Genomic DNA, 144,179 nt, shown 5'->3' with positions numbered 1-144,179 from the left:
GAGTATTTGGAATAAAGTTTATAAATGCTGCCATTTCTTGTTAAACTTACTTGTTAACCTTCACTTAATGCAGAAAAGGATTCATTTACTGCAGTGGTTCTCAACCTTTTTAATGCCGCGACCCCCAACCGGTCGTAAGTCGAGGACTACTCAACCGGTCGTAAGTCGAGGACTATTCAACTGATGCAGCACCGTTTGCAGAATGGGACTTTTGGCGGGCTCAGCAGGGCAGAGACAGCCTGGACAATTCCTATTGGCTATTCCTATTCAAGAGAGTCTATTCTATTGGCTTTCAAAAGCCAATAGAATAAAAGGGAGTAGCGCAGCTAAGGAAAAGGGGGGAAAAATGGCGGACCGCATTGTTTGGCGACTCCCGTGAAATGGTCATTCGACCCCAAATGGGGTCCCGACCCACAGGTTGAGAACCACTGATTTACTGTATATGGGACATTATAGTCAAAGTCTATTTGGTTCATCATTTTACTTCTAACAATGAATGCTTTTCCATCACATCATGACAGGTCATCTGAGGGACAAAACTGTGAACATACCTCCTGATGCAGATAATATCCAATTCAATGTTTTGTACAATTTATTAAATGTGGCACACTCAAGGATGTATTTTTTTTAAATTCAGTTTAGAAACATTATTACTTAGAATACTTTCAGAGGAGGCATGGCAAACTAATTGTCCTTGAATGAATGGAAACAACAACTGGTGTTTGGACCAGTTCTATGAAACCTCTCTGGAGAAGAAGAGGACAAGAGATGGCCCACATGAGTACCATGTGGCTGTTTCTCGCAAGAAGACCACAGGATAGCAATTTTGCATGGGTTTGAGCACTGGGAGACAAAGGGAAAACAATCATGTTCACAACCATGGTAGAGGCATTTAAAGGACACTAATTTTATTATCCTTGTTTTCTGATCACTTTTGAAAATTTCCTATTTATTACCTTAAGACTATTAGAGATCTTCAGAATGACCAGTTTGAAACAGCCACTTGGTGAGTTTACATTCATTCTTGAACAAAAGAAAAATTAACTGCAAGCTTAAGAATTTAAAGAATTGGAAATAAATGAGGGGAGGGAAAAAACAAAGGGTAAAGTTTAAAATCATGCAAGACTCCCGTGAGAGAGGTGGACTCAAGGTACCGAATTTGAAATTATATTATGATGCGGTGGTTTTAACATCAATTAGTGATTGGGTAAATTTAACAAATTTGGAGATACTCCATTTGGAGGGATGGGATTTACTTTTTGGTTGGCATGCCTATTTAATATTTAATAAAAAAGTGGACCGGGCTTTTAAATCTCATATTATAAGAATCTCTTTACTTAGGGTCTGGAGAAAATATTATAAAAGTGATTTTAAAATACCATTATGGGCTATACCTTGGCATGCGATAGAGGGGATAAAAAGAGGTGCCAAAATGGATACGGTGTCTTATACACAATTACTTAGATGGGATGGACAAAACTGGCAGTTAAAACTATTGGAAGAGCTAGCACATGAAAATATCATTTATTCTTGGTTTCAATATAGGCAATTAGTAGACAGATGGAAGATGGATCGTAAGGTGGGTTTCCTTAGAGAAGATGAAAATTTTATTAAGCAAGTGAAGGATCAAAGACAAACTCATATTAAGAGAATTTATGGGGTTCTAGTGGAATTGGATTCAGAAACAGAATTAATTAAGGAGTGTATGATTAAATGGGCGCAGAATTTTGGTGAACCAGTTCTACTGGATACCTGGGAAACTATCTGGGTGAGAAATGTTAAATTTACACAAGCACAGAATTTAAGGGAGAATTTTTATAAAATGTTTTATAGATGGCACCTTGATCCACAAAAATTGTCTTTTATGTACCCTGACCTACAGCCTAAATGTTGGAGATGTGGTTGTTTGGATGCCACCTATTATCATATCTGGTGGTCGTGCAGAAATATAAAAGCTTTTTGGATTAAGATACGGTGGAATATTCAGAGAATTTTTAGAAGGAGGGTAAAATTTACTCCACAATTATTTTTATTAGGTATAGTTACTGATTGTGATACAAAGGAGGTTATATTGATGTTGAACTTGATCACAGCCGCAAGGCTGTTAGTAGGACAATATTGGAAGAAGGAATCTTTGCCTACTTTGCAGGAATGGTTTCTTAAAGTGTCTTATTTGGTGGAAATGGCAAAGATTTCGGCTTTCTTAAAAGAACAATCGCAAGAGAAATTTCTTGCTGTTTGGGATAAATGGATAAAGTTTATACAATTTAAATTGGATATAAAAAATATCATCTAGCTGTTTTATAACTTTTATTTTTATATATATACATATATTTTAGTGTTATATTCTTTTTTTTCATATAATTTTTTTAACTTTTTTTAATTAAACCTATATTCTGCTCTGGGAAGCTCCGGGGGGGGGAGGGAGTGGGGGTTTTGGGGAGGGTTGGGGAAGGGTTGTTTTGTTTTGCTTTGTTTTGTTTTGCCTTGTTTTTGTATTGTATTGTATTGTTTTTTTTTTGTCTTTTTGTAAAAATTTATAAAAAATTTTAATAAAAAAAAAAAGAATTGGAAATAAATGGCAAAAAATAAGATTTTGACACAAGAAAACTATAAACAAATTAAGGGTCCAGAAGAATTTGGAATATTAAGTCAAAACAGAGACTGGAGACTTTACAATTTTAAAAATTGAACACTAGAGGGGGGCTAAGGTACCTCTTATAGAGGTAGTGACACCTCATCCAAAATAATACTGGATATGACAGAAAACCAGATGGTCTCTAGACAAACAGCAGCCTGTCTGGCTGTAATCTCAGCTTGTTTTGTCCCATCTTGTAATGGATTGTGAGAATAACGTAGAGGAAGAAAAGAAACAGCCACAACTAAGGCAATGGGCAGAATATGAGCTATCTTAGCCTACAGCAGGAATGTAATTTGAGTAAGCATCTCAGGCCTAATTCTCTTTAAATAAAAAGCAAGGAAAGGGGAGGCATATCCAGAGTTTCAAGCTTCTGCTACTGTAACCTGTAATAAAGGTTGTTTTAGTATTCATGATTTTGGTGTCCAAGTCTGACTTGCCTTATATGGTTGCCACATCTAGACCATTGGAGCTTTCAGACATCCATCCAAGATCTTGAGAGCATCTCCACCTGGGACCAGCTGTCATGCCTCCCTCCGAGTCTGACTCTGAGGACAACATGGAGTTCCCTGTTGAGGCCCAGGAGGGGGTGTCTGTGGCTTTGGAGGACTGTGGGGAGGAACAGGCTGAAGCAGGCCAGGGCCCTTCAAGTTTGGAACAGGGAAGGCAGAGCTCAGGCGAGGAGCAAGGCCCCTCCCCATCAGATCCTAGAGCAAGGAGAGCAGAGAGGAGGAGGGAACAACGGAGGCAGGCTCACTTGCTCAGGAGGAGAGCGTCATGCCCCATTCCACAAGGCACACCTGGGGAGTAGGTATTTAAGGAGACGCTGTGGGGTGGGGCATTTACCGGGAACAAACGTGAACTCTTGTGATGTGAGCTCTTGTACCTGGACTCTTTGTATTTTGGATCAAGTTTGTTTCCTGCTGAGTTTTCCTTGCTGTCTTCAGTTTTGCAGTTTGCAGGTTACAGGCAAGCTGGGTGTTGAAAAGATCATACTTTCTTTGTTATCTGTTTTACTTTAAAGAACTGTTTAACTCCATTGACTGTTTTATTGAACTTGTGCCAGCATATGTGGGGGCTGTTGGGTGAACATTGGCAGTGCTTACAAAGACAATTATTCTGACCAGCTAATTGCTTTGCCTCCGTTCGGGGCCCTGGGTCATCACACCAGCAATGTATAGCTTGGTATCTTCAGTGTACTGGTGATGCCTCACCCCAAACTAATGAATAATCTCCCAAACAGCTTCCTATAGACATGGGATGATAGGGGCGAGAGAATTAGTCACTGCAGAATCTCACAAGTGTGATGCTCAGTTGCAAATTTCCTTCTATAGAGTCCTGTCTATGGAAAGTCCACTTGGAAAATGTCGTTGTGGCTTTCTCTGAAACTTCAAGCGGTCCGTGGAAGCTTTATCTAAAACAGTTTGCACATTGTTTAAGGCAAATAATGTGTTTAACCTAGGCAGATTGTATGTACTGTGGGGTTCATGTTAAAACTAATCCTCTTTAGAGATTTCTCTGCAAAACAGATGCCATCAGTGAAGCATTAAGATTAAGATATGCTTAGCTACCTTTTTCATTCTCTGGAAAATGTAATCTGCTTGTCTAGATGGAAAGGTGATGATTTGAAAAAAGCTCCCTATTTTAGGACTACCTTGACAGCAGCCGCGTCCTCTAAAGATGGGTTTGTTGAGTCCGTGGCAGGAAAATAGACACGAGAAGCAGCTGGAGTTCTCAGTTTCTTTTATTCAGCATTCAGCTTACAGGAAGATGGCTTCAGCCTCGCCCAAACGCCTCGCAGCCTCTTATATAGGCAACTCCCGGGTAAATGGGTTACTTTTCCCGCGCCAGCACCCGCGCATGCGCACGGCGCTGGCGACAGCCTGTCTGGTCCCGGGCAGCTTTGCACCTGCCCGGGACTGCCTGCAAACGCCCGAGCCGTTTGCAAGGCTCGGGACATAACACCCCTTTCCCCCGGGCTAAAACTACTATCAACATACAACATTTATTTTATACGACAATTTGCTCCCCAGTGTTCCCACTGTTTACTGGCTTTTGCCTTGCCAGCAATGTTATGTAATCTTCTAGGTACTTAGGAGATTTCTTTGCTCTCTGTGACCTTCTTAGCTCTGGGTTACTGGCATAAGTTCCCTGACTGGAGGGAGGCGTGAGCCTGTTCTCTCTATTGTGCCCTGGTGTCTTCCAAGGACTGTGCCCCGATGCCTGGCCTGCTTGCTTGCCCACCGGGCTCGTCAGGCCAGGGCTTCTGTTGCTTTGTGACCTGGTTGTCCTACCTAGCTGTAGACCCTCAGGCCCCTTGAAGTGATAGCCACTGCTGGGCGTCTCTGTAGAACCTCCTAGGTCAGTCCAAGACCTGTCAGGAGGCTGTCCATTCCCTGAACCCCATTCTGTGCTCGGGCTCGTGTGGGTTTCTGTACTTTCCCAAAACTCAGGTGTTCCCTGATTTGTGCTAGGGGTGTTGTAGTCGGGACTTGGTTCCTCGACTAGCTCTGTGTATGTTTGACCCCCTGTAGGATTTGGGGTAAGGTCAGGCCAACCTTGGGAATTGTGTGCCAGCTCTCTTGCAGGGAATGATTTGTTGGGATGCCCCCGGGTATCCTCCGTTGCTGGAGTGCTGTGTGATGTGTGTGGAAGGTGAGTATGCCCCCGGGGTGACTCCCTGGCTGGAGTAGGCGTGAGTGCCTGTTGTGTGGGTAAGCTCCATGACTTTCTTTTCGGAGCAATTGCAGAACCTTGGGACGAGCCGTTTGTGGCTCCCTCAGTGGAGATGGGCAGTAGCTCTTGCCCTTCCCTTTGCTCCAAAGGGTCCCCCTCCCCCCCTGGAAAAGACCCAGGAGTCTCAGCAGAAAAGTCTCGCCTAGGGCGAAGTTGGGCGATGTGCCGACGCAGGACACGACCGTTGTCCAGGGCAACCTCGTAGGAGAGAGGGCCTGTGATCCTGGACACAGAAGCGGGGACCCATGTATGACCAGGCCCGTAAGTGCGAGCCCAAACCGGGGCACCCACAAGTAGTTGTCTAGGTGCCCTAGGATGTGAGGTAGATGAAGGCAGTCTGTCCGGATGCAACCGGTCAAGTCTAGTAGTAAGTTGGCGCCCCCAACGAAGTTCAGCTGGACTTCTCCCTGTAGAAGTGGACGGTGTGGTGCGATAAGAAAGGAGAAAGTCAGCCAACCTGTGATGCCAGTCCCCGTAGGTGAGTCTCTTCAAGGCGTCCTTTGCGATGCGCACCATGCGTTCAGCCATACCGTTGGTGGATGGGTGAAAAGGCGCAGACGTGGCATGACGAATCAGGTTTGCCTGTAAGAAAGCTTGGAATTCGGAGGAGGTGAATTGAGGGCCGTTGTCGGACACAATGACATCTGGCAGCCCGTGTGCAGCAAAAATCCCCCTCAGTACCTGAATAGTCTTTGCAGTGGTGGTGGATGAGACAGGTACAACCTCAAGCCATTTCGAGTGGCTGTCAACAAGGACCAAGAAGAACTGGCCCTGAAAGGGCCCAGCGTAGTCAATGTGCACCCTAGACCATGGGGACTGTGTTTCCTCCCATCTGTGCACGGGAGCTTGGGGCATCTCTGGGCGAGATCGTTGGCACAGGTGGCATGCGTGTACCGTAGCCTCAATACCTTTATCTAAACCAGGCCACCACAAGTGGCTTCGTGCAAGAGCCTTCATACGAACAATGCCAGGATGACCCTCGTGGAGGGATTCTAAGACCCTAGTCCTCATTGAGGTGGGAATGACAACTCTGTTTCCCCAAAGCAGACAACCCTGAGAAAGGGACAGTTCGTTCCTTTTGGACCAGAAACTCTGAAACTCAGGACTAGGGCAGTGCTCAGGCCACCCGGACAGGACCCAGGAGCGGACACGTGAAAGTGTGTGATCTGTACCTGTTTCAGCGGTAACATCCCTGGCACTAAGAGGGAGCTCGGGCAAGGCTTGGATTGATAGAATGTTGACAGCTGGCGCGGGGTCAGCTTCTACTACTGGCAGAGGCAACCTACTGAGGCCATCAGCATGGCCCATTTCTTTCCCAGGCTTGTGGAGTAATGAAAAATCATATGCAGACAAAAAAATAGACCACCTAAGCATTCTAGGGGAAATGATGTGGGGAGTCTGCTTACGTGTGGTAAACAGTCCCAGCAGAGGCTTATGGTCAGTGAAGACCGTGAAATGCCTGCCATATAGAAAATCGTGGAATTTTTTAATTCCAGCAACAACAGCCAGAGCCTCCCTGTCTATCTGAGCGTAGTTGCGCTCGGCAGAAGACAGTGTTCTGGAGTAGTATGCAATAGGAACCTGAGTTCCATCAGACCTGAGGTGACTCAGGACAGCTCCAACCCCGTAGGGGGACGCATCACAAGCGATGCACACAGGAAGAGACTCGTTGAAATGTGCAAGAACACTGTTAGAAGTGAGCAAGGCCTTGACTTCTTTAAAGCAAGCCTCATGTGCTTGTGACCACAGCCACACAGCTTGTTTGTCTAGTAGCCTGTGAAGAGGCTCAGCTACACTAGCTTTATGTGGAAGAAAAGAATTGTAGAAATTCAGGAGGCCTAAGAAGGCCTGAAGTTCGGCCTTAGACTTTGGCCTGGGTGCTTCTAAAATAGCAGTTAGTTTGGATTCAGCAGGATGAATCCCAGCAGCATCGATTTTGAATCCCAGAAATTCAGTAGAAGGCACCCCAATCTTGCATTTGTCTTTTCTGAGCTTGAGGCCTGATTTCCTGAATCTTAACAGGACAGCCCTAAGCCTTTCAGCTAGAATGTGTGTGGAGTCTCCTGCAATCAAGACATCGTCAAAGTAGGGGCAGACCCCTGGTATACCTCGTAGTGTGTTTTCCATTACGCTTTGGAAAATCCCAGGAGCGACATTCACTCCAAACTGTAGCCTTTTTACCTTAAAGGCTCCCCTGTGGGTCACAATGGTCTGAGCTATAGCAGCATCATCATCAACAGGCAGCTGTTGATATGCTTGAGCTAGGTCAAGCTTTGCAAAAACACGCCCCCCCTTGAGAGAGGCCAGGATGTGACTGACCACAGGAACAGGATAGGCATGTTGCTGCAATGCCTTATTGAGTGTGCATTTGTAATCAGCACAAATACGAATGTCCCCATTTGCCTTTAGAGGCGTGACAATGGGGGTCTCCCACGGGCTGGAATCAACAGGTTCTAGGATTCCCTGTTGGATTAGTTTGTCTAATTCAGTGTCAATCTTACTTTTTAAAGCAAAAGGGACCCTTCTTGCTTTAATCCTAATGGGAGTGACAGTGGGGTCTAGCTTTAAGGACACAGGTGGTCCTTTGAATGTGCCCAGCTGGGGGCTGAAAACATCTGCAAATTCTTTGCAGACTTCCTGTAGGTCGAGTGTTTGTAAGCTGTTGAGTCCTGTGACGTGTATCCCCAGGGCCTCAAACCAATCGAGTCCTATGAGACTCGTTCGTTCACCCCCTACTACTAATAAGTCTAGTGGACCTTCAAAACTCTTGTATTGCACGTTAAGGGTGGCCTCCCCCTTAACACACACTCTTGAGTTCTGAAAATCAGTTAATACAATATCAGAAGGCCTTAACTTGGCCTTAGTCCCACTACTGGAACAAATCTTCCTAAATGTATGCAATGAAATGATGGAAAGGGCAGACCCTGTGTCTAGTTCCATAGATAATGGAACCCCTTGTAGCTTCACGTTGAGTGACAGCTTTTTCTTCATGGGCTTGTGTGTGCCTGTCCTACAGATGCTTCTTCGCGAAGCGCAAAAACCTACCCTATTCTGGCTGGGGAGTCTGGTACCCTTCAGGCGTTCTTCTTGGGGTTGTGCCTTTCGTCGGCCCAGACACACAGCTGCAATGTGCCCTAGTTTGCCGCATGCCCGGCAGGTAGCGGAGCGGAACTTGCAGTCGGTTCTCCTGTGGCGACCTCCACAGCCGATGCACTTGAGCGGAGCCGAAGAGCTTCCCTTCTGGTTTTCCTTCCTTCGCGGGGTGTAGACGGTCGACTTCCTCGTCCGGATCCTCCTCGGAGTTTCGTTGGACGTCTTCCTGGTGCACGGACGCACCCTCTGCACTGCTTCTGATCGGCCGCATGTTCTTGACGGCGCCGCCTGCTGCTTCTTCTGCGGTGACTTCCCTTAAGGCGTCTTGGAAGGATAATTCTTCCTTAGCGAAAAGTCTCTGTTGTAGCTCTCGATGCCTTAACCCGCACACGAATCGGTCCCTCAGTCGTTCCTCGAGGTCCTTGAACTCGCAGGGCTTGGCGGCCTTCCGTACGCGGCGATGTATTCCTTGGCTGACTCACCGGACCGTTGATCCCTCTGTTCGAAGGTGTGGCGCCATGAGATAACGGACACCTTGGGGTGGAAGTGCTCCTTCAGCAGCTTCTTCAGGTCTGCGTAGCTTACAGACTCTACTGGGACAGGTGCTGCAAGGTTTTCTGCGATTTCGAAGGCGTCTTGGCCGCAAACGCAAAGCAGGGTGGCAGCCTTCAAGCTATCTTCCGTCACTTGGTTTGCCTTGAAGTAGTTCTCCATTCTGGATACGTAGGACTCCCACCGCTCTGGATGTGAGACGTCAAATTCCGAAAGCCTTCCGATTTTCGCCATCTTCGGATCTTCAGGAGACGGGTCTATCAGCCAGCCTACCCCCGAATGCGCACCGGATTGGCGGGCAGCTGCCAAGTCGACGCCGTTCCTCTTCCGCCGGTCAGGACTCCTTGGGTAAGCTTACACTTTTTCCTTTCCAGGTAGTGCAAGGCATCCCACCCTCGTCGCCAGTGTTGAGTCCGTGGCGGGAAAATAGACACGAGAAGCAGCTGGAGTTCTCAGTTTCTTTTATTCAGCGTTCAGCTTACAGGAAGATGGCTTCAGCCTCGCCCAAACGCCTCGCAGCCTCTTATATAGGCAACTCCCGGGTAAATGGGTTACTTTTCCCGCGCCAGCACCCGCGCATGCGCACGGCGCTGGCGACAGCCTGTCTGGTCCCGGGCAGCTTTGCACCTGCCCGGGACTGCCTGCAAACGCCCGAGCCGTTTGCAAGGCTCGGGACATAACAGGGTTGAAATTCAATTTCCTCAGGAGGACATCAGGCTGAGAAAAGTTGCTTTAGGCCAGAGGCCAGAGGCGTATTCCGTCAAAGACTTTCGAAATATTGCAGAGTCATTTCAATGATTTAATCTCAGTCATTTCATTTTGAAGTCTTAGATGAATTCACTGAAATTTCTGCAAGATTTAGGGACCTCATGAAAATTTGACCTTTAGGAACATTATGTTAATATGAATTTAATTTGGCAGCACCAGAGGAATGATGGTTATCCTGATACCACTAGTTTTGGCAAACCCTTCTTTGGGACTGTTGTTGTTGTTGTTACTTGCAAAGTCGTATCCGACCCATCATGACCCCATGGACAACGTTTCTCCAGACCTTCCTGTCCTCTACCAACTTCTGGAGTCCATTTAAGCTCACGCCTACTGCTTCAGTGACTCCATCCAGCCACTTCATTCTCTGTCGTCCCCTTCTTCTATTGCCCTCAATCTTTCCCAGCATTAGGCTCTTCTCCAGTGAGTCCTTCCTTCTCATTAGGTGGCCAAAGTATTTGAGTTTCAACTTCAGGATCTGGCCTTCTAAAGAGCAGTCAGGGTTGATCTCCTGTAGGACTGATTGATTTGATCACCTTTCAGTCCAGGGGACTCACAGGAGTTTTCTCCAGCACCATTGGGACTGTTAATCAGCTGCTAATCAATAACTGGTTTTCAACGCTTGTTTTGAGTTGCAAAGGATCAAATGAACATTATAGAAATACATTTTATACTCTGGTCATTAGTGTAAGACTAGATAGGCAATTCACTATCTGCATAATGTCCCTCTTTTTTTAAAAAATAGTGAATGGTTTTTGTTGATTTGAGCAAAATAACAGAAAATGCTGATGGCTTCCAGAGCAATATTGGAATAACTTATTGAGAATACATATGGCCTGTAGATGGTGCAAGCAAGCTAGTTTCTCACATCAATAATATCGCTCATCTAACATCATTTCTATTTTCACTCTGCTCTGTTGCAATATTTACATTCCATTTGAGTTAATTTATTCTGTTGTTCATCCATCGTTGGCCATGGAGACCTCAACACCATTCCACACATTAAAATAAATGTAGTGTGTCTGAAGATGGCTGGCCAGGCCAATTTGGGCATGGAATGTCCTGGCACATGTTGGGCAAATGTGCAGACACTGCAGTTGTTGTACTGATGGCTTTAGACTTGCATAGCACTCAGGCCCCAAGAACCAAGAACAACAAGTGGAATCACTTCTGAGTATTTCTTTATTGTTGTTCACCTAAAGACAGAATCTTATCAGACTAATGCAACTCTCTGCATAACTATAGTTATATTCTGGGAATTGCTGGGGAGGAACCATTTTAACTCTCTTCCTGCCAGCCAAACTTTCCAGGCTCTGCTGCCTCTTTGTCCTCTGGGAAACATCCCTGCTCTTCTGGGAATCCAGACTACATTCCACCACAACAGTTCGTGCTTATGATGTTCTTCCGCAGTGTGTCTTACTTTGTAAGTTTAACAGCCTTTATGGATTAGGCTATGCAGGTAGAGTGATTTCTCTGGTGGTTGTTATTTATCTGAAACAACTTCAAGGAGGTCTTTAATTCCTGTAATGTTTCTTTTGCCCTCCATGTGAGTAGAGAGTTCCCCAAAAAGGAGCTGATTGAGTATGCACTCATTTGGCATAGGGATGACATGACCTGCCTACCAGATCTGTGCTCTCTTCAGCAGTATGTAGATTGATGATAGATTTGGTGTGGAGAGAACTTCAATGTCTGGTACTTTATCTAGCCATGTGAATATTCTGCAAAGACAAATTATACGGAAATGGTTGAGTTGTCTTGCATGCCTTTGATATCATACTCCATGGTTTCATAGGCATAAAGAAAGGTAGCAAGTACCACAGCCCTGTAGACCTTCAGTTTTGTTGCTAGACCAGTGGTTCCCAACCTTTTCTATACCCCGCACCCCTAGAATGTTTCTGATATATTCTTGCACACCTTACAAAACTTTGAAATAACAGCAACAAATTATGCATATACACTATAATTTTGAAAACCCAACTTTTCGCACCCCTGGAATATTGTCTCGCATCCCTGTGCTAGACTAATTCCTTGATGTTCCCACATACAGGAGCATAGTCTACTGAAAGCAGAACTTCCCTTTGCTGTTCTGCAATTAACTTCTATATATTAATGGACAGGTCTAGAGCAAGTAACCAGTAGAATTCAATAATTTCAGTGCACAGAAGACTTTATTATTGCTACCTATACACAAGAATCTAGTCAACTAGTGGTCAAAGTTAAATTGGTGCTAGATAAGAGTCAATGGAATTCATTGGGGGGGGGGAGCTGGACTTAGGTCTCTCGTGGCAACACAATGACTCTAAACTGATGAGACATTTAATTCCACCTTCTAGCTCAGCCTGCTCTTCTTCTACAGTTGATTATTCAGGAGAAGGTGCATGACTTTGTTCTTTGAACATTAATGGTGAGTCCAAAGTTGTCACAAGTTGTAGAAAATGTATCCATACTGGTAGGCTTCAATTTATGACTGGTTGCTTAGTGACCATTCAAAGTTTTGATGTACATCTCTGGGAGGAAGGAGTTCTTACAATCTACATTTATTGTTGTTTGCAGCATCCCATAGCCACGTGATTGCGTTTCATGATGGTTTTGTCAAAACCAGCATTTACCTCTTTTATGACTGCAGTGTTCGCTTAACAGCCACTACAAAAAGGCCAAAAAAATGAGTCAGTTACATATGTGATTTAATTAACAACTCTCATTACTTATGACCATAATGGGAAGGCTTCCTTATGGTTGTAACTCGAGGACTAACTCTACTGACTACGGATTTGCATCTTTGGCTCTAAGCCAGCATGCAGGGCACAGTCATAGGAGTTTATGCTGAATGCCGTAGTGAATATCAGTGCAGTTACTGTATGAATGCATCAGCTGCTTGCTTTGCTAAAGAGCAGTCTTTTAGAAACATGGATGGTTGGCTGTTTTCTTTGGGGAGGGGAACGCACATTAAAGCATGCTTCTTTTGATAGTGTCTGTTACAGACTCTTGACTGAGAAAGCAGTCAAATCAGGCATAGAAAATTCTCTTCTAATGCAAAGCTGCAGGATATTATTGTTCAGCTAAAGATTCATTCTTTGGCATTTTGCAACTTTAACGAAATGACTGAAGTATTCTAAGCTTGTCAAATGAGTGAAAAAGGGTTTATTCAGCAAGACTTCTGTAAATGTTCCTGTAAATCCAAATTAACTCCTCTCAATTCCTGGCAAATAGATGGGGAAGAAATGGAGGTAGTGACAGATTTTATCTTCCTGGGCTCCAAGATCACCTCAGATGGGGACTGCAGTCAAGAAATTAAAAGACGCTTGCTCCTGGGGAGGAAAGCTACGGCAAATCTAAACAGCATACTAAAAAGCAGAGATATCACCCTGTCAACAAAAGTACATATAGTCAAGGCCATGGTTTTCCCAGTTGCAATGTATGGCTGTGAAAATTGGACCATAAGAAAGGCTAAGCGGCCAAAGAATTGAGGCCTTTGAACTATGGTGCTGGAGAAGACTCCTGCGAGTCCCTTGGACTGCAAGGCGATCAACCCGGTCAGTCCTAGAGGAGATCAACTCTGACTGTTCTTTAGAAGGCCAGATCCTGAAGCTGAAACTCAGGTACTTTGGCCACCTAATGAGAAGGAAGGACTCACTGGAGAAGAGTCTAATGCTGGGAAAGATCAAGGGCAATAGAAGAATGGGACGACAGAGAATGAGGTGGCTGAATGGAGTCACTGAAGCAGTAGGCGTGAGCTTAAATGGCCTCCAGAAAATGGTAGAGGACAGGAAGGCCTGGAGGAACGTTGTCCATGGGGTCATGATGGGTCGGACACGACTTCACAACTAACAACAACAAACATTTCTAGAGAGGTAGAGCAGATCTGAACAACTTTATTTGATGGGTGGGGTGATGGTTTATAGCTATTTATTTGGCCTCTAAGCCAAACAAAAGTTGGTCACATCACCGAAGAGAAAAAAAATGAGGTCAACTGGGGAGTTGACTTTCTTTTTTAAAAAACTAAAAATAATTAAGGATACCTAAATAAAATGCTGCCTCACATCACCATTTTGTCTTATTGAAGTATGATGGCTACCATGAAGTTCTGATCATGAAATTTTGAGAGATCCGGCAGAACAAAAATTAGACTGGGATTGCATGTGGCTCTTAGAGTAGGTATAGTATGATGAATTTAGTAAGATGAATATCTGATCTGGAACAAGTTACGGTATTATTATTGTTATCGTTATTGTTGTTGTTGTTGTTGTTGTTGTTGTTGTTGTTATTAAGGACATGTTGTCTACAGTTATGTTCTGATTTGAAGGACACCAAGCTGGTCTACTGTAATGGAAAAGACACAAACTGGATAAAGGTTTAGGGCAATAATACGAAATCCTTTTCAAGCTGAGTGCTGCACATGACCTTTGGATTGCATTCTGGGGATTACATTTATAAAGTTGGATGCATCGGGGCAAGGAATTGACAGGGTTTTAGATAAAAATAGAAATTAATGAATCAACTTGATTGGATTGCACATGAAAGCTAAATAAATTAAGTTTCTTTTTGACTGAATATTAAAAACTCCTGGCTTTGAGGCCTGATTTATGTTTCATTTTCTGATGAACATGGCTAGGGAGATGCAAGACTTCATATCCAAAACCAGAAAAATGCATTGGAGCAGATATGGGCACTCATATTGCATTATTGATTGGAGGTTGAAATAGCCAATGGCGCTGAGTATTCTGCTTCTCATGACCTATGACCACAAGGGGGCAGTAGCGTGTAGATAAACTTTAAGAATTATTTTTCATTCTGTCTGCTCTTTGTCTACTCTACTCTAACAAGATTGCTAATTTGTTTAAGAAATTCCTAATACCGGTAGTACCTTTCTCCCCAGGGATCTACAAACAAATATTCCTGGATTCTACTCTTGACGGGATATAGCTGGCTTGTGCTAGATTTTGCTTCTGCCTGTAATATATTTCCTGTAAATATATTCCCCTTTCTGATGTAGTTACAAAACCCACTTCAGTAATCCTGGTCTCAGGGATGCTCACCTGCAAACATAAAATGCTTCAAGCTCCAATGCGGCATCTCTGTATAGAAAGTACATCTTTTCCTGAGCTTGTGTTGTAGCTTGTCATTCCAGGAATTTATGCGTCCTATATCCTTGTAGATAAGTCCTTCTGCAAATAAATCAACTCTTGACATTTTCTCAAGCTTCCATTTTCACAGTTTGCTTGGGGGAAAGCATATTTTTCATGGTAATTTTGTTAAAAATTCAAAGGTTGACTCATCTCTGGATGGACTTATATTTGAGTAAATACGGGCAGGGCTTTTTTTGTCATAGAATGCCCAGAAAGGAGTTCCGGCACCTTTTTTGGATGGAACCTTGTAGGGTAGGCAAGGCAGGTTGTATGACGTGTGTGAGTTCCGGCATTCTTTTTTTTTTTTTTTTTTTTTTTTACAAAAAAAGCACTGTATACGGGAATATGGATGCTTTTAAAAAAATATTACTGCATATGATCATGGATAAAGCCCATCTGCATATAAGCTGACCGTTGAATCCGGATTTTCTTAATGCTCACATGATTCATTTAACAACTGCAGAGATTTGCTTAGAATTGGACACAATTAATCTAAAGCCACCTTGTTTAGCAATTGAAATTCCGCAGGATCCAGTCTGGGCTGGTCCCTCTAGCACAGTGGTTCTCAACCTGTGGGTCGGGATCCCATTTGGGGTCGAACGACCATTTCACGGGGGTCGCCAAACAATGCAGACCTTCTATTGGCTTTCTATTGAAAGCCAATAGAATAGACTCTCTTGAATAGAGTCTAATTCTATCGGCTTTCAAAAGACAATAGGAATTGTCCAGGCTGTCTCTGCCCTGCTGAGCCCGCCAAAAGTCCCATTCTGCAAATGGTGCTGCACCAGTTGAGTAGTCCTAGACTTACGACTGGTTGGGGATCGCGGCATTAAAAAGGTTGAGAACCACTGTTCTAGCAGCCCATGTCTGAAAGCTCAGACGATTAAATCCAGATTGGATCCTGCAACATTTTCCTGGGGCGCTTATATTTGCTTTCATTCATAATGGAAATTCTGGTCCTAATTTTCGTTGCAAGTTCAGCCTTTTTTGCTAGTGACTATTTGTAAATATAAGAGCCAGTTTGGTGCAGTGGTTGAGTAGAATCAGGAGAGTTCTTGTCCCATCATAGATTCAAAGCCATCTGGGTGACCTTGAGCCAGTCCCTTTCTCTCAGCCCTAGGAAGGAGCCAATGGCAAAGCGCTTGTGAAAAACCTTGCTAAGAAAATTGCAGGGAATTATCCAGTCAGTCTTCGAGAACTGGACATGATTGAACAGAAGACAAAGAAATGTAAATATGCTGTATAGAACTTAAAAGACTTTATCATAGGTTTCATTGTTAATCATATTAAATAAAAATGACCTCTCGTTTATTTCCTGCGTCGGATGAGGAGAGTCCATCTTTCTCCTTCTGTCCTGGCCACTTTTTTTTTTTACAGAGGCATGATTGAGAGCGTCTTAACAAACTGCACCACTGTCTGGTTTGGTGGTAGCAGAGCCTCAGATAGAAGGTCCATGCAGAGAGTGGTAAGGACAGCTGAGGTTATAGGATGCTTGCTTCCCCTTATTTAGGATGCTGCTTACAAGCGCTATGTGCTTAGAGCTCAAAGCATCATTAGAGACCCCACACACCCACTTCACGGTTTCTGTTGCTCCTCTCTGGGAGGAGGTTTTGAAGTATTTATAGCAGAATTACTAGATTCTGTAACAGCTTTATTCCTTATGCCATCTGTCTGGTAAATTTGCAGGATTGTTTTTTTTCATCATGTATATGTATACTGTACATCCAAACTAGACTGTGTTTCTCTGGGCCATATATGTGTGTGTATGAGAGTATATGCATAATTTATTTTGACATGTTTATGCAGTGTATATTAGAGGTTATCCTTTGAGAGCTGTATGCAACAAAATTTCATTTTAATATGCTGATTAGTGTACAATGAAGTTATTATTCTGTTCTATTCTTATATGTCTTTCTGTACTTTCTTTAGCAAACATTTTAACATTTGGCAAATACATATATAATATTTCACATCTATTTTCTAAGCTAGAATTTCTGGCCAAGACTTACTGCTGATCGGAAGGATGCATTGCATGCATGAATTCTTGCAATATGGTTTACTTAGGAAATTCCCTGTGCAAGAAATGGGGGTGTGATCTGGATTCAAATGAGAAAACCTAATTTGGAGCACACAAATGCAGGAAAAGATGCAAGTTTTTGTTTTTTGCTTTTATTAACTGAATGCAACCCTCCCCAAATAAACAGTGCACAAAGTTATAAAGAAAGACTACAAATGAACATTAAAATAACCCAAAACATTCAGGATACATATACATATACAGTATGCGTATGTATGGACGTTTTCCATAAGGAAATCCTTATGCAAAACTTACAAAAGTTTTTCATAAGGATTTCGGTGAGCGATAGCCATATTTCACTGTATTTGCCCATAGGTGATCTACACTATGCTAATAAGTTATTAATAGGTTGCTGCTAATTAATATTAATTCTCCAGAATATAAGATAGTTGGGACCATGTATTTATCTTTCCAATGTTGAATATTAAGTATTTTAGTTAAAAATAAGGCATTGAAGATATGCTATCTTTATCCACATGTCAATTTCCAAATTCAATGAACTACAGTTAAAAAATATGAACTTCTGAGGATATCTTGTCTCAAACTGAGTCGATGTATATTAAGATGTGCCTTCTTTAAGAATTTGCCAACAGGTGAGATTACGACTGTTCTGAATCAGATTGCACAGACCTTCAAAACAGGATTGGACTAATGAAAACAGACACATATTACTGCACATCCAGTGCTGCTAAGTTGGGTTTTTATTTTCTAATACCCATTATGATGAATTGCATGGTTTCCATATTGAACTTGAGAGGTCTATGATATGATTTACCTATGTCAGACACGCATTGTACATTAATTTACGTTGTTCTTGGCACTCTAAAGACCACAGTGTATTAGTTTGAGACTCTTTCCCCTAATAGGAATTGTTCAATCACAGGTAAGTGGTTTTCTAAGTCAAGTGATTTATGGGCTTTAGGACCAGTGGGCAGCCGATCTTCCATTGCTTGGAAGATGAAGTGGTCAGGGAGGAGTTTGCTGAAGTCCATGAAGTAGCCTTGTGAGACAGTCTTCAGAACACACGGAATCTTTTGTTATCTGGGTTAGACAGATGGGAGAATTAGATTTATGCCCATAGCAATGGCTCACCAGAACTTTTCAAAGTTATGCAACTTTTGATGTTGATGGAGCACTGCTGGGAAAAGGGAGGTAGAGAAGACTCCTGTGAGTCCTCTGGATTATAAGGCGATCAAACCGGTCAGTCCTAGAGATCAACCCTGACTGCTCTTTAGAAGGCCAGATCCTGAAGTTGAAACTCAAGTACTTGGGCCACCTAATGAGAAGGAAGGACTCACTGGAGAAGAGCCTAATGCTGGGAAAAATTGAGGGCAATAGAAGAAGGGGACAACAGAGAATGAGTGGCTGGATGGAGTCACTGAAGCAGTAGGCGTGAGCTTAAATGGACTCTAGAAGATGGTAGAGGAGAGGAAGGCCTAGAGGAACATTGTCCATGGGGTCATGATGGGTCGGACAGGATGTCGCAACTAACAACAGCAACAACAAAGTAGGTAAAACTTTATTTGGCCCAAGATTCTATCTATCAGGTTCATGGACAGTCAGTTACTATCTGTTAGTTTACTGCCTGTGTATCTCAGCCCTCTCCAAGAAATCAGCTCCAGAGGAAGATTAAAACTGCTTTTATCTGATAGTCCTCGACTTATGACCGTAATTGAGCCTGTTGCAGTTGTAAGTTGGGGCATCATGTGATTGGACCTGATTTTTGGGGGCACTTTTGTGGCAGTTGTTAAATGAATGTCAGTCCTGAAGCAAACACTACGGTCATTAAACAAAGGCTGTGGTCATTAAATGAATCAATTTTCCCCAAAGATGAAAAGGAAAACAGAAAAAAAAAAAAAAAAGGAAGATGCGGTTAGATTGAGAGAATCCTTGGAGGAAGCAACATTAGTATGTGCTGTTTAGAGCGAGGCCAAACTAGAATAGAGGAAAGAATTATGCTATCCCACCAGAAGCGATGTCTGAACTTTCTAACTTTCTCTCCAGGCCAAGGAAAGGGAGATTCCCAAGTAGTTCATATTTTAAAATGTGGATTTTATTTTGGAACCAATAGCCTGTTAAACGCGCTGACAGGATTCACGCCTTTTTAATGTAGTTTGTTTTTTGCTTAGCAAGTGCTTAGCCATCTATGGCTTACAGTTAGTGTGGTAAAAACCCGACTAAAAATCCCTATTTAAGGAAACGATGATTTAACACAATGGATAAATTCAGTCATCAGAGACCACATTCTCACAAAGGCATTTAGGATTATATTTCAAATGCATTTGAGCAAGCAGCTGAACTGAACCTTCACCAACCTGCTGTTCAGCAGAAGAAAAATACAAAGTATTGCCGATAAATATGAGCACAAAGAGAATGGACCGCAAAATTTGGGACTTTATTTTCTATAGAGTGGGTAGCAACACTTTTTTCTGGTTTACAAAAATTGTGGTTTTGTATCCAAAGTCAGGATAAAGGACCATTGCAATAACAAATGCAATAGCTCAATTTTAGCTTTGGCTGCAGAGACTGAAAAAGAAGTATTCCCTGGAGGTAGCTGTGATAGCAATAATAATAATAATAATAATATGTCGATAAGAAAGACAAAAAAGTCTGGATAGTGGACGTGGCAGTGCCTGGAGACAACAGAATAGACGAGAAAGAACTGGAGAAGATAACAAAATACAAAGACCTACAAATAGAAATAGAAAGACTGTGGCAAAAGCAAGCAAGGGTAATACCAATAGTAATAGGCTCCTTGGGTGCAATCCCAAAACAACTGGAGCACCACTTGAACACCATTGGCACTGACAAATTCGCTATTAGTCAATTGCAAAAGGCGGCCTTATTAGGAACTGCTTCCATCCTGCGACGGTATCTGTAATACCATCAAACTTCCATCCTGCGACGATATCTGTAATATCATCAAACATCCACATCTGCCTATCCCAGGTCCTGGGTAAGGACTCGATAGGTAGACAAAATGCCAAATCCAGTCTGAACATCTGGCTGACTGTGCGATGATCCATAATAATAATAATAGTAAAGTTGGAAGGGTCTTGGAGGTCATCTAGTCCAACCCCCTGCTCAGGCAGGAAACCCTACACCATTTTGGACAAATGGCTGTCCAGTCTCTTTTTAAAAACTTCCAGTGTTGGAGCATTCACCGCTTCTGAAGGCAGGTGGTTCCACTGGTTAATTGTTCTCACTGTCAGGAAGTTTCTCCTTAGTTCTAGGTTGCTTCTCTCCTTGATTAGTTTCCATCCGTTGCTTCTTGTCCTGCCTTCAGGCACCTTGGAAAGTAGCTTGACTACTTCTTCTTTGTGGCATTTCCTCTTAACCTTATCACTGAGGAGTGTCTCTTGTCTTGACAAAGTGGCAACAACTGTATAACTGGGAGAGAAAATTCAGTTCAGCTCATTTCAGTTCACTATTTAAATAGCTGTGCAGTTGTTTTGAAGGTATGGGCCTCAGTTGAAGAGAGGGTTTTTCTTCTCTCTTTTCCCTCATTGCTGGTTTGCTAAACTAGGCCTCTCACTATTAATAAAAACTTGGGAAGGACTCAATAGGTGGATAAAAATGCCCCATCCAGTCTGAACATCTGGCTGACAGTGCGACGAACCATAATACTGCAGAAAGACAAAAAAAAAGTCTGGATAGTGAACTTGAAGGTACCTGGAGACAGCAAAAGAGAAGAGAAGGAACTGGAGAAGATAACAAAATACAAAGACCTGAAGCAGAAAAAGAATGACTGTAACAAAAGAAAGCAAAAGTAGTATCAAAAGTCATTGGTGCCTTGGATGCAATCCTAAAACAACTGGAGCACCACTTGAACACCATCAGCATTGACCAATTCACCATCAGTCAATTGCAAAAGGCAGCTTTACTTGGAACAGCTTACATCCTGCGACGATACATATAACACCATAAAACATCCACATCTGCCTATCTCAGGTCCTTGGGAAGAACTTGAAAGGCAGACAAAAATGCCAAATCCAGTCTGAATATCTGGCTGACCATAATACTGCAGCATCTTTATACTGGAATGCATCTTTAAGAGCATCTAATTCATCCATTTAATAAGAAAAGAAAAACAAAATGGAATTTTACAGCACTTCTAATAAGGTTCTTGAGTCACTCCCATGGCCTCTGAGACCCAGGAGACGGAAACAAATAAAATAAACACAATAACCTCCTACAACTGCAATGCAAGGAATGTTCTTATTTTTTTTCCTCTCTGTATTCTGTTTGGTAAAAGGTTATCTTCATTTATTTATTTAATATGTAGCCCTCTCATTCATTCTATTCCCTTCACCCATTTCCCCTACTACTCACCTTGTGAGTTTGGTGAGTAAAAAGATGAGGGGGCCAAAATCACTCATGGATCTTCTGTGGTTGAAGCTGGATAAGGCTTGTTCTCCTTGCTGCCAACCTAATATTTAATGCACTGATTTACACCCTCAAATTCTCTCAGATTTCAAGAAGGAACAGAATTCTGGAGACTTCTCATGAGGAATGTCCTTGCACTTCATTAGGGAATTACTTGTCCTTCATAGGACAACTCTCTCTCCAATGGTCCACAGCCGCCATGGCTTCCATTAAATATTAAAGTTCCTACTTTTATTCTTGAGAGAAGCAGGCTGGAGAATTTCTCCTTCCTCTGAATGAATCTGAAGAAATGGGGTACAGAACTATGAAGTGCTATAAGCACCAAACTAGTGAGAGCCACTTTGGTTAAGTTAGACATCAGAACTTTAAGATGCTGGCTGTGGGATTCTGAGAGTTGAAGTCCATACATCTTAAACTTGTGAAGTTAAAATGCTGGTTTAGATTACCTTGTATGCACTGCCTAGTGCTTAAAAAAGGGAGGGGGTGTTTACAATTTTAGTCATTTGTTTGCAGCATTGATAAACCTATCCCAGTCCAAAAGGTCTCCAGATAGGGTACACTATCAAAGAAAAGGAAAAACCGATTCTGTATTCAAGAATCTTCAAGCTCCCTTTCTATGAGATAGGGAGATACAAAGGCACCTTAGCAGCTTCTTCCTACAGTACTGCATGGAAAACATTCTTGCAATAACTCCATGGTGGTCAAACCTTGGGAGAAGAAGCTGGCTTGCAGCTCAGATAGTTGGTGTGTGCAAAATCCCCTTGTGTGGGAAAACAGCCCTCACCAGCTCTGCAGAGCTTCAGAAATCCCACCTTTTATATCAGGGGGTCTTCAAACTTGGCCCAGCCCTTGGCCTGGCTGAGGAATTCTGGGAGTTGAAGTCCACAAGTCATAAAAGGGCCAAGTTTGAAGACCTCCGTTTTATATAGTGCCAGACTGACCATATCAGAGCCAAAGAGAAATCAAATCAGAGGCTGAAAATGCAGATTAGGGTGTTAGACCATAGATCAGGGATCTTTAAACTTGGCAGCTTTAAGACTTGTGGACTTCAACTCCCAGAATTCCTCAGCCAGCCATGCTGCCTGAGGAATTCTGGGAGTTGAAATCCATAAGTCTTAAAGCTGTCAAGATTGGAGACCCCTGCCATAGAGGTTCAGAACTGATCTTCGAATGAGACAAAGGTCTCAGGTGGAGATGGCCCCAGTCCTTTCTATAAGGAGAACCCCACTCAGATATTTATCAGTTGGCATTAGATAAACACTTCAACCATGTGTGTATCTTTGTATACTAACAAAGACCCCAAGAGGCCACACAATATGGTGCACGCAACATGGAAACCTGCTAATATGTGCAGATCCTGTGCAGAACATTATTCTACATCTTCTGTAGATGAACACACAGATCTATAGACAAGGAATGAACACACACACACCTAATTCCGTTCAGAAAGTTTAGAGGAACCACCAGACAGATCTGGTGTCTGTCACACACTTAGTAGTGTTGAATGTAATTCAAGCATATAATGAAGGGATACTAATTTAAAAGAGAAACCACACATTTGTCAGAGAGCAGAGACTGGTTATAACTGGGGTTTGAATGGAGATTCTTCCATTCCTGCTCAGTATTTCATTAAAAGCAGGGGTCTTCAAACTTGGCCCTTTTATGACTTGTGGACTTCAACTCCCAGAATTCCTCCGCCAGGCATACTGGCTGAGGAATTCTGGGAGTTGAAGTCCACAAGTCATGAAGAACCCTGATTAAAAGGGACTCTAACTCCCACCTCCAATTTTATCCTCACAACAACCCTAAGATAAATTAGGCTGAAAGAATATGCTGCACTCAAAGTCAACCAGGGCCTTGCATGGCTGATGGGGGACATGAACCTGGAACTGCCAGATTCCAGTTCAACCCATTTGTGTTTATGGCAAATGTGGGCTTGCCACGGTCTGCTGTGGGAACGTTCCCCTGTATTAAAAGGATTAAAAGTACCGGAGAACAGAAAGACAATACAATGTGTTTTTTGTATGCCGAAAGGCTAAGGAAACGAGAGTGTTTTATTTGCCTGTCAGCTCAACCCTGCAATAAAAAGTTAAGCAACAAGCACCATCTTTCAACGAGCGTTACTCAATCGCATAACGAGGCGATGAAATCCGCAGATCTGGCACGCCGCGGAAGCGACCTTGAAGGCTCATCTCCCACGCGTGACACGGTCCTTCCTCAAGTTGGTGCCCTCCGGATACCTTGGACTTCCCCTCCCATCATCCTCGGCTGGGAAACCTTTACCTGAGAAGGGGCGAGAACCGAACGGCCACCGGCACCAGGACATCCCCCCCCCCTTCGCCTCCGCAGCCCGGGAGCCAGGCAAAAGTCACCCGAAGCGTCGTCGCCCGCGCTGGCCTAGCCTGCCTGCGTCGGAGCTGCGGTGAGAAAAAAGGATCCGGTTTTCCCAGGCTGGCGGTGCTGAGTGCCGTTACTCGCCAAGAGCCAAAAGGCCACCAGCCGTCCGTGCGCAGGACGGAGAGATCGGCCACCCTTGAGTACGAGCGCAACTTTTCAGGTTGTTCGCGCGCGTGCGTTGCGTGCAGGATGGCAGGCTGTTCGCGTGTGTGTCCGTTTGCGCGTTGCGTGCAAAATTTCGGCATGCGCCACGTGCCACCACCTTCGCCTCGGGCCGCATCTCGCCGTCTCCCGCTCTGCAGTGCAGGCCGACGGCCGGCAGGTGTCGCCGCCGAGCCTGCTTTATATATATATTAAAAAAAAGCCAGGTTGCTGCGCTTTGCAAGCACCGCGCTCTCGGCAGAGGCGGTTATAAACTCCGCTTGGATCTCATTCCCGCCCTGGATCGCCCTTTCTCTGGAGCTCTCTGAGACAGCCGCCCCCTCGCCCCGCGCGCTCTGCGGTACTTCTCTAAAGGTCGCTTGCAGGGGCGGACGGGCGGGCAGCGCTGCCTCCCGGCGGATCCTCAGCGCAGCTTTTCCATCTTCTGCTCCTGGATCCCCGGGAAAGAAGGACGCTCAGCAAGTAACCGGGCTGTCCGAGACGTCTGTCGAGGTGAGAGCCGAGAAAGAGCCCGAAGTAGGGGGTGGATTTCCAAGCTCAGCCGTCGGGACTTGGCCGGGTGTTGGAGAAACGCAAACGCGAGTTGGAGAGGGGTGAGTGGCTCTATCAAAGAAGTGGAGGGTCGGTTTGCTGGAGATCATCCTTGCCCTATCTGGGGGTGGAGGACGGGGAGGGGCGAGAAATTAATGACTTAATCATTTTTTTCCCCCTATGAGGGTGCTGCTTTGCGGGAAAATGATACAAAGACGCTCCCGACACTGCCTTTCTAACTATTCTTCCACGGATGCAAATCCCTGTCCCGACTTACGACCACAATTGAGTCCTGAATTTATGTTGTTAAGTGAGACATTTGTAAAATGAGTTTTGCACCATTTTACCACCTTCCTTGCCGCAGCTGTTAAAGTGAATCATTGCACAGTAACGCAGTTGTTAAGTGAATCTGGCTTCCCCATTGACTTGACTTGTCGCAAAAGAGGATCGCATGACCTCGGGACACTGCAGCCGTCATAAATATGAGTCAGTTGTCAAGCTTCTGAATTTTGATCACATGACTGTGGGGATGCTGCAGCAGTCCTAAGTGTAAAAAATGGTCATAAGTCACCTTTTTCAGTGCCGTTGTAACTTTGAACGGTTACTAAATGAACTGTTGGTGTAAATCGAGGACTATCTGTAAAGGAGCATGAGATGAGAGAAGGGGGTGTTCCTATAGGTTCAAGAGGAAAACACTTGCAGGGGGGTCAATTGTCCCAGGCAAGGGCTGCATTCACACTGGATATTAACCAGCTACGGCTTCAGCAGAATATTCAAACTCAGCCCTTGTCACTTCATTAACTTGTAGAGGTTAAAATAACCTGGCTGTTTTAACACACACCTGGGAACTGAGATCTGCAGAATATCTTAAGGACTTGTAACCTGGGTTGGAGCAACATCTTTGCCAAACCAGAAGGAAAAAAACCGGACTTTCCAAGTTCATATATGTCTGTTTTAAAAGGGGGGAAGAATTGGACACTTGCAGCTGGCCTCCTCTGAGAGGATGCTGAAAAGATCCTACAGGTATTGCAAAGAGGTTGACCTGATTGTTTGGTTTTGGAACCAGTGTTCAATATAAATGTTTTAGAAATCCCAACTTTTTGGTTGTAATTTTTTCCTTGCTCTGTTTTTGCAATCTTTGAAGAGTGATGTGATTAGAGGCTATTCAGGTTCCCATTTTCACTATTTGCAGTTTAAAAACACCTTGATGAGTTGGTGACGTCTTTATGGCTTAATTAAATCCTATGTTTCTCAACAGTGGCAACTTTAAGATGTCTAGACTTCAACTCCCAGAATTTTCCAGCCAGCATCTTAAATGTTGCTGAGGTTGAGAAACACAGATGTAAGCTATTAGAATGCAGGAATTCTGTATGTTATATAAAGTATTCTATTACTAATTTTAAAAATCACTTTCTGAAACTTTACCAGTAAAACCAGCTTGATACACCATATCTTGTTCCTGAAAATGTTTATCACTATTAAATATTCACTCTTCAGAAAGCTTGTGAATGATTAGAAAAGTCTGCACATTCTCCATCTGGTTCCTGAACAGACTTTCAGCATAAAGAACAAATTATTTTAAGCAGCATCCTAAATTGTTCCAAATCTAAACATTTGCATGCAAAACAGGTTCCAGATCATGGGAGGGATGTCCGGTTTTGCCTCTGATAGAATTCTTCATATTTGTTTGGTGAAAGGATTCAGATACGATTGCTTATAGCAATGTTTCTCAAACTGGGAATTCTGGGAATTGTAGTTCGTGCAGCTTAAAGTTGCTGAGGTTAAGAAATAGTGGGACATAACAGCATCAAATATTTGGCTCTTTTGTGTTGGCTCCTTGCAGATGTTTAGAGGTTAACGATTCTTGGTTTTTAAAATCCTCCAAGGAAGACTCTTCTAAGAATTCTAGAAAGTATCCAAAGTTTTTACCTACAATGCTACCCATATTTGTCAGAGGCAAATAAAGGTATTGATTTTGACATTTTCTTTTTTATCTCTAATTCTGGGCATTTGAAATCCTCTAAAATTGAAGCTTTGACAAATTTGTGTGTGTGCTTGAAATGTATAACCTTTGTATCATGACAGTTGTTTGAGGACATATGATAAACAAGATGAGAGTTTATCTTTTTTTTTAATCTCAACCTTTCATCCTACTGAGATTTTTAACAGATTAATTTATATTTGTGTCCTAAATATTCGTTAGTCATTGGACAGAGCAGGGAACAATGTCATTTTTTTTACTTTTGACCTGTACCTCTCACCCACCAGTCTGGCTTGCTTAGAATTCCTGCTTCCTCCCACATCATAATCTTCACTTAATGAAGTCCTTACTTAATGACTTACACAGGTCCTCACTTAAGGACCCACAAAGTCCTGGGATTATAATGGCAACCAGGACTGCAGAGATTTCCATCACTAAGCAATTTGATTGTACAGTGTCATGCATTACAATCACATTGCTTAGCAACAGAAAGTCTGGTTCTAATTGTGTTATAACCCAATGATTAGCTGTACTTGTTGCAATATTACACTTCCATCCAGAGAAGCACAAGAGTTAATATTTCCTGTGGCAAAAGAAAAAATATACCCCCCAAATTGTTTTTGGTACTCAAATGTCTATGCAATCTCTCTGCCCTTTCTACTGATTCTATTCATTTTGAGTAAGTTGTAGTCTTCCAGTACCGCCGTGTGTTAATCATAGAGTGACATTTCACCAAGTTTCAGTGATGATCATCACGTCAGATTTATCTTCCTAAGTTAAGATCTCTATTCTCTATCTTTATTTCTCATAATCTATGCATTGAGGTAGAATTGTCTGAGATTCCAAGTAAATCCACCTGCTGGTCTTGTTTTGGTAGTTTCCAGTGAAACTCTTAAATCTTAACTTTGGTGTTCCACTTCTCTTGAATTCTACTTCTTGGTCTCAGTCTTGGCTGCCTGTTCAGTTCTGATCTTTTGTTCTGGTTCCTGTCCCTACTGAGGCGAGGATGTGGATCATCCCCAGTCACTCTAAGATGTAGATTACTGCTTACGAGGGGTCTTTCTTGTAGGCACCTCGCTGTTGAGTTCTAGAACACTCTTTTCTTTCCTTGCACTGCAGCAGATAGAGCACACACAAAAGAGAACGGTTGACTTATTCTCCAAAGCATCTCAGGGCAGGACAAGAAGCAATGGGTGGAAGCTCATTAAAGAGAGATCCAACATAGAAGTAAGGAGAAATTTCTTGTCCGTGAGAACAATTAATCAATGGAATGGCTTGTCTCACAGAGTTGTGGGTGTTTCGTTGCTGGAGGTTTTCAAGAAAAGATGGGACAAACATTTGTCCAGGATGGAATAAGGCAGCGATGGCGAACCTTTTAGAGACCGAGTGTCCAAACTGCAACCCAAAACCCACTTATTTATCGCCAGGTGCTGGGTGGGCATGGCCCACTGGGTGGGCGTGGCTGTGGTGGTCATGGCAGACTGAGTGGGTGTGGCCAAGATGGGCATGGTCACCTCGATGTTGCTTGTGGGGAGGGATGCCTGTTGGGGCTGGGCAGGTTTGGGGGAGATCCAGGGGCTCTCTGGCAGGTGGAGCGGTGGGCAGGAGGTTCGTCCTGCATGGTGAGGTGAGGCAGGGTGGGGGTGCCACTGCTGCGGGGCAAGGCGAGGCAGGGGCCGGGGCAGCTGCTGCCTGACACTATCGCCCCCCGCACACAGGCCAGCGAGCACATTGGGGCTGACAGTGTGTGTCAGCAGCCACAGCCTGCCGGCCCCTCGACCGGTGCACTCTGGGGCTCCGCAGCCCGCTGCCAGCAGTTCAGAGAAGCTGCCTCTCAGCTGGACGGATGGCCGACAGTTGAGGAGGCGATGCAGTGGGTCGTGTCCAGGAAAAAGAAAGCATGTGAGCCCAGGAGGGATGGGATGGGGGGGAGGGAAACCAGCCGTGCTGGGATGCATCCAGCCACATGGGACCTCGGCGAGTTAGCAGGTGACTGGTTGAAGAGGGACGGTTGCCATCTCTGGAGCATGGCGCGCGTGCCCACAGAGAGGGCTCTGAGTGCCGCCTCTGGCATGCGTGCCATAGGTTCACCACCCCTGGAATAAGGCCTTCTGCCTTGGGCATAGGTTAGACTAGAAGAACTCCAGGTCTATGATTCAATGATTCTTCAGTTGGAAGAATTGCTAGAACAATTATGTGTACATAAATGCAGAAAATCAATGAACAGCCTTAAACTAAGCCGTCTACTTGATGGTTCAAGAGCTGAAGCAAAAGAGATTGTTGTGAGTGGGAGACAGGGTGAAAGCAGGAAAAAAATATTCCTTCCTGATTGGAAATATTGAAAATGGACTGTTACCGTTTCATCAAATGATAATGTTTTCATAGAATAGAATAGAATAGAATAGAATAGAATAGAATAGAATAGAATAGAATAGAATAGAATAGAATAGAATAGAATAGAATAGAGCTGGAAGGGACCATGGAAGTCTTCTAGTCTAGCCCCCTGCTCAAGCAGGAGAACCTATACCATTTCAGACAAGTGACTGTCCAGTCTCTTCTTAAAAACCTCCAGTGATGGAGCGCCCACGATTTCTGGAGGCAAGCTGTTCCACTGGTTAATTGTCCTCACTGTCAGGAAGTTTCTTAATTCCATGTTGCTCCTCTCTTTGATCAGTTTCCAATCCTTATTTCTTGGTGAATAACGTGACCCCCGTCTTCTTTGTGGTAGCCCCTCAAATACTGGAACACTACTATCACGTCACCCCTGTTTCTTCTTTTCTTTAATGATAATGATAAGTACAACAGAACAGAAGAGAGATTTTGCCAGCCTGCTCTGTGCTCTCCATGGGATGCATCACTTACAAAGAATTTTCTTTTTGTTCTTTGCGAAAATTTGAGAAAAAGGGGCATTGTTACAATAGCTTTAAATGACCTGCTTTTGCCAGAATTGATAAGGCGGGAATATGGAAGGCTGCAAGGACCACCATCTGAGCAGTTAAAAAGGACCCTGCCTTTCTGGAATAAGAAAAGAACAAAATGGACGCTTCTGAGTCAATTCAATTGCAGTTAACTCAAGCATTAGCAAACCTAGAGGAGTTAATTAGGACCGGTGAGATCTTTGGAATTTTGAAGTAAAATGGTGGTTCTCTCACAAAATAGCTTTCAGTGGAAAAGGCTGATTACTTACAAAATGGTGGCAATAATGAACGGGACCAATCAGAAAATGCCTATTTCCTAAAAATTAAAGAGCTGAGATTGAACTACAGCACCAGCCACCAAGGTGCTGGGTATTAACTCAGTTTAACTCCTCTTGGGCTTTTTTTATATTAAACAATATAAAAAGTAGACAATACGCTGGCTGCAGGGCATTCTCTTGAAAGCCCATCAGGCTTTCTAGTCCTCTCATTTTAATCCCCCCCCCCAATTTGTTGTGATAGGTGGGTGTGACTGACAATAACAGTGACTGACAATAGTAAGTCACACACCTTTTAACATGTTCTGGTCCCTTCAAAGCCCCTCCCTGTATTACAATGGGAATGTCTGAGAGAAAGAATGCATTAATGTGGGAATGCAGCTACCTCATATTTTCTTATTTTATTCAAAACTGTCAAAGGCCAACATATTAGACCAGAGGTGTCTGTGCTGTGGGGTGTTTGTGTAAAGAACGGTCAAAATGGTGGCCGTAACCATAAGATCAAAGTTTTGTCCACATTTTACTTATGTTGCAGGGCTTTGGTTACATAGTTGATTTTTTTTACATAGCTCCATAGACACTCTTGTCTTGGACTATTGACTACTGCAATGTGCTCTCTATGGGGCTGCTCTTGAAGACCACTTGGAAGCTTTAACTGGTCCAGAATGTGGTGGCATGAGCAATGATAGGCGTGTTTTGTTCAGGCAGTCTCCAAGAATTGGACTCAATTGAATGGAAGAAGCCAAAAAGCTTGTAGAGGTAGCAATATCTTATCTTTTTTTTTTTTTAAAAAAAGAACTTACATCACAAAGCACTTTTTTATTTATTTGTTAAATTTATTTGACACCTATATCACCTTGGGGCTACTCTAGACTGCTTACAATAGGGGTCTTCAAACTTGGCCCTTTTATGACTTGTGGACTTCAACTCCCAGAATTCCTCAGCCAGAAGTAAGATAATAGAAAGATAAAATAAATAATGACAAAGGAACACAAGGAGAATAAATACACCAATATGTTGTATCTTTTCCCCTGGATTAAAAGGCATAATGATCTTGGACTCAGCATTGATGCAGGAGGAATCATTTCTTTGGGCCTCCTCCATCTTGTACATTTCTGGATTGTAATATCTCCGTCCAACAGATGGGGAAGAATTAGATAGGGAGGGGGTAACCTTTTTTGCTTCTTCAGGGGAACACATTTTCAACCAAACATTACCAGCTTTCTCCAATCCTGCCTTTTGCATCTGAGGCTGATTATCTAAAAAGCTTCTGAATACCTTTAGCACAAAACTTTGTTTAGGAGAAATGTCAAGATAGCTTCATTTCCCCCACTAGTTGAGCTTTTAAAGTAATTCCTGCTGACTAATAAAAGGGGGTTACTATAAACTGTGGGGCATCAGCTCTTTGCCAGAGGTTTCATGTATCTTTCATACATTAAGGAACTTCAGATAATGCTTCAGAAGTTACTTATTCAAGGCCAGCTGCTGGGAACAATAATTGAAGCTCTCTTGGCCGGCTGAACAATGCAAGAGAAAAGGGGAGCTTAAAAAAAAAGAAATAGCAATACTACAAGTTGAATCTTGATGCATCTGGATACTTTATTCAGTAGGTGTTCACTAAGAGCAAATCTCTTCAAATGTAGAAAACCAATATTTTATAGAGAGCATATAAGATCTTTAGGCCATTCTTTCTTTGCAGTTGAAAGGTAAAAAAAAATCAAGCCCTTTGAAAGAAAGAAACCTCAGATAAGACATTCCTCTTCAGAAACAAGCCAAACTTAGTCTGCCATTAAAAAAAATAGTAAAGGCCTCTGTATAGGTTTTCCTAAGTTTCTGCATAAATTGCCGTGAGCACAGCAATAACAATAGCACTTGACTTATATACTGTTCCATAGTGCTTTACAGCACTCTCTGAGAAGTTTACAGAGTCAGCATATTGCCCCCCAACAATCTGGGTCCTCATTTAACTGACCTTGGAAGGATGGATGGCTGAGTCAACCTTGAGCCCATCAGGATCGAACTACTCACTGTGGGCAGAGTTTGCCTGCAATTCCTGCATTCTAACCACATTTCCAGGACTTCAATTGATACCTTCCTAGTGCAAATTGCTGCTGCTGATAATGATGGTTCATTAAATTTATACGCCACCTAATTTCCAGCAACTCTTGGGTATTTATAAATTATTTTTAAAAAAGAAAGACATTAAAAATGACAAGAAATGGAGAGAAGTGATGACAGGATAACAAAGCAGGTATCAGGTATGAAAGATCAGAGTCACATATTAAGTTCCAATTAAACTGATTTATTTGCTCATTCCTATACACAAAAATTTACTTAACTAACAGCACCATTTTAGTGCTAGTTAAGGTCAATGGAATTCAAGATTGGTTGGACTTGGACTGCTTGTGGCAACACAGAGATTCTAGATTGATTCTTCTTTTGACTTCACCCCCAGGCTCTGATACTTTTTCTCCTACAGCAGGTGGAAGCAAAAGGTCCTATCCCAATAGATCAGCGGCTCCCAACCTTTTCTATATCCCACACCCATAGAATGCTACTGATATATTCTCACACCCCTTACAAAAGTTTGAAATGTCGGCAACGAATTATACATATATACTATAATTTTGAAAATCCAAGTTTTCGCACTCCCTGGAATATCATTTTGCACCCCTAGGGGGTGCGAGCACCCCAAGTTGGGAACCCCTGCAATAGATGGCATTCTTTAATCAAAGGAATCCAGATTGTGCCAACCCCATAGGTTCAAATCAGCTGGGCAGATACTATGAAAGGATAGCAGTCTCCAATTAGCCAAACCTTGTGCCGTATAATCTGTTCATTTGTTACCTACCTCATTACCTTTCCTGTCTTCCTCCAAACTGTAACTGTGTTTGTCAGTGTTTTCTCTACAAGAGGTGTCTCCAAGCAAACTGTGATGTCAAAATGTGACCCGTATGTGTTGAGGTTGTGATACGAATGCCACGATTATGTTCCTGTGTCTTGACATCTGATGAGAGTCTGCAAGTTGTAACATGATGGTATCATGCACACTTCAGTGTTTATCCACCCCTATGCCACGGAATCCATAGGTAGTCTTCAGCGTACAACATACAATGTACAACCTACAACCATTCATTTGAAGTTACAACAGCACTCAAAAAAGTGACTAACAATCGCACCTCACACTTAATAACTGTTGCAACATTCCCGCAGCCATGTGAACCAAGTTCAGGTGCTTCGCAAATGGAATGTACTTGCACAACAGTTGCAGTGTCCCAGGGCCCGTGTGATCCCCATTTGGGATCTTCTCAGTTTGCTTCCAACAAGCAAAAAGACAAGGGGGAAAGTCAGATTAACTTAATGACCATGTGATTCACTGTTGAGATTCGCTTAACAAAAAAGATTGTAAAATCAGGTGTGACTCAATCATCGCCTTGCTTAGGAACAGAAATCGTTAGAGGAGCTCTTTTAGGACTTAATTGGTGCAAGAAATGAGAAAAATTGCAGATGGCCTATTTACACATATCTTGCTATTAAGCAAGTAGAAATACAGTTTACTGCATTTGTTCCATGTAGAGAGCAAGGAAGATGACCTTGATGGAGATAAGCAACAACTGTTGCCTAGGCAAAAAAGGCTGTAGCAATTTTTAAGTCCACAAGAAGTTTACACAGATAGTCCTCGCTTGACAGTGGTATTTGGAACCAGAAATTCCATTGCTAAATGCAGTGGTCTGAAATGTAACATCATCTGACCATGCTGCATTGCGATGGCAATCCTGGTTTGCCATTAAGTGAATCACATGCGGTTGTTGAGCAAGGACCTCAAGTGACTATGACTTGTGACTTTCTGTTGACTTCCTCGTTGACTTTCCCTGTGGGAAGCCGGCAGGGTAAGTTGCAACCATGTGATTGTGAGGGCGCTGGTCTTCAAGGACTGGTCCATGAACACTGGTCAAGGCACTGTTGTAGCCTTGAACAGTCACCGAACACTGAAATTGTTTTGCAAAGACTACAGGCAGTCCTCGACTTACAACAGTGCATTTAGTAACCATTTTAAGTTACAACAGCACTGAACAAAGTGACTTAAGACCATTTTTCACACTTAGAACTATTGCAATTTTCCCAAGTCATGTGATCAAAATTCAGACAGTTGGCAACAGATTCATATTTAGGACAGTTGCAGCATCCTGAGGCCATGTGATCGCCTTTTGTGGCTTTCTGACAAGCAAAGTCAGTGGGAAGGCAGATTCACTTCACAATTATGGCAAGAAGGTTCGTAAAGTGGGGCAAAATTCACTTAACGACTGTCCCACTTAGCAACATAAATTTTGGGCTCAATTGTGGTCGTATGTTGAGGACTAACTGTGCCAACTATTGGAAGCAGCTCAGACAGATTCCTGCATGGTTTACTGGACTATTAAAAGGAGGATGAAGTCCAGCCCTATCACAGCCATGGTGGCGCAATGGTTAGAATCAGTGTTGCACGCTAATTCTGCTGACTGCCAGCAGTTTGATCCTGACTGGCTCAAGGTTGACTCAGCCTTCCATCCTTTCAAGGTTGATAAAATGATTGTTGGGAAGGAAGGAAGTGAGGGAGGCAGGAGGGAAGGAAGGAAGGAGGGAGGGAGGGAAGGAGGGAGGGAGGGAAGGAGGGAGGGAGGGAAGGAATACCAATTTAGTTAGGCATTTGCTCACCCCAATTGTCCCAATAGGGAATGACTCGGCCATAGGGATGTTCACCTCACACTGTAGACAGTATATCGACACTTGGTGTGGGAGCAACAGGCCCTGGCAGAGTGGATGGGGCGATTGTGGAAATTAGATCGAACGAAGAGAATATTACAACCAGGGGAGGTGGTGTGTTTGCGGGCCTCAGTTAGATTAGACTGGGAACAGCCGGGCCCTTACCTCATCATTGAATCCGATCCTAGAAAGCAGAATACTGGAGTGGAAGTAATTCCAGAGGTGGTCTCTACAAAGGCTATACGGCAGGCCAGAGGACAGATTTCAGTTGGAGTCCGGAATATTACAAACCTCCCTGTGAGACTGAGAGATCACATGTTGTTGGGACAGGTGAGTCCAATTGTGCGTCTTGATACTAGGGAAAAGACTGAGGGTGAGGTTTTAGTAGATCAGTTCTATTCTAAGAACATGCAGCTTCCCCAAGAGTGGCGAGAGAGGGTTAGAGACCAGCTTTGGAGGTGGCAACATATGTTCTCAAAAGATGAGTTTGATGTGGGCTGTGCTAGGAGCGCTCAATATGTAATCCATTTGCAGAAAGATAAGCCTTTTTGAGAGAGATCCCGGCGGATCCCCTTGAGTGATTTAGATGATCTTAGAGAGTTGAAGAGGACTGGGATCATCAGATAATCTCGGAAGTTGCCCTATCCGGATTTAGGTTTAGCCTGAGGTACCACCGGGGATGAGGAACAGGGATGCAGATGCCCTGTTGGGGAGACCTCACGATCCGGGGGCACATGTTGGAGAATGGGTCCGATTGACCTCTGATGATATCCAAGCGCTGTATCAGGGGGTTGAACACCGAGCTCAAGGAGCAATTGGGACGGAAGTCATAGGGGTCACTACTGCAAATGTTCCTAAATTGTATTATAACCCCATCCAAGTTAGGGGGGAGGGTATGTATGTTCTGACTAAGAAAGATTTGAAAAGAGACCAGGCAGAGATCAACCACCATCATCCACATGAGTCACCATCAAGAGAGAGCGATCATCACCGCCCCATGTGCGTGGCTGCAGATCATGACTGAATACCACCGTGTTACGTGCCCTGTTAGGCAGAGGCGCCAATGTGAGAGACCTCTTTGGGCTGGTGGTCACTTGGAGGGGAGGTCAGGAGGGCCTGGACTTAAGCGGTCCCTACGGGGGTGGCGCTACACACATAACGTGCTACACCTAATCAATAAACTTCAGTCAATACTTCAATCAAAATAGAGCTGGAAGGGACCTTGGAGGTCTTCTACATCTAGTCCAACCCGCTGCTCGGGCAGGAAACCCTATATCACTTCAGACAAATGGCTGTCTAGTCTCTTCTTAAAAACCTCCAGTGATGAAGCACCCACAATTTCTGAAGGCAAGCAGTTCCACTGGTTAATTGTTCTCATTGTTAGGAAGTTTCTCCTTAATTCAAGGTTAGTTCTCTTCTTGATTATTTTCCATCCATTGTTTCTTGTCCTGCCATCAGGTGCTTTGGAAAATAAGTTGACCCCATCCTCTTCATGGCAACCTCTCAAATATTAATGTGATGGTGTGGTTCACAGAATATGTTATGGCAATATGCAGAATGACAAATTTCTCACCCCATTTTATCTGGATCATTGGTATTATGGAAATCTTTGGTATTATGGCAACTCAGCCACTGTGTGCTCAATGCAGATGGCAGTGCAGTAAGTGATCCAAAGGATTTTTCTTATGTGCTATGAAGGCAGCATTCAAAAATTGCCTATAGTTGATAGTATCTGCTTCCTTCCCCTTATGAGCTCTTTAATTCTTCTTGGTGGGTCTTTTCTCACAGCCCTGCCTGGAAAACATGATGATACGACGAGGCTGAAAGCTGGGCTGGGAAAATCATCCTTTGCATCAGATCGGACACAACAGTGACGTGGCCACCAGCCTGCGGTGTGTCCCCTGGCCATGGCTAAGAGTGCAGAGGTAAAACTGGCCATCTTTGGCCGAGCTGGGGTAGGAAAGTCAGGTAAGTTTCTTTTTTTCTTCCTTGGTTTGTCACCTGCAAACCACTCGAGCTTATTCTAAAAAAATGTGTTGTGATTTAAATTGTCCATATTCGTTGAGCCTACTGAATCTCTTATTTGCCACTGAATTACCTGCTAAATGTCAACTAGGCATTGTGAATAACCCTTACAAGTTGATAGCATTTCAGCCTAGTTAAAAATGGCCACTTTAGTGTAATGGTTGAAGCACCAAACTAGAAACTATAAGCTGAATGACCTTGGGCCAGTTCCTGTCTCTCTGCCTTAGCAAGAAAAAAGCCATGGCCAGCCACTTCTGAAATCCTATCAAGAAAAGGGCATAGGGGAGGAGGCATAGGGGAGGAGGAGGAGGAAGGATGGATCACATTACTTTCTAGTACTTGTAGAGTTTTAGAAAAAGACCTGATTTTGTAGCAGTTTGCTGTATTCAGAGCATTGTCACTTTTAGGGAGAATCTGGTGTGCAGAAAAAGGCACTCGTCTCATGGGCTTACTTCCATATAAAATCACCTATAATTTTGCTAATTTAGGCCCTGTGGTAGTAGAAATTCTACAAGCCAAAAAATATTGAGGGAGAGTTGAAAGGCAAAAGATTACGGTAACTGTGAAATAAAAAAGGAAATAGAGACATCTTACAGAGCTGCCTCTGAAAAATGCATTTCTGCGTTACCCCCCTCAGAATATGCCCCATTACCACCAGTTTAAGAGCCACAGAGTGTGTGGGTAAAGTTACCCAGTGAGCTTACATAAATGAGCCTGGATTTTAACCTGACTCTCCTGAGTCTTAATACCTCGCTGTAAGTATTCAGCCATATTGGCTGAAGTGATTTTCCAGCTCTTGTGCTTCAATGCTATTCTTCATCTTCTCTTACGTTTTCATCTTTTCCTACTGACTCTCTCAGTGGAATTTATTTTTCTTAAGGAGGCCAGATGCTTGCTCCAAGAGCAAATATATCTAAATTACTCAGTCAGCACTAGGTAATGTAATGTTATGTGGAAATGGCCTTGGGAGACGGGAGGAAGAGCCACAGACAAGGAATGAGGGGGCAAGGCAAATATCTCAGGAGGAACCTTCCTTGGTTTCTTGGACTTGTGTTTGTGTCAGCGGGGGTGGGGGGATTGTATTTTTAGACTTGTAAGATTTTGTTAATGTAACCTTAATGTAAGATAGATAGTACTCCTGGGTGTTCTTCTTGTCTGGACTACCTCACAAGGCTGACAGGTATCTCCCTAAAGTAGCTTGGATCCAAGGAGATAGATCATGGCTGATCTACTCTTTCTCTGATCTATACGGTTGGGAAGACTATACCTTTTGCAAAACTGACAGAAAGAAAGCATATCCCTTACAATTACTTCTAGAATTGTAGTTTGTGCTGAATACATTATGCTGCCATCTTGGCCAGACAGTTGGAAGTCCACGCCAAGTAATATTAACTGAAAAGTTTGCCAAGACCTGAAGGAGTCTGTGGTAAAACACACAACGAAGGCGACAATATATGGGTCCCAGAAGGGGAGTTTTATTATGAGATTTGCTCTTCTTTGGTTTCTTGTTTTTCCACCCAGCAGGTAAATGTGATTAAACTGTGGGTGTGCATCCATTCTGGATATTATCCAGATACTGAGCCAAGTTGGAATATATCAAAAGTCTGGGTGTTCTTGAAAATGAGTTTTTCCTAAAGTGAAACAGCTGGTCTCAAAGCCTCAGAACTACTTTGGAGTTCAGCAGGGTATCCAGACTATTAGAGATACCTTCAACTAGACAGTGTTGAAAGTATAAGAAAAGAAACTCTGCACCATTGAAAGATGATGGGGAATAAGTACATTGGTGTTTCTCAGCCTTACCAACTTTAAGATGTGAGGACCTAAACTCTGCAAATAATGGCAAGGGAATTCTGGGAGATGAAGTCTAGCTATCTTAATAGTGGGCAGGGTTGAGAAATATTGAAGTATCACTGTGATACTTGGTGGGTCGTTTTGGAAGACTGCAACCTTTTCGTTCCTCTCTGCAAATCAATTTGGAAGGAAGTCATCTCCATGAAGGTAAAAGGAGGAAATTAATTCTGCCTCCTTGAGAAAATGGCTGGAGGGAGGAAGAATTCTTGGTTTCATCAAAGGCTCCAGAAAACACGTTGTTTGGAGAATCAGTTTGGTGGGGGAGGGGAATCAAAATGGGGTGAGAGGAAAAAGGAAGATGAAGTAAAATGCAGCTTTCGGTCAAACTATTTTCATCTTTTTTTTAAAATTTAGCACTATTTTGTAGCCCCATGAAATATTACAATCAAACAAATTGACTCTTATGGGTGGTAAATGCCTTCCTCAATCTCTTATTTTTTACCAGAGTCTAGGACGGGTAGGCAACTTTGGGTCTTTTATGACTCGTGGACTTCAACTCCCAGAATTCCTGAGCCAGCATGGCTCAGCTTGGAAACCTCTCCCTTCCCCTCAGCATGGCTGGCTCAGGAATTCTGGGAGTTGAAGTCCACGAGTCATAAAAGACCCAAGGTTGCCTACCGCTGGTCTAGGAGTTTGAGGTTTCTGTGCAGTAACTTAGCTGTTCCTAACACCACACTCTTTTGGACAGAGAGTTCTGATGTCATTCCTGGAGTCTTTTGGAGCCATTCTCCCAGTTTAGGAGTCATAGCTTCAGGCATCCTTTTGGCCTTTCCTTTCCACATCCTCTCTAGTTCTTCCTTCAGGCCCTGGTACTCTCCAGTTTCTCATACTCCTTCTTCCTGATGTTGGTGTCCCTTGGCACCGCTATATCTGTCACTGCTGCTGTCTTCTGTCATCAAAGTATAAAACACAAGTGAAAATAAAGATAGTGAGAGATTAAGGAGTGGGGGGAGAGGAAGAGAGGAGTATGGGATAAAGGGAAAAAAAGAAAGAAAAAAAAAGCATTAACTCCCAACAATTTTCAGCGCACAAAAATTATGCACTGTGCAACTTCCAACATTTTACTTTTTTATATTTAGTATATACTAGCTATTTCCATAACAACAAACTTACCTAATCAGCGAATCCCAAAGTCCAAATGAATGCAGTTCTTGGGATGAAAAAGAATTGTTTTCTCTGTGTTATGTTATTCGTATTTAATCCTCCGCTTTCTTTTAAAAAACCAAGCAAACTCAATCCACTGTATGTCAAAGTGATGGTGTGCACAAAGTCCGGATTTCTCTTAAGTACTGTTCTCTTCAATTCTGCTTCCCCTCCCTTTGCCTTAAGGCTGTTCAAAACACATTTGAAGGTGGGTTGTGGTTTTAGGGTTGTAAGATTTGGGCGGGGGTCACAGTATAAGAAAATGAATGAAATCTGGATTGCTTTTCCAGAAGGCATTTTGTAAAACAAAGGAAGGGAACATTTAAATCAACAATTGACTTGAAATGGTACATACTGTACACATCAGGACCATTAGCGTATAATGCCTGTAGCTTAGTCCAATTTCCATAAGTGCTATTTTTTTTTCAGTTTGCTCTTCCTGGCTTTCATTATTAGGGGGATGGAGGCTAAAACATGCGATGAATGGTTGCAGGAACTGGGTATGTCTAGTTTAACAAAGAGAAGGACTAAGGGTGACATGATAGTCTTCCAATATTTGAGAAGCTGCCACAAAGAAGAGAGGGTCAACCTATTCTCCAAAGCACCTGAGTGCAAAATAAGAAGTAACAGATGGAAACTTAACAAAAAGATAACCTAGAATTAAGGAGTAATTTCCTGGCAGTGAGAACAATTAATAAGTGAAACAGCTTGCCTCCAGAAATTCTGGGTGCTCCATTACTGGAGGTTTTTAAGAAGAGGTTGGACAGTCAATTTTCTGGAATGGTATATTCATGCACTTCACAACCAACACACATGTACAACATTACAGGATCCCCCAATCACATGGTTGCCATTTGTGTGCTTTACAATTGGCCTGTGATGAGCAGAGTTAATGATGAACGCGGAAATAAAATCATAAATCACAACTGCATGTTTTTTTGGCTTAATGACCACAATTATTCACTTAATAACACAAGCAGAAGTGTGGTTGCAACTCTGTTGCAGTCATGTGGCTTTCCACTTAGTAACCTTAGCAATGCTTAGTGACAGAATTGCCAGTCCTAATTGTGGTCAGTAAGCAAGGACTACCAGTAAATAGTAAAATTTCCTGAAAAAGGCATTTCAATGAATTGAATGTCCATTAACTTGCCTTCTAAAAGCTGAAAATAATGCAGATGGTTGAATACTGTTCACCAAAAACACTGTGGAATGAGAGTTGTGTTCTGAAATAATATTTATTATTTTTTTGTATATACTTATTTAAGAATTGATTATAACACTTACATCTTGTGTAAGCCAATAATTATACTGTTGCTAGTAGTTCTGTCATTGGGAAGTAAATACAACCCATCTATTAATCATTTGCCATTAGTGTCAGGTACAAAGAGTCAAGACCATACATTCAGTCTAATTAAACTGATTTATTGCTCATGCCTACACACAAGAATCAGTTTATGTCAGCACTAGATTGGTGCTAGATAAGAGTTAATGGAATTCAAGAGAGGGTGAACTTAGGCTACTTCTGGGAACATAATGATTTCAGGCTGATTTCTCTCTTGACTCTGCCCCCTGTTTCTGCCTGTCCTTATCCTACTACTGTGGTGGTGAACCTATGGCAGGTGTGCCAGAGGCAGCACTCAGAGCCCTCTCTGTGGGCACTGTGCCGTCGCTCCAGCCCTGCCTCCCACTGCAGCCCCTTCCTCACCAGCAGCTCCTCAGAGGAGAGAGACCCCCAAGCATGGCCCGCACAGAGCAGCGCAGCCAAGGACATGGCAGTCAGGCAGCGGGGACAAGACTCCGCCCTTGCATTCTGTCGCGCACAGATGATGCTATAAAGTTTTATCATTTCAGATCTGATGTCAGCAAAAGTCCATTAAGGGTTACCAGAGATAACAATGTATCTATTTTAACCTTGATCAAATAAATCAACTTTATATTCCCTTTTTTTTTTACTTCGAACAGTCTTGATCTTTAGTCCATTCAAATAATGTTCTAGAACTTGGTTTCTTTTTATTGTTTTCCTTTATCCCTTCTCACAAAATTCTTCAAAGCTTTAACAAAGCTGTTTGGTAAATGCAATACAGGAAAATTATCCAGGTCACTCTCTTCGTTTGTTATTTGTATGTTCCTTTTAATTATTAAGACATAGCCAATTTATTTTGTATGTCTAGTCTTTTTCCATATCATTCTTGCAACCTATTTAAATTTCTTTTCAAATCAGTCTCTATCAGGTAAAACTTGTTCCTCTTCCATAACATCTTTTAAACACAGTCTATCTCTGTTTAGAGGCAGGTACACTTAAAATTATCTTTTGAGTCCAAATATTCTTTAATATGTGCAATGTTAAAATATTTTGCTTCACTCTGTATTTGTACATCAAGTTTTATTTTTAATTGTAAACTTCAGTTCTTTCTAGTTTTCTCTAGTGCCCAATTTTTTCAAGTCCCATTTTCTTATTTTGTTTCTTAAGAATTGAAAACAAAAACATTTCTCACAGGAAGGATTCTTTTATAATTAATTCCAAAATCCTATTTCAAATTTATCTGGGCCTTTAGTCCATTTGTAATTTTCTAAAAATCAAAAATTTTGATCACCTTGGCATGTAAACCTGGCATCCTTTTATAGGTTCTGGCCACAGTTTGAGCAACATGACTTTCTCTTGTCTTCCAGTGCTAAACAATCAGAGACTACTGATTTTCATTTTTTTGTGTGAGGAGCACCTCCCTGATGCACTTAAGGGTGATCTCATGACCTTTTCTTGTCCAGAGAGGAATTATCAAAGAGACGATCTAATTGCTAGCTCTTCATTCCATTGCAGTCATTGGCTCTGCTTTTCTCAGAGTCATATTCAGTCCTCAGTTTCTTCCCTGAAGTCTTCCCATACCGTACTTCCCCTTTTCATACATAAAGAGAGAGAGAGAGAGAGAAACATGCATCAGAAATGTCTCCTGGTTGTTGATTACTGGCATTCCTGACATTCCTGAGACTTTTTCTCACAATACCTTGAAGAAAAAAACAAATCCACAAAAGTTCTGATTGTGAGTTTTATATGTTCTTAAATTATATAATGACATCATCCTCTACCCCACAACTGGAGGCATCTTAAAATAGCAGATGTCAGGAAAGCAGCTATAAAAAACCCATGTGTCAGGTTAATTGGATAAGCATTGCATGAGGTCAAGCCTTTTGTCTGCAAAGTTGAGATCAACTTACAGATCACATGTAATAATAGAGAATTCAAAATGGTGCCATCAATAATACAAAGGACAGAAATAGGCATGTATGAAATAGGATAGGAAAAGAAATTATACACAGATGGGCCTAAGATTAAGCTAGATCTTAGTTTAGGCACTTAAAGACAGATCTCAGGTCCTGAAACCAAAGTGGTTAAATTAGGCAATGGATGTTTTCAGAGAATAGATCAATAGGACACGTGCAAAAAAAAAAAAGGTTCAATCAATCAATTTCAACTTTTCGCGGGGGAAAAAAAGATCTTGCAAAGTTGGAATTGATTGATTGAATTTTTTAGTCCCACCCAGTCTGCTGTTACCACCGTAGCCACGCCCACCCAATGGGCCATACCCACCCAATAGGCCACGCCCACTCAGCAACCAACGATACCTAACTGGGTTTTTGGTTGCAGTTTGGGCACTCGGTCTCTAAAAGGTTCGCCATCACTGGACTAGGCAGAGCCAAATTTGGCAAGGTGTCACCTGTTGTATCCTGGTGCTACATCAAAGAAGGTTTAAAGGTAAGAATACACTTACTGACAATTAGTCCAACAACTATAAAATTGCTTCTATTCTATGATGGTGGGATTGTCGAACCAATATTCTAGTTACTGCATTTTGTATTAGCTGCAACTTCTGGTTGATCTCCAAAGACAGTCCCATATAGAGTGTATTGTAGTAATCCAACTAGATGGTGATCAAGACATGAGATAACAACCTTAGGGCATTTTACACTGTACTGTAATATAGATACAATCTGATTATAACAAATCGAATCAAATACAAAGATACAGATAAAGATTACGAAAAAGTGTATTGTAATAAATAGGAAAACAAACAAGAATGTTTCAATTATTACTTTAAATCCTGTTCTCTGTTTCGAATCAATCTGTAAAAATAAGCTCAGGGGAGGTCAGACAATTTCCTCATAGCAGAGCATTTCACTATAGAACAAATAGCTTTTGAAGTAGCATCTGTTCACCATGCTCCCATTTAGGGGACTACTGCTGAAAATAACTTCCCAAACGCTTTGATAGTTTTCTATTTTTCCAGTTTTCCTTGTAATCTTATGGTAGTATTTGGTATTCATTTTGTTTGCTCTCTGGATAGGGCTGCAGATAACAAGGCAAGAATTCCTTTCTTCCTTCCTTCCTTCCTTCCTTCCTTCCTTCCTTCCTTCCTTCCTTCCTTCCTTCCTTCCTTCCTTCCTCCCTCCCTCCCTCCCTCCCTCCCTCCCTCCCTCCCTCCCTTCCATCTTGCCTGCCTGCCTGCCTACCTTCTTTTCTTAACCTCCAACTTGATTCTTGTTGGCTAAAAGTATATTTTTACACTGTAGTTCAAATTCATAAAATCCTTCACAGAACTCAGCAACTATCCTTTGATACCCAGATTCCCTAGAGAATCCCTTTTCTTTTATCCCTTAAATCCCATTTTGTTTCATCGCTTAATTCTTTTCTTTTTGGTTCAGAGAACAAGCCTTTTAACACCTCCTCAAGAAAATGGCTTGAAATTATGAGAACCATTCAGCCTATGAATGCCATTACGTCATGCTCAAATGTTTGCAATCCTTGAAGACATAGACATCATTCCCTCAACGTAACCTACCTCATGTGGTTAATGATGCTTTGGAGTCTAATTTGTACAAACAGCCAGTTTCACTAAGCAAACCATTTGAGGCTCATGTATCCTAGCAGCATGTTGGTTTACACTGCTTAAGAGTCACTGTTTGGATGGACGAGAAATTAATGGGATAAACTTTAAACGAGTTGACTGTTGTAAAATGCAGCCCAGCTGAAAATTTATGGGTTTGCTCTTCAACAGAACAGAGTTTAGGTGGACCTGTTGCTTCATTTTTCCATTAGTTTAATACAGTGGTTCTCAACCTTTTTAATGCCGCGACCCCCAACCGGTCGTAAGTCAAGGACTACTCAACCAGTCATAAGTCGAGGACTACTCAACTGGTGCAGCATCGTTTGCAGAATGGGACTTTTGCTGGGCTCAGGAGGGCAGAAACAGCCTGGAGAATTCCTATTGGCTTTTGAAAGCCAATAGAATTAGACTCTATTCAAGAGAGTCTATTCTATTGGCTTTCAAAAGCCAATAGAATAAAAGGGAGTAGCACAGCTAAGGAAAAGGGGGGGGGGAATGGCGGATTGCGTTGTTTGGTGACCCCTGTGAAATGGTCACTCGACCCCAAATGGGGTCCCGACCCACAGGTTGAGAACCACTGGTTTAATATGTACGTATATAGATTAACGAGATCTGCAATCAAATAGTTAGTACCATAAATAAGCAAACAGACACATCTCAAAATGATGAGAGCTGGTGAATAACATTGCTGGAAATGCCAGTTGTTTAATATGGTTCCATCCAAGCCTTAGTCAAGCAGCTTGATGGATCACTCTGAGAGCTAATTTAGTCTAGCCTAAGAGGCAGCCTAAGACTGCAACCTAAGACTGGCTAAGGCAGTCTAAGACTGGAGGAGGATGGATAGGCTAGATTATGTTGTGTTTGTTGTTGCTTTTTAAATCAGAACAACACAAAACAAAAACCCTATTCATGAATGAAGGCAAATATATGTGTCCCAGGACAAGGCTAGGCAACCTTGGCTCTTTTATGACTCATAGACTTCAACTCCAGGCTCAGGAATTCTGGGAGCTGAAGCCCATGAGTCATAAAAGAGCCAAGGTTGCCTACCCCTGTCCCAGGATAATGTTGCAGGATCCAATCTAGGTCCAGAGAATTAGTCTTCTGAGCTTTCAGACTCAATCTGGAGCCAGTCCTCAGGGAATTTCTCTCTACCAGAATGTGGAAACCCTATTTCCTCTTCTAATAAGGTTTCCTTAATTTTCCTCTTTGTCCCCATTCCAAATGTCAGGATGCTTTTTGCTCTTCTCATCCTCAGTCTTCTTCTGTGAATCCAGCTGAGAGCCACAGAATGTATAACGGCACTTTTTTTTTTTGTTGGAAATGTGAACAAAATGAAGAGGCATTTGCCATGCTTGATAGACATACAAAAAAGCCAAAAAAAATGTATACAAATATATTAGAGTTGTTCATATATAACTCACAAGTGTTTATTTTTATATTGTGAGAAGGACAATTATCTTTGGTATTTGATACATTAGATTTCAGGCACATACTCCTCGTTGCCTTATAAAATTTGTCTGATATTCACTGCAGTTCATTGAGTGCTCAACCAAGAACATAGCACTATTTTGGTGCAAAAGTGCTTGTGCATCCATATCCCCAAGGTAGTCACCTTTAAGGTCAACAAATCCATTCCTCATACATTTACCCATATATCATTAAATAGCCAAGGGGCATCACACATCTATATCTTACTCTGTGCTCAGTGCTGAATTATTTGCTAAGCATTCTATTTATTCTCAAATATACTTTATTTCCCATTTTATTCTTATCGCATTCAGCTAATCTTCAGACCATATTAGTGCAAAGCATTCAATAATGCAAGCATTCTCACTTTATTGTCAGCTTTCTCTAAGTCAACAAATGCACAATAAACTTTCCCTTTCAGGTGTTGCTCCATGATTTTCTGAAGAGCCAGGATATGATCTGCACAACCCTATTTAGCCTAAAACTGCATTGGACTTCCCAAATGTTGTTCACTTTCATTTTATGTTGTACCCTTTGATTGCAAATTGTACCAAATGTAACCTTCCCAGTTAAAACTTAATTTCCCTGAGCTTTTTGCATCTTCCTCTTTGTACAGCGGAGTGCTAACAGCATTTGCCAATGTGTGTTGGGATATGTGTAATTTTCGGACACATATTGATCAAGTCACATTCTCAATCCATAAGCAAGCTGTACTCATATTTTAACATCACTTCACCAAGTATTTACCTGAAGGCAGAACAAGAAACAATGGATGGAATCTAATCAAGGAGAAAAGCAAACTAGAACTAAGGAGAAATTTCCTAGCAGTGAACACAATTAATTAGTGCAGGGGTGTCAAACTCAATTTCATTGAGGGCCGCATCAGCATTGCGGTTGGCCTCAGGGGGCCAGGTAGGTGTGGCTAGGGTGGGTGCGGCCTACTGGGTGGACGTGGATGGAATGGGTGTGGCCTACTGGGTGGGTGTGACCAACTCTACATTGTTCACTTCAAGGGGGCCTGTGGGGGCCTGGGCAGGAGTGGGATAGATCTGAGGGTCTCTGGCAGAAGGGGGTGGGACCAGGGCAAATGCCAAGGCATGGTCCACTGGAGGAGCCTCACTGTTCCTCTCAGGCCATGCTGGGGGGGGGAGGGCTTATGGAGCTAAGACTGAATGTGTTTCAGCATAGATGGCCACTACAAAATTGTACATTGGGTCCCGGCTGGCCTGGGCCAGGGCCAAGGCAGAGGGGGCTATTCCCTCACTGTTTCCAGAATGGCTTCGCAGGTCATATGAAACCACTTTGTTGGCCACATCCGGCCCCCGGGCCTTGTGTTTGACATGTCTGAACTAGTAGAACGGGTTGCCTTGTGGGCGCTGTATCACTGGAGGTATTTAAGAAGAGATTGGGCAGCCATTTCTCTGAAATTGTATAAGGCAGCGACCCCAAAACTTTTCAGCACCAGGGACTGGTTCCATGGAGTTTTTCCGCAGACTGAAGGGGCATGGTTTTGTGTGCTGTCTGCACACAAAACCATGGGTTTTCACTTGTTTACATGGCCCGATTGCTGTTATGCTGCATACTGGTGTCGATCCATGGACCGGGGGTTGCCTATCCATGGTATAGGATCTCCTGCTTGAGCAGGAGCTTGGATTAGAAGACCTCCAAGGTCCCTTCCAACTCTGTTATTCTGTTAAGTATTCTTTTTCATATACCCCAGTAATATACAGTAGCTCTATATCAGTGGTACTCAACCTTTTTAATGCCGTGACCCCCAACCAGTCGTAAGTCGAGGACTACCCAACCAGCTGTAAGTCGAGGACTACCCAACCAGCCGTAAGTTGAGGACTTTCCCTGCCCGGGAGCGCTGCGTATGTGTGGTGCCGCCCCCTGCGCCAGCCGAGGCGTAGCTGGCAAGGGGCAGCGACGGCGCAGGGCGACCACCGGCTGGGCCACCAGCTGGCCCAGCCCAAGGGAGGTAAGGCACCCACCGGGCCCTACGCACGCCAGCAACCCTCCCTGCGCCCGCTGGCCTCCCACCTCCCACCCCTGGCCCTCTTTTACTTACATTTTTAGTAGTTGCTCAGCAGGAAGGGGTGGAAACTTCCAGACAGCTCGCCTTCGCTGCAGACAACTTGCAGCACCGTTTGCAGAATGGGACTTTTGGAGGGCTCAGCAGGGCAGAGACAGCCTGGACAATTCCTATTGGCTTTTGAAAGCCAATAGAATTAGACTCTATTCAAGAGAGTCTATTCTATTGGCTTTCAAAAGCCAATAGAATAAAAGGGAGTAGCACAGCTAAGGAAAAGGGGGGGGGAATGGCGGAGTGCGTTGTTTGGCGACACCCGTGAAATGGTTGTTCGACCCCAAATGGGGTCGCGACCCACAGGTTGGGTCTGCTGCTCTATATCCTTCAGTGGAATATGGTAGCATAGTATTTTTCCACATCATCTTCTCTTACACTCACTTTCCATTCATTCTGATGAGAGCTTAATCAATTATAGCATTTTTCATACAGGAGTTATAGTTTCTTTCCCTGTAGTCATTCTAATTTTATTCTCTTTTATTTCACCTTTTCTTCCATGTCAATTTTTTCTCAAGACCCATGGAGGGGAAAATGATTTGGCCAACATTTACCAGTTCTGTCACTCTCTCTGAGTCTTCATCATAAACAATCAAATAAATTGTGCTTTTAGCTTTATATTCATTCTTCTCCATGTGTGTGTATGAATACTTACTGTCAGGCTTCTCTTGAGAAGTTGGATTGCATGGAAACAGGCAATGAAGGACCCTGAGGTCTGATAAATTAATGTATTGTAGACAGTCTGATGGAGTCATTGTAAAAGAAAGCCAGTAATGGCTGGTTATTAGATGCAAGCCCTATTTATAATAAAATCAAAGTTAAAATTATTGTATCTCTTGCCTAGCTAGAATAACGGGCTAGAAATCACTATTTTGGGTGTAAGGATGGCTTCTGACCCACAGTTTGCTAAGTTTTAGGCTTTTTGCTTTTGACTTTGTAAGAAATAATTCTCATACTTGTGCTTATATTATGTGATTGAAATGAATAGACCGTAAGCAGGTACTCACTATCCATTTCCTTATTCATTCTTCAAATGATTGTATCACTTTTTTCCTGTCCCGTCTCCTTTTATTCCTACCAATTCATTTATGTTACTTAGCAAAATCATTTTTCTTCCAGGATCATATTGTCTTATACATTTCCCCCCTAAAACTCTTTCTACTTTTCCCCATTATTACCATGCATAAGGTATAATGTACAATCTACGGATTCCTATTTTTCATATGCACCCCTAACAAGCTAGAGGGCACCAGGTCTTCTTATGGTCCTTTCTGATGTACGTATTAGTCCTTTCCTTCATAATTAAACCTACAGCTTCAAACATCCCTGCATCACATATTTATCTTTTTTTTATTTTGCAAAATCAAATCATCTCCATCCAGAACTGCTGGAGGCTGCCCCTTCCTTCCTTCCTTCCTTCCTTCCTTCCTTCCTTCCTTCCTTCCTTCCTTCCTTCCTTCCTTCCTTCCTTCCTTCCTTCCTTTCCATTGTTTCATTTTCTTTACCATGTATTATTCTTAGTTTTCAAGTCACAATCTTCCATAGAACATGATAATGGATAATTAGATATTTGCTACTTATCACAATATTGGTCAGTTGAGTCTTTGAAATAACACTTTTTATGGAGAAGGTGTAAATTAAGTTACCTGCTTTAGTTGTATCTATGGCACGTGGAACATTTTCCATTGACAGTAAGAACAGTACACTGGGTTGTTCTGCAACAAACACAGATGAAGACCATCTACTGCAACTTGAACTCCTGAACTTTTAGAGAGCCATAGTGTGCAATCTGCTGAAGCTATGAAGTCACTAGAAGAGTATTGCATTTTTTTCCAGCCTATGTTTCACTATCTTGTCTTCCTTTTATTATTAGAATTATTATTTCTGGATGTGTTATAGTTAGAAAGAGGAAAAGAAAATGCTGGAAACCAAATCCTTGCGAGACCTACTCTGAAATCTCTAAAACATTGTTTTAGAAATTTCAAATTTGGTCTTGCAATGGTTCCATTGAAATTTGGCTGTTTTCTTTCCAGATTCCAATGACACATTGTGAGGCTTCTGTTGGGTGGCCGCAAAAGAAGGGCTGATAGGATCTTCATAGCCCTTGGACTAAAGGTCCACATCTCTGCTTTAAAAAAGTCACACTTTACTTCTGCCAAGCTGTCTATATTATATTTGTTCTATTTTCACTGGAAATTTTAAGTACTGTAGTTATATGCAACAATAAGAGCTTTAAATCAATAACTGAGCATTAGGTTGCTTTCTAATATATTAATAAGGATCATTAATAACTGATCTAAATGAAATAACTTAATATTCACAATTCAACCGGAGCACCTGAACTGTATTGGTGCCCCTGTGTATTTTAAGCCATGCACACAAGCCCAGAGATATTCCCAAGCAAACCAACATTGGATGTTTTCTGCAACACGCTATTATCCTGGGGAAACTATCGAACGTTCCTTCTTGGACCCGTTTTTTGTTAGAGCACAAAATATTGCCAGGAAATTATAAATATCTTCCATGCCGTATTCAAAAGAAATGGCCCAAAAAGAAACTTTAAGCCAAAAGGTTAAAAGGAACAAGGCCCATAGACATATTTATGAAATGAGAATTAGTAGAGCAATCAAGTCTGGCAGTCAGTTGGCTTTTTTTCTTTTCTTTCTTTTTTTTTTTTGAAACATTCATCACTGAATGCAAAAAGGCAGAAATGCTTTGAAAAATGCAGGCCTACAAAGTCCCTCAGGGCACATTGGTCACAGTCTGTTCTCAAGCTAGAGTTATTAAAAAAAAAACAAACCTATCAATTTGAAATAGAAGACAATTGGGGCAGAACTAGTAGGAAACGTTTTTTGCTTCTTAAAGTTGAACAGAGACTTTAGATGATTCTTCCTATCCTCCCCCCCCCCCCAATATTTTCATTCCTCCAGTGGAAACGGGAAAGAAGAATTGCCCCTTTGGGGTCAGGTGTAGCTATGCTGGCTTTCCCCTGTTTAGTAGTATATTGGGACTACAATTCTCAAAAAGCTGGGCCAGTCCATGTGCTTCTCTGTGGATATGTTTGTTTGCATGTATATATTTGTATGCAAACAATGAAATACCTAGTGTTAGAAGTAAAGTCTTCATCCTGGTTCATCCAAGCTGAATCATCATAAAACAGTTTGGGCATGAGATTTGTTGTCCCTCCACTAACATCATAGGTTGCAAATGAGATGAAGGCAATGTCATTGGAAACCATAGTTGTTGTTCTGTTCTCATGGGAGTCATTGCATAGGGGTGGAAAGAGATGACATTAAACCAAGGTTGACATTATCTCTGAAAATGGTGATGGGAAGAGGGACAGAATTTGAGCAATACAAGTGGAAGAAAACAGCAGGAAAATGAGTTTGTGTTCCTCTTAACCACAACTAGAAGGGACCAGGAATGTTGCATCTGCAATGAACCAGAAAAGAGCTTTCCTAGATCTGGGAATGGCCTTCTGATAGCTATGCATTTTGAAGGGAGAAAGGGTTTTTACAAGGAGTCATGTCAGTTTCCATTCTGGTTTAAAAGTTCTACGATTGAAAAGCATTTGAGTAGTTTTCTTCTGTTAGAAAAAATGAAGCTTTTCCATTTTTGTAAAGCTGCTTTAGCTTCACAGAACGTGCCTTTCAACATCATCTATGAACGTGTTCCAGCTCCAAAATAAGACATTCTGACCCATCAGAACCAGCTTTTAAGACCTTTAGCATTGCTTGCTCCAGTCACTTCCAGGAATTTTATTTTTCTTTCAACACTTTTGCTCAGTGTCACCATCCTGCAGTGTGAAAAATGCTTCCTTCTATGCAAGACAAAAGACATGATTGCTTCAGATTTGTCCATTTGATGCTGTAGATAGATTATGCATTTTTAGGCTCAACAAAGAGTCCTTTGATAGTGCTGGTTTTCTGACATCCTTGATGACCCCAGCTTGTTTGTCTTTCCCTTTTTCCTTCTTTCATTTGTCAAATAGAAGCTTTAGTCAACATTTCCGGGCTTTTAGCTAAAGGATTTCGATCTGGATTTGCCTTTTTTTCTCCATCTTTGCTGCAGACTGATAAAGTTGTTCACGGTTGCCGTCACCTAGAAAGATTGCCTAAAGGGTGAAAGGCCAGAAGAGATAGAAGAAGGTGATTTGTTTGATTTTAATGATGTTTGGCTCCAGCCTCTCGGTGTAGTCCATGGTCAGAGTTGTAGCAAGGAAAAATAAACCACTTATTTTTGTATATGTGACCGCAGAGAACAGAGAGCATTAACTGAATGGAAAATGAGTTTTTGAGCATAATAAAGTCAATCATATTCACAAGCTTTTTTTTTTTAATCTGCTACCATTAGATTTTTAAAACTTTTGCTTATGTCTCCAAAGGACATCACCAAGAATAAAAGGGTTACTGGTAATTTACAGAATAATCTGTTCTTTATTGGCATCTTTTATCTTTTGCTTACATACTACATTTTTAACTTGAAGGTAAGACTTGGTTCCTATATTGCACAACATCATATAATGTGTGTGGCAGGAACTTTGTCATTGTGGTGGGTTATCTGTAATTTATGATGTAATAAGACATGTGAGCTCATCCAATTGTGAGTTAGTCATTTCATGTGGGTAAGTAAATCTCGGCTTTTGCTAATGTGAGAATCCAGCCTAAATTTGAAATGCTTGAAGAAGAAAAAGGAAATAGTAGCGTTTAATCTTGTATAGTGAGGAACTTTGACATATGAAGAACTTCAAAAAATATTCACACTCAGATGTAGGCTGTAGTGATAAAAGTAAGAAAGAGGCCCTATTTGTGTATATATGCATACAGAATATCTTAGAGAGCTCTTAGGAAGTAACTCTCATGGGCTGATTTCAAAACCACACAAATATAGCTAAAAAGGGTTTGAGCATTTTATGGTTCAGCATGCTATGAGAACTCAGGCAAGGGTTTGGCATGTTATATGAATCAAGATATCACAGAAAGACACCATATGGATTAATTCATTCAGGTATCATGTGTGATGCGAACATAGCTGTGTTTTGTTAATCTATGTTTTGGGCAGCTGCAACCACAGAAAGAGATAAAGCAACTAAGATAGTGGAATGAGCGCCACAGTTCAAGCTTATGGCTTGGGTTGCAATACTGCTTCTGCCATTTTACTTGCTTTGACACCACTACAGCCTGAAGACACTGATGATTTAGGGTTTTGTGTGCTGTGTGAAGACAGCCATGGTATTTTTTTTTAAAAAAAGGATGAATCTAATTGCTTTTGTGGTTGTAGCATTTCAGTGTTCAGGAGCCAATGCCAGGGAATGCAGAAGCTATGTAAATGGGTTAACATTTGAATGTCCCCATGACAAAATTGATGTAACCTATATTGAACAAATAATAGATTTTCCTGGATTTTCTCTGGTGAGTAGTGCCTGCCTTCTTGCTGCTGATGGAAGAAGTTGCACCAGTTACAGCCAACAACTTCATACTAATAATGTTGTATCTTTGGAGGAAGAGGCTGGAAGTTGGGGCTGAGAAAGCAAGCCTAACAGTATTGCAAGCAGTTGTCCTTCTCTTTTAATCTGGGCTTCTCTCTTAGAGGTCCCACCTAGTGAACTGAAAGTTGGATTCTGAGAGACCAAATCTTGCATAATAACCCAGGCAGGGTTTCTCCACCCACCCACACCCCTGGTCTTTTCTCATCTCCTGAGCCAGAAGTGACATTTCATCAGATTGAAGGAAGGGAGGTTATTCTTGGAAGTCCTCTGAGAGTTTCCAAAACAAAATTCAATGGTGAAAAAAGAAAGGTTCTACATTTAGGCAAGAAAAACCAAATGTACAGGTATAGTATAGGGGGTACCTTGCTCAATAGTAGTAACTGTGAGAGGGACTTCGGAGTCCTAATGGACAATCACTTAAATATGAGCCAGCAGTGTGCTGCAGCTGCCAAAAAGGCCAACACAGTGCTAGGCTGCATTAACAGAGGGATAGAATCAAGATCACGTGAAGTATTAATACCACTCTTCAATGCCTTGGTAAGGCCACACTTGGAATACTGCATCCAGTTTTGGTCACCACGATGTAAAAAAGATGTTGAGACTCTAGAAAGAGTACAGAGAAGAGCAACAAAGATGATTAGGGGACTGGAGGCTAAAACATATAAGGAACGGTTGCTGGAATTGGGTATGTCTAGTTTAACGAAGAGAAGGACGAGGGGGACATGATAGCATGTTCCAATATCTCAGGGGCTGCCCCAAAGAAGAGGGAGTCAAGCTATTTTCCAAAGCGCCTGAAGGCAGGACAAGAAGCAACGGGTGGAAACTAACCTAAGAGAGAAGCAACCTAGAACTAAGGAGAAACTTCCTGACAGAACAATTAACCAGTGGAACAACCTGCCTCCAGAAGTGATGAATGCGCCAACACTGGAAGTTTTTAAGAAGAAACTGGACAGTCATTTGTCCGCAATGGTATAGGGTTTCCTGCCTGAGCAAAGGGTTGGACTAGATGACCTCCAAGGTCCCTTCCAACTTCATCATTATTAATATTATCTTCTGGATGGAAGGAAAAGGAACGCAAGGCAGCCACTCCAGAGAGAGAATGTCTGTGTTGCCTGTGCTTTAGTTTCCATCCGTTTCTCAGCCAGCCAGCGCAGGAGCAGCTACATCTGGATGAAATTAAGGCAATGGTAGCCAACCTTTTTGGCAAGCAAGCTGTAGTTGAGCCTGGAAGAAAGCCTCCCTCCTTCTGAGAGGCCATAACTCAGCAGTGAAGTGCATGGTTTGTTACAAGGCATTCTTCCCGTTGAGTTTTCCAGTTCTTTCTTAGAAGAGCTTCTGTCTGAAACCCTTGAGAGCTTCTGCAGGTCAAAGGAACTCAATTCTATCCAGATGGAAGGCAATTTTTGCCTGGTGCATAATATATTTATTTACGGGGTTTGGGCAGAGGGGGAGGAAGTGACACCCTTTCAAATCAGACTTCCCCAGCAGAAGCTTCCAGTATGTTAAAATCACAAGAATAAAAATGAATAATTGCATACCAAGCAACACAATATTTTGATCTTCTTTAGTAACAGCTCTCACCCTAAATAGGTGAGCAAAACACAAGTGCTGGTTCTGAACAAGTCATTTTATAGCTGAATGTGGTGACGTGGACTCCTCAGTATTCTCAGACACTAGCTGGGTGTTGTTCCCTGATACTCAGTGCCGCAAACTACCATTCCAGTTTTAGCCTCATCCTAGCATTGTTGTGCAAACTCATCTCCACTATGTTTTTGCATACCAGCAAAGAAGGCTCACCCTTCATGAAAAGCTGTTTTGTGGTTGGCTTGGTTTCGTTTTGGTTTCTTATGTTCTGCAACGCAGGCCCTTATGCTTTATTCGACAAGCTGCGGCTTAGTTCAAAGTGTGACTTTGGTTTCAGACTCGCATGTTCTGTGGTGTTTTGTTGGCTAGAGAGCGAAAGATCTATACAGCAAAGAAAATGCATGTAGTATATTTAACCACAGTTGAACCTGCTTTGCTCCAAGGTGCCACAGTCTTTGGACTGGTTTTGCTCGATGGCCACCCAAGAAGATTGGCTGTGCTACCTAAAAAATGGGGGAAATCAACACAATTCAAAGCCACGTGGTCTTCTCCATGCCCTTTAGCCTCTAATTATCATCATCATTATTATTTTAAAAAATGGGAATACTAGGCCTTTTCCTCAGAAGGATGATACATACCAGGATTACTGAATTGGAGTTGTGGGCAGTAAAATTGTATGTACTGCAATTTGTTCCGTTTATTCTTGCACAGTGGAAAAAGAATTGTCACAACAAGAAAGGAACACTCTAATCTGGCAAGAGGATAGATATTAACTGTCCTTCTTTCTACTGGGAAGTAATATAAAAACCTACAGTAGAATTTCAGCAAAAGCTGACCAGATTTGAAATACTGCGACCTGTTCAAACTTACACAAGAATATGTAGGTAGGATAAGGTGTACTTTAGATCAAGAGGTTCATAGAACTGACTAAAGATAAATTGTATATGTGAGCAAAATATGTTCAAAATATGAATATTCAGACTGTTTTAAATCTATTAATGGAAGCAGAAAGGGGATAGCATGGAGATAAAATTCATCATTGTCGTCATCTTTAGCCATTCAGTTGTGTCTGACCTTGACCACTCTATGGATCAGCACTCTCCATATCCTTCTGTCTCGCACTGCCTCCTTTAGAACTGCCATGTGTCATCTTTTATATCAGGGATGTCAAACTGCTGGCCCATGGGCCGGACGCATCATCCGGAAGCCGCGCCCACCCCATTGCTGGCAATGGCAAAACCGGCCCAATTCGTTGCGCAACGTCACGTGACATCATGATTTTGACATGTCTGCTTTATATACTGTCCAGCCAGTGGTTCTAGGGCAGCCCCTTCACCTTTTTCTGCTGATCACTCTCAGTATGATTGACTTTTCAGGTAAATCAGCTCTCATGACATGACCAAAGTTTGACAACCTCTGTTTAGCAATCTTGGCTTCCAGTGATATTTTTGGTGAGGTTCAGTCTAAGACTTCTTTGTTGGTTATTCTTGCAGTACATGGGATGCATAATAGTTGCCATCAGTACCACAGTTCAAAGGTGTCCACCCTTCTCCTATCTGCCTTTTTCAGAGTCCAAGTTTCACAGCCATAAGTAGCATTTGGAATGTGTTAACTAATCTGTATTTGGTTGGGAGGTTTGATATCTTTTCTGTTCCAGATGTTATTCATGCCAGACATTGCAATTCTTCCACGTGCTTTACACTTTCTGATCTCAGGGCTGCAATCATCCCTTTGAGTCAATGAATTAAATTATCATAGAATTAACCATGGCTTATTGCATTAGTGTGTTGGAGATATGCAGTGAGACTAGGACACTCAGGATCATGTCCATTTCAATTACAGAAGCTCACTGGATTAATTTGAGATACTGTGTCTTATTCTACCCAGTCTATTTCACTGTGTGTTTGTTGTTGGGAACAAGCTGTTGGAGGGAGATCTACTTTGGTCAACTTGCTTTCTAGGAAGAAATGTGAGATCTCAATCCAACAAATAGGTACAGCCAAGATTTACAAAGCTATGCAAAACCAAAGTTTTGAATTGTGATTTGGTTGAAAATAATGAATGGTTTCTTTCTTGGGATAGCTACATATGTGCTAAGACAAAACCAAAGCTACTTGACATGATCTTATGTGTGAATGAAATCTCTATGTACACAAAGGAGAGCAGACATCCTGCTATAGCCATAAATCACAGTATATAAACCACAGTTCAGACAACATGTTAACAAGAACCAAATTAATTACATCATGGCCAGATGAAGTGTCTGGACCCATCCTTGAAATGGGAGAATTCCAGCTGTAATTGTGACATGCAGATTCTCCATTCTAGTTGTAGACCTTGGGTAACTGGGTTGCTTTGTTATTCCTGTAGGTGAAAAGTTGTCATAGAAGGGCGGTGGAAAAACACATTTCTGAGATTAATTTTCACCTCTTAACTTCCACTTGGCCGTCTGGCTTTTTGCAGCCCAGATATAACAACCTTCTGTATAGTTCTGCTATTTGTGTGTTGAAAATAGTTGCACTGGAAAGTTTATAAAGGTTCTTTGAGGATTCAGACAAATAACCAAAGAAAAAAAGAAAAAGAAAAGAAAGTACTCTGAAAATATATTTCTTATCATTTCAGCAGCCAAGATGTGGACTTTTCTTGTTCAAGACATACAGAGAATCCTTTTTGATTTATAGTCAACATCTTTCACTGAGGGAGCCAACATTTAATATTGCTTTCTCTCTACATTGCAAAACCCAAATATTTCCAGCAATATTCCCATACTACCTTGAAACTGACAGATAACTGGAAAACAAAGGTTTCTTCTATTGCATTCGTGGGCCAAGACCACCACTCCTTGGGGGAGATCCACAAAAAACATCAGCAAATCAAAAACACTTCAAGGGAAAGAAGACAGAAATATATACTGTCAGTTCTTCAGAGAGAGCAGGAGAGGGAGATGGAATTTATTCAAGTAATTATTTTAAATTCCTCTGACCTGATATAACACACTAGGCTAGTGTTTCTCAACCGTGGCAACTTTCTGACATGTGGATTCAACTCTTAGAATTTCTCAGCCAGCTATGCTGGCTGGGGACTTGTGGGAAGTGATGTCTACATATCTTAAAGTTGCTAATTTTGAGAAGCATTGCACTAAGCCATAAGCAAGCTTCAAGGTAGAAATTTGAGGTGAAAGTAATTAAACTCAAATAATCCGTCATATCTTAATTCTATATTTGAGCTCAGTTGGTAACCTGGATTAATAACTGAAAAAACATAGCTTGTTAAACAGGTAATAATGCTTGCTAATCTAACATATTAAGCTAGAATGATACATGTTAAGTGAGAAATGAGAATGAAGGCTTAGCATGTTTTATGAACCAAGCCCCTGTTTCCAATAAAACGTCTGGAAATGTGGAGAGTTTATTTATAATGAATCTTCTCTAAGGAACCAAAAATTACTATGGTTTTGTTGGGGAAGACTAAATGCTAAACATCAGGGTCATAATCCACTCCACAGTTACTTGTGTTCAAATTAGAGCGATGGTCATGTTCAAACTTGGTTCTCTGGAGGCTGTTGAATTATATTTCAGCCAGCTTAACTAATGGAAAGGATGGTTGCGCAACATCTGGAGGATGAATTTTCCAAGACTCTGGCATCCAGTAGCTTAACAAAAAAGTCAAAACACTGATGTCATTGCAATGTATTTATGGATTCCCCCAACTTTGGGTGAGGGAGTCAGCAAAGAACAGGGAAAACAAGTTCAAAATCCCATCTGAATTTTAATGGAAAACATGTCAGAGTTTGGTTCACACATAATGTACTTCTGGGTTATTAGGAGATGTGAGCTTACTCTTTGGACTTCACCCTTTAGTGGCTGTGTGTTAATGGGGGAAGAAGGGATTTGTGGCTATGGTGGCCTCATCTGTGTAGCTGTATGAAAGAGGAGGCTGGAAAGCAATCTGACAGAGTTGCTTTCACTTGGATTCCTGCCCAGAGCAGGAAGTTGGAATCAAAGGTTTTAATGACCCCATCCAACTCTAGAGTTTCTATGACTGAGTTTGGAAGGCCATGAAAAAGTGATTGGGGCAATACTGGGAACTGTGTGTGGGAGAAGAGCAGGCAGAGCTGGGGAGCAGAGTTAAATGCATCATCCGCTTAAAATTGTTACATTCCTACAAAAGTCCAACCCCTCTTGAATACCATTGACCTTTATCTGGCACCAATTTAATACTGAACTTTAATTGACTAGATTCTTAAGTTTTAAACTGCAATTTAACATATGGGCCTTTGCACCTGACATGTGGGACTTCAGGTCACTCAAGTCTGTATTATGGATTAGCATTATGAATGAACCAAGCAGTAACATTTTTAGAATGATTTTTTTTTCAACGAGCAACATTTAGATGTGCAGAGAATGCCATGTTCAGAATGTCAGTGTATCTTGAGAGCTCCAGTTTGGAGAATGCTTCTTTAGAAATTGTCTTCTTCTGGACTACCGTCTAAAGCAGAGGTGGGGAATGATGGCCTCTTTATGAGTTGTGGACTTCAACTCCCAGAATTCTTGAGCCAGCATGGCCACAGATGACCAGTGAAATCCTTGGACTATATCCTCCAAAGACCTCTAAATATTGTAATCAAATTATAAAATTGAACAGAGAATATATGAAATCTTTGAATGGAACACAACTGTATCATCTAGATTTAATTTCAGTTGAATGGGAAAGTAAATAACATTAAATCTAATTTCGCTCTGGCTCTTTTTTATCCCTTTTTGGCATGTGATTGCGAGTAGGTCATTCAAAAACTCATGGCCCAGAGAAACCAATCCTTTTAATTTAGAATATTTCTGGAAATACATCTGTAAAAAAGTGTCTTTTTGTTGATTGTGGCTATTGGATTCAGATTCACCAACACAAACCTTTAAAGGAGGAAGAATGTTTATGAATTGGTGAATCATAAATTAGACAAGAAACTCTTGGTATGTTTGGAGAATCTTGTTGCTCTTTGCTTTTGTTTTTTTACAGCTAAACACATTGGCTTTCAGAAACAACAAACTAACAAAACAGATTTCTTTGACAACTAATAGGGATCCCTGCAAACTATTGTTTTTGAGGTATTTTCCTTTGGAATACTGACAGCAACAATATTAACGAAAGGAGCCTTCATAATGTGCTGACTTTGAATGATTAACTCAAAGATACTCTGAAAACAGATCCCCACTGTTCATTTAATAACTTGGAACGGTTTGTTATCTCAGCGTATCAATCTTTCTTGATTTAAGAATCTGTATAATGGGCTGATACCAGAGAGTCTTTTGTGTTACTTTTGGAGAGATGAATGGTTGGACCCTCCTGTCTTTTCCTTTTTGTAATAAAAATGGAAACATGAATCCCACCCTCCGGGCTATTAAAGGACGCTCTGATCTGTTACAGCTACCTGTGCTCCAAAGGATTGTTAAACATTACTAAAGTTTTCCTTGCCAAAGCTTGTGCAGGCTTTTGCAAAGAGGGGGAGTTTCTATCTTCACATTTGGAAACATTTGTCTTTGGTTTAGAACTGGCATAAAAAGAGGATGGGTTTGGACCCCAACTTAAAAATCAAGTTCAGCATGCTGGAGTGCTGTTATTTTAACTTTGCTTTGGAAGAAAGCAATAGAAAATTATTGAAGCCACATTGATGCGTTGTATTGCCCTATTTGGAGTCCAGCAGGGTTGGGTCACAGAGGTTTTTGGGGATTTGTAAGCAATGACTACATAGAATGAATACTGAAGGCTTTATTCCACAGCAGTGTGAGAAAATAAATATTGACCTAACACGAGAGAACTATCAAAGAATATTCCAGAGAGATAAGGAATACAGTGACAAAGAAAGAAGGATCTTATGCTCCATTCTGCTGGTCAGGGAAGCGTAGAAAAATGACAGCTGTTGATCCCTCCAAAGCCAGCAAGCATTGCCAGTTAGGTTTGCATCCAAGTTTCATCCCATGGGAATCTTGACTAACTTATATAGGCTCTGAACCACCATTACTCACCCTTCTTTTTTGAAGGTCTCATCTTGGTAGAGTTTGCCAAGGACAAGTTCGTCTTATCTTGTGCTAGGCATGCTTTGTTTAACCCTGCCAAAAAGGAGGCCATCAAGGCTAAAGAGTCTTTGTTTATACCAGGTGGCAGTGAGACCATCTCAAAGTTAAAGAGCATTTGTTTGTCAAGGTTAATTGAACGGAAGATGAGAAAAAAAAAACATGGATGTCTTACCAAGGACAGGGCATAACAAAGTATAATCCTTTGGTAAGTAATATAAGTGCTTGTTTAATTCTGTATACCATGCAGCTAAAGGAAGAGACACATGCTAGTATCCAATTCCTCCTAGCCGTCCTTCTGTTGGAACCGCCAGGACCAAACACGCTCATGTATCACCAGTTGTTTATTTTGATTTAAATGATTCACTAAAGTGAAATATGTAAGAGATGATGCCTCTCACCACTTCAGATATATGTGCCAGGGGTAGACCACACGCATCCATGCCATTGCTAATATAGTTACTTGAGGGACCATCTCATCCCAATGGGATTGGCCCACCCCACCCATGCTGGCAGAGGAAGCATGCTGCAGGCCCCATTATTGACCAAGGTATTCTGGCTGGTGGGATTCAGGAGAAGAGCCTTCTCTGCCATTATTCCTGCCCTTTGGGACATTTTCCCCCTCAGAGTGAGGTCAGCTCCAACCCTCCTGACCTTCCTCAAGAGCTTAAAGATCTGGCTGTGTCAGTTGGCTTGGGGCTCCAGTGACAGAGCTTCACATTGGAGATAGGTGTTAGATTAATAACAGATCCTCTTCCCCCTTATTTCCTATTTCCTCCCTCCCCATCTTTTAGTTAGGTTGAGTATTTGGATCTTTACACTATTTTAATCATATTGTACATAGGTTTTGTACAGTTTTAGCCTTTTTAACATTGTAAGCCACCCAAAGTGTCAACTTTGAGCCACTTATGACCCAGTTTTGAAGTTCAAGTGGCTGCCACCATTCTCCTCACAGTCATGTGATTGAATTTTGGGCACTTGGCAACCAGCCCACATTTCCGGTTGTTTGATGTAAATTGTCACAGGACTACGATTTTTGGCATTTTTTTGTCAGAACCTAACATTTACTTCAGGTTCCTGGAAAAAAACAACCATTGGCTAAAATGGGTTCATTTATCAACCACTGCATTCACTTAATAGTCACCACGTCAGCTGAACCACTGCCACAAAAAAGATAATAAAATCAGGCGTGGTCACGTAGTGACCTGCTTAAAAATTGCCATGACTTATGTCTAATTCCAGGCTCAATTATAGTAATAGGTCAAGAACTATCTGTATGTTTCTATTTCACTGTTCTTTTAAGAAGCTGAGGACAGCAAACAGGGAGAGGTTTTTTTAGCTTTTAGTTTTATTTCCTGTTAGGCTGAGAAATAGGGAGTGGTCCAACTATCCAGCAAGCTTCATGACTGAATGGATCTCCTTGGTTCCAGTCAAGCATTCTAAACATTTTTATGAGGTAAAAGTTGAATTGAGCTCAGATAAACACTCTGTAATAAAAGATACCTTAAAACATTCCTTATTCTGCAGTCATTGATATGACAACTCTATTTTACAATCCATTTTGCAAAATTGGTGTGACCCTGGGAATCCCTTTTCCCTTCTCATTTTTTTCACCATTTTTTTCATCTGGGACAGCCTTGGGGAAACAATGGCAAAAATGGATGGCTTACCTCCTGCAGAGGTTTCCACCGTTTCCCTTTGAAATCCTGAACCACCTTTAGAATAAAAGAGGGCTGTAAAGCTAGGAAAGATTATCCTGCTCTATAAATATGAGAAACCATCATCAGTAAAGAGAGAAAGCATTGTGAAAACTATGCTGAAAAGGTTTTCACGTCTCTGTCTCTCTCTCTCTCTCTCTCTCTCTCTCTCTCTGTGTGTGTGTGTGTGTGTGTGTGTGTGTGTGTATCTTTTTTCCTTTTAACATGTTGTTTAACCAACTATAGCAATGTCTCTTGGGTGGGCAAGTGGAGAAGGAAATAGATAGATAGATAGATAGATAGATAGATAGATAGATAGATAGAGAGAGAGAGAGATAGAGAGAGAGAGAGAGAGAGAGAGAGAGAGATAGGTAGACAGACAGACAGACAGACAGACAGACAGATATGGAGAGAGAGGGAAAGAGAGAGAGGAGAAAGGGGGGGGGGGAGAGAGAATAGTTCTTTCCTTCTGCATTTGCCCACCCAGGAGGCATTGCTATAGTTGGTTCAACAACGTGTTTAAAAAGAAAATTGCTGAGCTAAATCTACATTATTTTTGTTTTCCTTCCCAATTTTCTTTGCTCAAGGACAGTAAGTGAAATGGTAGAATAAATAACTGCATTCTTGGTAGAAGCCTGATCTTTTGGCTTCCTCCTTTCTCTTTGATGCAGAAGCTACTTAGCAGCAACATGAGATATCTGTAACTTTCCTTTAACAAGCTTTGCTTGTTTGGGTCACACATTTCTTTTCGCTCTGCATGAAAGCAGGAAAGGGATATCTCTGAATCCCCTTGCTCTGTGGTTTGTGCGTTCTTATGAAACACGATAGGTGTGTCATAGGGAAGACTAATTAATGAATACAGATTTCTGTTTTGCCCATTCAGTGGATGGCAGTACCATATCTTTGCAACCCCCAAAAGACTTTCTGCTTTTTGCAAAATAATATAATTTTAAAAAATACCCCCAACCCCCCCAAGATCTCACACGACCTCTTTCAGGATTTCTGAGATTGTTTTTTCTTATAGCCTGGACTATCACACACAGTACTCAAAGTTCAGAACAGCTGCTAGTCTTTGGGTGAAGTCTTAACCTACCATATTGATCTTATAACCATTCAAAACATAATTTGAAAGGAGTGTCTTCAAAAAAGAATAAATATGCTATGGAACCGAACCTGAGAAGGTCACGGTGAGCAAACAGTTCAGTCCAGAGCTAATTTTGGCTTGCTGCTATCTTTCTTTTATGTCCTTTTCAAACATTTGAGTCTTTTTAAGAATGAAATGGATGCCCAGAATTGAAGTTCCCAGTTCACAGCTTTTAACTTCTGAAAGTCGTTCTCTTCTCCTCCCCACTAGGCCCCGGTTCTACTCAAGCTTAGCCTTTAATGTGTTACCAAATCTATTGAAGCAATGGAGTTTGTGCAGAAGTTAGCAAGTCAGACTCTGGGTCTCATCTTAGGAATCTTAGACCTTAGGAATTACTTCTGTAATTCAGTTATAATACACAAAAGGGCATGATGTACGGCAATTTTCAAATTCTGTAGAAGACTGTAGATGGCTCATTTGCCAAGTGTTTATGTATTAATTGTGGTACATAGGCTTTTGTAACCATCTGTAGTTAATAAACTTCTTATATGGGGTGACTATGAGTATCTAATACTAAAACTCTAGGAAAATTATTTATTTATACTAAGATGTTAGAGGCTCCAAGCAGCTTGTATATTTCTGTGTTTGTGTTTGTGTGTGTATGTGTGACAGAGAGAAACACATACCCACAAATAAATGCCATGCCATACACACATGCCAACCATTAAAACCAATTTAAAGAATAATAAGCACATCTCAGGGTTAAAAACAGCATTAAAAGGATTTAGAAAACCAGAATAAACAACCCAGATGGCAAACGTATCAAGGACTTACAACCTAAAGAAAAGACTGCAAATGCAAACTATGAATAAGGAGCAAGCTGGACATCTTCAGGTTTCACCAGGCCACTAACATTAAAATTGTAAGTATTCCATTGCCATGATTCCACAGAATTGATCCAAGATTGGTCTAATCTTTTGAGGCAGGAAAGCTCTGGACCTATTTCTGAAGAGACATGCTTAACACTGAATTGAAATAAACCTGGTTCTTTCATGGCTTACATTGGACGGATTGTGGTAACTAGGCTAAAAAAATGTTTGAGATTTGCATTAACATTAATCATTAACATATTTTTCTGTGAAACTGGTTCTTCTTTCTTTAAAAAAGGCCGTGTATATTTCATTGCCAATGGGCAGCACAGTGGCTCAGCAATCAAGAGGATGGGCAGTTCTAAAGCATACAAATGCAAGTAGATAAATAGGCAGGCAAGTAACAGCAGTCCGTGATGTAATGCTGGCCACATGACCCTGGAAAAGTCTTTCTTGAAACTGACATGAGCACCACCCTCTATAGTCAGCGATACCTAGCAGAATAAAATCTGCAGGGACTCCTTACCTTACCTTTATATTTCATTGCCTAGTTTTTAAGATGCCCTGGTGTTTTCATACTGCTATATTTACATGATTTAAATGAAGTTATGGGGATGAACTAAATAGATTTTTTCCCCTTCTTTAATATAGTATGTATATATACAACATCTCATATGCAAAAAAAGGAAGTAATGCTGTAGCATGGTTTATTTGTTGTTAGTTAGTGGCCCAGTTCAGGCATGTTAAGCCATTTATTGTTTATCATGATGTCCAAAATGGCATACCAAATTACTAGCATCACATTCCCACTAAAGCCCAGGATGATATACATAAGATTGGCAACTATATGGTATGTGCAGGGTACTCTAGTCTAAAATGAATAGCTAACTCTCTTGGAACAACTTAGCTTGGAATCTTTGGGATGCAAGAAGAGGGTAAAGTTGGAGCTTCCCTAACTTTCACTGGATATATTGAATAGTTATGCATATTAATCGCAAGATTCCTACCTATAGGTGAGCAACAATAAAGTACTCTGAATTAATTTGTCGTGTCAGAATAATAACAGAATAACAGAATTGGAAGGGACTTTGAAGGTCTTCTGAAATCCTAGACCATGACTCTTCTTAAAAACCTCCAGTGATAGAGCACACACAACTTCTTTGCTTCCTTGTTCTTGACACTAATACTTCTAGGCTGACTTCATCAAGCCTCATCATCCGGACCTCTGCTGCTCCCCATCTTATCTTTGTTGTTGTTGTTGTTAATTGCGAAGTCGTGTCCAACCCATCGCGACCCCATGGACAACATTCCTCCAGGTCTTCCTGACCTCTACCATCTTCTGGAGTCCATTTAAGTTCACACCTACTGCTTCAGTGACTCCAACCAGCCATCTCATTCTCTGTCGTCCCTTTCTTCTATTGCCCTCAATCTTTCCCAGCATTAGGCCCTTCTCCAGTGAGTCCTTCCTTCTCATTAGATGGCCAAAATATTTGAGTTTCAACTTCAGGATCTGGCCTTCTAAAGAGCAGGCGGTGTTGATCTCTTCTAGGACTGACCGGTTTGAACGCCTTGCAGTCCAAGGGACTCACAGGAGTCTTCTCCAGCACCATAGTTCAAAGGCCTCAATTCTTTGGCGCTCAGCCTTATGGTCCAACTTTCACAGCCATACATTGCAACTGGGAAAACCATAGCCTGGACTATACACACTTTTGTTGGCAGGGCGATGCCTCTGCTCCTTAGTATGCTGTCTAGATTTGCCATAGCTTTCCTCCCCAGGAACAAGCGTCTTTTAATTTCTTGGCTGCAGTCCCCATCTGAGGTGATCTTGGAGCCCAGAAAAATAAAATCTGTCACTACCTCCATTTCTTCCCCATCTATTTGCCAGGAATTGAGAGGGCCGGATGCCATGATTTTGGTTTTCTTAATGTTGAGTTTCAAGCCAACTTTTGCACTCTCCTTCTTCACCCGCATCAAGAGGCTCTTTAGTTCCTCTTCACTTTCTGCCATTAGAGTGGTATCATCTGCATATCTTAGGTTGTTGATATTTCTCCCGGCAATCTTAATTCCAACTTTTGTTTCATCTAGCCCTGCCTTTCTCATGATGTGCTCTGCATATAAGTTAAATCTTATCTTACCAAAGGCCTAATAGAGAGGTGTCCTCTCCTAAGGGGAACAATAGGTAACACCCTTTGCCCAGAAATTGGAAAAGGTTGCACTTTTAGAGAGAAGTCTAACTTTCAAAGACAAAAATCATTAGGATTGACTTACTAAGGAAAACACAGAAGACGAAGGGAGAATGTTTATTTAGACCTAAGAAACCTAAAATTTTCATTTGTGGTGAATCCCTTAGGAACAAAATAATATTTTTTACTGGATGAAGGCATCTGGCAAATATTCAAAGACAAAATCCAACAAAAACAAACATATTAATACATCAAGAACTGGCATTTTGCCTTGGAACAATTTTGTGTCTCGCAAGGTTACTAAGTGCGTTTCTAACAACCAGCATTATACTTTCAAGTTCCGCATTATCAGGTAGCTTATCTGTGGATCAGTGTGAACATCCTAAAATAAGGCTCCCACAGGTAAAAGCATTTTGTCTGAATCCTCAAAAGAAGAAGAAAGGAAAAATGAGTGTCTGCTACTGAAAAGATAAAGGTGGGGAATCAAGCTTTAATTTGAAAAGACATCTCAAACTTGAGTTGGACTGAGCTGTAGGAAGATACTGCTTTTCATGTTTGCTCCATATCAGTGACTAAATTTTCATTACAGGAGACCCACATTTCCCAGCTGTCCAGATCTATGGAAAAGGGGATGGAGAAAAGGATGACTTTGCTTCCTTCTTTCCTTTCCAAATTTTTCCCCCTTTTATCCCACTGTCACTACAGCAATTGATGGTTGAAGAAGCACTGGCAGGAGGGAAAACATCTCTAGTTTGCTTTCTAAGCCAAGGAATTTGAAAGCATTATGGTATTTCAGGTCATCATGTTTTGAATTCAATAACCTGATGGAACACTATGCAGAAAAATAATTCTTTTTGTCTGGCATAAATGTGACCATAGATCAGTCATCTTGATACTGGTCAACTTAGCATTCCTTACTATTGGCTGTACAAAGTATGGATGTATACAGATGCTGCTCACATCTGGAGGCCAAGAAGTTTCTTGCCTCTGACATATCCACTTTATCAATTTCCCTTTTTTTCTAATATTGTAAGGGAGGTGAGACAACTAGACTGCTGAATTCTTAGCATATAAAGTTCTCCAGAAGCTGCATATAAGGTTCTCCAATTCTTGTAATCACAACACTGGAGAGGACCAGGTTGTGGAAGATGCAAGGATGTGGTCATGTATTTGTTGGATAGTGTGAAGTTTTGTGGAAAAATGCAAGCTTTTAGTTAATTTTTAGCTTCATCGAACCAGGTGGCTCCACCAGGAAGAATCTAAGAAAGTCCTGTAAGTCAACTTCATCAGTGCCTCCTCTTTCTCATCCTGACCTCTGTTAGCCTATTGATTGCTGAAGGAAAACAAATCAGCATTGTTTGCAGTGGTGAGAGTAGATCAACTAGCGATGATTTAGTGCGGGCCATAATAACCAGCAACTCTTTTCTGGAAGGTTGAACAAAGGACTACTGTTCGACAGAAAAATCCAAGTTGGAAAACTGCTTGCTTATCTGTTCATCCTCATTTAAGAAGAGTGTGTTTTTCTGGAGATTTCATGCCGTGGTAGGAGAGATCATTGTTTCTACATTATATGTCACATTACTGTTTAAACAAACTTGATTATCTTGTAAAGCTTGTTTCAACACTGCCCAGACACTGAAAGAAGCAAGCAAATAAAGCCTGCCGAAGGGGAATTGGTTTAATGCCACAAAAATGTCAAAGCCAAAGACATAGAGGCCAGGAGAATTTCAAATAACCCCTGTTAATCTCCCGTGGAAATTGGCAAAGATGCCATGAAGGACTCACTTCAATATATCTCATTTTATGCATGCTTTCTATATGTGGGGGATATTTTACGTCACAGTAATAAACATTCGTTGAGAAGATTGGAAAGCTGTCTTGATATTGGCTTTTGAAGAGCTCAGTTAAAACTATTTTGTTCCACTGAGCCTTTGGAGAAACACAAATCTTTTTTTCTCCTTCATATTGAGCTGAGGTTTTATTGGAATTACTGCTGCTATGTCTTTTTTCCCTGCTTTTATTTATTCTGGAGTTTTTATGACATCCTTTTATTTTAGTGTGCTTTATTGGCTGAGCTTTTAATGGAAGTTTAAGCTGGTAATATAACTTGCAGTAAATGAGAAAAGATATTTGAAGTCTCACTTGTCCTGATTGTCAGTGTCGATAGAGCAATTCAATGCATTTTGATACATAAAAATTCATTTTCGGTAACCCGTTCAGTCTAATACTATAGGCAGGATGTGGTTTCTGGCTTAGGGAGTCATTTACCAATGTCAGATTTCTGGGCCTTTGTCGGGTGCAAAGAATCAAGACCATCCATTAGGTTGCAGCATAGAAGATTTATTCAAGGCTATACATAAGAATCCAACTAACTAAAGTTCAGCATTAAATTGGTGCCAAATAAGGATCAACAGAATTCAGAAGGGTTGGACTTGGAGTGGGAATGTAAAGATTCTAATCTGATGACATGCTTAACTCTGCCTCCCCAACTTTGCCTGTCCTTCTCTTCTATAGCCTTAGAGCTCACTATTGTCTACCAGAGAGGTACAAGCTGAGATTGCAGTAGTAATAGCAACAGCATTTAGTCTTATATACCATCCCATAGCGCTTTACAGCACTCTCTGGACAGTTTACAATGTCAAAGCATTATTTGTATGTTGACCCCAACAATCTGGGTCCTCATTTTACTCACTTCGGAAGGATGGAAGGCTGATTCAATCTTGAACCTCGTCAGGGTCAAACTCCAGACTGTGGGCAGACTTACAATACTGCAGTTAAGCCACCAGTAGGAATCCATGTGGTCCCTCAAATCTTGGATGTGATCCCCAGAGGCCTTCCAGAATGTATCACAAAACTGACAGGGAAGAAAAATATCATTTTGCAGGCAGTAATCATATGAAATGTAAGGGATTAATTCAGTTGAATTAAACAATGTAAATTAAGCTTAATTTAACTGCTGTACTGGTCCCATCTGTTTTAGTCGGTGGCTCCTAATCTATTGCTCAAAGGTCATTGAAATTCTTACTCTCTTAATGTATGCCGACCAGCAGCAATTCTCCAAGTCCTCTCTATCTGAAATTGTGGAGGAAGGAATCACAATATATTTGATTAAGACTAAATAGATGACTTAATCATGTAGCCGCCCATTCCTACCCACACACATTCAATTCAACCCAAGGTTTAATGTGAGCATATGGTACCCTAGACTGGCCAACTTTAAAAAAAAAACAATGCTAAAGTCTCTCTTCTTTCTGAAGTTCTGATCACCATACCTCAAAAAGGATTGAGTGGAACGAGAGAAGATGCAGAGGAGGGCAGATAAGATGATTAAGGGACTGGAACAGCTTCTCTACAAGAAAAGTTTGTGACCCTTGGGCCTTTTAAGACTAGAAAGGAGACAAATGAGAATGGACATGAGTGTACAAAGCTATGCATGGTGCGGATAAAGGAGAAATTAGAATCAGATGTTACCCAGTGAAACAGAATCCTGGAACAGTTGGGACAAACAAAAAGAAGTATTTGTATATACAAATACAAGTATATACCACGAGATGTGATGCTGGTTGGCTTCAGAAAAAGGTTGGACCCATTCATGGAAGTCCTGGGGATCAATGGCTATTAAATCTTGATGACCACATAACTACCTCTGTAGGCATCTGCTGGGAGACTAAGTGGGCTTTCTTGTGCAGTTGCTTGGCTACTGTGAAAATAGACTGGTGGACTAAATGGGACAGGGGTCTGATCCAGCAGGACATTGTTTATGTTTTTAAGTTCCTCCCAGGCATAAATGATATGGATGATCAAATACAGTTGAAGAGAGTATAGTTCAGGGATAGGCAACCTCAGCTCTTTTATGGCTCATGGACTTCAACTCCCAGAATTCTTGAGTGAGGATAGCTCAGGAATTCTGGGAGTTGAAGTCCATGAGTCATAAAAGAGCCAAGGTTGCCTACCCCTGGTATAGTTCAAAGATGAACAAGGATTAATTAAGTAGTTAAATATTTGCTTTTTCACTGTGCCCATGATCAAGTGCTTATAGATGGCTACTACACTATGCCTAAAGGTTGACCTAAGCCTGAATCTGAGACATTTTGTATGGTTCCTTACTCTTCCACTGAGATGTACAATTATGTTCCATACAGCTAGGGCTTAATTGCAAAACTGGGCATTGTAGGGTTAAAGAGACCCAAAATATGTCATACTTTGATATATTTATGTGGAATGATTTGGTTCTTCATGGATGAGGGAAGGGATTCTATCAGCTGCTTAAAAGATTACTTTACAGCAGAAGTGGGGAACCATGGCCCCTTTATGACTTGTGGATTTCAACACTCAGAATTCCTGAACCAGCATGGTTGGCTCAGAAATTCTGGGAGTTGAAGTCCTCAAATCACAAAAGGGCCATAGTTCTCCACCCCTGCTTTACAGGCTCCAAACATTGATGCTTGAGGCTGTATTCCCAATTGCAAAGTCCCAATGAGATTGGCTCAAATGAAACTTTACTCCTGAGTTGGAAAATGTAGTGCTGAGCAAAGTCTTATTAAACCTTGTAATTACAATTCATTTAATTCCTGTATATTTTGCATGAAGCTTCTCAAAATGTGCATTTGTTCTAAGTTCATATTGGACAGATTCTCCCAAAATATCTCCCGGCTGCCTCATCTGCTGTCATATCCGTGGAGGCTACCTGTAGATTTCTTTGGTGACTCAGGAAGAGAAGGGAAGGCAGTAACCTCCAGAGATGTTTCTTGATTCCTGTTGATTCTTGCAAATCTTAATCATAGTGTGATTTTTAAAATAAATACAGCATTGCCTGTAAGGTAGAAGATTGGTGATTATTTGACAGGTATTGTTTTTGAAAGCAGAAGAAAACAGCCAGCATTCCCCAATTGCAAGAGTCTCTCAGTCCAAATTTATGTGATATCTGCATCCTTTTCAGGCTATTGTTGCTGGAAATTCTATGGCATGGTTTCCCAGCAAATCTATGAGAACATTATGCTCTGAAACAGGCTAAATAGAATCTCCCTGTAGCAAAAGGGGAAAACGTTCCCAGAAATGCCATTATGAAAAAGTTGATCAATTAATCTAGATTGGTGTTTCTCAACCTTGGCAAATTTAAGATGTGTCGACTTCAACTTTCAGAATACTTCATGTTGGAGAATTCAGAGAGTTGAAGTCCACACATCTTAAAGTTGCTAAGATTGAGAAACATTGTTCTAGATAATGCACAGAGCTCAACAAAACCTTGGGAAAATAAATTCTGAGCAGGAGCAGGAAATTTTTCCCCTTTGTCACATATGAGCATTAAAAGGAGGGAACAGTTCCATTTTGCCTTTGATCTTTAATATTCAATCACAAGGAGATAATGTCTCCCACAGATTGATTCCCACCAGGGAAGATATGGACCTCAATCTAGAGAGCAGTTGGAGAATCAGAAAGCATCAACCTCTAGGGAAATGAGGTGCTAGATATGAATTAGACTCTTCTTCAGCATTTATATTTCTTTCTTCCTATACTGTTTTATTCTTGTTTTTTCTGTCTGTACTGTGTAATATCTGGATGTACATTTATGCCTGGAAGGTAGCTTTCTTCCGTTGTCTTCAATGCTCAATTAGCTTCTTAACCTTCATCTACACAAATTAAGCCATTTGTATTTACTTCTGAAATGTGTAGTCTCATTCCAGCACTGAATTTATTTTATCAGGCATCCTAGTTACTTTGTTAGGAGAAACAGGAGGAGGAAGGACATATACTACATTTGAATGATACAGAGAACTTTATATAAGGCATATAAATTTAATATATAAATAAAGATTAGCATGGATTCTGCACAAGAAGAAAGATATGAAGTTCTATTTATCTCCCCCTGAGTAAAAGTGCAAAGAGGACATTTCCCTGTTAAGGGACCTGTCCCTATGTTAGCAGCAATTAGTCCTACCCTTACATCGTGGGAGATTGCAACAATAACAATTGTGGCTGAAGAAGTCCTCCCTGAGTGTAGGTATGCAAGTGCACATACTATTACATTTCCTGCCAAATCTAAAATAAACATCTTTTCCACGTGCATAGTTGGTTTTTCTGATTTTGCATCTGTGTCTCATCCCTACGTTATATCATAGCCTCTCCAAAAGATGCTAAGAGTAGTCCCTACCATTAATATTTACCCAAACCATTTTGATTCAACTTTCCCCCTAAAAAAGACTATTAGGACACTTCCATTCAGTCATTTGCCTCTAAATCAGACATATTTCACAGAATTCAGAAACCCAATAAAAGGTTCCATGAAAGATCATATTGCTCAATCCTAGTCTGGATCATAAACCTTCCTTCATCCGCAAGATTAAAAGAGTTTATCATTATTCTCTAAGTAAAAGTAGGAACAGCAGTATCCTTTGGCATGAAGGATGGGGAACAAGAGACACCATATAAATAATGACAGCATCAGCATGAGTGTCACAAATTTTGACTTGTCTCTTGTGGTAATGAACTGATTTGGTATCAGATTCTTTATTTGTAGTTGTGTTGAGAACTAACATTCGTACTGGTAAGACCACAGTTGGAATTCTGTGTCCAGTTTTGCTTACCACAATACAAAAAAGATGTTGAGGCCTTAGACAAAGTGCAGAGAGGAGCAGCAATAAGGCAAACAGTTGCAAGAACTAGATATGTCTAGTCTAACAAAGGAGTAGGAGTGATATGATAGAGTCTTAAGGGGCTGTCACAGAAAAGAGCAGTTTGACTTGCTCTCCAAAGCACCTGATGGCAGGACAAGAAGTAACGGATGGAAACGTATCAAAGAGAGAGACCATCTAGAACAGTGGTTCTCAACCTGTGGGTCGGGACCCCATTTGGGGTCGAACGACCATTTCACGGGGGTCGCCAAACAAGGCTGTCCGCCATTTTTTCCCCTTTTCTTTGGCCGCGCCCCTGGCACCTAGTGATGTATAAGTGGTTGGGGGGGTCACCACAACATGGGGAACTGTATTATGGGGTCGCGGCATTAGAAAGGTTGAGAACCACTGATCTAGAACTAAGGATAAATTTCCTGACAGTCAGAAAATTAATCGTTGGAATGGCTCCGGAAACTGTGGGTGCTCCATCAGTGGAGATTTTCAAGAAGACACTGGACATTGTCCCGAATGGTATACAGTCTCCTGCTGAAGCAAGGGATTGGACTAAAAGACCTCCAAGGTCCCTTCCAACCTTATTATTCTGTATTTCATATCACTTGCAGAATGAAATAATGACCTGTGATACCATCACACTTACACCATGCACTTATGTCTCTTTGGAGGATCTGTCTCAGTGGTGGCGAACCTATGGCACAGGTGCCAGAGGCGGCACTCGGAGCCCTCTCTGTGGGCACACATGCCATTGCCCCAGCCTTGCCTCCCCCCGCAATCCCCTCCTCTCCAGCAACCCCCCTGAAGGAGAGTCGTCCCCGCCCCCGAGAGTGGCCCACACAGAGCAGCGCAGCCAAGGACATGGCAGCTAGGCAGCGTAGACAAGACTGCCCTCACACCCCATCATGCAGTTGATGCTGCAGGGCGCGGGCAGAGGATGTGGCCGCCATAGCGCTGCTGGGCTGCCTGGATGATCTGCAGCGGGCCCTGGAGGTGGTGAGTGGTCCTGTGGGCAGGCAGGGCAGGGGATGGGGGGCAGAGAAGGGGCGGAGCAGGGGGTGGAGCCAGTTTTTGGGCACTCGGTCTCTAAAAGGTTTGCCATCACTGATCTATCTTCTGTTTTCCACATCTTGAATTCAAGGGCTGCATATACCATTGGCTCTAATGACAAAAATAGTTTCTCCAGCCTGTAAGCCTTGAAATAGCTCATCAAAATCTTGCGCCCTTTTTTTATTCTGGGTTTGGGCTTTGTATTTTTGGGAAAGCAATAAGTCATTTCAGTCAGCCTTTCACCACAAATTAAGGTTGGAAATTAAAAAGCTAAAAAATCGTCCATATTTGCCTTACAACCCTCTTTCCTGTCTTGTAAGTTTCTGAAACTCTGCCATCACCTCATAAATGTTTCAGCAAGAGTGACTTAAACCACGAAAATTGAGTCCCTGTATTTCAATTTCTGAGGCGAACAGAGTCAGAAGAGTAGAAGAAGAAAGGAAAGAAAAAGTCTAGATCAAGACTGGTTATAGAAAGGCCCAAAAAAAGTGTGTGTGGAGGGGTGTTTCAAAACTCTATCTGTATACACAAAACTTACAGAATAATAATAACATACATGTTGGAATGTATTTGAGGCCACCATAACATTGCTGGAGAAAATAATATTCCCAGGGAATTGTTTTTCATTAAATGGCTGATCTCAAACAACAGATTTGATCCTAAATCTGAGTTTCAAAAAGCATAGTTGCAGCACCCGCAGTTTCTAATGCACAATAAATGGGGGGGGGGGTTTGGAGACTATGCCATAGTGTGCTAAGATAGTGGTTGGATTTCTCAAATAAGTTGAACCACACGAGGTATGAACCTAGCCAATGGAAAGGAAGGGCAAATCCAGTGATGTGGTAAGTCGAGCATGACCTGGGGTGTTCACTGAGCTTTGGGTTTTTTTCTTGCAGATGTTTCATTGGCAAACTAGGTAACATCATCAGTTTGGTAAGGAAACATCTGCAAAAAAACCAAAAAAGGAAAAGATAGTAAAGAAAAAGATACAAAGAAATGACTTCTGGTTTCATCAAGACAAGTACAATTTCAGTAACGTATCACCTCGGATAGTACAACAAAAGGTCTCTTCTTCCCATATCTCCATCTCCTATCAATAAACAAATTCTTGTTTATGATCATTCAATCATAATAATCAAAAGTCCATTAAGAATTATCAGAAATAACAACATATATATTTTAACCTTAATAAAATGAACTTTCCTCTCCCCCCTCCCCCTCCTCCTCTCCTCTCTATCCTTTATCACTTTCTCTAAAAATATGATAAAAAAATCCCTTCTTCCCATATCACTTCTCTTATTTATAGCCAATTATAGACAGATCTTTAAAGACTCGTCATTTGGTCCTGGATAGCAAAAAGTCCATTAAGAGTTATCAGAAACAAACACACACAGAGACGGACATATTTTGATTGACTAATCCAACTTTATATTCTTTGTGTTTAACTGTTTTGGTTTTTAATTCCTTTAAACAATGTCCCAGTCCTTGATTTCTTTTAAGTTTCTTTTAAGTTTTGTCTCTTCTCAAAAACTCCTTCAAAACTTTAGCTGGTCTCATTTTTAAATCTGAAACAAAGAGGTTGTCCATGTCCCCTTCTAGTTTGTTATTTGTATATCCCTTTTAATTATTTGTAAATTTTGTAAATCCAATATAACTTCTTGTTCTATATCATTCTTGTAGCCTCTTACACACTTTTGAATCAGCTTTCTCTGAGTTCTTTCCAGTGAGATCATTTCTATAACCTCTTTAAGTCCCATTTTTATACTAGCAGACAATCTTGACAGAAACATCTGCATGTTTTGTTCCCAAATATGTCTGAAACCTCACAGTTAGAATATATTGTTCCATTTTACATTAATGAGCCTCTTGTCCTTTTGTTATAATCTTTATTTCTTTCTGGTTCTCTTTAGAATCCAACCTTCAAAATCCTCTTACGTTTTTCTCTAATCAACATCATTCTCCCACAGGATGCTTTCTTATAATTAGTTCCCAATCCCTCGTATATGTTTTTTTAGAAAATTCAAAACAATTGACAAGAAGGATTCTTGTAATTAATTACAAAGTTTTATTTCAATTCTATCTGGTCCCTTAATCCATCTATAACTTTCTAAAATCAACATTCTAATTACCCTTTTGCTGTTTATGTCAAAATAAAAATATTTCTGTCTTTAAAACTTGCATAAAACTTTTTTCAGACTCACCCAGTATGATGAAATTTACCTTTCTAAATATCCCCGCCCCCCAAAAAAACCCACCTGTTAACAAGTAATTCCCAGAAGGATTAAGAGAGAAAATATGCAAACCCAGTGTCTGTTTGAAAGCTCCTAATTGTATCTTCGGCAAAAATTGTGGTCCCTCAGTTCCTAAAGGTATAGACTCTCCAGAGACCATGTTCTATGTTCTTCTTATGAAAAACTGTACGACAGCAATTTGGAATAAACCTCCATTTGGTTATCAAACACAGACACTCGCAGATGCAGAACTTTTATTACACACTTAGAAAACTACAACATTACATTACTTTTCGACATAATCGCCATTCAAATTGAGGCACTTGTCATAATGTCTTACAAGGTTTGAAATTCCTTAGTAGTAGTTGCTCAGCGCCAAATCTGGGCTATGGGGGGTGATCAAAAACATCCCAACGGAACTGCTTCAAAAGTTCTTGGGTGCGTCTAGCGGTGTGCGGGCGAGCATTACCATGAACCAATGCCACACCGGAAGTCAGCATGCCCCAATGCTTGTTATGGATGGCTCGTCTGAGTTTTCGTAACATTTCAAAGTAGACTTCTGAATTGATGGTCGAACCATGCTCCATGAACTTCACTAGCAGTACTCCTTTGGCATCTTCACATTTGGCGGGGTTTTCTATGGCACCACTTCCGGTGTGATGTTTGTTCATGATAATGATCGCCTGCACACCACTAGATGCACCCAAGAACCTTTGAAGCAGTTCTGTTGGGATGTTTTTGATTACCCTCCCCCATAGCCCAGATTTGGTGCTGAGTGACTACTACTAAGGAATTTCAAACCTTGTAAGACATTATGATGTGCCTCAGTTTGAATAATAATTATGTCAAAAAGTAATGTAATGTTTTAGTTTTCTCATGTGTATAATAAAAAGTTCAGGATCTGTGAGTGTCTGTCATTGATAACCAAACAGAGTTTATTTCCAAATTGCCCTTGTATATGGAGTATGGGTGATCTGAATCCTCTTCCTGGTTCAGAGAAGAATTACAGTAAGATGGTCCATTTCTCCCAGCTCCTTGTTCTGCCACAATCATTGTCTCCACTTTCTGTGTAGTTGTCTTCAGTTCACCATTGCTTCTCTACTTGTCTACAAATGTCAGGATGAACTTCCTGAATGGATGAACTTCCTGAATGGATGAGCTGTCAGCCAGTGGTACAGGCCACCACATGAAGTTGGGGTTCTTTTCTGCTAGAGATCTCAGAGGCAGGAGGGCCATCTCTCTTCACAGGAAGTGATAGTACCGTTTCATACCGCACTGGTGAGACAACACTTGGAGTACTGCATTCAGTTCTGGTCACCACAGTTCCAAAAAGATGCTGAGGCCCTAGAAAGAGTACAGAGAACAACAACAAAGATGATCAAGAGTGTGGAATCTAAATCATATGATGAATGGTTGAGGGAGTTAGATATGCGTAACTTATTAAAGACAAAAGATTAGGCGAGACATGATTGCTGTTTTCCAATACTCGAAGAGCTATCACACGGAAGAGGTCATTTCATTCTCCATTGCACCAGAGGACAGGACAAGAAGTAAGGGATGGAAGCTTGTCAGAGGGAAATTCAACTTGGAAATAAGAAGGAATTTCCTGACAATAAGAATGATTCATCAGGAGAACAGCTTGCCTCTCAGAGTTGTGGGTGCTCCATCACTGGAAGTTTTCAAGAAAAGCTTGGACAACCATTTGACTAGGATGCTATAAGGTCTCCTGCCTTGAGCAGGGGGTTGGGCTTCCAAGATCCCTTGTAGCTCTATACTTCCATATTGTATGTTTTGCTACTGCAGAACATATACTGCGGGACAACATAATGGAAAGGAGGATCTCCACCCAACTCCACCCATATTTCTCCGGATAATACAGTATAAGGACTCCTTCCTTGGGCAGAGGTTGGACTAGAAAACATCCAAGGTCCCTTCCAGTCCTATGATTCTGTGATTCCTGGAAGAAGGTGTAAGTGGGTCTTGCATAGAGACAGAAAATGGTCAGACCACCTCTAAGATTCCTTCCAACTCCACAATTGTATGAATCCATGGTTTTTTGGAAATGTGATATTAGTATTCCACTCCCAGGGTGATAATTTCTCTTCTGTCTCAGAAAATAGAAGCTTGGGGGAAAGGTAACACTCTATGAAAGAAAAAAATCATGACACACCAAATTGGAAAAGTGATACATCTGCTCCAAATGTACAATCTGAAGCTGATCAGAATCTCTTTAAGGCTACATGGAAGTCATTGTCTTCAGTCATGGCATGTTTGAATTACAGCATCATAGGCAATTTCTCTTCCTCAAGAGTACAATTAGAGGGAATGAGTACATTTCTGGATCTTTGGAATGACGCACTATAGCAGAGAGCTTTCTTCTTGGCAATGACCTTATTTAGTTTACTTCTAAGTTTTCAGAGGCCACAGTGGGTATTTTAGTGTTTAAAGGGTGGGACTCTTTCTGAGTTGGCTGCATATTGTGTTTGTGCACTGCAGAAATAAACCACAAGTTCTACAAAGCAGCCGCACAATGCAAAAATGTCCCAACATAAAGGATGAAGGGGTTCTGGCTGTATCTTTGCTGATGTTGTATTGTTTGTCATACAGTCAGCCAGATGTTGAGACTGAATTTGCCATTTTAGTCTACCTATCAAGTCCTTTCCAAGGACCTGGGATAGGCAAATGTGGATGTTTGATGGTGTTAACAGCTATTGTCATAGAATGTAAGCTGTTCTGAGTAAAGCTGCCTTTTGCAATTGACTGATGGTGACTTTGTCAATGCTGATGGTGTTCAAGTGATGCTCCAGTTATTTTTGGATTGTAACCATGGCCCCTATGACTATTGGTACTACCTTTGCTTTCTTTTGCCATAGTTGTTCTAGTTCATCTGCATCATGATGTCATCAAAGAAGTAATGTTAATTGCATATGCAAGATGCAATTGACATAAAGAACATCTTTTGTTCCACTGGTGAAATGACATCCTGATGTATGTGACATCATCATGGCTTTTGTTGGAGGTCTGTGACTGCACTGCCAATCCTAACCAGCTAACAAACTATGATGGAGGATTCTAATTTGTTGCCAGTATTAAAGGAGAAGCCATTTGTGCATTGTGTTAATTTCTGTATGTGGTATGAAGATGAGAACAATTTTATTCTTAGGTCTCAGAAGCAAGAAACCTTAGGTCCACTCTAATCTAATATGTGTGTATTTTTGTGGTGTTTCTTCAACTATTGTTTAAAGATCTGTTTATATCAGTGGTTCTCAACCTGTGGGTCGGGACCCCATTTGGGGTTGAACAACCATTTCACGGGGGTCGCTAAACAAGACTGTCCGCCATTTTTTCCCCTTTTCTTTGGCCACGCCCCTGGCACTCGGTGATGTATAAGTGGTTGGGGGTCACCACAACATGGGGAACTGTATTATGGGGTCGCGGCATTAGAAAGGTTGAGAACCACTGGTTTATATAGTCAGTGTATCTTATGAATTTGTTTTATATTTTAGTCTGTTTACAGAAGAGGATGCAAAAGAATTCTTACTTAATTAGAATTGTCTATTTCAACCTGGCAAATGGTAGACATCAGTGCTCCAATGCCCAGAATTCTTAGCAATGGTTTCCTGGCTGGGAATTCTGAGCTTTGGAGACTGGGAGAGCACCCAGATGGGGAAAATATGTGGTAGTATTTGTAGACCTAGAACTCATGGATCATCTTCAGTTGTCCTATAGTTTCACTTTATGCAGCGCAAGGCTGAGATACTTCTTTTGTCTATGGGTCTATTTCTACTTAGAAAAATAATCTTAGTAGCAGAATTACTCAGCAACAGAGAATAGGACGGAACAATGTATGGCTCTAAAAAGCCTAAACAACAAGACCAGCGTTAATTTGTGAGGAGTACCAGGAGATATTCATTTAAGAACTTTTGTCACCATAGGCTTCCTCTCAAACTCAGTGCAAAGTGATGCTTAAGTTATCAGAGAAGTTTCTATCTAAAACAATGAAGACTAAAAGACATTCACAGTGAGACAGGCCTCAGCATAAATGTCTTTTCAGTCCTTTTTCAAAGTTTTCTATAATTTGATGTCTTCTTCAAATCCACCTCAACTAGTGGCTTCAGGGCATAACTATGTAATTGGCAATGGTCCAGAAGGTAAGAGCTGTGGCCCACTGCCAGGATTCTTTAAAAATTTCTCCTCTAGTTTACTGTTCTGAGATGACCTAATCCAAATACTAACCAGGTTCCATGGGGATTTTTTTTAAGTTCAGCCAAAACCAGCTAATTGCTGCCACCTAGCTAGGTTCAAAATTTACTACACTCTCCCAAATGGGTCATTTTTGTTTTGTTTTGTTTTGTTTCTCCTTATATCTCAGGGGTGTCCAATCTTGGCAACTTTAAGACCTGTGGACTTCAACTCCCAGAATTCTCCAAATCAAGAATTGTCCCACCACCAACTTAGCTTTCCACTTTCCTTCCTAGGATAATCATCCCATATTGGGAAGGAGGGAGGAAGGAGCAGTAGGAGGAACCTCCCCAAAGGAATTCAACAAAAAGCAATCCAGTGTGGGTTTAATATGCCCAGAATATAAATAATAGTTCGGATATTTATTTTATTTATTTTATTTCTGTAGTCGCCCATCTGAACAAATGACTCTGGGTGGCTAGTAGTAGTAGTAGTAGTAGTAGTAATATTAATATTAATAGTAATACCATGAAGGCAATCAACACCTGGGCAATTCCAGTCATTAGATACACAGCGCTCAAGCAGAACTAAAAGCAATGGATAGGAAGACCAGAAAAATAATGACAATGAATCATGCCCTTCATCCACAAAGTGATATTGACAGACTCTATCTACCAAGGCAAATAGATGGACGTGGAATGCTGCAAGTACATCAGATGGTTGAAGAAGAAAAAATGGCTTTGGAAGAATATCTGAAGGACAGTGATGAAGATGCACTGAAATTAGTATATCAGGAACGCTTACTGACTACTGGAGAGACCAAACTGGCCTACAAGAAAGACTAAATGAAGAACAGAATAGAGGCATGGGAAGACAAAGCAGTACATGGCCAGTACATTAAAAAAAATAGCTGGGAAAGCAGATAATAACAAGACCTGGCAATGGCTAAGAGCAGGAAAATTGAAGAAAGAGACCGAGGGACTAATTCTGGCTGCACAATACCAAGCCTTAAGGAAAAATGCATACAAAGTCAAAATTGAGAAGAAAGCAACAGACAGTAACTGCCACCTATGCAAAGAAGCTGAAGAAACAGTGGACCACCTGGTAAGCTGCTGCAAGAAAATCACACAGACTGACTACAAGCAGCAGCATGACAAAGTAGCAACAATGGTGCATTGGAAGATCTGCAAGAAATATCATTTGCCTGTAAGCAAGAACTGGTGGGATCATAAAATAGAGAAAGTCATAAAAAATGATAAAGTTAAACTGCTCTGGGACTTCAGAATTCAAACAGACAAGCACCTGCAACATAACACCCCGGACTTAACAATTGTCGATAAGAAAGACAAAAAAGTCTGGATAGTGGACGTGGCAGTGCCTGGAGACAGCAGAATAGACGAGAAAGAACGGGAGAAGATAACAAAATACAAAGACCTACAAATAGAAATAGACTGTGGCAAAGGCAAGCAAGGGTAGTACCAATAGTAATAGGCGCCTTGGGTGCAATCCCAAAACAACTAGAGCACCACTTGAACACCATTGGCATTGACACATTCGCCATTAGTCAATTGCAAAAGGCAGCCTTACTAGGAACTGCTTCCATCCTGCGACAATATCCATCCTTGGGAAGGATAGGTAGACAAAAATGCCAAATTCAGTCTGAACATTTGGCTGACCGTGCGATGATCAATAATGATGATGATGGTGGTGGTGATGGTGATGATAATAATATGATGTCTGAATTTATCCTGAGTCAGGCTCCAGATAGTCATCTTCAAGACTAAATCTCTGCTTAAGGTATGATATTATTTTTTTTAGCTTGAAGAGATAGATCAATTGATAGATTTGATAGGTACAGGATAGATTAATATTTTACTCTAAATAAGGGAGAGTAATGGAAGAAGAAACAAATAAGATTTTGATAAAATTAAGAAAGTAGAACATATGTGGAAGGGATATTTGAATTGAAAATGTTTTTATTTAAAGTTAATTTGATTATAGTAGAAATTGATGAAGCTTAAAAACAGGTTCAGGTTGAATAAATTTAAGCTAGAATTGGATATTCTAAATATACTATGCTATTTGAGGGAAAAAGAGAGGGAATATTTGACGTATTGATTATATTATGTATATATGTCTTGTTTTAAGATGTTTGATTACCCCAGCACCATGGTGTATCCTGAATAAGTTGCTTTAAGAACTTAAAAAAACAATAAAATTTGTTTAAAAAAAAAAGACTAAATCTCTGCTAATTCAGAAAGCAGCTTATTCCAGGATAATACCAAATGTAACACTTGACAGGATGGTGGTCCCTGAGAGAGGGCAAGTACAGAACATGGAGGTCCTTTCTGGCTCAATGGTAGGAGGACCTTCATCTACTCTGGCTAGTCCAGGGGTCTTCAAACATGGCCCTTCTATAACTTGTGTGCCTGGCTGAGGAATTCTGGGAGTTGAAGTCATAAAAGGGCCACATTTGAAGATCCCTGAGCTAGTCTATCTATTGCAATCAACCCTTCCTTGCAGCAGGATGCACTGAGGAGAGTCACTTATGACCTCATCATCTTTTGATAGGATTATTGTAATTCATTCTAGATGTGTCATTCCTTGAAGAATGCTTGGAAGCTTCAGCTGATCCAAATGTAGTAGTCTGTGTGCTTATTGGGCAGCACTTGCCATTGTTACAGCTACATTGATTGAGAGAGCAGTTCTTTAGTTATGAAGCTCTGTTGTTCTTGGGCTTAAGTATCTAAGAGACTTCCTTGCTCAAGTAGATTCTGAACACCCAGCCTAGGTGGACAAGGAGTACCTACTGAATATCCACTCCTGGAATGGGGCAGTGAGATGACATATGATGGCTGTTCTCCTTGGGAACTCCCTGTTCATTGGAACAACCCACCTCCAAAGCATGGCTGACTCCCACTTTCACGGTCTTCCAAGGCTGGCAAAGACTTGTCTTTTTCAGAAAGTCCTTAAGAGCCAATTGTATGACTGTTTTTTAGCACCAGAAGCATGATTACAGGTAGTCCTCGCCTTACATGGTCCTCATTTAATGACCGTTCAAAGTTATAACAGCACTGAAAAAAGTGACTTATGATCAGTTTTGACATTTATGACCATTGCAGATCCCCATGGTCATTGTGATCAAAACTTGGCCACTAGGCAACTGGCTCATATTTATGACATCTGCCATATCTCGGGGTCAAGTGATCACCTTTTGTAACCTTCTGATAAGCAAAGTCAATGGGGAAGCCAGATTCACTTAACAACCATTTTACTAAGTTAACAGCTATAGTGATTTACTTAAGAACTGTGGCAGGAAAAGTCGTAATATGGGGTAAAAAAGTCACTTAACCAATGTTTTGGGCTCACTTGTGCTTGTAACTTGAGGATTACCTGTATTTTTATTTGATATATTAACGTTATCTTAAATGTAGAATCTCTTGCAACTGAGATGGTCAATATATAGAATTAATTAATGAGCTAGCTATCAAATTACTGAACCTGAGCTACAAAAACTGAGTGGACCACTAGATGGCAATAAAGACCCAGCTTTCTGAATCTCTTTGTTGCCATCTAGGGGTTGTTCAGATTCTTGCAGCCCAAAACTGGGAATCATAGTAATGAAATAAGCCTTTCTGGATAAAGAAATAAAGCACATCTCTACATACCACAAGGATAAACTTTAAAAATTGATATTTTTATTTCTTTTTGTTATACATCAGTTCAGTTTTGACTACCTTTATTATTTGCAAAGATAGCCAAAAAAACAGCAACAAAATGAACTGGAGTTGCCAACATGTACTCTACAGGCTTTCCATTCTCACTCAGAAATATATTGATCAAGATCAGAGGAATGTTCTTCACAAGCTGCATGCTTGAAGAGGAAAAAGTTAGGATAGCTATTCTCAGTGAATTATTAAAGGGATATAAGAAATGTTCATCTTCCAAGTGCTGTGCTAAACTAAGGGCTTCTTTTCCCATTTGAACAAGAAAGAGGTAATCATTTGTTTATTTAAACTGTAATGCTGCAGAATCAAAGGATCAGATTGATGTGGTCCTAGAGTCTATCCATGAAAGATGAGACCACATCTAAACCTGGGGGACTCTCCTCTAAATCAGGGGAATCCACCTTGGCAACTTTAAGACCTGTGGATTTCACGCCCCAGAATTCCCCAGCCAGCCATTCACAGGTCTTAATGTAGCCAACATTAACCCCTGTAACCCCAATAACCCCTTATAGTTAGGCCAAGGTGTCCCTGCTATGAAAGTCTAGGCAACCATTCTCTGCCAAATCATTAACACTCCTTCTGATGCCAGGTTGTGTGGGAACAGACTGGTTCCCAGCCTCTCCCAAGCGAGGAACTTGAATGAAACTGGGTCCTTGGCCAGACTAAAATGGCTATCCAGGTTTACAGGCGAGACAGCAATGTTATACTCAGCAGATTCTGACTTGCCGTGCAAAAAGGAATGGTTGGGAAAAGCTTAAAATAATACATGTATGAGCCTGCCAGTCTCCAAGGAATGCAAACATCAAAAATAGTGCAGGGGGGGGGGTTCAAAAGGTTTGTATTTCTAGTTTGCTTATCATTCTCAGGGTCTCCCAAAATTCACTTCTCTGCTGGAAGTTGAAACTGGAAGAATCCCTGCCTGCCCTATTCTGTTTCACAGCTCTTTCAGTCCTGCACCCTTGCATGTTGTGATGGGCTATTTTCTCTAACTGCCTCAGATGTATCTTCATAGTCTTTATGTAGTTCTTAAGGCTTTTTATACAGGAAGCCAAAACTTTTCAACTGTGCATGAAAATCAATAGGATATCACGGATCACTTGTCATTTTCAATGCTGCAAATCTTATGGGGAGAGTTCTTCCTAATGACTGTTTAATGTGTTCAGTTTTGGAACTATCTATTAGTCTTCTTTTCCAATTCTACCTGGGCGCACTGATTTAAGATCATTACTAGATGGACCCTGAAAATGCAACTGGTAGTTGCTAATTTGATCTGGAGAGCAAAAAAAATAATAATTAGAAAACCATCACAGGTAGTCTTCAACTTACAACCACAATTGAGCCCAAAATTTCCACTGCTAAGCAAGACAAATGTTAAGTGAGTTTTGCCCCACTTTACAACCTTTCTTTCTGTAGTTGCTATGTGAATCACTGCAGTTGTTAAGCAAATAACACGTTTGTTAAGTGGAATCTGGCTTCCCGTCGGCTTTGCTTGCCAGAAGATTGCAGAAAGTGATCACGTGAGTCTGGGACACTGCGGCTGTCATAAATACACGCCAGTTGCCAAATATCCCAATTTTGATCGTGTGACCATGGGGATGCTGCAGTGGTTGTAAGTGTGAAAAACAGTCCTGCCACTTTTTTCCGTGCTATTGTAACATTGAATGAATGGTTTACCTGTCAGATGTCAGCAGAAAGGTAGAGCTTTCACTATTAGGAAAAGTTCTCCCAATTTCTTTGTGTTTTTGTACCCCAGCCTCAACATTGCCTATTCCACTATTCAGGGGGGCTGGGTTCTTGCAGTGGCCTTAGATTTTCAAAGTGCTTCTCCTGTATTATTTCACTCAGTGGAGATCCATACAAACGCCCCATGGGAAAGGCAAACAGTGTGTCATTGTTGTTGTTAATTGCGAAGTCGTGTCCGACCCATCGCGACCCCATGGACAACGTTCCTCCAAGTCTTCCTGTCCTCTACCATCTTCTGGAGTCCATTTAAATTCACACCTACTGCTTCAGTGACTCCATCCAGTCACCTCATTCTCTGTCGTCCCCTTCTTCTATTGCCCTCAATCTTTCCCAGCATTAGGCTCTTCTCCAGTGAATCCTTCCTTCTCATTAGGTGGCCAAAGTACTTGAGTTTCAACTTCAGGATCTGGCCTTCTAAAGAACAGTCGGGGTTGATCTCTTGTAGGACTGACCAGTTTGAGCGCCTTGCAGTCCAGGGGACTCGCAGGAGTCTTCTCCAGCACCATAGTTCAAAGGCCTCAATTATTTTGCGCTCAGCCTTTCTTATGGTCCAACTTTCACAGCCATACATTGCAACTGGGAAAACCATGGCCTGTGTGTCATTGCTATATTATAAAAACAAGCTGAACTCAGGCTGCAAGAGATAGAACCTGGATGGTAGGTGTTTTTGAAAAAGCTGAGTTTTCACACTGAAGGAGATTGCCATGTGGGGCTTTGATGGTGCTTCTGCCCAAAAAAAAAAAAAAAAAAAAACTTCCCCATGGATTAAAACGTCCTTTTGACACTGCTTAGAAGTTCTAAACATCAATTCATAAAACTTCTGTTTTGTAATTGGAGAGATTAGCTCTGTGGAGGTTCAGGGAGAGCTTCTTATAAGTGGGAACTCTCAACAAGTCTTATCTCTGTGGTTCTACTTCCTCCTTTCATCATGACTAAACCAGCTAAGGAGCAAAATGGGTTTTTCCTGTTCTAACTCTTCCAACACTACTTATCCCTCAGTTTATTTATTTGTTTAGGGTACGGCATATCGTACATGGACTAGCAATATAGATTAACATTTCATCTAGATTAGTAGAACCCAATAAAATATAAATGTTTAAAAAGATCTATGTTCAAGTACCAATGTCTAGGCCAGGGATCTTCATACTTGGCAACTTTAAGACTTGTGGACTTCAACTCCCAGAATTCCTCAGCCAGCCCTGGTCTAGGCCATATAACCATTGAAGCGCAGCATATTTATATTTTTAAAAAATCAGATACTGGACTGGTATATACCCTCAGTTTACAGCCAGTCACAATGTGATCTACAGTGTGATGGGGGTCCTTGCAGTCACACTGAGGGGAGGAGAATATGCCCCATTTATACAGAGAGTCCTGATAGATTCTGTATGAGGTGTGAATCCTATTCAGGATTGTCTATGGCTGACATGGTAGTTCAAAGCCTGGCACTGTTTGGGGGGGGGGCGTTTATATGTCTTTCTGTGTCTGTGCCTTCAGTGACCCATTTGGCTTTCCATTGGAAATCGATGTTAAAGTTGTTGGGCAGATGTTGTGCCAGTGTGTGTGTGGGGGGTGAGTTTCCCAGATTTGAGTCTTCCTGCTGATAAATGAGGAAGATCGGCATGGAGTGAATTGTTCATAATTTTTCTGGGTTCTCTCACTGGTGCCTCTTGCCTTCATAAAGCTGGCAGTGTTATATGGCTCAGAACAGGAAGCCAGCAAGTCAAACTGTTTTAATACATCTGCTTATGGTTTATTCCCCCAAAATAACCATTTTTAAAAGGGCCAGAAATTATTGGCCCTGTCAACCATTTTCCTTTCAGCCTCCAAGTCCATTAAAAAAAAAGTTTTCTACTTGATTACATAAATGTTGTCCCGCCCTGAACTCGGTAATTCAATTTGATAATTATGTGTGCAAAAATTAGGCTATTCTAGAGAGTTGCCACTGCTTCTAAGGCATTTTTTTTCCTGAGAAAAGAAAAGATGAATAGCTTTCCTCCCACTCTTTTTTTTCCCTTCAGCCTTATATCATAAAATGTTACAATGAGGGTGTCTGTTAGGGATCAGTCTGAGCCTTCATATTTAAAAATGAAAAAAAATGGTTAGTCGGAGGTTCAGCCTGCCTACAAGATGTTGTTGAAGAACTTGACCATCTGAGGGGACCTAGATGCAGGATGACTAATTGACCCAGAACCTGAGGTAGGCAAGGTCGTAAACCCAGCCACATGTTGCAAATTAGGAAGAGCAAAGGAAGTCAGGCTCTGCTTGAAAGAAAGAGACGAGACAACCAGTTAGTCAAACAGATAAAACAGGACTAGGTAAAAGAGATGGCCCTTGTGGCTAGCTCTTTGTGCAGAACATGTTCAAATGAATATTCCACCTGTGGCTCTGTCTGTATGCTATGGATGGATTATTTGCAACCTTGGACTATACATACATCTCTATGTATCATATCTATCTATCTATCTATCTATCTATCTATCTATCTATCTATCTACTACATGCCTATTTATCTACTATATATAAGTCTATCTGTCAATCTAACCAAACTAACCTAACCTAACCTATATTATCTACCTACTTACTATATATAGAAATCTCTGTCTCCCTGCTTACTTATCTATTGTATATACAGATCTATCTATCTATCTATCTATCTATCTATCTATCTATCCATCCATCCATCCATCCATCCATCCATCTAATCCAGACATGTCAAACACAAGGCCCGGGGGCTGGATGCGGCCCGCGAAATAGTTTCATGTGGCCCGCGAAGCCGTCCTGGAAACAGTGAGGGAACAGCCCCCGCTGCCTTGGCCCTGGCCCAGGCCGGCCAGGAGGGAGACAATGTACAATTTTGTGGTGGCCATCTATGCTGAAATGCATTCAGTCTTAGCTCCACAAGGCCGTCTGGAAACAGTGAGGAACCAGCCCCTGCTGCATCGGCCCCGCCTCCTGGGTGCATGCTGGGAAGGTGTCACCCTTTGTGAGGAATGAAGAAATGCACCATCGCCTGGAAGTGGCCAGCAAATGGCCCTTGCCTACTTCACATATCCGGCTTGGTCCCACCCCTTTCTGCCAGAGACCCTTAGATCTGTCCCACTCCTGCCCATCCCCCCACAGGCACCCTTGACGCGAATGATGTAGAGCTGGCCACGCCCACCCAGTAGGCCACACTCACTCCATCCACCTCCACCCAGTAGGCCACACCCACCCGGCCCCCCAAGGGCAACCGCAATGCTGATGCGGCCCTCAATGAAATTGAGTTTGACACCCCTGATCTAATCTATTTAATCTATCCAATCTATTCATCTATCCTCTCTCTCTCTCTCTCTCTCTCATCTATTCAATCTATCCAATCTATTCATCTATCCCAGTGGTGGCTAACCTATGGCACGGGTGCCAGAGGGGGCACGCAGAGCCCTCTATGTGGGCACGCGTGCCGTTGCCTGAGTCCTAGGCCTTCAGCTAGGTTTTATAAAACCTTTTTGGTTTAGATCTCTGCCACCATGTGCAAAAAAAAGAAAAGGTTCAATCAGTCAATTTCAACTTCTCGCGGGAAAAAAAAAGATCTTGCAAAGTTGGAATTGATTGATTGAACTTTTTAGTCCCACCCAGTCTGCCATTACCACCGCAGCCATGCCCACCCAATGGGCCACGCCCACCCAATGGGCCACACCCACCCAGCACTCGATGATGCATAAGTGGGTTTTGGGTTGCAGTTTGGGCACTCAGTCTCTAAAAGGTTCGCCATCACTGATCTATCTATCTGTCTGTCTGTCTCTCTATTCTCTCTCTTAACTATCTATCTATCTATCTATCTATCTATCTATCTATCTATCTATCTATCTATCTATCTATCTATCCAATCTACTTAATTACCTGCCTATTTACCTACTATATATATAAATTTGTCTGTCAATCCTAATCTAATAGTCTAATCTAATCTATCTAACCTAATCTATATTATCTACCTATTTATAAAAGATAGAAATCTCTCTTTCCCTGCTTACTTACCTATTGTATATATAAATCTATCTATCTACCTATTATGTATGTAATCTTCTTGAATGTGAGATTAGTCTCTCAGGTTTCTTACCAAAGTGAGCTGTTATGCCTGCTTTCTACACTTTTACTTCGGAGTGTGCTTTGTGTTTCTTTGCTGAAAGATTTATGACTGCAGCAAATATCTTGAGTTCATTATCTGAAGCTGGCTGTGTCTATAATTGGCAGCACAAAACCATGTCTTTGCAGTCTGTGCATCTGGTTTCCCCATGAACACAGTGTGAATCATACTGACAGGCATTTTGCTAGTATGGGATCAGAACTTAGTCATTAGTACTCTTAGATAGTCCAATACAAAGTGGTGCAGCAGACAGTTTAATCAGTAGTCAGATCCGGTATGGAATACAATCAAGAAGATGAAATATTTCAGCATTGTAATGATCAAACAGAGCTTGCAAATAAACATCTTTTTTTTTTAACATTCATGTTGCTGCAATTAAAGTCCCAGATATGCTTCTGACAGAAACAGTGCTTCTAACATGAGTCAGCTACTGTACAAGAGATGGAACAATCTCAATACACTGAAATTAAGTGTAAATGATGGTCCTTTGAACTAAACGTCTGTCCCATTGTGTTTGCATGACCTGTCAGTAATTAAAGCTCTTTATTTCACCTAAGCAATTGCAAAATAGCTACAATGTAGTGTTTATAAGCATTTATTCAAGAGAATAAATTAACGTTGAGTTGGTTCTACATGTTTTTCTTTCTTATCCATCAGTTGTATCCTGAGTCAGTAATTAGAGAAGCTCTTGATTTACTGTTTAAGTGAGGGAACTCCCTATATTAAGAAGTAAATCCTACTAGAGGGTTCATTGTAGACATACAATATGGGATAATTCCGGACCATTCCAAATGTCCCTTGAAATGGCTAAACTTCTAAAAATCATTTTGACCATTATGGGTAGTCTTTAACTTACAGACATTCATTTAAGGATGGTTTGAAGTTAATAATGAAAAATGTGATTTACAATCCATCCTTGAAATTATGACCATTGCATCACCTCTCTGTAATTTGGGTATTTGGTAACTTGTTTGCATTTATAATGGTTGCAACATCCCACAGTCACATGATTGTAATTTAGGATCTTCCCAGCCAGCTTCCAACAAGCAAAATCAATGGCTTGAGGGTGAGCTATATTTAAAAAGAAATGAAAATGCTAGGATGGATAGAATTATTTCCCCAGCAAAATTAGAAATATAAGGTAGAGAATAATGCATGGACCTATCTTGTGATTTTCATTCATTCTTTGAGGACCTGAATGACCTCACATCTAAACCAAAGTCTTACATTTTAAATCTGGAAATAATAACATGATTCTTTTATTAGTGCATTGATAAACTCTAGGTGGGTATTTAATTTAATTTATAACTTCTAGTTGACTCAATTATTCAGCTATTTCTCTTGGATAGTTCTAGGTATCTGTTTACCACCTGTTTCACAATGAAATCAGAGGGAAATAAACAGTTCTCTTCTTTGCAATTGTTCTATCCTGTTAGTACACTTTCATTTGCCTAATAGTCTGACAATCTCCTTCACTGTTTGTTTTAGTTTTCCCCAAATGTATACATACATATTTACATATAGAAAGCAACATTGGTCTTACCAAAGTTTGCTCTTTTTTCTTTGACCCATATCTAAGAAGGCTGTCATTTAGATTTTATTCAATGAAATGATCTGAACCTATGGTTCCTCGGTCCTTCATATGTGAATATAATTATTCTCCACCTGGTAGCTCATTTTTTATAAATTGCTTAGAGATTATTTGGAATAAAAATAAAAAAGATTTACTCCAAATAAATTAATAAACGAAGTATAGAGGTGCCTAATAACTAGTCTCTCTAGACCAGAGGTAGGCAACCTTGGCTCTTTTATGACCCGTGGACTTCAACTCCCAGAATTCCTGAGCCAGCCACGTTGGCTCAGGAATTCTGGGAGTTGAAGTCCATGAGTCATAAAAGAGCCAAGGTTGCCTAATCCTGCTCTAGACTGTGGTAAATTGCAGTAGAGGGCACTCACTCTATTGTCATGCTGTAAATGCCATGTTGGAGGAGTCTTTTCTCAAATCCAAAGGAAAATCTGGCACTCTAGCCACAATTCATTATCAATTGTTACTCATTAACAATATTTGTACCCCCTCCGCATTCACTCTTCTAGACTGTTGTGTTTAAAAAAAACAACAAACCCATACGCAGATATCTTTGAGGAGAGCAACTTACATTTGGCCTGCCATGACTGCAGATTTGTTTTCTGTGTGCTACATGAATTTTGGTGGCAGGCACACAACAACATTCCCAAAGATGTTCTGAGCCTAAAGCTTGGTAGATATGGGTGGAGATATTCCTTTCCATCATACTGACATTCCAAAACCACAATGGTGCAGTCACGTAGAACATACAATATGGAATCTTAAGGCTGAAACATATCTCTAAACTATTGCATTGATTTATAGTTCTCACTGTCAGAAAAATTCTCCCTACTTCCAGGTTGCATATGTCTTCAATCAGCTTCCATCCATTACCTCTTGTCCTGCTCTTTGGTATTTTGTAGAACAAGTCAATCCCACCTTCTCTGCGACAGCCCGTCAAGTACTGGAAGACTTATCATGTCCCCCCAAACCTTCTTTTCCATAGGCTCCCTCAACCATTCGTCACACAATTTAGCCTTTAGAAAGCCATCCCATTCAGACAGTGCTATACTAACCAGCTACTCTCAGGAGATTATGAAGAGTCAGAGCTGGTCAGAGAAGACAGTATTAAGTAGTTCTGCCAAAGTCACTAAGTTGACAGAGTTAAATGTCATAGTAAACAATAAAGGATGAAAATACTGTCCGTCCTCCTCTCGTCAACCCACACTAACATTTATGCCTCAGGGTTTTTGTTGTTGTAATCGTTGTTTGCCTCCACTTTGTCCTAGCAACTGAGAATGACCATTTCCAGCTTCGGAAGACTGCTTTGACTGAGGCTTTATGAGCTGTCTTAGGTCAAACAAAGAGTCAAACCCAGGCCATCGGTCACAAAAACTAACCCTCTACCCACTTTGCCATGTTGGTTTTCAGTAAATCAAAAGAGTGCATATGGGACAAATGTTTAGTAAAACAAGCCAAGCCTCAGAAGCCAAAATGGTCTAGAGAAAATTCTTTCCTGGTGCATCATTTCAGGAGATTAGTTCACCACCATACTCTTTCAAACTGCAGTCTGATTCCTCTTCTTTATTTATTGATTGGGGTGATACAAATGGAAGCTTCAGTGCTGCATCTGCTTTGTGTTATTCCATTTTGTTTCCCACCAAACACAATAAATCCGAACTCCTAAATAATAAAATACTTTCCTTCATCTTCTTAACTGTGATCTCGTTGAGCTAAGCTGCTAGGAGTCTGTTAGCATCAGTAATATGCCTTATGAATCTTTATGCCTTTCTGTGTTCCATTTTTATACACTCTAAGACTGATGGTGCATTGCTAGCCTAGTCATCCTCAGACTAGACAATTAAACACTTCATTTCTGATGTGGACTGTGGAAGGAGCAAGCCACTCCTAATGTGATTTTTGAGAAAGAGACTTTGTCTCCAGGGGAAAGGAATGTTTTTCACAAACTTGGAATACTGCATCCAGTTTTGGTCACCACGATGTAAAAAAGATGTTGAGACTCTAGAAAGAGTGCAGAGAAGAGCAACAAAGATGATTAGGGGACTGGAGGCTAAAGCATATAAGGAATGGTTGCTGGAATTGGGTATGTCTAGTTTAATGAAGAGAAGGACAAGGGGGGACATGATAGCAGTGTTCCAATATCTCAGGGGCTGCCACAAAGAAGAGAGAGTCAAGCTATTCTCTAAAGCGCCTGAAGGCAGGACAAGAAGCAACACATGGAAACTAATGCAGGAGAGAACCAACCTAAAACTAAGGAGAAGTTTCCTGACAGTTAGAACAATTAATCCGTGGAATCACTTGCCTCCAGAAGTTGTGGATGCTCCAACACTGAAAGTTTCTAAGAAGAGATTGGACAATAATTTGTCTGAAATGGTATAGGGTAAGTGGTATAGGCTCCTAAACTCTCTATAGCAAGCAGAGGAAAGGAGACTGCACATATAGGAAACATCTCCAATACCATAGAAGGCATGTTCAGATGGAGTGATCTAGGCCAGGGTTTTTCCAGCTGTGTCCTATGAAAGCCTAAAGTTCTATGAGAGACACCCTTATTTTCCAGATTCACTAGAACACAGCCAATTTTCTGCCACTGAAACTTTGCCTCACGAACAATAATTTTATTTTTGTTTGATTTTTAACTAACTAGTTTTTCAGTCTGAAAATGTTTAAAACCTCATGAACTATACCTCTTAAACATTTCAAGGCAGGCAGTTCCCAGATCTGCTATTTGGAAAACAGTTCACAGCTATTCCATCCTTTTTTAATGGATTTTGTTGTTGAGGAGGAAAAGATGGAAGAAGCTTTGCAAAGCAGAATAAGATTCCAAGTAGATATGGAATATATCTTAACTGGCCAGAAAATCCCTTGAATATTGTGGAGCAACTGAACAATAAAAACCACTGAGCTTTACAGTGACCCATGACTGCTATGAGTGCAGGGATGTTGTGAAAACCATTGGCTAAATTGGTAGTTACTGAGATTTGAAACCCCAGAAAATGTTCCTTTGGGATACCAGAAGTTGAGCTTCCAAGAAGCAAGCGACAAGGGCTTCTGAAAACCAGACCATGCAGTACATCTAAAGTGTTTCAGGTAGTTTGATTTTGCAAAGAAAAGACTTGCGTTTATGTACAGCAGCAGAAAATAACTAGAGCAATGTGCCTTGATTCATTCAAGCTGTTGGAAAATATGTATGTACAGTATGATATACAGTGCAAGGATTATATAAGTTATTCTAATATCTTGAATCTGTAATTTTTTTTATGTAGACGGTACTCAACAAGCTGACTGAACACATACAATATCTCTACTTAAGTAGCAATTCCTTTTCAGGATTCCAATGCTGCAGTCCTATATAATTCCTAAGGGAATTCTTGCTCAGGTTATAGATGTTTTGTCTTTCTCGTTCTCTTTTAATCTTTGCAAGTGAATTTATCAGCAGTTTGTCTTGTTATTATTTTGGGAGGCCACTCTAGCTAAGACAGTTTGCCCAGTTTCGTGAAGAAAAGAACTGCTATAGTTAATGCAGCTGTTTCATCTGTTAGTACTTTGTGAGGGGGGAAGGAGCAAATAAAAAGGAGGTTATTCTTAATCTGATAATTGTTATCCCTTCCTAGGAGCCAGTGCTACAAAATCCATTATGTGATTACCCCACCCTCCACGCCCAGATTGTGGTTGCATAACTTTTACAACCTAACTTTTGTAGGTTTCCAGAGCCCCTCACAATGGGTAGGGTCAAATATTTTTTTCCTGTCTCATGCAGAGAAGATTGCTGGATTCCACTTGAAACAGGCAGAATAAACTTGATGGATAAGTATTCCAGGTATCCTCAAGACATTAACTCACAGTTATTGTAGAAGTTCTCCCAGAATGTAGATTGTAATCTGGGCCCATCTCATAGGTAAAAGAATAATGGATTTCCCCATTCTACGTAAATCTTACATGCTGCTACGGAGCTCTTAGCCTAGCTCTTGGCTAGGATTCATGGAGAGAGATAATAAAAACCTGGCACGTAACAGGGTGTCCCGTAATAAAGACACAAGACCCTCCCAGTGGCCAATTAGAACACAGATATAACCATGTAACAACTAAACTACATTTCCCAGAAGTCCATCTCTTAAGGAGACAGCTTTTAACCCTTAAATGCTACTTGCTCTACACACAGTTTCCTAAGCTGGCTGTACACTCTGACCAGATAGCTACATACTGGTCCAGCACAATTTTGCCTCTCCTTTTTGCATGTTTCTAGCATTAAGGACCAGGTTTTCCTTTTTAAATCTTCTCAAACTTCCTAAAAAATTAGTCTTCTCAAGTTAACAGATGTAATGGTACGCGGGAAAGATCTTGGGAGAAGAGAAGAGAAACTGACTAGGGAAGAGTCGGATAAAAGAAAGCTGTTGATGGTGACTGGACCAGTCCAGCCCCGATCTTCTGTGCCTGCCCCCCCAGACGGAGCCCCTCAGGCCACAACATCTGTGGAAAGGCAGGTACACAACCAGCAAGGAGAGCTCTGCCACAGAGGCCCTATTGTGGTACTGGGCCTCATCCAGAGACTGAATGAGCAAAAGGCTCTCTAATTCTTTTGCTTCTTCCAACACAGCCCCTGCAAGCCCTGTGAAAGTCTGTGAAGGTCTGCAGAGATGTTACTTGTTCCCATCCAATGGGCTTCCTGACCCTGAAGATCTTTTTCCTTTGATTTCAAATGTTCCTTATTTTGGAATATGCGGATTCTTACATTCTTTGGCCAGATGTTTTAACTTCTGGTCCTTTTCATTTTATTTTCTATTCTTAGCAGACAAAATGGTGCTTCTTTGGCACTAGCCGGAGTTGGAGAGATCTGAATGCTGTAGTATGCAATTACATATTTCAGCTACATTCCTAGTTCTGCTTAGGCCAGGAAACAATAATTTTCCTTTGTCCAAGATAAACATCTATGTCAGAGGAAATATTTATGTTTCATAAAAGTTTAGGGAATGGGGAAAATCCAGTCCTCACTCCTGACATACCACAGCTTTCCTCCCACAAATCTTGGGGAATAATAATTTTTATGCAAATGACCCTAACCTGCTGGGTTAAGCCAATGGACCGTTGTTTCTCAGTCTCAGCAATTCAAGCTGTGTAGACTTCAACTCCCAGAATTCCCTAATCAGCATGACAAAAGTATGAACTTCATGATCTATCCAGATGGGGTTCACATGATGTACTTTTTTGAGCCCAACATCTGGTATAAATCCTGCCAGTCTGGATTATGGAATAGAACTTAATTTTAAAAAATATGGTTGATCCTGATGTCCAAACCAGGTTAGAAAACCCAAAAGCTGGACATTCATGGGAATTCAAAGGGCATCAGGTATTTTGTCCTCTTAACTGGCAACTTTATTAATATTTCAGCCCAGCATTTTTCTATAAAGTTTTTCTTTTCTAAAAAATAGAACTTGTAACCATCTACATTCATAACATCTTGAAACATATGGATACTCTGCATGCATTTTTCCTTTAAGTTAACAAGTTATGTTATATTTAGGCTAACGTAAATGTTTTAACATTTCCTTTAAGCTAAAATTTACATCTGTGAATGTAAATTGTTCAGGAATTTGTTTTAATGTACTGTAACTATCCTGTTTTTATTCCTTGACACACATATTTTCCTGATGCAAATTTTTGAAAAAGTAGGTATAACTTAGAACAATTTGCAAATACCGTTTTCATTTGCTTATGTGTTTCATTTGCTTCTGGCAGTATAGCTGTGGAGATTCTCAGTCATCCAGGTTATAGTTGTCTCAAAGGTGCTTTTTCAAAAGGCAACTGGATTGTTTTTTTTTCCCTTGAGGGGAAAAAAAAACTTCTGGCACTTTCAGGAATAAATATTAATGTATGGAATAAATATGAGCATGCCATCTCCTTACTTCAATTTCCTGGCCTGTCCAGGAAAAGCTGGGTTCTTAAAACTATTAACACTGTAATAAATTTCTCACACTTTTAAATAATAATAGTGAGAGCTGCTCCACTACCATTGAAACTTTAAAGTAGTCTACTTCCTCCCATTGCCAGGTTTGATCTGGAGAATTTGTAATATAAAAGCCAACCAAAAAATTGCTGGATCAAAAATGCACTACTAAAAGCAAACAGTGAGACAGCAGTGATGCAGGCTTCTTAATCCCTATTTGAGAATGAATGACCCAAGGTTACCCAGTTATATATTGAACTCAAGCGTCCTTCATCCAGCTGCAGCACTCTGTCTGGGGATCACATCCCGCTGCCTCCATAAGGAAAATATTTCCCAGCCCCCTTGGCGCAGAAATAAACTCGGCTTTTCAAAGAAAGAATCCCTTTTCCATTCAAGCAGCTCGTTTTCATTTGATTTCTGTTCAGTTCCTTCTGTCTTATACATTCCGTTTGTGACTTCCATTATCATACCTTCATGAGGAACTTTAAATATTTTAAATCTCTGAAGACGAGAGAGAGGGAAAGAAATTCTGGTAAGGATTGACTTCGATTTTTTCTTTAAATGGCTGCACCAATAGCATTCTTCCTCCTCCCCCCCCCCATGCATTTGGCCATCTGCCAATTTTAAATGAAGTCAAGTGAGACAGATGAATCCCTGGTAAAGAAGAATTATTAACTGGTTATAAATGTTACCAGTACTCTATCATTTTGCTGCAGTGTTTGGAAACTTCCAAATGTATCCCTTATCCAGAAGTGAATTCAACAAAAGCAAGGGCCAAGTACTCCCTCAAGGAAAGAACATGTTCCTGGGGTGAATCTGACATTGAAATCCTTCTTGGACTTCTGTAATATCTATTCTTGTTTGTAGATCATTTCATATGAAGAATCGTGGCTCAGTATTAAAGTACTTGCTTTGAATGCCAAAGGCCCTGGGATCATCCCTTGTCCATTTGTAAAGATTATATAGCAGGTGATGTGAAGAATTTTTTTCTGCTGAGCTCAAAAATATAAGGCATAGTTCTTCATTTCCTGACAGTTAGAACAATTAATCAGTGAAACAACCTGCCTCCAGAAAGTTGTGAATGCTCCAACACTGGAAGTTTTTAAGAGACTGGACAACCATTTGTCTGAAATGGTATAGGGCCATGGTGGCAAACCTATGGCACGGGTGCCAGAGGTGGCACTCAGAGCCCTCTCTGTGGGCACGCGTGCAATCGCCCCAGTCCTAGGCCTTCAGCTAGGTTTTATAAAACCTTTTCACTTTAGGCCTCTGCTGCCGTGTACAAAAAAAAAGGTTCAATCAATCAGTCAATTTCAACCTCACAGGAAAAGAAAAGATCTCGCAAAGTTGGAATTGATTTATAGAACTTTTTAGTCCCACCCAGTCTGCCATTACCATCGCAGCCACGCCCAACCAATGAGCCATGCCCACCCAATGGGCCACACCCACCCAATATTCCACATCCACCCAGCATCCGACGATATATAAGTGGGTTTTGGTTTGCAGTTTGGGTGCTCAGTCTCTAAAAGGTTCACCATCACTGGTATAGGGTTTCCTGCCTAAGCAAAGGGTTCGACTAGAAGACCTCAAAGGTCCCTTCCAACTCTACTATTACTACTACTACTACTACTACTACTACTACTACTACTACTACTGTTGTTGTTGTTGTTGTTGTTGTTATTCATATAAGGCAACTTTCCATGATTTTAACTTACACTCTTATGAATTATGCCCTGGTGCTCATAGTGTGTGGACCACTTAATATCTAGTGAAATCTATTTAATTAGATCACTCAATGAAGGAAGAAGAGGTGATAATTTCTGGCTGTTTATCAGTAGGTATGAAGACAGGTTAAGGCCAAGACCTAAGCTATTGAAAGGTTCATATAGTCAAAGATTCAGTAATTAGGTTTGCACATCTGGCTAACTTATAAATAGTTTGGTTTTCAGTTAGTGAGCTTCTCAAACTTTGTGATGCCTTGATCAATGAATGAATGACACATTCACTGTATGATATTCCCTACGAAGAAACTAATTTCATTGATCTTTAGGAAGGGCAAGAAATAAATGCATGAAAGCCTGCTGGCTAGGGAATTCTGGGACTTGAAGTTCACATATCTTAAAACTGCCAAGAACATTATTGATCTAAATCAGTGGTTCTCAACCTGTGGTCTGCGGACCCATGTGTCATCACGGGGGGTTCATGAAGGCTTGAAGAAATATTGTGATTTAAATCTTGAGTTAAGTCTTGGTGGTCCATGGCCATGGTCCGTGGTTATAAAAGCTATTTAAAGGGGGAGCCGGGCTGAAGAAAAGATTGAGAACCACTGATCTAAACCATCCCTGAGATCAAAAACTAGAATATGCATCTTGTCATGTCATGTGCTGTTAATTCATGAGAGAGGGCTTTGGAACACCTTGATTAGATCTGCTGTATAGAGTAGTATTCAGATGTATCCTCATTTTTTCTCTGAGAAATATTATTTTTTGAGTTGTCAAACCTTTATCAATTCCCACCCACCTTCACAGTCACACACTGATGGAAGGGACACTCTCTAGCAGAGTATTGTGTTCTTGGTGAGCTGCTTTTGTATCACACATAATGTTCAAAACTAAGCACTTTGGTTGCTATGCCCACTTACCTCTTGTGTGTTGTGTTATGAATGTATTATGATTCATTCATCCTAGGCCGTTTATAGGGGGCATAAATATGAGATAAAAAGCTCTTTCTTTTTTTAAAATTAGCATATCAACAGATGAGTGATAAACTAGGAAATCACAAGGCCAAATTTCTTGCCAAAGATGAATCAACAAAAGATATTCAACAAAACTAAGGATTGCAGGGATACAATTTGAATGAGTTAAGGGTCTTTGTTTGCTTTTCCAGAGAGATGCACAGCTTCTTCTAGGCTGAGAGCAATCTTTTAGTGGTCAAAGGGAACAAATTCCAGAAAATGGGCAGGTCAAGACAATCCCCCCATGTTTGATTAAGTTGAAAATTTGAATTAGTTAAATTTATTTTAAACTATGAGTAAGTACATGTTTACTTAATAGATTAGGAAGAAGTGTTTTGGTAATTGCAGCATGAAGTCTCTGCTATTCATTAAAATAGCCAGACATTTTTCAGATTTGTCTCAAGGGTTCCTTAAAATAGTGGCTGTCTGGTAAAACTCAGACTAGTTTAATGAAGTGTAAAGCTTGTGCTTGTGCTCACATGAAGTTCAAAACAATTTCATTTTCAAAGCAAGAACAGTGCAAAGTATTTAATACATAAAAAGAGTCCTTTTGGATCAGACCATAGTCCAGCATCTTGTTTCTTACTATGGCCAGTCAGAAGCCTTTGAAGTGTTTGCAAATAGAAGAAATAGATAGATACTTCTCCAACCACTGATCACCTGTATCTGGAGTTTCAAGGCTTGCTACCCTCAATTTGAATGTATCTTCAAAATTGATAGTCTACGATAAACCAATCTGTCTTTGCCCTTTCATCGCATTAAAAATTAAGATTTGGTGACAACTTCTGGAAAGGCTCTAACAATCACATATAAGATTTTAGGACATTGCATAATACTTAAAGACCTCAGGTTTCATATCAGTACATTATAATACATTATAATACAAATCAAATTTCCGGATGACACCAAACTGGCAGGAGTAGCCAACACCCCAGAAGACAAACTCAGGATCCAAAAAGATCTTGACAAACTTGAACAATGGGCCCTATCCAACAAAATGAGTTTCAATGTGAAAAAAGCAAAGTTTTACATTTAGGCAGGAAAAATCAAAGGTACAAGTACAGATTAGGCGAGACCTGGCTTAAAAACAGTAACTGTGAGAGGGACCTTGGAGTCCTAATGGACAATCACTTGACTATGAGCCAGCAGTGTGCAGCAGCAGCCAAAAAAGCTAATACAATTCTGGGTTGTATAAACAGAGACATAGAATCAGGATCACACAAAGTATTAGTACCGCTTTATAAAACCCTAGTAAGATCACACCGGGAATATTGCAGCCAATTTTGGTCACCATATCACATGGTGTTGAGAGTTTGGAAAAAATAAGGGAAGAGCAACTTAGATGATCAAAGGCCTGCAGACTAAAACATGCAAAGAATGGCTGCAAGATTTGAATTTGGCTAGTCTAAAGAAAAGAAGAAATAGGGGAGACATGATAGCAGTACTCCAGAATATGAGGGACTTCGACAAAGAAAGGGATCACGTTGTTCACCAAAGCACCAGAGGGCAGGACAAGAAACAAAGGTTGGAATCTGATCAAAGACAGAAGCAAGCCAGAATTAAGGAGAAACTTCCTGATAGTGAGGACAATTAACCAGTGGAACAGCTTGCCTTCAGAAATAGTGGGCGCTCCATCAATGGAGATTTTTAAGAAGAGGCTAGAGACTTGTCTGAGATGGTGTATATGTGTATATTTTTTCATTCATTCATTCATTCATTCAATTAATCAATATATATTCTGCCTTTTATTCTCCAAAACACCTGAAGGCAGAGCAAGAAGCAATGGATGGAAACTACTCAAGGAGAGTACCAAACTAGAGTTAAGGAGAAAATTTCTGTCAGTGAGAACAAGTAACCAGTGGAATGGTTTGACTTCAGAAGTTGTGGGTGCTCCATCACTGGAGGTTTTTAAGAAGAGATTGGACAGCCATTTGTCTGGAATGGTATAGGAGCTCCTGCTTGAGCAGGGGGTTGGACTAGAAGACCTCCAAGGTCTCTTCCAATTCTATTATTCTGTTATTTTCATTCCTGGAATGCTTAAGGTAGCAAACAGCTTTTAAAAATATAGAAATGCCTAAAAAGGGAATCATCAAAACCATATTAAAATAAATAAATTCTAAAATCAAATCAAGACTTAGACTCACATCTGTTCTCATGGAAAATAAATATATTTCATTGTATAATTATCTCTCCAACAGTCTTCAGCCACTCTGGTTTCCCGTATATTATTAAATCCCCAAAAGATATTGTAAATGAACCTCTCTCCTTAGGATCTTTTTAAGATTAGGAAAGCTATAGAATGAAGGCAATTTAATAATGAAATCATAGAAGCTCCCTAGGCAAGTGGTAGGTTCTCTTTCTCGGACGGGGTGGGTGGGGAGTAGTGTGTATGTATGTGTGTGTGTGTGTGTGTTTAACAGAAGCTGGATGGCTATTTGCTAGGAATCCTTCAGAAATGGATTCCTGCACCAGGCAGGGAGTTGGTCTAAGATCCTTTTCAATTCTTATTTTCTTACATTTTATAATAAAAGCAACAATACCATTCTCTGTTAGAAAAAGTACGATCAAATTTTGAGAAGAAGCAACCTGAGCATCAGGCCAGTAAACAATCTGTTTTGAAGAGGAACAAGCATTTCCAGGAACAGAGCTTCATTTAATTAACCTCTCCAAAGCTGATCCTTGTTCTAAATGTGAACTATATAAGAAGACTTTGCTAATTGTTCTAAAGGTCTATTTAACCTAGCTTTCAGTTCCTGGAATAGCCAGATACATAAGTGTTGAAGACAATAATGTTGTTCTACTCATCACCAGAGATGTCAGTTGCACCAACATCCACCTGGTTTCAAGGCTATGAAGCACAGGACAAAAAGGCCGTGGAATCATGGGAGAGGCAGAATGCAGCATCAATAGTTTTAAATTTCCTGTGAATTAAGGTGGAACTGCATCTTTACATCGACGGAGGCAATCAGCTCTTGGGGAATTGAAAGTTTACAACCATGTTTTGATTTGGGGACCCTGACGGCAGATGGTATCCGGAGATATACCGTCTTGAAAGAGACACAGTGAACCCTTGATTTTTATGACTGCAATGGAACTGACCTGTTTTCCATACCGATTAATGTTATATGTAGAATCATGTCATTATTCAAATGACTTAAACTGATGCTGCCGATGTCATTTGTGTAACAATGTTAATGAGGTGAATCACCCCAGTGAATACTATCCAATTTAGCAAGACATTCTTTAATACTAGGTTTTCCTTAATCTCAATTAGCCTATTAAAATGATGCCAATTTTTTTTTTTTTTTTTTTTAGCAATTTTGAGTATTATGTGGCTAATCCCTCTTTGAAGCAGCCTGATCCGTGTGATCAAGAATTTGAAAGTTAGGCTTTGTGATAAGGAAGAGAGTATTAAGTGTGCTCTCCAGATGTGTTGAACTGAAACTCTAGTAATTCCAGCCAGGATCACCATGGGAGAAATACAGATTAGGGAATGTTGTATAGAGAGCAAGGAAGATAACCTTGATGGAAAATTACAGGAACAAAAGGAACTGAAGTATTTGTTGAGTCCAAAACAATACAGTAATATTCAGAAGTGGCTCAAGGAGATGTCTCCCTAATTCACTGAAGCAAAAGGGAGAGGCAGCATAGCATAATAAAGCTTGCAAGATTATGTTACTATAGCTATCAATAAAAATAGTTTTAGCCTTCATATAAAGTTGATTTCCTGCTCTGGTTTACCTGCTCTGGTCTACCTAGTGGAGTTGAGAAGCCAATATGCTTTGTTGACACTTACTGAAACAATTGCCGCCATCCCCTACCCCCCCCCCCACACACACATTTGTTTATTTGAGATATACAAAATATTCTGCATTCTGAACATTAGCAAAATCAGGATAATAGATAATAAATTGATAGAATATTTGTAGGGGGTTCCTTGATTGGGTTGTTTGCTTCTTGACGGTTGGTCTAATGTTAATTTTAGTATTAAGCTCTGGTCACCTGGGTGTTGATTGCTGGTGAGGAGGTGTTTTAGTTTTGCTGTTCGCTTTTGCCTTTTTGATTGCCTCTTTTAAAGGTAGATGTTGTTTATCTGTATGTGCTTATTGAAGGCTGATTTGTCTGAGTTCAGGACTTCCAGGAATTCTCTAGCATTTTTGGACTTGTCTTGGTCTAGGATGCTCACAATTTCCCAGTTGAAACTATGATTAAGTCTGTCCATGTTTTGTGAAATGAGGAGTTTGCATCATGTCTTCTAACTACTAGTTGGTGTTCATGGATGTGCTTTGCTAGTCTTCTGCCTATTTGTCCCATACAGTGATTGTTGCAGTCCTTACATTTTATGTTGTAGATGAGTCCTATGTTTACTTCTGGGGCTGATGGGTCTTTTCGTTTACTTAGAATGTTTTGGAGGACTTTAGTTGATTTGTGTGCTACAGTGATGCCATGTGGTTATAGTAGTGCAGGGGTCTTCAAACTTGGCTCTTTTTATTATTTTGTGGACTTCAACTCTCAGAATTCCTCAGCCAGGCACGCTGGCTGAGGAATTCTGGGAGTTGAAGTCCACAAGTCATAAAAGGGCCAAGTTTGAAGACCTCTGTGGTAGTGTATTGGTGGTTTCTGAAATGTTTTTGATGTATAGCACTGTTATCTTTTTCACAGCTTGTGTTGATTGTGCTGTATTGGGTTGAATGATCAGGCACTTTTTGATAAAGTTGTGTGGATATTCATTTTGTTGAAAGTTGTTGTATAGATGATCAGCAGGATTGCTGCTGTATATTTGTGCTCATCTAAACAGTGTTCTTCACAGACAATAATTTGTTCTTCAACCAGCTCTTCCATGACATTATTCCAGACAGCTGTGTTCCTGCTCACAATGACTCCTACTAAGCATGAAAACATTGTGAATTTTTTAATTGAGTTGGAAATATCTGGTTGAAGCCTATTTGAACTGTTTGTTTCCTTATTGTTGTACAATAGTGACAACAAAGGAAATTCTGTAGTAGCTCATTTAAGCTTTGATGAGTAATAAGTTTGTAAATTTATTTTAAGCCATCCTTTCATTAATTCTCTTTCTTCCTTACTTCATATTACAATTGTTTGTGGTATTAGGGTTTGGGTTTTTGTTTTGTTTTTGTTGTTGCATTTTGATTGTTCTTATATATCACTTTATAATGAGTGAACAGAAACAGCCTAAACATTCATAATAAATAAATTATATAGCTATAAGCCAATAATCACTCCTTCAAAAATAATTTCTAAGCTAGTCTAAATTTATAGTGTATGTCATTTGCATATATACACAACAGAAAAAAGGCTGATGTTAAGCTTAATACAGATTTCAACAGCCTTGCTGGTGTTTTCATACCCATGCAAAATATTTAGGATGTTTGATGTAGGAAATTTAGCTGGTTGGGTTCTGAAGAGCCCATTAGAACCAATGCTGATCGATCAAAGTGTGGGAGATGTAGAAATTTGAAGTAGCCCCTGAAATTTTTTTCTGCTTGTAATTTCTTCTGGAGTTTAAGACTTTACTGTATAAAAAGGTAAGAGTCTGCTATCCTTCTTATAAAGATGAGCGTCCTTTTGGTAGCTAGAGGCACACAAGCTGTGTAGAACTAAAGATGTAAGACAGTGGTTCTCAATCTTTTTAATGCCGCGACCCCCAACCGGTCGTAAGCCGAGGACTACTCAACTGGTGCAGCACCGTTTGCAGACTGGGACTTTTGGCGGGCTCAGCAGGGCAGAGACAGCCTGGACAATTCCTATTGGCTTTTGAAAGCCAATAGAATTAGACTCTATTCAAGAGAGTCTATTCGATTGGCTTTCAAAAGCCAATAGAATAAAAGGGAGTAGCACAGCTGAGGAAAAGGGGGAAAAAATGGCGGACTGCGTTGTTTGGCGACCCCCGTGAAATGGTCGTTCGACCCCAAGTGGGGTCCCAACCCACAGGTTGAGAACCACTGATGTAAGAGATGGTGCCTGTGGAGTGCCAGACTGCAGTGAAGCAGCAATTTCCCGGGAAGGAGAGCACATTCCAAGGAAGAAGGTGAGGCAAGAGGCAACGTAGCTTGGAGCTGGAACAGAGATGGAGAAAGAGAGTTAGGATAGCCAATCCCTAGAATCTCTCCAGTTAAATGTTAGAATGAGTGTAATATTGGTTTAGTCTGGCAAGATTCTGTCTATTGGGTGTGAGCAAATACAGAACTGAGCTTTGACTGTATGGTTCTATATTGTTCTTGGGCTGGGCCTGACAGAAAGCTGCAGAGGTGTAATGATAAACAAATGGACAGGTGTCAACCTTGCAAGGTAGTTCAGACAACAATCATACCTAGAAGTACACATTGTAACTTCATTGTAAGGATACATTAACAAAATCTTACAAGTTTGAAAATACATCTATTCCCCCTTACTTTACAATTCAAAGAGAAAAAAAAACTAGGAAAGTCCCTTCTGATATGTTTGCCATGCCCCCATTCAATGTATAGACTCAACTGCCATTTGTCTGATCATTCTCTAGTCTGCAGCTCTTCCTTCTGCCATTTGCAGATGCCATTACAGCAGGCCACATCTCTCTGTCTGGAGGGGCGGGGGGCTGCAATTTTTCATTTTCTCCAAGTTGGGATATGGTTCTTTTAGTGTTCATTCTACAAGTTTGGGTTGTGTCCTGCCTTAACCTGGAGGGAAATTTTTGGCTTCTGTTCAGTTACTGGAGAGGCTTCAGAAGGTGCAAATCTGAAGAGAGCACGAACTACATCTAGCCTTGGGGCTATAGGTTCCCCACCCTTGCCTAAAATGGAACATTATGTGTTCTCAAAGAGTGTAACAAGGCAGCAGCTTGGCATCTTCCTATTTATAGTGACTCATATGAATTATTTTTGCCATTCTTACAATTGCTTCTCTAACCTCCTGTACTCAAAGCACAGTATGCTATTTGAATTAATTTAGGATTATAAACAAATCATGGTAGCTTATATCCTGAGGGGGATGTATATATATTGGATTTAGAAGGCATTGGATAGATGCTTTTGTTAATGTGGATGGTATATTTGAATGAAGAGAAAGAGGAGATCAAATGCAAATAAAATATCCCTATTTAAAGAAATGTTTCAAGTTCACATTGCCTTTTGGCCTAATTATAGCTAAATCACTACCTCTGTCTTAAGCTTTTAGCATATCCAAAATTAAAAATAATACTAATTCTTGATTTTTTTAAAAAAATGTTCACATTATTGAATAACTTTTAACAATGTCACAAATGACAATTATGTTAGATTATGCCAGTGGTTCTCAAATAGTGGGGCGGGCCCCCCAGGGGGGGCGCGAGGCTCCGTAAAGGGGGGCTCGTTTGACCTCGGCAAATACTGTCATATTGGACGCACGTGACACACGCAAAGGACCCGATTGGATAGACAGTCACGTGGGGGGGGCGCAAAATGTTTTCTTATTCCTAGGGGGGGCATGACAGAAAATAATTGAGAACCACTGGATTATGCTAACATAATCTACTAGCAAACAAATATTAAGAAGAGGACATGGGAGGAGATGATAATGGAGTGCTAGCCATGTCCAATTAAGGAAAATAATTATGAGGAGAACATTATAAATGGCTGAAAATAATTGAATAAGTTTTTCAATAGAACTCTTCTTCTTATCTTCTCTTTCTTCTCCATATTTCCATTTTCTTAAATGTACCCAGTTTTTCCTTCTCCTTTGCTTAAGAGATATTACTGAATTTTTCAGAAAGACACAAGAGGATTTATAAGGTATTATTAGTCATTGTTGTAAATGGAGGGAAATGCTACATAAATGGATGATTTTCAGGTAACGTGAAATGCCCCATTAATGTAACCAGTTTCCCATCTTGACCCTGCTTACTTGGGAAATGCTATGCTCCTTTTAAAGGAATTCAAATTTAATATACTCATATGTAACAGCCAATGTATCTTCCTAGAAAATTAATCTGTCAATGATGTTTAGGCAGGAAAGGCTATAGCATTTCACAGCCTCATAATTTTTGATAAGGCTGAAATATTAGATTTCAGACATGAAATTTTGTAGTTTGACCCCTGCTATAGATTCAAGTACACAAGTACACAACAGGTGTGTAGTTCCACTGATAATGACAATTTTATGTAAGGTGGTCCATTTTTTTCCCTTTTCTTTTTGTCCTGGCACATTTTCCTAAACCCCAGCTGCAACTTCAAGTATTCTGTACCAAAGCTCTTCCTTCTCCAATCTACTATACTTTTTGATGTGGTCTGATCACATCTGGAAGGCCCCAGTTCACGGTGCACTATAGCCAAGTTCTCAAATCCATTTCCAGTATAAAATTGTTGTCATTTAGCCAGCCATTAGGAAGATCTGGGAGTTATCTTCCAATAGTGGGTCAAACAGAAACCAATGCAATTTTTCTCTCTCGATCTGGTGCCACGCAAGCATGCTACAGAGCTATTTCTAATTTCCCAGGGATCATCAGTGGGACTTACAAGTATGAGAAATGGAATCTGTGGGATATGGAGTTTAGAGGCCTTTGTTAAGCAGTGGCATCACACTCACAGAGTCACTTGACATTCTGTTGACGACAGCGTTGTTTTGATTGCATCAAACGGAATAATAAAATCATATGTTGGATTTCTTTCAAGGGTTTCTTGAAAAAAAAATACACAGGATTACTTTAAATGTGCACAGGAAAATGTGGGTAACCAGATGCACAGCAGATGTGCACCCAACAGCCATGGCTGACTGCAGCTCCCTGCGAGCATCCCTGCGTCACTGTGTGTTTAGGAGAGATCCTCCCCTCCTTCTAAATTCAATCTGTTTTGCCACAACAAATGTTGTCGAACCTCTGGTGCCACATCAAGTATGAGGTGACTCATCCTAAAGGAAAAAAACAAAGAAACCCAAACAACAATTCCATGCCATTAAAGAGATAGTGTTGTGAGAGTTTTATTTTGAATGAATCCTGGTGGCTGGAACTGCCTGGTATCCATTTTCAATTTTCAGGCTGCCAGGAAATCTCATTAAAAGCAGACTTGTTGATGTAATGTAACTGCTGTTCTGTTTGGAGGGTGCTACCAATGTCATCCACTGAGTAACTGCTTATATGCTCCACTGTTTCAGGCAGATTTATCCCAAAATTGCTGAAATCATTCATTCCACAAATAAGTGGTAAGGGCCTCCAAAGTCAGGTTACAAAAATCCAAATATTAGCTGACACTAAAGAGATGCAGAAAATTACAACATTTTACTGTCATTTAGCAATCATCCAATTATTTGCAACTCTGATCTGGTAGCTCTAATTAATGGGCTTTTGTAAATCCCCCCCCCCTTTGATTCCAGGTGAATCTGGTCATAAAAACCAAATGCAAATGCAACAAAAACCAAATGCAAGGTACAGTATAGTGGCACATCGCTCAGTAGTAGTAACTATGGGAGGGATCTTGGAGTTCTAGTGGATAATCACATAAATATGAGCCAGCAATGTGTTGCAGCTGCCAAAAAAGCCAACACAGTTCTAGGCTGCATTAACAGAGGGATAGAATCAAAATCACGTAAAGTGTTAATACCACTTTACAATGCCTTGGTAAGGCCACACTTGGAACATTGCATTTAGTTTTGGTCACCATTATATAAAAAAGGTGTTGAGACTTTAGAAAGAGTATAGAGAACAGCAACAAAGATGATCAGGGACTGGCCTGTTCTACTATCAGGGTGCTTCTTTCAGACCATGTGAGAACGGCTTTTCCAAGAGAAACAGACAGTAAGGCCTTTAAAGGGTCTTTTCTTGGCATATATCTAACCCTCTTTTTGGAAACAGAACCTAAACACTGCGTAGCTCTAATATATTGCAAGCCCCCTTTCAAAAGAGGGAAGTTACAGGTTTTAGAGAAGCAGCATCCTGCACTTTCCGTATTAATTATAAGGATTCTTCCCCCCCCCCCATAAGATAGATAGGCTTACTTCTAAATAACAATTTAAAAGACAACGTTTTGCAGCATGAATGACCTGAGTTTTACAGAGAGGAAGCTGGCAAAGTTTGTACTGGGTTATTATTACTAATATTATCAGTAGTTATTATTGTCAGTGGTGTTGATTTTGAGCCTGTTTTCCAAGATAAAATCCTCAAAAGCAGACTAGATTAGAAGGTAGCTGGATCATAAAAATCAAGGGCGTTTCAAATAGCTTGGAGTATAATTGCTCCTCAGCAGGACCCTCATGAAAGAGATGGGATACCACTGTAAGCATGGAAGCCTTTTGATTGGATTGGACCAAGATCTGTCTCCTAACCTTGAAATATCAAGGTCTACAAAGCATTCTCTGCGTGAAAGGAAAAAAAATGCAACAAAACTGAAGACAAAGTTAAATACGAGTATCTGACAGTGTAGCTAAAGGATGCATATAAGAAGCTCTATTTTGCTGTACTCTTGAATCACAGAACTGGGAAACTGAAGGGCCCAGAAGAATTATCCAGTACAACCCTTTTCAATGTACAGGAAAGTCATCTTAAGAAGTGGCTGTCCAATCTCCTCTTAAAACCTATTGTTGGAAGAAAAGTCTTCATCGTGGTTCATCCAAGTTGGGAATAAACATAGCAACTACTTTGGGAAGAAAGTTGTAGTTTATTGAAGAGGGGAGCCAGACAGGAAGATGGTTCTGGCAGCAAGAGACGTGAAAAAAGGGCTGAGCACATGTAGGAAGTAGGTTTTTTATACCCTCTGGAGCCTTTTGTTTGGGATTATTTCCTGTTCCTGTTTTGAGGCTATTTCCTGTGTCATGTGTTCTGACCTGTGTTTGGGTGTGCCCTTTAGCCTTTGTGAGTTAATCCTACCATGTCCTGTCCCAGGTGGAGTATGCAGATTGTAAGTCTTTGTCTTCCTAATCTCCTAGCTCCAACTTTTTAATATTTCCTTCTTTGGGGGGCTGACTTCCCATACTATCAAAGATGGAGAACCCACAACTTCCAAAGGAAGCTTGGACACCACGAACAGATCTTAAGTGTCGGGAAGTTTTCTTTATATTCCAATAAACTAAATCAATGGGGAAAGATGGACCCGCTTAACAACCACGTGATTCACTTAACCATGGTAATGATTCACTTAACAACCATAACAAAAGAAAGGTCATAAAATTGGTCAGAACTCACATAGCAACTGTCTTGCTTAGCAATGGAAATTCTGGTCCCCGTTGTGGTTCTGAAGTCGAGGACTACCCGTAGAAAGATATGCAAAGAAATTCACCTTGAAAATGGAAACCTTTCCTGCTAAATGGGTAGCATTATTCATTATTCTCTTATAGTATATGGTATTTATGGCTTTGTATCGAATGAAATTGTCCAGATTAATATGCGGAATTTTGCAGCCTTCTTGGGATTTTCCGAATGGCAGTAAATAATGGCTGGAGAGAGGCTTTGCCCTGCGGTCAAGAGGAGCTTTGCCTGAATCGGACTCAGGGAAAAGCAAATGAATCTCTCCTCGGCAGCGTCTCTACAAATTAGTCATCTAGGAATGAACGAGCCAGAAGCAGGCCGGAATCTGCTGGTTCCTTTTGCTGATGAGGCCCCAAGACAGAGCTCTGAATTATGTCAGCACGGAGCTAGTGTAACAAATTTGCCTGCCTTTTAGAAATCATTAAAGAATTGTCCTTCCACCTCTTTTCTTCTTTGGCTGGCGTGAGTCAGCGCACTTTTGAAGTGCTGTTTTGCCTGCAGCATCGAAACAATACGACCAAGATCCCTCCTCTCCCACCTTTAAGATGGCTTTCTTCCTTTTCTAATTTGCCTCTTTTGTCTTTCTTCTCCTCTTCAGAATTTCCTGAGACTGCCCAGATCTCTTGAGGGACATGAAAGTTATAGCTTTATTTGTCTAACTTGTATGGACGATTTATACTCTTTTTTTTTTTTATAACTGCAATGGAAGCCAACAGAGCAATGGATTCAAAATTTGCTTTTGCTTGTGGGCTGAAAGTCGAGGTAACTGTAGACTGGCTGATGGGGAGGAGAAAGAAGAGAAGGGAAACTTCTGGGGCAGATCCTGAATTATGGCAATGCATTTTGAAATTTATCAATTAGAGGACAAGAGGAAGACGGAGGAAGAGGGAAGAGTAGCAAATCATTTATCTTTGCCTTCCCTATTACCTATTTTGGAGAAAAGCTGAAGAACCAAAGAGCTTCCGTATGAAACACATCAAAATTTCATTTCCTACTGAGTGGGATGGATGCAAAACAGGTGATGTGGGATCTCGATATAGTTTACTTACTCTTCAGTGTCTTACTGGGTATTTCCAGAGTCAGAAAGAAGCATTTTCTGGCATTTTCTATTCCAGAAAAAAAAATATGGTTTTGTGTAGTGAAAGTCAGTGGATAAAATGGACAGTTTTAGGTGCCTGGTACACATAACACAATCAGATTGGGCTTTGGAGTCACACTTTTTCTAGGTATCCTGCCTAACTGAAGTGTTGCTCAGAGAATGAGGCCAGTGATGATCAAGATAGCCTGGAATGGGCAGAGCTGAAATACTTTAGGTCCCTTTAAGTTTTGAAAAGGGCTATAGGTATAGTTTGTTCCATAAGCCCATTCCTCCCCCAAGGGGGAAAGAACCTTATTGATGTGGCTTAAGAAGCTAAACTTTCCAAGTCTTTAAGTATCTCTTGTACCTTCCAGAATGCAACAATGTTGGGCAAGTGAGTCTAGGGCAGTGTTTCTCAACCTTGACAATTTTAAGCCATGTGGACTTCAACTCCCAGAATTCCACAGCCAGCAATGCTGGAAGCAAAGAAAGACATAAGCGTTAAAGAAAAAAAACAGAGTTGAATAGGCTCTTAGAGAACATCTAATTCAAAGCCTGGCTCAGTGCAGAATCCACTATGCATTTCTGACACATGGTGTTTCCATCTTTCTATGAAGATCTCTAGCAAAGGAGAACTCACCACTTTGTGTGGTGTTCATTCTTTTGGCTAAATAAGTCGGGAAATTCCAACTTATGTTGCCTTCCTGTATTTTTAACCTGTTGGGTTTTTTTGTCCTTCCTCTTGAAGCAATGGAGAATAAGTCTACTTCAACGTCAACAGCTTAAGATCGTCCCCAAAGGTACTTTTTTCAAAAGGCAACTGGCCTTTTTGGGGTTGTTTTTTTCCTTTGAAAATATTTTGTTCCCATCCAAGAAGCTTCTTCAGTTCTAGCTAATTGGTGGGGACTGGAAAGATCATTGCTAGCCCTCTGAGAGTTGGTCCTTAGCACTTTGAGAGTAGTTGAGGATTTATCTGTATCCTTAGAGCCACCTGAATCAGAGTGCAAATTGGTGTGGAACCTGCTTGGGACTGCTGAAAGGACTGTGTTGTAAATAGGAGATAGGTCAGTGGGGGCAAACCTATGGCACGCGTGCCAGAGGTGGCATTCAGGGCCCTCTCTGTGGGCATGTGCGCCATCACCCAAGCCCTGCCACAGCCCCCTCATCAGCAGCCCCCCCCAGAGGAGAGCCGTCCCTGGATGTGGAGCAGTGCAGCCAAGCACATGGCAGCTGGGCAGCAGGGACAAGACTCCACCCTTGCACCCCCTCGCGCGCAGATGATCTGGGGCACAGCTGGAGGGCGTGGCTACCATGGCACTGCAGGGCCACCTGAGCGATCTGCAGCGGGCTGTGGAGGTGGTGGGTGGCCCGGCAGGCGGGGTGGGGGGGTAGAGCGGGCAGGGTGGAGCGATGGGGGCGGGGTGGTTTCTGGGCACTCGGTCTCTAAAAGGTTTGCCATCACTGAGATAGGTGGTATCTTATCCTTCCTGCTCTGTTGAGAAAAAAACCCCAAGAAAGTCCAGTTGCCTTTTGAAAAAAGCACCATGGAACACCATGACCTGGTGATTGAGACTCTCCGTAGACAATAACTGAAGATATCTAAACCTTTCTAGCTTATCTCCCCTCAGTCATATCTTCGGTAGGCTAAACGTACCTAGATCCTTTCACTGTTCCTCCTAGGACTTGGTTTCTAGATCCCTCGCCTCCTTGGCGTCTGTCCTCTGATTTCTCTCTGAACTTGTCACTGTCCTTTTGGAGCTGTGTCCAGAACAGGACACAATTGTGCTGAAGTCTGATATTTTGTGTTGCCGCCTGTCTTACTGTAATGAAGTAAAATGATAAACAGTTGGATAGTATAGGAAGCCTAATAAACATTAAGGAAGATACCAGCCAACTTGACACTTCCCATGAATTAATATATCTGAAGAATGTTAAGCCCAGGAAACTAGTATATAAATGCTAGAGGCAGAAGAAGCCATAAAAAATTTTATCCATAAAGGATAAAATTGAAGCTTTTATGTCAAGAAATTGTGATGGGAGCCCAAGGGTCACACATCATAAGGCACCTGAGACTTCTTCAAATTTGCTCTTGGAAGTGGTGAAGGTCTTTTGGCCCAAATAGCCAGGTACTTATTTTCTAACTGACAACCGCTCTGCTGGGTCATCTTTGCAATTGAGTTGTTTCAAATCAGAGGCACATTCAGACTTTCTTTCTCCTCCAGAATACTTTTTTTAAAAAAAAGAATCTGAATGAGGGAAATAGAAATTGAATAAGTTAGAACTATAACAGAGTTGGAAGGGACCTTGGAGGTCTTCTAGTCCAACCCCCTGTTCAAGCAAGAAACCCTATACCAGTGATGGCGAACCATTTAGAGACTGAGTGCCCAAACTGCAACCCAAAACCCACTTATGTATTGTCGGGTGCCGGGTGGGCGTGGCCCATTGGGTGGGTGTGGCCCATTGGATGGGTGTGGCCCATTGGGTGGGCATGGCTTTGGTGGTAATGGCAGACTAGGTAGGACTAAAACGTTCAATCAATCAATTCCAACTTTGCGAGATCTTTTTTTTCCCTCAAGAAGTTGAAACTGATTGATTGATTGGGCCTTTTTTTTTTTTTTTGCACACGGCAGTGGAGGCCTAACACGAAGGTTTTATAAAACCCAGCTGAAGGCCTAGGACTGGGGCGACGGCACGTGTGCCACAGGTTCGCCACCACTGCCCTATACCATTTCAGACAAATGGCTGTCCAATCTCTTAAAAACCTCCAGTGTTGGAGCACCCACAACTTCTGGAGGCAAGTTATTCCACTGATTAATTGTTCTCATTGTCAGAAAATTTCTCCTTAGTTCTAGTTTGCTTCTCTCCTTGATTAGTTTCCACCCACTGCATCTTGTTCTGCATTCAGATGATTTGGAGAATAGGTTGATCCCCTCTTCTTTGTGGCAACCCCTGAGAACACTATTATACTGTAATATCATTCCCCTGGTTTTTCTTTTCATATTGAAAGACTTCTTGATTTGTGAGGTTTGTTGAGGTGGGAAACAGTCCCTTAATAGGATAATGAGGTGTGGAGAAATAGCAATTAGGTCTGAGGCACATTGAGTCACATATCATTCCTGGATCATGTGGAAATTTTGCATAGCATACCCATGAATTTTTATGATTAGATTTTTTTCAATGCAAGCAATAACTGTAGGTTGCTGGATTTTCTTTTGTCTCATGATTCTATACTATTAGTTGTTAGAATTAATGTCAAGACCATTAGGTAGACTACATCAAGAAATCAGCTCCATGGGAACGCTAAAACTACTTTTATTTAAATTTGCTATAAGAAGAGAATCATGGAAGTATGATTGCCCCTTCTCTTGTCCTTATTGTTCAATGAATTAGGGAGGTGTCTGAGCTTCTTCTGATAATTATTTGTCTGTTGTAGAATTAAAATATATTTCATTCCCCATCATCCTGAGGACAGATCTTGCCTATCACCACCAAGATCATCTTCCTTGCTCTCTACAGTTGTGGACCCTTTGAAAATAATCTAGAAGAAGAATTATTTATTAAAACAGTTCAACTTCTTTTAAGTTTCCGTGAGGGTCTAAACAAATTGTCCCTGTTACATAGTCATAGTAACATTAATGAATCATTCCTTAAAGTAGGGGTCCTCAACCCCAAGCTGTGGCCCATTAGTGGCTGTGGCCTGTTGGGAACCGGGCTGTGGCCCATTGGGAACCAGGTTGTGGCCCATTGGGAACTGAGCCACTGAAGCAGCGGGTAAACGCATGAAGCTTCATTTGTGCATGCAAGGGATTTAGGTTTTGCACATGAAACCATCCCCCCCCCCCCCCGTTGTCACCACTCATCTGCAGAACTGAAAAGGTTGGGGGGCCCTGCCTTAAAGCAAAAGCATTTGTCAGTCATTCTTATATAGATGCCTGAGAAAAGACGGGGTTTTTTAATGAATAGCAAAGAAGTGTTGTGGTCTCATGAGGTCTGAAGCATGTCTTCCAAAACTTTTTTTTTAATAAGGCATAACTCCACTGACTAGGATATACAAGCAAAATGTAAAACAGGTGAAAGGAGAACTTGAGTAATGATAAACTCCTAATATATGCAGGGCATTACTCTATGGAACTATTTATAGTGATAACTGGAGGCTTTATGGAAGAAGCTGAGATGCTTCCAGCTCTTGTTACTTGCTCGTTTCAAGTAGAGAAGTCAAAGATTGCATCTGAGATCTTCTACAAGGAGGTTTTGCCACAAAGCTTTGGTCCATCCTTGCCTCTGGAAATCCAAGCCATATAAAATTAGGGTCAGTGTATATGTTATTAGTTTATCAAAATATAAAATAGAGAAATACAAAGAAAAATGGGAAAATAGGGGAGGAAAAAGAAAAAGAAAAGCATTGACTTCTCACTCTTTTTGATGCAGTAGAACAGTGGTTCTCAACCTTTTTAATGCCGCATCCCCCAACCGGTCATAAGTCGAGAACTACTCAACCGGTCGTAAGTTGAGAACTACTCAACTGGTGCAGCACCATTTGCAGAATGGGACTTTTGGCGGGCTCAGCAGGGCAGAGACAGCCTGGATAATTCCTATTGGCTTTTGAAAGCCAATAGAATTAGACTCTATTCAAGAGAGTCTATTCTATTGGCTTTCAAAAGCCAATAGAATAAAAGGGAGCAGCACAGCTAAGGAAAAGGGGAAAAAAATGGCGGACTGCGTTGTTTGGTGACCCCCGTGAAATGGTTGTTCGACCCCAAATGGGCTCCTGACCCACACGTTGAGAACCACTGCAGTGGAATAAGGTTATATTGGTACAGTACATACCAGTCATTTCTATAACAAAAAAATCTATCTAATCAGCAAAACCTGAATTCAGCGTTTCAGCCAAAGTACAAAGTACAAAAGTGATTTTCAAGTAGAAACAAAATTGTGTTCTTTTCTTTAATCAAAGCAGTCAATTTAGCCATCTCTGCTAACTCCATCAACTGTTGCAGCCATTCATCCATTGTGGGAATCAAAGTGTCCTTCCATTTTTGTGCATAGCATACTGTTGCTACTGTCAATATATATAACATTGAAGTTCCATTTTTTTTCAAGTTCTTTATGCATTAACCCCAACTAAACTAAAATTATGAAGACATTCTACTTCCATCTATCATGAAGTCCCATTATAGTGTAATGCAGACATGTCAAACACAAGGCCCAGGAGCCGAATGCAGCCCGCAAAGTGGTTTCATGTGGCCTGCGAAGCCATCCCGGAAACAGTGAGGGAACGGGCCCCTCTGCCTTGGCCCTGGCCCAGGCCAGCTGGGAGCCAATGTACAATTTTGTGGTGGCCATCTATGCTGAAACGCATTCAGTCTTAGCTCCATAAGCCCCCCCCTCCCCCCCGCATGGCCTGAGAGGAACAGCAAGGCTCCTCCAGTGGACCATGCCTTGGCACTTGCCCCGGTCCCACCTCCTTCTGCCAGAGACAGATCTATCCCACTCCTGCCCAGGCCCCCACAGGCACCTTTGACACAAACGATGTAGAGCTGGCCACACCCACCCAGTAGGCCACACCCACTCCATCCACGCCCACCCAGTAGGGCACACCCACCCTGTCCACACCTACCTGGCCCCCTGAGGGCAACCGCAGTGCTGATGCGGCCCTCAATGAAATTGAGTTTGACACCCCTGGTGTAATGGAATGCTGAAAACTAGTTTGTGCAGATTAAAACAAGCTCATCTAACTTCTGCTTTGGCTTGATTCCCCATTTCTTCTTCCATGTCAGACTGTGCAAAGCTGTCCTCTCTGGTTCCTGAAGCATGCAGAAGAAATGCTGAGCTTTGAAAAGAGCAGATATCTAACCACTTTCACCACCCACCCATGTTGCAGGCTAATTTAAGATGAGGACAGACACAAATGGGGCAGTTCCGTTTCTACAGCAAACATTATTAAGAAGGAAAGAGTTGGTGGGTTGGTAGGCACAGATATTACCTGTGCCTGCAGCACATCCATGAAATAATTCCCCTTAAAAGATTGTTAAGTAGCAAGTGCTTGGTGGTAGAAGAAATCAAGGAAGCCTCTAGACAAGAAGAAATACTTTGAATAACTGGATAGATTAAGCTGAAACAAGTAATTCGCTTCATGTTTCAATTCAGTATCATTCCGATCGGAGTCAGTGAACAGAATGAGAGCACCACCTGCTATAATACTGACACAACTAAGCAGCTGTTTGCCACTCATCCATCCCTTGGATTGGATACCAGTGAGTCCTAAAGAAGAGATAATCTTTCATATTATGTTCTTTTTTTAATTGGGAGCCATAGCAGGAACTATAAAGGGTGCAAAACTCTCCAAGTTCGCAGTCACTTTCTAAATTATTCTCATAGCATGAGAGGGTGGATCTATCTACAGTTCTGTCCTGCTTTTCAAGAGTATATTTTTCAGATATACAAAGAAACCAAAGCTTTATTCTCAGTGCCACTGTTTGTAGATTATAGCCAGGTAAATGGCGCGTCCAATTTACAGTTGAATGGTAAATGTTATTAAGTTGTGTTAGTACTATGATTAAAACTTCACTTGATTTCAAGGGAGAAACTCTAAAAGATATTTAGATTATGCTATTCAAGGTTGTTAATAGGACAATATTGGAAGAAGGAATTTTTGCCTAGTTTGCAGGAATGGTTTCTTAAAGTCTCTTACTTATCTGAAATGGCAAAAATTTCGGCTTTTTTGAAAGATCAATCACAAGAGAAGTATCTCTTGGTGTGGAAAAGATGGATAAATTTTATACAATATAGGTATGATATCAGAAAATATTATTTAGCTTTTGAATAATTTATATTTAAAGTTTAAGATATTATTTAGAAGTATAGAATAATTTAGTTTTTTTTCTTTTTTTTATTATTTTTTTTATTTTCTTTTCTTCTTTTTCTCTTTCTGTTTTTTTATATATAATGGAGTTAATGTATTTAACAATTTGTTTTTCGAATGTAATTATATTTGTTTGAGGTTTATTTGAGTTTATAAGTTTTTTCTTTTAAGTTCTAGTTAACTCTGTATTCAGCTCTGGGAAGAATGGGGGAGGGTTTTGGGGAGGGCTGGGAGGGATTGGGAAAGGGGTTTTTATTGTAAAATTGTAAAAATTTATAATAAAAAAAGAGTATATTTTTCAGCATTTTTCTGGAAGTATGGAATAATGCAAAGATTTCCATCAATAGGAGCTCCTGCCTCCTCCTCCTCCTCTTCCTTCATAACTACAGAATAGGATCAAAGGCAGCTAAAAGGGGAGAGGGAGGGAGGGAGAGAGAGAGAGATCCTTAGAGATAAAAAACAGGTAGAGGACTTTATCTCGATATATCAAAAGGGCATACAAATATCAAGAGCCACTAGAAATGATATTTAGGACTGACTGGCCTACAGCTTTAACCTTTGATGTACTGTACATCAGGGCAGCAGAATAGAGATGGAAAGTAGGTACCAAATGATCCCCTCCTACCTTCCAGCAGATCAGGAAGGAAACAATTGGTTGAGTAGGGAAGATGCATCCAACCCAAAAATACGCTTTCAGCTATGAGGAAGCTTCTGCTCCCATTAACATTTGAATAAACGAACACAATCCAACCCTGTTCCATCAGACTCAGTTCCATAGGTCTTTGTAAAAAATGTATCTCAGGAACTGAGCCCCCCCCCATTATAATTTTTTACTACCACTAAGCACACATGCTGACACAAATTCGACCACTGGATGATTTAGGTTCAAATGTCAAAGCCACAAAAGAAAGTAATGGAGCCATTTTGTCATCCAGACCATGAAAAATCCACTTGTCATTTTGAATTTTGATTTGATTGTATTTCTGAAATAGATTCTTGTTCCATTTCAGTAAGAAACCATGGGTAATTTCAGCCAAGCATGCGATGTTGACAGTTGTATTGAGTTATGGATTGAAGGCTTCAGAGCTAGGTAAAACAGATCCAAATATTTATATGTGTCTACTTTTAGAAACAGAATACACATGCATACACATTCAAGGTTTTTCCAAATCAAAAAACAGAAATGGGGAACTGATCAAATATAATTGATTGTGTCAATTCAGGGAAGTCAAATCCCCTAGAACCGTGGTGGCGAACCTATGGCACGCGTGCCAGAGGCGGCACTCAGAGCCCTCTCTGTGGGCACGCACGCCTTCATCCCAGTTCTAGGCCTTCAGCTGGGTTTTATAAAACCTTTTTGCTTTAGGCCTCCGCCGCTGTGTGCAAAAAAAAAAAAATTAAGTTCACTCAGTCAATCAATTTCAACTTCTTGCAGGAAAAAAAATCTCGCAAAGTTGGAATTGATTGATTGAACTTTTTAGTCCCATCCAGTCTGTCATTACCACCGCAGCCACATCCACCCAATGGGTCACGCCCACCCAATGGGCCACGCCCACCCAGCACCCGATGATACATAAGTGGGTTTTGGGTTGCAGTTTGGGCACTCGGTCTCTAAAAGGTTCACCATCACTGCCCTAGAAAGAAGAATCCCTTTTTCAGGGGACATAGAAATAATTTTAAACATGGGAATGTATGAATAATAATAATAATAATAATAATAATAATAATAATAATGAATCCCACACACCTTACAGAAGTTTCTTTGTTTTCTTTCTTTATATCGCACCTTTATTATTTTTACAAATAATTCAAGACGACGAACATATCCAACACATATTCCCCTCCTATTTTTCCCACAACAACAACCCCTTTGAGGTGGGTTGGGGCTGAGAGAAAGTGATTAGCCAAAAGTCACCCAGCTGGCTTTCATGGCTAAGGCAGGACTTGAACTCATGATCTCCCACTTTCTAGCCTACTGCATTAACCACTAGACAAAATTAGCTCTTCGTCAGAACTGCTTTCATCAGCTGGATCTTTTGACTTCTATCAGAAATCTTAAAATGTGCTGCAATCTCATTTCTCTATCAGAGGGGAAAGGGATTTCTTCACTAGAGAAAATATATTTGGAGGAGGTTGATTCATGAACTGTAATTTAACATTTCATGAATCAACAAATTGCCCTAAAATTGCAACCTACTGTAAAAGATGTTTACTGTATAGAGATAGAGCTATTTCAGGCCGCAGGTTGTTCAGAGGTTCATTGGTAAACCATCCTCAGGAAGCAATTGCTGACTTGATTATCCACATAAATAAATATTACTAAACAGGCACAACAGGTGAAACGTCCAAGCAAAGTGCAGAGTTTCTAATAATTAGTTATCTTCACCTTTTTTATTATTTACCTTTTGAAAAACGTTGCTCTTACACTGTATATGGAACCTTTGAATTAGTTGTCTTAATGTATTGCTTTTCAGATGTGTTGCACAGGTGGAAGAGAAAATGTCCTTATTGTGGATGATGGCAGTTGTAATTAGACACATCTAGAAAGTAATATTAGAGAAGGGTGATTTTCATATATCGATAGTCCTCGACTTACGACCACAACTGAGTCTGAAATTTTGGTTGCTAAGCAAGACTGGTGTTGAGTTTTGCTCTATTTTATGACCTTTCTCACCACAATGATTAAGTGAATCACTGCAGTTGTTAAGTTAGTAACATGGTTAAGTGAATTTGGCTTTCTCCATTGACTTTGTTTGTCAGAAGGTTGCAAAAGGTGATCACTTGACCCCAGGATGCTGCTTATGAATGCACTATTTTAAAAGAGATCATAAATATGTGCCAGTTGCCCAGCAACTGAATTTTGATCAGATGACCATGGGGATGCTGTAACAGCCATAAGTGTGAACAATGGTCATAAATCACTTTTTTCACTGCTGTTGTAACTTTGAATGTTCACTAAATGAATGGTTGTAAGGTAAGGACTATCTGTAATCAGGGATACCCCCTGTTGTCCTACAGGATTGTTTGATTATGAACTAGGACTGATAGATCTCCATCAAAATTTGAAAAGCACAAGGGGCAGCACAAGAAGAAAATCTAACAAGCAATTTGTAGCTGGTTTGCACAATGTTTTTAGACGGATATTCCATATATCATCTTAAGAAAAAACTCAGATCCTGAATTTATTTTTTATCTTTGTTAATTGTATCTTCAAGCTTTATAGAGACAGATTTACAGCTCTGGAAGCTACAGAAGGTTTGAGTGAACTTGGGGTCTAATATTAAGAGTGTTTACTTGAACTCTTTGAGAGTTAATGATTCATTCAACTAAAATGTTCTTAACAAGATTTTGCATATCCTGCTGATGATGGATGAACAAATCATAATGCGTGAAAAAACATTCTTATTAGAGTTTATTGGTTCTTTCTTTGATGCTGCTAAAAGCTGAGAGCTATGATATGTTTTCATTTCTCTTTTTTTTTTAACAAATCAAATTTGCCAAGTGTTGAATCACTGTCAGTAAAGATTTAAGTCAATTTTCTCTGTTGTCAGGAGAAAATGGGGGAAAAGAGTATATATTGTCCTGAGAAATCTGGGATATGTCTACCAACGAAATAAACTGTGAGACTGTGTTATGGGAGAAAAAAATAACCCAATTAACTGCTATGAATTTCCTTACATGGTTTTGAATTTTTATTCTTTTAATTTAATTTATATTCTCTCTAAATTACATTTTACAGAACCAATTATGGTTTCTGTTGATTTAAAATGTTGTTTGTAAAATTCAAAGAGATCAGCTGTCGAATCTGTAATCCAGAACATGCTCATAGTTTGAATTTTTTGCAAAACGTCACTGAAACTGCAGCGTATGTGATAGCAGATCCAAAGCATATTTGTCATATGCTTAGTTTAGCATGGAAATCATTCAAAACAAATTCTAAAAGTACAAATTTGAGTGTTTATGGCAGTCTATTCTATCTTCTTTGGTTCATTAAAGGGTAGATTTACAAATTGTGTTTTTAAAAAAATCTGCCCTCTGTTCATAACATAAAGACCTGTCCATTAACATAAATTTTCCTTAGTCTTTTGAACTTTAACAGCCTGAATCATCCATGTGTTCCACTTCAATATATTAAGTGGCTATCAGATTTGAGAAATAAGAGAATTTATTTTAACTGTACTCCTTTAAACCATGTGGGCTATTATGTGTCATAAACTCACCAGATCATATTTTTCTTTCCTATAGCTCTCGTTGTACGTTTTCTGACCAAACGATTCATATGGGAGTATGACCCCACTCTTGGTGAGTGCTTTTTTTTCTATTGTGTCTTATAATTACACTGTTATTGCTATCTTTGTAAGCCACCCAGAGTCACTGAGAGTTGAGTTGGATGGCCATATAGATTTTCTTAAATAAATAAAAATATACCATTACAGACATGTATGCTACTTCATTAGAATAGCCTTGAAATATGACTTTTGCATGTTCAATTTCCAGTATTTTTCCATCCAAGAAACCACTAGTAATTGTGGAAAAGATACTTCCCAAAAATCCTAGAGAGCTACCAACAAACTGAACAAACAATAATATGAACCAATACCCTGTTTTTTATTCTGACATTTCAGACCGTGTTTTCATTTTGCTAATCAGGTTGCAAAAACTAAGTTCAATGCGAGCAGGCTTCAATATCCATAATTATATGGTTAAAATAACAAACAAAATAACCAAGCAATTTCAATGAAAAGACATTGGCATGGGATTTAAGAAAAGGTTAGTAAAGCATACGTTTGAATGGACAACAATCCTAAAATTCCCAGATTTTAAATATTTTAAGCCTAGTTTTTGGACTGCATGATTACCATTATTTTTTTTTTTTTTTTTTTTTTTTTTTTATTAAAAGTTTTATAAATTTTACAAAAAAACCAAAAACAATACAGAACAAAAAACAACATATACAAAAGAAAAAAAAAATTAAACAATACATATAAAAAAAAACCCCCCACCCCACACCCCTCCCAAAAACCCTCCCTTCCCCCCCCCTGAGCTTCCCAGAGCAGAATATAGGCTTAAGAAATAATAAAAAAAATAAAAAAAAAAAATAAAAATTAAATTAAAAACTTTATATTTATATATATAAAAAAGATATCTATAATATATATAAAAATAAAACTTATGAAAAAGCTATATAATATTTTTGTATACCCAATCTAAATTGTATAAATTTTATCCATTTGTCCCAGATAGCAAAAAACTTCTCTTGCGTTTGTTGCTTTAAGAAAGCCGAAATCTTTGCCATTTCTGCCAGATAAGCTACTTTAAAAAACCATTCCTGCAATGTAGGCAAAGATTCCTTCTTCCAATATTGTCCAACTAACAGCCTCGCGGCTGTAATCAAGTTTAACATCAATACAACCTCCTTTGTATCACAATCTGTAACAATACCTAACAAAAATAATTGCGGAGTAAATTTTACCCTCCTTCTAAAAATTCTCTGGATATTCCACCATATTTTGATCCAAAATGCTTTTATCTCTCTACATGACCACCAAATATGATAATAGGAAGCCTCCTTATAACCACATCTCCAACATTTAGGTTGCACGTCAGGGTACATGTAAGACATTTTTTGTGGATCAAGGTGCCATCTATAAAACATTTTATAAAAATTCTCCCTTAGATTCTGTGCTTGAGTAAATTTGACATTTCTCACCCAAATAGTTTCCCAGGTGTCCAATGAAACTGGCTCACCAAAGTTCTGCGCCCATCTAATCATACAATCTTTAATTAGTTCCGTTTCTGAGTCCAATTCAACTAAAACCCCATAAATTCTCTTAATGTGGGTTTGTCTTTGATCCTTCAGTTGCTTAATAAGATTTTCATCTTCTCTAAGAAAACCCACCTTACAATCCATCTTCCATCTATCTAGTAGTTGCCTATATTGGAACCAAGAATAAGTAAAATTTTCTTGTGCTAATTCTTCCCGTGATTTTAATTGCCAGTTTTGTCCATCCCATTTAAGTAACTGTCTGTAAGTCACCATATCCATTTTAACCCCTCTTTTTATTCCTTCTATCGCATGCCAAGGTATAGCCCATAATGGTACTTTAAAATCACTTTTATAATATTTTCTCCAAATCCTAAGTAAAGAAATTCTTAAAATATGAGATTTAAAAGCCCAATCTATTTTTTTATTAAATATTAAATAGGCATGCCACCCATAAAGTAAATCCCATCCCTCTAGATAAAGTATCTCAGAATTTGTCAAATTTACCCAGTCACTAATTAATGTTAAAACCACCGCATCATAATATAATTTCAAATTTGGTACCTTGAGTCCACCCCTCTCACGGAAGTCTTGCATAATTTTGAACTTAACCCTTGGTTTTTCCCTGCCCAAATAAATTTATTGAGACCCTTCTGCCACTCATTTAAATTAATCTCATTTTTCAAAATTGGTAACATTTGAAACAAAAAAAGAAACTTGGGTAAAATATTCATTTTTATCACTGCAATTCTTCCCATGAGGGATAATTGCAGCTTTTCCCAATTCTTCAAGTCTTTCTGTACCCCGACCCACAACCTTTCATAATTATTTTTAAATAGTTTTGCATTAGAAACAGACAGCATCACCCCCAAATATTTTACCTTATTAACAATCTCAAAACCCGTCGAGTTAACCAAAATCTGCTTCTCCTGACTCGACAAATTTTTAGGTAAAATTTTAGTCTTATTTACATTAATCTTAAAACCCGAGACCAAACCATAATGGTGAATCAACTGTAATAAGTTTACTACAGAATAATCAGGTTGCGACAAAGTAACAACCAAGTCATCCGCAAAAGCTCTCAACTTATATTCTTTTTTATTAACATATATTCCTTTAATTTCCTGAGACTCTCGAATTTTAATCAATAATATTTCCAATGTTAAAACAAACAACAATGGCGATAAAGGACACCCCTGTCTAGTACCTTTCTCTATTGTGAAAACCTCCGACAAACCTCCATTAACAATAAGTTGTGCTGTTTGTTTTAGATATATTACCTTAAGGGCTTGTAATATGTTTTCACCAAAATTCATTTCTTCCATTACTCTTAGCATAAAATGCCAATTCAGTTGGTCAAATGCTTTTTCAGCATCTAAAAATATGAGCCCTGCAGGAACTTGGTTGTTCTTATCTAAGTATTCTAATAAATTAATAATTTGTCTAACATTGTTTTTCATATACCTTCCTGTTATAAACCCTGATTGATCTTTATGCACAAGATGATGCACCACCCTCATAAGCCTATTTACCAAAATTTTTACAAATATCTTATAATCCACGTTTAAAAGAGATATAGGCCTATAATTTTTTGGTAAAGTAAGATCTTGATCCTCCTTTGGAATCAATGATATAAAAGCACTACGCCATGAAGGAGGAATCTCTAAACCCTGTAAGATACCATTAAAAAGATCATTTAATGGTTGAATCATCTCCTCCATTAAGGCTTTATAATAAACAGCTGTTAACCCATCCGTACCCGGTGCTTTCCCTAATTTCAATTGTTGAATTGCTGAGGCGATTTCCTCCTTAGTAATTAAACCATTAATTTCATATTTCTGATCCTCAGTCAGTTTAGGAAAACTTGCCTCAGCTAAATATTTATTTATATCTAACAGTTGTACATTAGTAGATTTGTATAGGTTTTGATAATAATCCAAAAAAGATTTTTTAATTAATTCCTTCTGAGAAACTAGTTTACCCTTATAATTTATTTTCTCTATTATTCTCAGTCTCTGTTTCTTTCTTAATTGATAAGCCAACCATCTCCCCGGCTTATTAGCATTACAAAATGTATTTTGTTTCATAAATAATAAATTGGTTGCAGCTTGATCTGCTATCAACATATTAAATTGTGACCTTAATAACTTTACAGATTCTTTAGTACTTTCATCAGAAGGATTTAGAATCAAAGCCCTTTCTTTTAATTTAATTTCATCTTCAAGTTCTCTACGTTTCTGAATCTGATTTCGCTTATAAAAATTATTCATTTTTATCAAAACACCGCGCATAAATGCTTTACCTGCATCCCATACCATTGACATTGAAGTCCCCTTGTACATATTCAAAGCAAAATAGTCCTTTAAACACTCCTTTAGTTTTTGAACATTCTTCTCTTGTCTAAACAAATTTTCATTAACTCTCCAGGATCTTCTTTCCTCTTTCTCTTGAATCAACTCCATCCAAACTGGACTATGATCCGTCAGTGATCTAGGAAAAATCTTTACATTCTTTACTTTATTATACAAATCCGTGGTAATCAAGAAAAAGTCAATTCTTGAAAAAGATTGGTGTCTGTCAGTAAAAAAAGTAAAGTCTCTCTCCTCTTGATTACGTTCCCGCCAATAGTCCCTTAATTCCCAGTCTTCTTTCATATCAAAAAAGGCTTTAGGTAGCCTTGCTTGTTTAAGAAAAGGAGAGGAACCTTTCTTATCCCTTTGTGTATCTAAGACACCATTCCAATCACCCATTAATACCACTGATCTATAATCAAGCAAAGTTATTTTTTGGTGTAACTGTTTATAAAATTGTTCCTGTTGTTGATTTGGAGCATAAAGTCCAACTATAAGTACTTTCTTACCATAAATACCAAGTTCAATCATCACATATCTCCCCTGGGGATCTGATTCTACCAGACAAGCTGGCAGGTTTTGTTTGACATATATAACAACTCCCCCTTTCTTCCCAGGTGCAGGAGATATAAAATGAGATCCCAAACGAGCATTAACTAAATATTTCTGATCTTTAAGTAGAATATGAGTTTCCTGTAAACAAATAACATCATTAGTATGTTGTTTCAAATAATAAAAGATTTTTTTCCGTTTCTGAGGAGAATTCAATCCATTAACATTCCAGGTCAAAAACTTTGCCATCTCCCTTGGCACGCAGCCTGGAGAAGACACCATCAAACTCTGACAGAGCTGCGTGTGTTGCATAACTCTTGGGTCTTGCTCCTCCCACCGGCGGTGATGCACTTCCAGGAGAATTCTCTTTGGGCTCTTTTTTACGTTGCTCTTTCTCTTTACGCTTATAAGCTGCACGAGTCATCCTCTGCTCTTTAGCCTCCGTTTGGCGTTGCTTTGCCACTTCTATCATCCCTGCGGAAACCAAATCTAGTGCCTCAGATTGCTGCTCAGGTTCCTTAGCACTCAAAGATTTCCGACCAGATGAAGTTGAGCCTGCACTCAGGACCGAAGTATAGAAATCTCTAGCTTTATCAACTGTGTTCAATCTGTAACGTGTCCCAGCATGGCTCAAAACGATACCCATCGGAATTTCCCATCTGAATGGCATCGATCTAGCTTTAAGCTCATTGGTTAAAAAAGCAAAGTCTTTCCTACTTCTTAAGATTTTAGATGGGATTTCCTTTAGAATGATGACATCTTGGGCGGCAATCTGAAATCTTTTGTTGTAAAAAGCTTGTATAATCTCATTCCGCAGGGACTTCTTTGTAAAGTAAATCACCACATCTCTGGGCAAATTCTTCTGCTTAGCAATCCAGGAGTTGAGTCTATAAATTTTTTCTACTTCTCTCTGTAATTCTCCTTTATCCATATCCAAAGCCAGCGCCAGATCACTAAGAACCACCTCCATCAAATCTTGATTCATATCTTCCTTGAGGCCTCTAATCCTCAGAGCATACTCCATTGTCTGTATTGAAACATCAAAATATCTTCTTGTGAGGAATCCACCTTCCTTTCCACGTCTTGAATTTTGTCATCTAAAGAGTCAACTTTGTCTTCCACTTCCTCAAGCCTTGCATCGAGCTTAACCACCACAGTAGCCAAACCTGAAACAGCTGCCAGTATATCTTGTCGTAATTCATTATTATTTTCTTGCAATTTAGACTTTATCCCCGTTATCTCTTCTTTGAGATCAGATTTAATTTCTGATTTAATCTGTGAAACAAATTGAGTCATTTCCTCTCTCATTTGAACTACAATCTCTCCCATTATGCCTCTAACCTCTTGCACTGAAAGTCCAGGTAGAGGAGGGGAGGGTGGTGGCTGAGCCGGTGGTGCATGTTTAGATTGTTGTTGTAGCTGTGCAGTGGAAGTTATAGGAGAAGAAATAACCTTGGGTACTGAGGAAGGCTGCTGCCTCTTTGAAGCCATTTTAAAAAGCACAATTGTCACTACCATTATTGAGCATAATGTAATCTCTTCAATATTATTTAAAAGTTAGAGTACTATAGAAAATATGCTTGGTGCAAAATAACTGCTTTGGACAGGGGGGGGGGATGAAATGCTCCCTGAAATCTTTATTTTTTTTGGGTGGGGAAAGTGTTGATTGCATCTTTTTTAAAAAATACTTTTTATTAAAAGTTTTAATAATATTAAAAAAAATTAAACCATCCAAAATCCAAGAGAAACAAAAGAATAGAAAAAAAGGAAAGGAAAAAGTGCAGACAGAAAAGAAAAAAAGAAAAACTATTGAAAGAAGTCACTTCTGATGTTCTTTATAAAAAAAAAAAGCGCAAGCAAATTTAGTATTGGTCTATCCCCTTTGATATGACATTACATAAATTGCTTCTTCCCATATCTCAAGCCTTATCCATCAACCATTCCCCAAATTGTTAATGTTTCTGTCCAGGATTAGCAAAAAGTCCATAAAAGGTTCTTAGAATATTATAAATGAATTTCTTGTTTCTACCCTAATCAGGCAGGTCAGTTTCATGCTCATTTCTTTTGCTCCCATCATTCTTAATCTTTGCTTCATTAAGATGCTGTCATAAAATCTGATCTCCATCCAAATTTTCTTGGGAATTTCTTCCTCGCTTTAACAGCTCTCTTTTGTAAATTCAGTAATGGATCATTACCCAGGTCATTTTTCATCTCTTGGCTTATCATTTATATTCCCACTTTAGTTTTCATCTCTGTGTTATAACTCACAAATCCTATTTTATTTTCTAGTATTCAAATTATTCTCCTTTGCCTCTTGCATTTTTTCTTTAAGATCTCTTTTAAATAGTGTATTCATATGAGGGCAATTTGGAAATAAACCTCCATTTGGTTATCAATGAGAGACACTCACAGATACAGAATTTTTATTATACACATTAGAAAACTACAACATTACATTACTTTTCGACATAATCGCCATTCAAATTGAGGCACTTGTCATAACGTCTTACAAGATTTGAAATTCCTTAGTAATAGTCGCTCAGCGCCAAATCTGGGCTATGGGGGTGTGTGATCAAAAACATCCCAATGGAACTGCTTCAAAAGTTCTAGATTTGTTTAGGACTTATATGTTTTTTAAGTTTCCTTTTTTTTTCTTTTTTCTTTTTTTCTTGGATAGGAGAGAAGAATATGAAGATTGAAGGAAATATGTGTTTATTTTAAGTTTTTTTAAGAGTATTTAGTTTTAATGATACAGCAAAGGTTTATATGTATATGTTTATTTTTTTTGTTTTAGGATAAAAGAAAGAGGGAGAAATTAGATTTTATATTATAGGTATAGATATTCAAAGAAAGTAATGTTTTAATTTGTGTTTTCTTTTTTTTTTTGGAGGGAGTTTATATATAATGATCATTGTATTTAAATTTGTTTAGGTTTCAAAAGTGTTATAAGTTTTTTTTCAATTAAGCCTGTACTCAGCTCTGGGAAGTCTAGGGGAGGGTTTGGGAGGTTGGGGGAGAGGGGGTGGGGTAGGGTATGGGAAGGGGATTTGTTTTTGTAAAATTTAAAAAATCTTCAATAAAAAAAAATAATAATAAATAAAAAAATACAAAAAAAAAAGTTCTTGGGTGTTTCTAGCAGTGTGCAGGCGAGCATTATCGTGAACAAACACCACATCGGAAGTCAGCGTGCCCCAACGCTTGTTACGGATGGTTCGTCTGAATTTTCATAATGTTTCACAGTAGACTTCTGAATTGATGGTCAAACCACACTCTATGAACTTCACTAGCAGTACACCTTTGGCATCTTCACATTTGGCGGGATTTTCTATGGCACCATTTCTGGTGTGGTATTGATTCACAATAGTGCTTGCCTGCACACCGCTAGACGCACCCGAGAATTTTTCAAGCAGTTTTTGATCACCACCCCACATAGCCCAGATTTGGCGCCGAGCAACTACTACGAAGGAATTTCAAACCTTGTAAGACGTTATGACAAGTGCCTCAATTTGAATGGCGATTATGTCGAAAAGTAATGTAATGTTGTAGTTTTTTAATGTGTATAATAAAAATTCTGTATCTGTGAGTGTCTGTGATTGATAACCAAACGGAGGTTTATTTCTGAATTGCCCTTGTATAAGCAAATATAGTTACTGTTCTTGTAGCTGTGAGCTTCTTTCTCCTTCAAAAATCCTTTGAAATGTCTCCAGTGGAATACCTTTATGTGTCATTGTTGCAAACTTCATTGCCGGTCATCAAATTCCAAAGTAAAAATGTAAATCAAGGACCCCTTTTAGATGCAACTCATCTTTCTCGTAGCTAGCAGAAGCACGGTGTAAATGAGGCAGCCAGTATGTGAACATAGGCCTGATTCATACTTTATTTATTTATGTGATTAAAATTATGTAGTTGCCTATTTCACAAGCTGTCTCTCAGCAGCATACAATGAAACAGTTAAAAACAAAGCTAAAACAACAATTGAAAACAAACACAAAAACAAATAAGACTATGGAGAATGAATTAGCATTCTATGTTCAATGGAACCATCTCATGGGCTTCAAATTTCTATGGGATCCTCAGGCCTGTTTGAAAAACCATGTTTTAAGGATTTCCTGAAGGCCAATTGGGTTGGGGCCAATCTAACCTGTTCCAAAATAACCTGAAGCTTGCCTCTTCAGTCCTATCAGATAAAATTCTTTAGCAGAAGTGATCCCTAATATTCTCCTCCTGCTAGATCTGATGGGATGGGTAGAAGTAATTGGGAAGAGGTGGTCCCTGAAATAACCTGCCCCCATGCTATGTCAAAAACAGGATCTTAAAGAATCAAAAAGCAAGCCGGCAACCAATGCAGCTTGCAGAAATGTAACATGTATTGTTCTAGAAATACTCATAACTACCAGTACTGCTGCATTTTGCCTTAGAGTCAAAGGTTCTAGAACAGTGTTTCTCAACCTTGACAATTTTAAGGCATGTGGACTTCAGCTCCCAGAATTCCACAGCCAGCATTGCTGGCTGTGGAATTCTGGGAGTTGAAGTCCACATGCCTTAAAATTGTCAAGGTTGAGAAACACTGTTCTAGATGCTCTTCAAGAGCAGCCACATATAAAGTGTGTCCCAGTAGTCTACTCTTGAGATCATCAAGGCATGAGTAACTGTGAATAGGGCCTCATGAACCAGAAATGGGTGCAACTGGCCCACCGCACATATATAGTATAAATGTGGAAGAACTGAAATTTCTTTGACCCAAAGTTGGCTTGGCATATGATTTTGCTCCGTTTTTTAAGAGTAGAGTGCAACATCCATTCTAAAAGTCATCCTACTAACAATGCCATAAGTTGACACTGTAATGAAATTTTCTGTAGATAGCCAAGCCACGTGCTATTAAAGCATTCTTCCCTGCTGATACACTACCCAATGGAACTTTGAACTGATGTAAACCTCAACAAGACAATTATAGTCGAGTTTGGAATGTGATGCAGAATAAATTCAGCCCAAAGGGGCAGAGAACAAGCTAGATTTTTTTTAAAAAAAAATACTTATATCCCCCTCTTCTTGATGATTCAGATTCTCCAAGCTGCTCTAAAGGCGAAATAAACTGGCCCTTGAAATTGTGTTCTGCTTGAAAATTAATAGTGGCTTAGAGTAATCAATTACAGTCGCAATTTGTCTCATACTTTTTTCCTGGCAATTCTTTTAGACTCCAAGCATATGGCACCACAAACTAATTATAATTTAACTGATTTGTGAATGGCTGCCAAAGTCACTAGAAATAAGGCAATGTTTAAGCAAACAAGAGCTTTTTTTTTTTTGGCAATGATATATACAGTGTATGTGTGTGCGTGTTGTTTTCTTAAATGCCAGCTTGAAATGTGCCTTTGACTTTTATAACTACAAGTATCACAAAATGTGGAGTGGCAAGTTATCCAGGAGATTCTGGCTTTTAAAGGCATTGCTACACCGATACCAGAATGTGAAACCTAGTTGTGAAGCTGAATTCTAAGTAAGGGATGAGATGGTTGTGACCTCTGTAGAACAGTCTCTGCTGTGTAGCTTGAGCTGCTCAACTTGGTGGACAAGCTGACATTTGCTATCTTCTCATTTGTTCAAATCCTTCTTAAAAAAAGGTACCCAAAACTGGACGCAATCCTTGAAGTAAGATCTGATCCATGCAGAGAAAGTGAAACTATGACTTCCTTTGATTTAGAAATGATACTTCTGCTGATGCAGCCTAAAAATGTAGTTGATCTTTTGCAATCACATAAAAAAGTAAAAGTTGTCATGTATGTAGCTTTCAGAAACCCATTTTCTCCATAATTGTTGATGTTTTCAATCAGGCCAACAGAATCTGAAAGGAGCAAATGAGTGTCATTTTTAAAAAGAAAAAAAAAATAGATACAAAACTGTTGTCCGTTTTTCTCTCATTTTTTAAATTTTGTGTATTCTGTTTTCCTTAGTAAAAATGGAAGCATTTGCCAAGACGTTTTAAGTTCTGACCCCTAAAATCTATATATCCATCTCTTCTTTGGTTTCCTAGATTTCAACACTTCTTGCTCAATGTCAGTCTTGTGGGGTAGTCCAGACAAGAAGCTCACTCAGGAGTACTAGTTCTTACCTTTAATGTAAGGTTACATTAAGAGAATCTTGCAAGTCTGAAAATACATCTCTCCCCCATTTCTTTTACAGTCCAAGCAACTAGGGAGAGTCTCTCCTGAGATGTTTTCCGCATTGCCCCCCATCCCTTCTGCAGACTCAGCTGCCACATGTCTGACCTTGGTCTAGTCCAGAGGTCTCCAAACTTTGCAACTTTAAGACTTGCTGACTTCAACTCCCAGAATGCCCTAGCCAGCCACTTATGGATCTTCCTTCTGTCTCCCAAAGTCATTCCTATACAGTATGTCATTACACCACATATCAAGCATTCCCATTCAGCCATGACAGACAAAAATCTGCTTATTGAAGTGAAAAATAACATTTTCTGCATCCATCTTCAGCTCTGGCCTTAGCACTACTGTGTTTGAAGGATTAAAAATCCTTAGAAAACACCAAAAGTTCATTTCAGCCAAGTTACCCAATGTTGATTACAGATGGCTTCTGAAGCCATGAAAAGGAATTTCACTGGAGAGGGCCTCTGAATTTGTGGGAGAATACATAGATAGAAATGTGTGTAGGATCTGGTCAAGAGGTCAAGAAAGCAGATAAGACAGTACAATTGAAGCTCCACCTTCTCTTATGTAGGTCATATAGCTGGAGTTTAGATGGTACAGCCATGGCTGCCAGGTTTTTTTAAAATCAAATTTAAGGACACCCCTATACCACAGGTTTTGCTTTATTTTTCATGATATTGCATCTCACTGCCCATCCAGTTGTTACTTCACAACCTACACCAGCTCTAGGTGTTTTTCCTATTAGCACAGAATAACTTGGAAGGGAGACACAGAAGACTCCACTGTTATTTAAGAAAGTTATTTATTCTGCATCAAATTCATTAATCAGATAATTCACAGCAGCCCGGGGGATATTTCTTTCTGTTCTTTTTCCCCAGTCTCCTTTTAATTTTTTTTCTCTTGCTTTTGTTTTATGATAATGCGGTGTAACTGGCAATTTAGAGTAAATTAACAGGGTCAGTGGGAAAGAAGAGAAAGGTGTGATGCTATATGATGCAGCATTCTCCATCCTGCAGTGTTGTTGCTGCTTTTAAATGAACACCAAACAAATATCTCAAACATGGATCTAAATATTTGAAGTGTATGCTTTAACATATTCCAGAATGTTGGCTCTTAAGCCAGTCAGGGAACAAAACCAAAACATAATCAAATGCAAGTCCGTCATTTGAATAATGACAGTGGCAGAAGGTCCAAACTAATGCCAGGGAAAAAGTCACATGTATTGCATTACCTTCTCCTAATGTATAATAAATTACAATTATATCCTTTCCATTTTTACAGGGACACAAATTGAAATGCATTTTTTTTCTTTCCATTTACTCTAAAATAACAGTCCCCATTTTTTTCCTCTTTGTGCACAACTCTGTAGCATTACAAAAGCTTTGGTACATGAAACACCCCCAGCTATTGACTATTACAAGATCCCCAAATTAAATAAAAATGAATTTTAAAAATACTTAGTTAAAATGTTGCAAGGCTGCCGAATTGCACGGTTTTCCCCACTGAAATTCCATGGGAAATTGTGTAAGATGAATTGATCATCTCAGTTTGGGGCCATTTTCATTTAACTTTACATTTTGGCATCTGCACCAGAAATCATGTGTAATGCCTTTAGGAAACACCAAAGGTGTGTGGACCACACACTGGGAAACCCTGTTCTAAAACCTCCTGGACTGACAGATTGAGAGATAGCAACAAAGCCTAAAGTCATTTGGTGATGAGTTTCATGGATGATTGTGGATTTGAACTTGCATAGATTCTGGGGGAGAATCCATTTATATAGCACCAAGCTATAAATTGGGACATCATGAGTTACAAAGCCATCTGGGGGGCGGGGAGTCTGGGAGAGCAAACTCCGTTCCCTTTTGACATTGAAGATGTTACCTTGTCCCAGAACAACCAACCTCAAAGAACACCAAGGACTCCACAGTTCAACCCTGAGCTACACAGATTCTCTTCTGTTGGGTGACCTTGGGCCAGTCCTCTCTCTCAGCCCTGGGAAGAAGGCAGTGGTAAGCCACTTCTGAAAATCTTGCCAAAAAAATTGCAGAGACTAATCTAAGCAGTTCCCGAGAGTCAACACTGACTCAAAGGGCAAAAATATAAACATTGTCAGTGTAAAAAAGAAATGTTCCATGAAGCTAAGGACAAGTTGTCACTTGTTATCGTAGCCAAGATTCTGATTGAATCACCTCAAAGTTGGGTTTAGTTGCCTGGATGGACCCAATAAAAAAATCAAAGCCTCATAGCAATATTTGTGTGTGTTTTTATATATTTGTTCACATTTCTTGAGAGGTAGGTGTTCTAATGAACTTTTCCTTCTTTGTATATTTTTCACAATCAGTTTTTCTGTAAAGAAGAAATACCAATTGGGTTAAATTGTTGCCATCTCTACTATACACCAATGTCTTAGGCTTAACTGTATTCCCAAGTCAGCAACCTGAAGCCAACAGGCCGCTCACTCTTTGCTTCCATTTTTGGTGTCCAGAACAATTCCAGATCACACTGTTGAAACTGAATAGCAAAACAACTGATTTTCAACAACTTTTTTTTTGTTTGCTCCCCTGCTAACATAACAGACTAAATGGATTGAAATAATAACACACTTCTTAGAACACAAAGTAGTGGAAAGGTCTAATGAGCAGGGAACAAAGAAATGCACTTTCTGATTGTTTTCTTTTAATGTAATATTTCTCATTCCTTTTTTAAGAGTCCACTTATCGTCATCAAGCCACCATTGATGATGAAGTTGTTTCCATGGAAATACTAGATACAGCTGGGCAGGTAAGAACACTGCTGATCCCTGTAGCAAAATGCCAATGTCAGAAAACTATAATTAGCACTAGAGGAAAGTTGTCAAGTATTTATGGGTGGAATATTATAAATGAAATATTATTAAAGGGACAAAGGAGAATAATCAAAAAATAGTAGGCCAACTGTGAGAGAGTACGAAAGGGAAGCTTCATAGTCCTGGTAGTTTTAGTGTTTCTTACAATAGCAGAAATCTCAACTATTGTAGAAAAATGTGGGCTAGGACAGTTTTAGGAAACATTATTATGGGATGTTTCACTCCATAGAATCTAAAGATTCCACCCTGACTCGCTGCAGTTGAGAGTAAGCCCCACCAAGTCCAGAGGGACTGATTTATATATGATTTATATATAGGATGGGAGGTCCTATATGAATAAGTAAAATGAGGAAGGGATTTTAAAAAGCAGGAATACAAAACAAAGCTAAAACTGCATCCCTGGTCTATACAGAGTAGATCTAAGCATTGAACCTTATTCTTTAGACTTTAGTCTTCCAATCAAAATAATATTTTTCAACTTGCATATAATGCTAATACTATTCTTGAACTGGTATTGTTCTCGTTTCAGAAATCACATTTAAAAAAAAATATAAATTACAATTGGTTCAGAGAAAAAAAATGATAAAGAAAGCTGGGGATGGAGCCTTCCTTTCTTTCTTCCTTCCTTCCTTCCTTCCTTCCTTCCTTCCTTCCTTCCTTCCTTCCTTCCTTCCTTCCTTCCTTCCTCCCTCCCTTCCCAGATTTATCTAATGACATTTCCTTCCTTCTTTCCCCCTCCCTCCCTTCCTTTTTCTCTTTTTCCTTCATTCCCCCCCCCCAATAATTTTGCTCAGAAGCAATTGGAGGAAATATTCTGACATGCATGGAAAAGTTCAGGAAGATAAAGTCGTTTCTAAGGAAATTTCATCCATTATAGAAATGTAATTCTCCACTGACATTAATCAGATAAATAAAGAAATCCTATCTCTGTCATCGGGACTTAGTGGCACAGCTCTCCACTCCCTAGGAAAATTATGGAAAAGAAGGAATTGGCAAACGTTTGTAGAATTTCCCAACTGGAACAAAGAGATACTGATATTTTATCATTTACCACTAACAGAAGAGCAAGAAAGAAAAAGCCAGCAGCCCCTGTAGTGTTTTTCCATCCACGTGTTTATGATGATGAAGAGTAATATTTGAAAAATTGTTTAATTTTCACATCATTTCACATTTCATGCACATAATTAAATGTACGAAAGTTCTGAGTGGATAATAACTTTGCAAAGACAGGCCAGATGCCAGAGATCTGTCTTACAAACAGCTGAATGCCAGAGTGAAAATGGAACTCCTGATCTATATATAAATGCAAAATTCAATGAAGGTCACACTAAATTTCCTGAAATGTCACATGCTTATGCCAATAATGTGATTGAAATATTTATCAAGGTATTTATTTTTTAAATGGTATGACATTTGCTGCACATTCTTTTTCCACAAATAGATTTTTTTTAATGTTGCATTCAGTTTTTTGAATCTTAACTTCCAGTGGCTTATATCATTGTAGCTGAAGTAATTAAACTTAGATGTGTTTTTTAAAAAATCTGTTTATATGCAAAACTAAAAGATATGGAACCTGTAGCCCTCTAGAGAATGCCAAACTACAATCACCAGTATTACTGTCCCCCTGGACCTGCTGGCTAATCAAAATGTACAATATATTTTGCAGTCAGAATGTTCTAATTCCAGAATGTCACATTCTATCCTCAGAATAACGGTTCTGAATTTAATGGAAATGGACCATCCTGTAAATCAGTTATTCCAAAGTCAGAATATTATAAAGCAAAACATTTTGCAGACCTCTGTTAATTAGAGCAGCTGAAAGTTACAATGTCAGGGAATTGTGCAGCAGGTGTTCAAATGAAGTCATGTCACATGTACGTGTAGTTTTATATAAATATATTTTACATCAACATATGCAACAAACTAGAAACAGGAGCATCAAGAGGTAAATCACAGAGCATACAGGGGACACAGAAGAAAAAAGACGGGGGGGGGGGAAAGGGAAACTCCCCCTCCACACCCACAGCTACCAATCACAGTGCAGATTGCCTCACACAATCAACTATAACTTGTGCTCTGGCTCACTGCACAACCCCACTGCTCCATCTACAAAATTTAAATATTTTAACATACAATTTGGCAGCTTCTAAAAAAACACAGGTTCACCGTACCTGGAGAAGCAAATGCTAAATTCAAAAATAATTCTAGTTTTTTTCAGATCTTCAAGTCTCAAAGACAATTCTTCAGTCAGATGTGTATAGCTATTTTCATCCTCAGTGGAACTATTTCTCAATTGAATAGATGAGATTCATATTCCATTCCTTAGAACAACCATCAATTAGTGTAACTTCGTCTGACCATAATAGCCAGGCCATGCAAAGCTAAAAAGGGATGAACCATTATCTTTAAAAAAAATGCCAAGATGTTAGAATAATACAGTGGTCTAAAATTGGGAACAAAGATATTTCAGTTCTGGTGATATTCTCTTGGATGTGAACACGGGGTTATTAATGTTTCTCTCCAAAAGTATCCAAGAGAACGTTGCTTTGTGCAGCTATGTATCTATGTATCCTAGAGAAGTTCCCCAAAATATAACATCACATAGAAACTCTGCTATGCAGAGGTCTCTAAAATCTATATGAATCTTGTCTCCTGTAGATCTGCCAAACAACTTTCTTCTTTCTTTGTCTGTTTTTTTTTTTTAAATAGGAGGATGTTATTCAGAAGGAAGGACACGTACGATGGGGTGAAGGATTTGTGCTGGTGTATGACATCACAGATAGAGGCAGCTTTGAAGAAGTCCTTCCCCTAAAGAACTTGTTGGATGAAGTCAAAAAACCCAAGAACGTTACTTTGATCCTAGTGGGGAACAAAGCAGACTTGGACCACTCCAGGCAGGTCAGCACTGAAGAAGGGGAGAAGCTGGCCACTGAACTAGCTTGTGCCTTTTATGAATGCTCTGCATGTACAGGAGAAGGCAACATTATGGAAGCTTTTTATGAGCTTTGCCGGGAAGTGCGACGTCGAAAAATGGTTCAAGGCAAGACTCGGAGGCGAAGTTCCACTACTCATGTGAAACAAGCAATTAACAAGATGCTTACCAAAATTAGCAGCTAAGATATCTTCTTTTTTCCTTTCAAAAGAAGTACATTTTGCAGGAAGAGGGAACAGAAGGCTTAACTGTGTTTGTCAATAGGATGGTCAAAGCTTTGCGTTATTATTATACAATCACCTCATTATTCTTGAAGTTAAGAGATGCAAAAAAAAAGTTTCAGGAATGGTAACACATGCTCTACTCCAATTTTGTTGATCACCATCTCATATCTTCAAAAAAAGATATGTCAAAGATGTGTCAGAATGGATTCAGGAATTTACCCACCACAGATGGTTTTGCATGCTCACATGTGGCTAATACATGGTGACATTTATCATTGTCTAATACATTAGACATTTATCATTGTCTAAAAGTAGACTATCAAAGCTTTATGGGGTGCAATAGCTGACTAACTCTGGTAAGTGCACTACCCATTCACTCCATAATCCCTGGTCATGAGACATCCAAAGAAAGCTGCCACACAACTTCATCTAGTTCAAACATCCAGGCAAGGAAAAACATGTTAATGATGGCTGTGTGAATCAGTAAATTACAGTTTCACTTAATTTTGCCTTTTTTTAAACCTTACATTCATTTCCTTCTACACCTGCATTAATTTGCAATTTTAAAGAAAATTTTTGCATAATTTCAGGCACATTTTTGTAGAAAGTTTCCTTGATAGATATAATTTTAGATGGCATTTATACAGTTTCTGTGCAAGCAATTTTCCCCCCCCCCCAGTGATATTATAAATACTTGACATGTGCTTTTCAGTTGCAAACTATAGTATATTTGTAAGAATGCATTTGGGGAAGTATGAATTATATAAGTGCCATCACTGTTTAGAGCACTGTTAAAAAACTGAACATAAGTCCCAATGAAGGCAATATTCTTTTGATAGGTCTGTCTCCTCATTCTGAACATGTTTCAAAAAAAATCCTAAAATATAAATATATGTATGAACATGAAATTATGGTTTCTCTAGCAACATTTCTCCAAAAGGAAAATGTAACCAACTGGATTTTTTCAGCAGTTTTGTATACTTTATGATTCTCCCTACTAAGATCCTGGCCGAGTTCACATGGCACATATCCTTGGTTAACTTAACTATGGATTCATTAATTCCTAGAAATTGAAAGGGGTCATTGATGTCATTGGGCCTATTTTACCTTATCCAAATGAAAGTATGATGGGTTAACGTTCTGCTTGAACACATTGGGGAAAAAAATTGCACTGTCTCTGTGGACAAGTATAAACTTAATTTGCTTTATTAATCCACTTTTCTGGGATTGCTTGATGTTAAACCACAAACTACACTGCCTCAGAATTGCTAGCCTAACATCTGCTGAAGTAGATCACAATCCAATGTGTGCATTCAACTGCATTCTATGTGAATTCTAGTCAAGGTACAAAATCTGTTTCACAGAACTGCATTTTCATTGGCTCTTCAAATCTTTCTTTATCCATAAAAGTCCATTGGTTTCCCTCTGGCTGTTTTTTTTCCCCTGCCTCATTCCAGTGAAGCTTGCAAGATTGCCATAAGCTTGCAAGAGGTAACTGGTTGGAAAGCAATTTTGAAACGTTGTAGGGAAAAATGCAAGTGCTTTTAATAATTTGTGGGTTTCTTATAGTCAGATCTCCTTGTATGCTGCAGCAAAAGATTTCTATTCCTCCTTTTGCCTCTTCCTTTTTTGCTCATTCTTATGTTTCTAAATGATGTGACACAAGGGTACTGTAGTGTAAAAAAAAATAATAACAGTCGTAGATGCTTTTTGGGGGGGAGGGTTGAGGATTCAGACAGTACAGATGAGTGACATTTGAACCAGTTCTAAGTAAATACAATCCATTCTCTTTCATTGATTAGGCATCACATGAATTGTGGCAGGCAGCCAAACAGGAAATGACTTGGAAACCCCTGTTATCTTTCATTTGTGCTGTAATGATTATTCTCCATGTTATTTTTCTTTTATTGGTTTTGGGGATGAGGGCTAATGAGCAAGCATTCGTTTCTTGAATGCTTGGTGGGAAGGGAACCTAGGCATTCCTCGCAGAAAAATGTGAAGGCTTTGAGACTTACTTAAGCTTTGAACAATGCATCTTTAAAGGAAAACATTTGTAAACTAGAGGGCTTGAACAGAACCAAAGTTCTTGGGCATTTGGCATAGCTGACTTTATTTTTCCTTTAAAATGTTAATCTATAATAAAAGTGTGATTTTAAAAATTGCTGGACTTTGGAATGATGTTTCCACCTTTTAAGAGAGCCATGGGAAATCAATTGGAGATGAGACCACATTTAATCTTACGGAGCAAGTCAAAAGCAGCTGTAGCCCAAAAAAGGGGGCTGGGAAAGTTGGAGAAACAGCTAATAGGCTAGAGACCAAACCCCCAAAAGCTGCTTACAACCCAGATTCAAAGTTCCGATGACCACATGCACACTAATAAAGGAGAATATTTGTAGCTCTGGGTTGAAATGAAGTGTCTTTGGTGCTCTCTGAGCTGGATTATTTTCTTGCAGACATTTCTAGGTAACATCATCAGTGCGAGTAAGGAGTGAGGTCTGCTCCCAGTTTACATAAGCCAATAGAATATAAACTAAGAGCAAATCCGACTCCTTGCCAGCACTGATAATGTTACCTAGTTTGGGTAAAAAAGCATCTGCAAGAAAACAACCAAGCTCAGAGAGCACAAAAGACCCTTCACATACACACTCCTCTGCATTTACATAACCATAACTTGGGTGCTCTACAACCAGCCTTACTTATAAAATAAAAATGTTTTGCTCATCAGCCTGCATACAGGTAGTCCTCAACTTACAACCACAATTGAGCCCAAAATTTCCACTGCTTAAGTGAGGCAGTTCTCAGCCACATATTGACAGAAGTTACAGATTCTCTCATCCCGTGCAATAAGAATTAGTATAAAAAAATACTATTAAATACTAATAAAAAAATACTATTTACCATTTAAATGTCACCATTTAAAGTTGTTAAGGAAGAAGGTTGCTTCTGAGTCATAAATTTATATAGTTCTTATTCCGTGCAGCTATCTCACACAGGTATGAAATAGCCACAAGTGCCTACAAGTGTGCCAATGCTACACAATGTCCCCCTTTCATACCTCTAAGCAACATTTCAATACAAATACAAAAGGAGTACAGTTTCCATTCTATTGAACTTTGTTTTGGTCACTTGAACCACCCACCACCATGTTCTGCAGGTATCCTCTTGATGCTACAGGAATAGATGATCTTTTGACGCTGATAGTACTTATATTCTGCAAATATATTGTCCTCTCATCAAATTGTGAGCTTAACTATAAAATAGGATTTGGCCAACAAGGTATTCATTTATTTTAAAAAATACATTAGGTTGCTTCTCAGCTCTCCTCCTACCTACTGACTACCTAGCTTTTCATTACACCAGCGTAGCATAGTTTATTTAGTTTGCTTTTGGAAGGAGCTAAGGACAGCCCACCAGCTTTTGTTATTTTCTAAAGTTGCCAATATGGACCCAGGG

General features: G+C 40.2%; 1 protein-coding gene across 3 annotated transcripts; it reads left to right on the top strand.

Annotated features, from left to right (window-relative positions):
- Window positions 1-23,405: 23,405 nt before the first annotated feature.
- On the top strand, window positions 23,406-142,887 carry RERG (RAS like estrogen regulated growth inhibitor). 3 transcript variants are annotated; one of them, XM_039369304.1, is made up of 6 exons: window positions 23,406-24,525; window positions 34,569-34,710; window positions 36,169-36,348; window positions 124,140-124,196; window positions 137,433-137,506; window positions 140,280-142,887. In XM_039369304.1, the coding sequence occupies exons 3-6, from the start codon at window positions 36,288-36,290 to the stop codon at window positions 140,685-140,687; spliced, it is 600 nt and encodes a 199-aa protein (XP_039225238.1). In that variant the 5' UTR covers window positions 23,406-24,525; window positions 34,569-34,710; window positions 36,169-36,287; the 3' UTR covers window positions 140,688-142,887. The 3 variants fall into 3 exon arrangements, with proteins under 3 accessions (XP_039225238.1, XP_039225312.1, XP_039225150.1); XM_039369378.1 differs by lacking the exon at window positions 34,569-34,710 and having other exon boundaries at window positions 23,406-24,424; XM_039369216.1 differs by lacking the exon at window positions 34,569-34,710 and having other exon boundaries at window positions 23,407-24,525.
- The last annotated feature ends 1,292 nt before the right edge of the window (window positions 142,888-144,179 follow it).

This window comes from Crotalus tigris, unplaced genomic scaffold (assembly GCF_016545835.1).
Source record: "Crotalus tigris isolate CLP2741 ecotype Arizona unplaced genomic scaffold, ASM1654583v1 scf7180000017541.2806704, whole genome shotgun sequence".
Lineage (NCBI taxonomy): Eukaryota > Metazoa > Chordata > Lepidosauria > Squamata > Viperidae > Crotalus > Crotalus tigris.
This window is presented reverse-complemented; position numbering and strand designations above follow the sequence as displayed.

Coding starts and splice junctions, on each gene's coding strand:
- RERG (XM_039369378.1), top strand. CDS start 36,288: ATGGCTAAGAGTGCAGAGGTAAAACTGGCCATCTTTGGCCGAGCTGGG. Junction 124,197..137,432: donor GGAGTATGACCCCACTCTTG/GTGAGTGCTTTT, acceptor TCCTTTTTTAAG/AGTCCACTTATCGTCATCAA. Junction 137,507..140,279: donor TACTAGATACAGCTGGGCAG/GTAAGAACACTG, acceptor TTTTTTAAATAG/GAGGATGTTATTCAGAAGGA.